Here is a 144,179-nt window from a genome sequence, read left to right as displayed (position 1 = left end):
CACAATCTGACTTTGCTGCAGTCTGGAATTGAACTACTGGTTTCGTCTGGTCAGAGGAGAACTGACCCCCAACTGAGCCTGGTTTCTCCCAAGGTTTTTTTCTCCATTCTGTCACCGATGGAGTTTCGGTTCCTTGCCGCTGTCGCCTCTGGCTTGCTTAGTTGGGGTCACTTCATCTACAGCGATATCATTGACTTGATTGCAAATAAAAACAGACACTATTTCAACTGAACAGAGATGACATCACTGAATTCAATGATGAACTGCCTTTAACTATCATTTTGCATTATTGAGACACTGTTTTCCAAATGAATGTTGTTCAGTGCTTTGACGCAATGTATTTTGTTTAAAGCACTATATAAATAAAGGTGACTTTTGACTTGACTATGAAAATCTGTCATATTGTAGGTTCTTCAAAGTAGCCACCTTTTGTTTTGATTACTGCTTTGCACACTCTTGGCGTTCTCTTGATGAGCTTCAAGAGGTAGTCACCTGAAATGGTCTTCAACAGTCTTGAAGGAGTTCCCCGAGAGATGCTTAGCACTTGTTGGCCCTTTTGCCTTCTGTCTGCGGTCCAGCTCACCCCTAAACCATCTGGATTGGGTTCAGGTCCGGTGACTGTGGAGGTCAGGTCATCTGGAGCAGCACCCCATCACTCTCCTTCTGGCTCAAATATCCCTTGATGCCTTCAGTGTGACTCTACAATTATCATAGTCATGAAAATAAAGAAAACTCTTTGAATGAGAAGGTGTGTCCAAACTTTTGGTCTGTACTGTATATACAGTGGGGCTCGAAAGTTTGGGCACCCCTTGCAGAATCTGTGAAAATGTGAGTAATTTTCAAAAAATAAGAGAGATCATACTAAATGCATGTTATATTTTATTTAGTACTGTCCTGAGTAAGATATTGTACATAAAAGATATTAACATTTAGTCCACAAGACAAAAAAATGCTGAAATTATTAAAATAACCCTACTCAAAAGTTTGGGAACCCTTGGTTCTTAATACTGTGTGCTGTTACCTGATGATCCTCGACTGTCTTTCTGTTTTGTGATGGTTGTGCATGAGTCCCTTGTTTGTTCTGAACAGTTAAACTGAGCAGCGTTCTTCAGAAAAATCTTTAAGCTCCTGCAGATTCTTCATTTTTCCAGCATCTTTACATATTTGAACCCTTTCCAGCAGTGACTGTACGATTTTGAGATGCACCTTATCACACTGAGGACATTTGAGGGACTCAAACACAACTATTTAAAAAGGTTCAAACGTTCACTGATGCTCCAGAAGGAAACAAGATGCATTAAGAGCTGGGGGGTGAAAACATTTGAACACGATGAAGATGGCCAAATTTGTCTTATTTTGTTGAAATATAATTTTTTTCCATTTAGTTCTGCCCTTCGTAAGCAACAGAAGATACTTGTATGTTTCCCGGTACACAAATTAATTACAATTTACCTTGATCTTCAAATTCCAAATGTTTTCACCCCCCAGCTCTTAATGCATCTTGTTTCCTTCTGGAGCATCAGTGAATGTTTGAACCTTTTTAAATAGTTGTGTTTGAGTCCCTCAAATGTCCTCAGTGTGATAAGGTGTATCTCAAAATCGTACAGTCACTGCTGGAAAGGGTTCAAATATGTAAAGATGTTGGAAAACTGAAGAATCTGCAGGAGCTTAAAGGTTTTTCTGAAGAACGCTGCTCAGTTTAACTGTTCAGAACAAACAAGGGACTCCTGCACAACCATCACAAAACAGAAAGACAGTCGAGGATCATCAGGTAACAGCACACAGTATTAAGAACCAAGGGTTCCCAAACTTTTGTGAGGGGGTTATTTTAATAATTTCTGTCTTGTGGAATAAATGTTAAAATATTTTATGTACAATATCTTACTCAGGACAGTACTAAATAAAATATAACATGCATTTAGTATGATCTCTCTTATTTTTTGAAAATTACTCATTTTTTCACAGATTCTGCAAGGGGTGCCCAAACTTTCGATCCCCACTGTATATGCACACAAACACACACACACACACACACACACACACAAACACATACACACACACACACACACTAAGTAAAATACATTTCTTTCAAATGTATAGCACAATAATGAAGGCAGCAACATGTGGTAGATGGGACAGAACAAGAAAGACTTATTAATCTTTCATTGTGCTGATGTATTATAATATGAAAGGGTATGGCTTCTATACAGCGTGCAGCGCGTAAACACAACCAGTGTCACAGCGTGTAGCATTACTCATAGAAATGTTCAAAACACCAGGGGAAGAGATATTGATGTTGTGTATTATGTGTAACGGGATAAATATTATAGATGAGGGTTCTTTAAGTAAATCCTGCTGTAATGTGATCACGCTTCCTATTGGCTGCGCTGGTGGCGCTATATCGTTTGAGTGAAGTGCAGCAGAGCTAGAGAGAACTACTGTGGGTGAGTCGTTTCTGTTGCAGCTCCACATTAAAAGTAAAAAATATTGGTTTCATATCGAATGTTACACACAATGATTGCAAACAGGGGAAAGAGTCGCTCTTGGAGAGAGGAAAAGTGCAGATGCAGATTCCGGAAGCGACCCGGAAATGGAGGAAGATAGGATTGAGGAAGATAGTGGGGGAAATTCAAATTTAGGGTGGAACATAGTTAAAACAAAGAAAAGAAAGTAAAGTCGTGATTTAATTTCAGACACAGAAAGCGACAAGGGAAGTCAACTGGCACAAAGGAAGAAAAAGGAATATTTTTTTTTGTTTGCTGCCGACTCTGTGAGTAACAACCCTTTGAAACTCACAAAAGGAATTAAAGAAAGTGTTGGGGTTGTAGAGAATATAAAAACTATGAAAGGATGGAAAACTATTGTTGTTTTGTAAAGATAGTAGGCAAAAAAAACTGCTTTGGGAATTAAATCAATGATCTAACATAAAATAGAATGCTCAATTCCAGAAGAGAGAAACTGGATTAGAGGTGTAATATCTGGAATTTTTTTCGATGTTTCAGATGAGATGATTAAAAGAAGTGTAAAAGGAGCAGCAGTTAAGGAAGTCAGACGCTTGAAATGTTTCAGAAACAATGATAAAATGGACAGTCTTTCAGTTATGTTGGCCTTTGATGAGTCCAAATTACCAGAAAGAGTATTTTTGGGATTTGTCAGCTATGGAGTCAGATTATACATTCCTCCTCCATTAAGGTGTTTCAAATGGCAAAAATATGGACATGTGGCTGCTGTATGTAGAGGCAAACAAAGATGTGCAAGATGTGGAGGCGATCATGAGTATGGTAAATGCGGACAAGGTAAAACTGTGGGGGGGAGCACAGTGCAGCTTATAGAGGTTGTGAAGTGAGGAAAGATGCAATTAAGGTTCAAAACGTGAGAATGGAAGAAGAAATATCATATGCTGAAGCACTTAAAAAAGTAAAACAAACCCCCAAAGCAAGCATAGTAGAGGAGGCCCCTGTTAGGATACAACCACAACCAAGTAAGATGCCAACACCAAGTAAAGTAATTGAACTGATTGAAGACAAAGTTTCAGTCATAGCTTTTGTGGCAGAAGTGGTGAATTGTTCAGCGCAGGCTGAAAGTAGATCTGAAAGGATTAAGATAATCATTAGAGCTGCAGAAAAATATTTGGAACTGAAGAACATAACAGTTGACATGATTAAAGAAAGACTCTTGACACAAGCAACAAACAGTCAGACATCTTGTGGGGGATCATAATGGTTTTTGTAATCTTGCAGTGGAATGCAAGAAGTTTAATTGCAAATGGGCAAGAATTTAAGCATTTTATAGCAAATTGTGATGTGTCCCCAGATATTATTTGTGTTCAGGAAACGCGGCTTAAACCATGGCGATTTGAGGCAATTTGGAAAGACAGGAATAAAGGAAATGGTGGTGGAGTAGCAACTTTTATTAAAAAAGGTATAAGGGTTTAGGAAAGTTGAAGATAATGGGTATGAGGCTGTGGTAGTGGAGGTATGGGAAGGAAATCAGAGTATTAGGATAATTAATTTCTATAATCCATGTGACAAGCTAACTAAGGATATGATGGAAAATATTGGAGGAACTGGGGATTTTAAAATGGTATGGTGTGGGGATTTTAATGATCATAGTACTCTATGGGGTAGTTCTAATACTGATTATAATGGATTGATTATAGAAGATATGCTGGACTGGGGAGAGCTAGTTTGTATTAATGATGGAAGCTACACAAGAGTCAATCTTTCTCAATGTAAATATTCTGTGTTAGATTTGACAATAGTGTCAGAAAATTTAGCTCGAAGATGTGATTGGAAAGTATTGAATGAAAATACTATTGGTAGTGATCATTTTCCTGTTTGCAGTACAATTGGAGTAGACTTAATAAAAACAAGTATGGAAAGAATTCCTAAGTGGAATTTTAAATCTGGGGATTGGGAGTTGTACCGAGAAATATGCCATAGTAAAATGGCTGAAATTAATGATGATGATGTAGAAGATATGGATGTTTTAAATTCAAAAATCTATGAGGTTCTTAGGAGCACAGCAGAAGAAGTATTTGGTAGAAAGAAGGCATGTAGTAGGAGGAAAATTGTTCCACTGTGGAATGAAGAATGCAATGATGCAATTAAAGAAAGAAACAAAACACTTTAAAAAAGTAAGAAGATCTTTTAGGTATGATGACTTTATTTATAAAAAAGCTCAGGCAATTGTGAGGAGGGTTATCAGGACAGCAAAAAGAAATTATTGGAGAGAGTACTGCAATAATATTGGGGAAAACATTGAAATCAACGAGGTTTGGAATATGATTAGAAAGATGGGAGGAAAACAAAGAAATAATAGTATTCCAACGATAATTCATAATGAGGAAGTAGTTGTGTCTGATAGCAGGAAGGCTGAGATACTAGCACAAACATTTGTTAAAGTACATAGCAATGAAAATATATCAAATGACATGATGAAGATAAGGGAACAGAGTTTGAGGAAGAATCCATATATACTGGAAGTTAAGGAGTCAACTAGAGATCCATTGGATTATGAATTAACTTTGTATGAGTTAAAAAGAGCAATTGCTGGGACCAAACAAACTTCTCCAGGTAGGGATGAAATATGCTATAAATCGAGAGGAGGGATATCTTCTCCCCTTTTCAAAGTGGCTTCAGGAAAGGGAGAAACACTATGGATTCTGTGCTGTGTTTGGAAGCTGACATAAGAAAGGCTCAGATAAATAAAGAAGTTTTGGTAGGTGTCTTTCTTGATGTTGAAAAGGCTTATGATATGTTGTGGAAGGAGGGATTTTTAATTAAGCTGGATATGATGGGAATAAAAGGTCAAATGTATAACTGGGTGATGAACTTTCTGTTAAATAGAACCATTCAAGTCAGAGTGGGATGTGAGTATTCTCCAATTTACTCAATGGAGAATGGAACTCCTCAAGGAAGTGTCAGCAGTCCTATTTTGTTCAACTTAATGATCTTTGACATCTTTTCTGAGATAGAACCTGGGATAGGGAAATCCTTATATGCTGATGATGCTGCCATATGGAAAAGAGGTAGGAATGTTAAGTTTGTACAGGCAAAGGTTCAAAATGCTGTCAACTTGATAGAAAACTGGGCAAATAAATGGGGCTTTAGGCTCTCTATGGCAAAAACACAAGTAATTTGTTTTTCAAAACAAAAAGACGAACCCTACTATAGATATCAAAATGTATAGAGAAACATTGGAGCAGACATCAGTTGTTACACAGACAGCAACATAGTGTCGGCCCAGATCCGGCCCACATCTGGCCCGCATGAAATCCATGCGGGCCAGATGTGGGCCAAATCTGGACCGAAACTGCTTGCTGTCAGGGTAGGGTTTTAGGAGTATGGATGGACTCAAAATTAAATTTCAGAGTACATATACAGAGAATAATAGATAAATGGAAAAAAAGTGATAAATATAATGAGATGTCTAGCTGGAGCTGAATGGGGAGCATATCGGCAATCACTCAAAAGTATTTATGTGGCACTAATTGGAGCAAATATAGATTATGGTCGCATGGTGTCTAGTTCTGCCTCAAAAACTCAACTTGCTAAGATTGAGGCAATTCAGAATCAAGCGTTAAGGATATGTTGTGGAGCAATAAGGTCATCACCAGTGCCATCACTGAACATTGAGACGGGAGTAATGCCACTAGGAATGAGAAGGATTCAGTTAAGAATGAGATACTGAGCAAACATAAAAGGTCAATCGGAAAGTCATCCAGTTAAGAATGTTTTAAGTGACTGTTGGGAATATAGCCATAAAAAACTAACAAGTTTTGGATGGTTTTCTTAATGAGGAAGCAAGAGACATGGGGATTAGTGATTTTAATATTGCCACCAGTGTGGTTCTGCCAGAAATTTCTCCTTGTTTTTTTCCCATGACTTCTATTGATATCCAGTTACACAAAGACAAACATAATGCGGAGAATATCCTGGATAGCATAACGGTACAAGATTACATAGATCATGTATATTATAGTGCCATCCTGATGGCTCAAAAGATCGAGACTCTGGTACAACATGTGCAGCAGTATTTATACCTCAATTTAAAGCCAACATTTTGAAAAGAACATCAAATCACATTTCAGTATTTACATCAGAATTAATAGCAATAATATTAGCATTACAGTGGGTTGAAGAAGTTCATCCAATCCTATTAGTTATATGCACAGATTCTCTTTCTGCAATTGAAAGTCTTGCAAGTGGTATTTCTTTAGCTAGACAGGACTTAATTTATGAAATATTACAAAGCCTTTTTAGAACCAGACAATTGGGAATCATTATTCATTTTCTTTGGATACTGGCGAATATCGGGGTGGTAGGAAACTAAGTGGTGGATAGTTTAGCCAAACAGGCCATAAAATTTACAGAAGTTGATATTAATATTGCATTGAGTAAGACTGAGATAAAAAGTATAATAGCAAAGGAAATTAGGAAGAAATGGCAGAAGGAGTGGGATAGTGGAAATAAAGGTCGACATTTATACAACATTCAAGGAACAGTTGTTTTAAAAAGAAGAAATTGGAAATAGGAAGAAGGATGTTTTAATTTCAAGAATGCGCATCGGCCATTGTCTATTAAATCAAAGTATGGTCAAGATTGGGAAACACCAGACTGGGTATTGTGACAAATGTAGTTCAGAAAATATGGAAACAGTAGAACATGTATTATTAAAATTTTTAATAATACATGTTCTACTGTTTCCATATTTTCTGAACTACATTTGTCACAATACCCAGTATTGAAATCTTTCTCTTGCATAAGCCTCACATTTTAATTTAAAATGTGAGGCTTATGCAAGAGAAAGATTTCAATTATTTCAAGCATTAAGAGAAATGGAAATTGAAGTTTTTTCCATCCAAGCATTATTAGGTAATAGCCCAAAGCAATTTAAAATATACAAATAATTATTTAATTTCTTAAAAAACACTCATTTAAGTAACAGAATTTAGGTCACTACTACCATAACGTTATCCACACTCCAATCCAGTAGGTGGCGGGAATGCACCATTTAAGTTTGGTTTGCCAACCGCCATTAAACTTGAAAAGAAGAAGAAGAATATTGCACACAGTGGACATTAATTGATTTTAGAGTGTGTTTTCTGTTCGTATTTCTGGGTAGTTTGATTTGTTTTGTTTTATTTTTGTTTGCACGAACTCCATAATCTTTTAAAGGTCGCATTTTTCCATGTGCTCTCTAAACAACTGAAATCATTTCTCGAACAGATGGAGCTGTATTATTAGCGTGACTCACTATTCTCTTCTTTCCACTGCTCTGTGTGCAGGGAAATAAATTCAAATATCATCCACAATCTGAGTGTGTGTGAGTGCTGTTGAAGAATGGGGCAAAACGGGCCAGATTAACCAAAGGTCACATATATGTGCAATATTTTGAGCCTTTCCTTTTAACAGTTTTAAATCTCAGTTATTGTGTGCTCTTGAAGAGAGTTTCATTGTTTTGACTGTAGTAACTAGGTTTGGGGTAATTCGCTAATCTGCCAATTCAATACTATCCCGGTACTTGTGTGCCAATTCAATATATATTGCCATAATTAATTATTGTGATTATATAACTATTGCAATTCGTGACTATCCAAATTGTCTATAAAATTATTTTTATTTATGTTTTTGTAGATTTGAGGGAAAGATGAAAAACAAGGAGGTCTGGGAATGACTGAAGGGAACTGACAGCAGTGAGGGAAGGAAGTAATCACCAGAATGTAAGTTCTTGGAGAATGTGTGCATTGTTTATTACAAGTTGAGTTTTCAGCAATGTACACAGTTGGTCAAAAGTTTTAAATATATTTTAAAGTGTCATTTATTTCTGTGATGCTCGGCTGTATTTTCAGCATCATTCCTCCAGTCTTTAGAGTCACATGATCTTCAGAAATCAGAATAATATGATGATTTACTGCTCAAGAAATGTTTCTGATTATCAATGTTGAACACAGTTGTGCTGCACAATATTTTTGTCCACACCATGTTTTGGGGGGAAGACTAATAGCAAGGATGCATAAAATTGAATACCAGTGGTAGAAAATACTTTTGTAATTTTACAAAAGACTAGTTTATTTTTTTTATTTTTTTTTTTAATCATGTGACACTTAAGACTGGAGTAAAGTTACTGAAAAATTCAGCTTTGCATCATTTTTTTTCAATAAATACATTTTAAAGTATATTCGAAAAAGAGTATGAAAACTCTTATTTTAAACTGTTTTTACAATATTACTTTTATTGTGTAATTTGTATCAAAATCATTTTGCCTTGGTGAGCAGAAGAGACTTCTGTTGAAAGCAATAAAGAAAAGATTCCAGATTTTGACTGGTTGTGAACATACATGAGCAACATTAACAAGATGGTCCTCCCTTTCAGCTCAGAGAAGGATGTTGACAGCAGGCCCAGGATGAAGAAGAGGAGGAGGAACACGTTTAACAATTTTCTCATAAACTTATTAAAAGATTCCAGTTTGCAAGAAATGTAAAGTGTCTGACTCTACACTAGAGGAACTCTTTTCTGAAGAAGATCAGGTGCTGAGAAGAAGCCTTGTTCTACAGCACAACACTGCATCAAGTCTCCTGTCCTTCCCTCAGAAGAGCCTGTCTTCTGCTGCTGGGGTAAGAAACACACTCTTCCTCTTCTTTATCAGCTGTCCTGCACCTAACTGTGCCTCCTCAGCACTGTCAGTACGCTCATTTTCTTTAAAACAAAGTTTTTTTCGGGTGGGACAAATAATACAGAACAGATGCTAGAAATCTCTATATTGTTCAATTTTCATTTCTTTACTCTTTATGAATGCTTTTTTTTGTTTTGTTTCTTCTTTTGAGAAGCTCAAGAATTATGGTTCTTTAGTAATTGCTATATTGTTTAGGTTTATCTTCTCATAGTGAGCACAGAGTCCCGCTCATGACATGCAAGATAAAAACTAATAGAATCATGCGCACAATTTACTAATTAATTCCCTCGATGTACTAAACCATGCACATGATTGCTATTTCATTTGCTAAATCGTCTGCGGAATTTAACTAATTCGTTCTCTCAATTTATAAATAGTGTACATGATTTAGCAAATTTAAGGAGTTAAATCGTAAATCGTGCGCACGATTTAGCCTACATTTTTTCCTGCATGGCGTGTAATTAAAACACATCACCACCAGACATTTATACCAGGTGCCTTATACGACGCTCAGGAAACAATGTAACTTTTTTTCTGGAAGAAAGTGCAGTATCTGCTGAATTGTTTCATATCTTACATTTACATTGAATCATTTACCAGATGCTTTTATCCAAAGCGACTTACAAATGAGAACAATAGAAGCAGTCAGGTCAACAAGAGAACAACAACAGTATACAAGCGCCATGACGAATCTCAGTTAGTCTAGTACAGAACGCATAGCCAGGGGTTGTTGTTTTTGTTTTGTTTTTTATATATGAAAGAGAAGAAAAGAAGGAAAAGTGCTAGTATTAGTTGGTTAAGTGCTGGCGAAGCAGATGAGTCTTTAGAGTTTCTTGAAAATGAGTAAAGACTCATACATAGATTGGGAGGTCATTCCAGCAGCTGGGCACAGTCCAGGAGAAGGACCGTGAGAGTGATTGTGAACTTCTTTGGGATGGCACCACAAGGCGTCGTTCACTTGCGGAGCGCAAACTTCTGGAGGGCACATAAGATTTAACCAGTGAGTTTAGGTACCGCACCAACATACCTAAACTCACTGGTTAAATCTTATGTGCCCTCCAGAAGTTAACGCTTTTTTTGGCTCATTGAAGACAACCCTCGCTGCTGCATTCTGGATCAATTGCAGAGGACTGACAGTACATGGTTGATGAACCCAGCTGTATAGAGAAGTTGTGATGAAGCAATGGGTTAGCTGGAATCACCAGTAGTTCAGTCTTTGTAAGGTTAAGCTGAAGGTGATGGTCATTCATCCAGCTAGAAATGTCACTCAGACAGGCTGAAATGCGAGCAGCTACCGTCGGGTCATCTGGCTGGAATGAGAAGTAGAGTTGGGTGTCATCAGCGTAGCAGTGATAAGAAAAGCCATGCTTCTGAATGACAGATCCTAATGACGTCATGTAGATGGAGAAGAGAAGTGGTCCAAGTACTGAGCCTTGAGGAACCCCAGTAGTAAGGTGTTGTGACTTAGAAACATCACCCCTCCAAGACACACTGAAGGATCTGTCAGAGAGGTAGGACTTAACCCACAAGAGTGTGGTTCCAGAGATGCCCATTTTTCTGAGGTTGGACAGGAGAATCTGGTGATTAACAGTGTCAGAAGCAGCAGACAGGTCCAGTAAGATGAGTACCGAGGATTTTGAAGCTGCTCTTGCTAGTCGCAGGGCTTCAGTAACCGAGAGCAGAGCAGTCTCAGTTGAGTGGCCACTTTTGAAGCCAGATTGGTTGATGTCCAGGAGGTTGTTCTGTACAAGGAACATAGAGATCTGGTTGAACACAGCTCACTCAAGTGTCTCTGTAATGGATGGAAGAAGGGAGACCGGCCTGTAGTTTTCTAGAAGCGCTGGATTTAGAGATGGTTTCTTCAGCAGTGGGCTTACCCAAGCCTGCTTAACCCTCTGGAGTTGATTAACGGGGATACGCATTATGAGTCATTTTCTCCTGATAACCCCGAAAAGAACTTAAATTACACTTTCAGTTTTAATCGTACAGATAAGAGCAATACATCAATCAAATCTGTAAAGGGTCTATTTTTTTTTGATACAAACATAATAACAACAAAACTTTGTGCACTTATAAAATAAAGATAACAAACAAGGTGTGCTGTCTGCAGCCTTTGTCTGCGCTGATCTTCATTTACAAACACGTCATTAAAATGAACTGTAACTCCTTGAATACTCAATGAAGAGACATGAAATATCTATAGAAAGCTTGACATGTCTACTTTTAAACTAAACAAGTGTCGCCGAAAACAGATATTCTGTGATAAAGTAATCCATATGAAAACAAGGCGATGTCTGTTTTTCACGTCATCTGCTCCGCCCTGGAGGACTCCGACGTCGACCACAAGGATGTGGTGGTCTTCTGCTCCGCCCTGGGGGGGCTTCATGTTATTGTTTGTTTTTTGTTTTGTGTGTTCACTCCTGTCCCTGTTCCCCTCTGTTAGTCTGGCCCTCCGTCCTTCCCCCTGAACCTCCTCCGGTCCTCCTCCCTCCTGGTCTCCCTGTGTTTTGTTTTCATTCAGGTACCTGTTCCCCATGTTTTTCTTTTCTGGCCCTCCGTCCCTCCCCCTAAGCCTCCACCTGTCCGCCTCCCTCCTGGTCTCTGTTTTGTGTTTATCGTGGAGCGTCTGGGAGCCACTCCGTAGAGGGGGGGTACTGTCACAGTGTCTGGGTTGTGTTCCCTGAGTTTCCACTAGGTGTCCTCCGTTCCCTCGGTGTCTGTCACCTTATCACTTCCTGTTCCCTTATTTGGTCACCTTCCTCCTTGTTTTAGTTAATTGATTGTTCCCCACCTGTCTCCAGTTCCCCCATTATCCTTCTGTGTATTCATACCCGGTCTGTCTGAGTCTGTGTCACGGAGTCCTTGTCTTATGTGTGATACTTTCCTGAGTCTGCTCTTGCCGTGTGTTCTTGTTTTTGTTTGTTATGTTTATTGGATATTCTGGTTTTGACCCTGCCTGGACTGTTTACCCTTTTGGATTTGCCCTTTAATAAACTCTCACACCTGCATTTGAATCTCTCTGTGTTTCCTGTAACACCGATCGTGACAAGTCTACTCCACCACACTACTGTTATAAGCATGAGCCCCGTCAGACTGGTTAACAATATATAGTGATATTCTCAATGTTACCCAGAAAACGGGATACAGGTTTAACTCATTCAAAATACTTCTGCTTAATGTTACACTCTCAGACATGCTAAAGAAATCTAATGTATCTCTTGCTCTGTCTACTGTGTATTAGGGCTGTGCGATATGGACAAAAAAAACCTATCACGATTTTTTGATCAATTTTGCGATTTTGATTTTAATCACGATTTTGACATACAGAGACATGCTTTACAGTCATAAATGCATTCAGTATAAATTTTAAACATATTTCCAAAAGAAAACCAATGAGAGCTTTATCAAATGTCTCTAGAACAGACATAAGTCAAAATAATCACTAAGTAAAGATGTCAAACAAAATGTCTAGACATATGGAAAAAAATAAAAAATAAATAAATAAAACCGTGTTCAGGGATTTTTTTTTTTGCCATGTATTGGTCATAAAGCTCACTGTAGCGGTGCCTCAGGTGTTATATGTTTTGCCCAATATATTTATGCAATTTTATGTGTACGCGGTTCAGAAGCAGCAACGAGATTGCATTATTGTAACACGAAAGCACATTAAAATAATGCGCGAGCGCGAATCTATCCACTCGCACCAGTGATGCGTGGGTAAATGTATTAATAACCCGCACCCGACCAACCTTTTCCACTAACCCGCCCGCAACTCAGACCGAATTTTTAAAAAGCAGTAAATGCTCTTCGTAGCGTCATTGGGCCATAGGAACGTAGGCAAAACTAACTAGACAAAAAAAAAAAAAAAAAACTTAATATATTACATTTTTGTCAAGAATTATAAAAAAAATCGTCAGTAAGCTCATATTTTGTACTAAAATAGTCTATTCTGGCTATGTCTATTTTGATGTTTCTCCAAGGCCAGTGGACATTGAGGCTCGGGTTTGTTCCCATCAGAGCTCATGAGCTGAGAGCGCTTTTCTGAATATCCCGATCCGCTCGCTCATTCCGTGGGGTCTCGCTCAACCCAGAGTGGCCTGCTGGTTCGAAAGTATGCAAGGAGTTATTTTATTGTTTAGTAATAAACTAATGTGTTTCCTGTGTCGCTGCAAAGATGAAGTTGACAATGCAGACTCACCATGAATGCCAGAGAGAAATGCACATTTCATATGGATTACATCATCAGAGAGTAGCCCATTTATTTTGGTTTGAGTATCCGCAGGCACCCGCTCATTTTGGATCAACCCGCACATCACTGACTCGCACGCAGATTTCCTTTGCTCTGTTAACAAAATCAGATGTGCATGCTCAGATCACAGAGTGTATAAGGATCAGATATATGCTGCCTTACTACGTGTCTCCTCTCGCTCAACCTGTGACCTGTGCACTCACAACTCTCTCTTTGCTCACGCGCAAGATATTAAATCTTTTCGCACCTTTCTATTTATAACCTTTTCTGTTCTCATCTTTTACTGCGTCCAGTGTGAACGTTCTGATCCGTTAACATGGTCTCAATAAAAAAAGGCTACGCATCCCAGACAGAGTGTGTAAACCTGGAGTAAGGCATATGCCCAGTCTGCTCTGTTCTCGCGCTCCACTTAGGGATAACAGTAATACTCACTGTCTCAAGAAAGAAACGAGTAGTCTTGAGCTTTACAGCGGCGACCAGGACAACTAGAGCCCAGATACAGATCCCCTGTAAAGACCTTGTCTCAGAGGAGCACCAGGACAAGACCACAGGAAACAGATGATTCTTCTGCACAATCTGACTTTGCTGCAGTCTGGAATTGAACTACTGGTTTCGTCTGGTCAGAGGAGAACTGACCCCAACTGAGCCTGGTTTCTCCCAAGGTTTTTTTCTCCATTCTGTCACCGATGGAGTTTCGGTTCCTTGCCGCTGTCGCCTCTGGCTTGCTTAGTTGGGGTCACTTCATCTACAGCGATATCATTGACTTGATTGCAAATAAATGCACAGACACTATTTAACTGAACAGAGATGACATCACTGAATTCAATGATGAACTGTCTTTAACTATCATTTTGCATTATTGACACACTGTTTTCCTAATGAATGTTGTTCAGTTGCTTTGACGCAATGTATTTTGTTTAAAGCGCTATATAAATAAAGGTGACTTGACTTGAGCGCAAATGGAGAAAAACTAACTTGGACGTTTTTAGAATTGCATGGAAAAACAGTTTGTCCAGCTATAGACAGGTTCTAAAAACTGCTAGGGCAGAGCATATCCACAAACTCATAGAAAATAACCAAAATAATCCAAGGTTTTATTTAGCACAGTGGCTAAATTAGCAAATTACCAGGCGCCACCTGATTCTAATATTCCACCAACGTTTAATAGTAATGACTTTTGGAATTTCTTCACTGATAAAATAGATAACATTAGAAATAAAATAGCGAATGTAGATTCTACAGCGTCTAACACTTCAGTTTCATCCATCGCACCCAAAGATAAACTGCAGTGCTTTACAACTATAGGACAGGAAGAGCTAAATAAACTTATCACTGTATCTATACCAACAACATGTTTATTAGATCCTGTACCCACTAAATTACTGAAAGAGTTGTTACCTGTAGCAGAAGAACTGCTTCTCAATATCATTAACTCGTCGGTATCTGTAGGTCAAATCCCAAAACCAATTAAGCTAGCGGTTATTAAGCCTCTCATTAAGAAACTAGATCCTAGCGAACTGGCAAATTATAGGCCTATTTCAAATCTTCCATTTATGTCTAAAATTTTAGAAAAAGTTGTGTCTGCTCAATTGAGCACCTTCCTGCACAAAAATGATCTGTATGAAGAATTTCAGTCAGGTTTCAGGCCCCACCATAGCACAGAAACTGCACTTGTTAAAATTACAAATGACCTGCTTCTTGAGTCAGATCAAGGCTGCATCTCATTTCTAGTCTTACTTGATCTTAGTGCTGCGTTCGACACCATAGATCATGACATACTCATAGATCGATTACAAAACTATACAGGTATTCAAGGGCAGGCTCTAAGATGGTTTAGATCCTACCTGTCCGATCGCTACCATTTTGATTACTTAAATGGGGAGTCATCTCATTTATCACCAGTAAAATATGGAGTGCCGCAAGGATCCGTCCTAGGTCCCCTTCTATTTTCAATATACATGTTGCCCCTTGGTAATATTATTAGAAAATATGGAATTAGCTTCCACTGTTATGCTGATGATACTCAGCTATATATCTCAACGAGACCAGATGAAACTTCTAAATTATCTAAGCTAACAGAGTGTGTTAAAAATGTAAAAGATTGGATGAGACACAATTTTCTCCAATTAAATTCGGATAAGACAGAGATACTAATTATTGGACCAAGAAAACACTACACAGAATCTTGTAGATTACAATCTGCAACTAGATGGATGTACTGTTACTTCCTCTACAGTCAGAAATCTGGGTGTTATATTAGACAGCAATTTGTCTTTTGAAAATCATATTTCCAATGTTACAAAAACTGCATTCTTCCATCTTAGAAACATTGCCAAGCTACGAAACATGTTATCTGTTTCTGATGCAGAAAAGCTAGTTCATGCATTTATGACCTCTAGACTGGACTATGGTAATGCACTTCTAGGTGGTTGTCCTGCTTCTTCAATAAACAAGCTACAGGTAGTCCAAAATGACAGGTAGTCCAAAATGACTAGAGTCCTTACCAGGTCAAGAAAATATAAAAATAAAAATAATCATATTACCCCAATTTTACAGTCTCTGCACTGGCTAACTATTAAGTTCCGTATCAGTTACAAATGATCATTACTTACCTATAAGCACAGGCGGCACCAGGGGGGGTCTTGGGGGATCTCAAGACCCTGCAAAAAAACGCTCTGACCCCCCATTTGACCCCCCATCCTCTTCCTGATTAAAAAATATATATATCCGGGATAAAGATTTTAAAAAAATGATCTTCAAACTACGCAGAACAATAATAAATAATAATTATTTTGACATTTATTCGTACACTGAGCCGAGAACCGTTTCTGTCAGATGTGTCTGATTCGAGAATCGAGAAGCTGATGATACTGCGCATGTGTGATTCAGTGTGAAGCAGACTGACAGCTCGTCTGAACCGAACTGATTCTTTTGGTGATGATTCTGAACTGATTCTGTGCTTATGTTATAAGTGCGGGTAAACTGAAGGCTTGAATGAAGGGCAGTCATCGCTAATTGCATTACATTGAGCGCAAAAGAACCAGTGAACAGTTTTTTTTTTCAACTTTTTTTTTTTATCGAATTGTCCTAAAGAACCGGTTCACTTGAGCACCTGCTCCTTTGCCCCTTATGTGCCCTTTTGTCAAAGCAAAATTTCCTCGAATTTTTTTTGTAATAACATACCCTTTTGTGAATGCCTGCCCACGCCCAATCATAATATTATTACAATTTATGAATAATAATTTAGCCGTAAATAAAATGACCAACATGATGACCTTTCACCTGACCGGGACGATTCCTCACGCCGCACGCGCATTTTTTAATTGCTAAAGGATATTTTCAACACCGTGGCAGCTGGTAAGTGGTGTTTCATTCTCAGCGAAATGATTTTGATGTTTATTTACTTATTATTATTTTACAAGAACGATGTGATGTGAGAACATGCAGATATGTTGCTGTGTATAGCCTGTGGTGTAGAAGTAGCACTACCTATTTATTTTTTTACACGTTGAGTGCTTTAAAAATAATTATCACAACACTGGTAAGGCTTATTCAGATTTTCTCATTCTCTAAATTATCATTATTAAAATAAAAACAATTCAGAAATTAATTATATAATTATATTTTTAATGTGATGCAAATTTTTTTTTTTCTACAATAGCAACAGTGTTTACAACAGCAAGACCACTTTAGCCTGTAAACTCAATAATATCTCTCTGGAAATAAATGTAAAAATATCAAAGTCAATAAAAAATGCATAATATACCTGACATCAAAGTGCAGTGTGAAGGATATGAATAACAAATGTAGCCTGTCATTTGTTTACATTGCAAAGGTGTTCAAATTTAGACTATAACAACTACAACAGTAATAATAATATGAATCACTATATTCCAGTGTATCAGTTTTTTAATGTTTTGTATCAATATTTAAGGTGGGCTTATTGATTGGGTGCAAGAGTAGTAGTGATGGTTAAAATAATAGATTAATGCTGAAATAGTAGATTGTGGCTTGTTTCTAGATGGACAGAGAGTGGAAAGTAATAGATCAGATGAGGAGATGGAGAAAGAGGAAGAAAAAGAGGGAAATGTAGAGGCACAAGTGACAGAAAGAGAGCAGGTAACAGCAAGCCAGGAGACAGAGGCTGGTGAGAAAGAGGAACATGTAGAGGCACAAGTGTTTTCTATAGTTTTTACTATAACCACTGTTCTTAATTATTCTGTAGAACAGAGAAGAAAAAGCCATCAGGTTGGGACAATTTAAGACATTTCAGTTTCTAATCCCAGAGCTATTATTATTTTAAACTTAAAATTGTCTTCTCTATTGTTTCTTTTTCAAAACTGCATCAAAGCATTTGCTGCTGTATCAATACATAACCATCCATATCGATACGTGAATCAGCAAGGAATGCATCACAATATATTGCTGTATTGATATTTTGAACAGCGCCATTTAAAGCCTTGTTCCATGTGCCCTTTTTATACTTTGAGCACCTGCCCCTCCAAAGGTCTCTCCACGGCCCTGTTCAGAGGGAGTGTCAGCCACGTTTAAAAAGTTAACAGCCTAAGTCATTAGAGAAGACAATGCTGAATAAAGTAATAGTTTTTGCTATTTTTGGACCAAAATTTATTTTCGATGCAGTAATATGCAGTTATTAGCCGTGCCCACTTTATTTTTTGTTCGTTTTCATGAGACCCCCCTTGAAATGACCAGGACCCCCCATTGCCCCCCCAATCAAAATTGTCTGGAGCCGCCACTACCTATAAGGCCCTAAATGGTTTAGCTCCTGCGTACCTAACTAGCCTTCTACCACGCTACAACCCATCACGCACCCTAAGGTCACAAAACACTGGACTTTTGGTTGTTCCTAGGATAGCAAAGTCCACTAAAGGAGGTAGAGCTTTCTCACATTTGGCTCCCAAACTCTGGAATAGCCTTCCTGATAATGTTCGGGGTTCAGACACACTCTCTCTGTTTAAATCTAGATTAAAAACACATCTCTTGCTGGATCAGCAGCTATGCTAATGATTTCTCCATGTGTTTCTCTGTTTCTGCTGGATCTTCATCCCGTGGTAACTAGGATTTACACAAGCTCCAGTCTGGATCCAGAACACCTGAGAAGAGATGATGCTGACCCTCAGAGGACCTCAGATGATGCTGACCCTGAATCAACAACAGAACTAACAAATACTTTCTGAACTTTCTGAAAAATCCTGTCATATGCACACAAACTGACAGTCACCACTTATAAGCTACTACTAAATATTGTAGAAACTTAATTTTTCTGTTAAGTTGCTTTGTAATGATTTGTATCGTAAAAAGCGATATAAAAATGAAACCTGACCAATTTAACAATATTAGTAAAAAAAAAAAACCTTAATAGGAATATGTTATGAATTCAGCTGAAGATTATATAGAGTAAATGCTGAAGCAGGTGTTTATCAGACCATTCTTTATGGCCAAATGTATAAGTCCTGCTATTCAAAGTGTCATGAATGGAAAACATCATCATGGGTAAGATCATATATTATTTCTTTATGTTTGCCCCTTAGGAATGACCAGTGATGTAAATAAATCCTGAATATTTAGACAACAGGAAGTATGTTCAGAGGAAGTGGAGCCCTGTCAGATGAGGAATACAAACCACAGTCTGAGTCAGACACTTCAGATGAGCAGCAGATCTGATCCAGCTAAACTCTTCTCACATGTACAGCAGTCTGCATCCTCTGAGATTACTGAAGCTCTTAGATCAGACCTGACTGCTCTGGATGTGTCTGAGAGGAACGGAGAGGGAATCTTACAGGCCAAAGAATGAAGAGTCAGATTGACTCGTGAGGAGCCGGTGTTGAGACAGTTCTGCTGAACGTCACCGCCCCAGAAAGCAAAGCTCAGAGGTCCACAGATGAGCTTACATCATCAGCCCATCACAGGATGAAGTGAGAGCAGCAGCGCTGAAGAAGATCAGTGTGTGCAGTCATACAAACCTCCTGATCAGCAGAACTATCATTACATCTGCAGGAAACCTCAGTCCACATTACAGCTCTCACTGCTGAAGCTGGACAGGCTCTGACTCGAAAGAATGTAAATCAGTGCTGAAGAAGCTCAGGAACAAGAGCATCTTTCAGCACAAAACAGACGTTTGACAGCGTGTAGACAATGCTCTGAAAATAAAACAGCAGCAAGAAGAGAATGAGTTTGTGCATTGCATGTAAGTGGTGTTTGGAGACATTTGATGTCCCTCAAAACCAACAAGGGAAGATGAGTTCAGTCATCAGATTTCTCAAGGAGTCTGGAAACTCTTCAGTGTTATGAAGGAGGATATTTCTGCTGTCGAGTCTTCTTCAGCTCGCACTGTCTGTCTTTAACAAACATGGACATGACCCAACCAAATCTGAGTACATTCATCAACTCTGAAAAACTGTTGATGACGTTGTGAAGAGAGTTTTGAGTTTTGAAGAAGCTGTAAAAGCTGCCAGTTTTCATGGACTCACTGGAGCGGTCCAGAGGAACGAGATGCTGCTACCAATGATGAAGACTGAGGCTTTAGATGAATAAGATCTGTGAAATCATTCACTGTTGAGCACTGGTGTCTGAAGATGAGGAGTTCATCATATCAACAGAGGTTTCAAGAAGCTCAAGTCATCATCAGCTCTTTGAGAAGACTGACAGACATGATTTCAGAAACTCAACATCTCCTCAGAGAAACACTTGACTGATTGTGTTCAATCGCAGATGTTCAGGAGAGTTTTCAAAGAGACAGACAGCACTTCTCTCATGATGATGCAGTCGTGAGTAAGAGCGAGTGTGAACAAATACTCTGCAGTCGTTGTAGTGGAGTGGAGATCAGGGGAGGAAAGCTTACTGATGTGGCTGAAGCTCTGACGCTGCTGGTCAGCAGGAGAAGTGAATGTGGAGTGATAAACACTGATGATGTCTTGTCTGTCAGGCACTACAGAGGCCAGGACTCTCTCAAATCCAGAGTTCCTCAGCTCAGCTGATCTCCTTAAACCCTAAACCTGAGAAAACTGCATCAGATCACTGATTTCTCAGGTCATGATGTCAGTGTCCACCATGACTATCACAGGCTGTCAGAAGACACTACTCAACTGCTGAAACATCAGAGTTAGTGCTAGCCTCCTGATCTCACACTGAGACTGAAGGGCTGTTCATCCCAGTGTAGATTACAGCAGATCTTTCACACTCACAGGAGCTTTAGGAAACCTCACCTCTGGATTATGTGTTGTGTACACTGTAGGGTGAAGTATAATGATGATGAATGCTGTGTAATTCTGTTATATGACTTCTGAATACAGACGAAGAAGTTTCTCGTGTTCATGACATTGTGATGCCAGTGATCCTAATGAAGGTGATTTTGAGGATGATGAGAATGATAACACAGTGACATGAAGTGACATTCAGCCAAGTATGGTGACCCATACTCAGAATTTGTGCTCTGCATTTAACCCATCCAAAGTGCACACACACAGAGCAGTGAACACACACACACACACACTGTGAGCACACACCCGGAGCAGTGTTCATCATTTATGCTGTGGCGCCCGGAGCAATCTGGGAGAGAGAACTGTACATGCACTCCCCCCACCCACAATTCCGTCCGGCCCGAGACTAGAACCCACAACCCTTCGATTGGGAGTCCAACCCTCTAACCATTAGGCCACGACTTCCCAAAGGCCGTGATGATTCAAGGAAGATGAAGATGACCAAAGGAAAACTGGACACAATGACTGAATGCCAGCAGTGTGAGACTGCTGAAGATCACAACAAGGCTATTAATGTTTTGGATTTATAAATTAGTTTTATTTTAATTTGCAATCAAATTTAGTTATATTTTTGTTAGTTAATATGTTTGATATTAATGAAACTAACAAAGCTAAAGCATGCTGAGATTGATTCGATGGTAAAAGTATAAGAATATACACTATAATGAAGCAGTCAAGCCTTTTCTACACAAGCTGCCCTGACATTATCATAATTAAAAGCAATAAATATGTGTTTTATTTAATTAGAAAATAAATGTAATGTGTTTATTATTAGATGGAATCACCCAACCTGAATCAGATCAAGATTGTGTTCATCTTTTTGTGCAGTGATTAAAACCAATCTGAAGCAGACTGTATTTTGAGAAGGTTAATAATAGCTGGAGACTACCCCAAAAATCATAAAATAACTCCAGAAAATTGCAGCATTTATCTGTTATTAGCTGAATTCACGCTACAGTCTGTTGCAGAACAGCATAGTCTGAGGACAAGTGAAAATAGCAGTAATAAGTGCATGCTATATCGGAGAGTTTAATACATGAATATGTATCATAGTCTACCACTGAAATTACCTGAGCAGGTTTAATGTTCTGAAACCCGCTCATTCAGTAACGTTCATTCATTGCATCGACAGAGCAAGAGCATAATATGAGCGTATAAATGTATGTAGGCTACACAGTTCAGATGAAAGCTTTCCCCTTCTGACTTGCTGTTAATGCTGAATGTGAGAATGAAGACTAAAAGTAATCAACACTGAAATAAGAGTTTATGTGATGTTAAAGTTGTGTTCGTTACTATAGGAACAGTCGACTCGACAATCGTAGCGTTCCTCTTCGATGACGTAAATGACCATCAATATCCAGGGATGCAAACTATTCAGCTTTTTATGTCAAATTCTGCAGTTTTGAATAGAAAGTAGGTCTGTCATTTACGTGATTCATGTCATTCATAATTTTAACAGTATCTGTCTGTTTTGTGTTTCCAACAGTACAACTAATACTGAATGGGTGCACATTTTAAAATAATATAATTATTTGCAGTTCAGATTGATCACTTAACAAAAATTCTTATTCTTGTTCTTTAACTGTTCTTTTTTTGTCTTTTAATTTATTCTCCTATATCCATTTAAATCCTTTATTTATTTAACTTCTCTAAATAAATACCATTATTATAGTGGTCTGGTCTTTATATATTGCTCAAAGCAGTGTTCTAGACATGATTATGGCATATTATGTTTGATATAAATAAAAGTGAGTTGAAATGAATCACCAGTGAAGAAACTGATCCAGAGAAAGAGAACAAAGAGGGCTTTTTCAATAAAGCTGTTCAATAAAGATATTTATATTTATAATATAAAGATATTTTGTTGTGGAAGTGCATGATATTGCTCTTTTTTCAGTATATATATATAATATAGCCTAGTTAATATAGCAATATCTAGACTGTATCCCCCCCGTCGCTGCAGAAACAACAGTCCACCCATCTACAGCGGTCAAGAACCGGCCTGATAGAAGACATCTCTATCTTATTTAACCACAATCATGATCATGATCCTGTATCTGTCGTGTCCTTACTGTCCCACGAACAGACACGCATACATCATGACTGGACTAATGAGTGTCCATAATAATGACAGATCCTCAACAGTTAATTGGCAGAGTTGAGTATTATTGGATTCTCGCTGAAGTTGAAGAGAATAGCATCTTAGGGAGCGCTTGTTGCTCTTATTTGATTAGTTTTATTTTGAATGCTTTATAGGGGACCAGCGGCCCTGTATACACTGCAGATTTATAATCACATTTTACAGCAAGGCATATTTCTTTTAATTTATGAAGAATTATAAATGTATTTGTTTAAATTTGTATTTATTATTCACTTGGCGTAGGCAAAAGTTTCTAGGCTATTGTTTACAGAAAGGATGCAGGTTTGTTTTGCCTTTATTTCTTTAAAGCACAGTTTAGAATGGCTAACTTTGGTTTGAATGCTTGTGTTATATGAGAAAATAATTAATGTTGGTGTACTGATGCAGTAGATTTAATGCAGGAGCGGTTCAGATCAGGGTCTTTATGTCAAACGGGTTGGGTACAGTGCTTCTGTCGTGTAACGGGTCGGTGTTCTGTGTTCTGTGAGTGTGATCTGCTTTAAACGAATTTGTCTCTCGTCAGATAACCCCATGTTTATAATGCACTGTTCGCAGGTATTTCCTTAAACCCAGGGGTGAGAACGCAATGATTATGAAAACTATTATTTATTTTTTATTACTATTATTTTATTTCAGTTTACACATCGCTTTAGCCAGTTTTTGTTTAAGAAAATAACCTTGAAACCACAGATTTAACTGGAAATCAGGGACTTGGCTGGAAAAGGAAAAGTAATTTCACTAAGTCAGTCTCATTTGCTGTCATTCTGTTAATATTATCACTTTGCTTGTGTATTTTCTCATTTTCCATCGAGTGATGTATGGCAGGGGAACATACTACGATCTGACAGGAGTGGTTCGACTTCGTGGGAAGTCGTGGCCTAATGGTTAGAGCGTCGGACTGACAATCGAAGGGTTGTGGGTTCTAGTCTCGGGCAGGACGGAATTGTGGGTGGGGGTAGTGCATGTACAGTTCTCTCTCCACCTTCAATACCACGACTTAGGTGCCCTTGAGCAAGGCATCGAACCCCCAACTGCTCCCCGGGCGCCGCAGCATAAATGATGAACACTGCTCCGGGTGTGTGTGTGTGTGTGCGCGCGCGCGTACGTACTTCGGATGGGTTAAATGCAGAGCACAAATTCTGAGTATGGGTCACCATACTTGGCTGAATGTCACTTCACTTTCACTCACTTTCACTCACTTTGTCGTCGTGTCATCAGCTTAATGTTAATGTCTCCTCCTGTGTTCCAGGCTCAGTTCTGTTGTGTTTAAGATCCAGGACTCTTTAGTCACCTCAGTCTTGCTAATGCAGTGTATAGTCAAGTTTGTGTGATGTTTATGCTCATGTAACAGCTGCTAAATGAGCTGGAACCTAAAAATCCCAATCACTTCATTGGCAAGAACATTTCAGGAGTGTGTCTGTCTTTGTGTAGCATCTAAATATCATATTGTTAAACAACTGTGAGACAGTGAATGAACCTGCACCTCAAATGCCAAGAATACTTCAGCCTATACTACTGTTAGTGTTATCTGTACACACCAAGGGTCTGAGAGTAACACGAGTTCAATTCTCTGTAAAGTTCTGCATGACTACATCCTTCATCGATGGACACTGCTGATTAAACATATAAAGACTCAGTAAATATCAAAAGATCAATAGCATTGCAGACACTGTTACTCTCAGGCAGGGCTTGAAAACGAAAAAAAATTTCAATCGGTTCACTCCGAGCAGAATCGATATTTTAACGGTTCTGTTCTGCGTTCCTCTGATATTATTACCGTTCCTAAACCGGTTCGGGAGGGAAAAATACCGGTTAATAACTTTAAAAAACATTATTATTTGCCTATAATTTGCCTAATAATAATAATTTAATAATACTAATAAAGTATCCCCTTTCCTTACTCAAAAAAGGAAAAAATACAGATCTAATGCTTACAGTTTACAGCTTGGACCAGATTTTGTCCAATTGTAAGCTAGGCCTACTTAAAAAAAAAAAAAAAAACACAACACTTTAAAAGTATTTTTAAGATATTTAAAAGTGTTTGCTGCATTGTTAAAAAAACAAACAAAAAAAAACACTTGTATAAGATTGCGTTTTGAGAGTAAAAAAAACGTAAGTCGCGGCTCACATTGCATTTTATTAGCCATGACAAATGCCTGTAGTCTGAGGCAAAATGTTTCAAAACATTATAAAAACAGTTATTAGTTTCTCTTCAAATCAAACCCTCTAAAGTTTAGGCTATAAAAACCTCAATCCAAGAACAAATTAATGTAAGCTGAAGCTGTAGCTACCTCTCTCATTCGGCACGAACCCAAATGTTTCCATGTTCCCGACGTATCTGGATGCTAAAATGTTATTTAATATAAAGAATATAGAATAATAGTAAATGTATAATAAGTAACGCTGTATATGCGTCCCGACAGTCGGACTCCAAATTTCATTCAATACTTATTTTGAGGTTAATATCAAATGAAAACTGTTCAGCTTCTGGGGAATTAGTGAAGCTCCGCTAGGCTATTTTAGTTCCCCTTACACCACAACAAAATAATTTCAATTAACAGTATTTAGAAAAGAACAAGAATTACAAATATAAGAAGCTATAGCAATATTAACGACAAACCAAAACTAATTAATTTAGACTAAACGAAACTGAAAGCAACGTTGGGTTTCTCATTCGGCACAAAATCAAAGTTGCCTAGAAAAAAATATCCTAATGTTTGTAAACATTTTGTGTCTGCATTGTGTCTATTTCTCGAATTAAATCATTTTTTTTTCTCTAAAAAACTTATGTACAAGTTTCTCTCTCTCTCTCTCGCTCTCGCTCTCTCTCTCTCTCTCTCTCTCTCTCTCTCTCTCTCTCTCTCTCTCTCTATATATATATATATATATATATATATATATATATATATATATATTAATCATGCAGGAAAACCTTTTTAAATATTTTGATAATTTACTGAAAATAAATAAATGACTTTTTAAACCGTTGAACTGATTATTAATCGGCAGAAATCATCTGATCTGAGTTTGCTGCACTCAGAAACCGGTGACTCAGCAGAGCTTGTACGAGCTTTTGTCATCGTTAAATCTTCCTCAGACGTTTCCATATGTCGAAATTGGTTAGCGCTTCTATCTGTGCATGATGGTGTCCAATGACTCTGGCGAGCGGAGCTTCTCAAAGTTGGGAATAATCAAAGGAGAGCTGCGGTCCTCGGTTGGGCAGGAAAGTCTAAGTATGCTGGCGCTTGAGTGTAGAGTGCGGGATGGATTTTTCTGTCCTGCTCCCGCAAATATATGTTATTTTCTCCCGCTCCCGCGCGCGAACGATCAAGTTTCGTCCCGCTACCGCCTGCAAAATCCTGGGGGTAAAGTATACGGTTTTTTTTTTTAGTTTTTTTTTAAAATGCATTGCATATTCTGCCTGCTACTCTGTTATTTTTTCAATTGCTCCTCTTTGGAATATAAATTTAAAAGAGAAACAAATGTTTCGTTTAATTTGCGTTTAATTAAATGGATGAAAGGAACGAACATGGAACTTAGAACATAGAACATAGAAATACAGTAAAAAAGTAAGAAATGTAAATAAAAAATATACCTATTAGGCTATAGTCTATAGCCTAATGAATTATATAATAATAATAAACCTGGATTTATTTCATGTTCAAAGGAAAATTAGCCTATACTGCTTAAGAATGCATTCTTTTCTTCAAACATTAAACAAACAAAACAAAAAAATTTCCTCAATGACCAATTTTAAATATTTAGCAAAATAAATAAATAATTAAAAATAAACGGAATAAAAAAAAAATGTAGACTACGACTACTAATGTAGTCCGTGCAGGAATAGCATGTTCTTCACTAATGAGGGCTTCAGATTAATCCGTCTCTGCGCACTTATGCGACCGGGATCACTGAAAGCCCTCTCCAATGATGCGCTGGGAGCTGGAGATGCAGAGTAGCCTACATGGCGTGTTACTTTGCTTAATCTCGGAAACTCTTGATATCGCCTTTTCCACCACTGGATCTCTCGCTATTTCGGAATGGAATTACAGGTGGCTGTCCATGGTTTAATCAGCATCCTTCCGAAAAGTCTAGTTTATTTTAATTTAGTCTATTATAAATAAAGGTTTATCTGTTTTTAGTAATTTTATTTTGCTAAATATTTCCACTTTGTGGGAGTCCCGCAAATAACTTTATTTTCCCGCAACCCGCACACAATAATATCCCGCGTCCGCATTCACCAATCAAATATTGTCCCGCGACGCACTCGGTTGGGCTGGGTCCCGCGGTACTCCCAGGTCTCTACTTGAGTGTAGAATGCACATGCACCAACGCCTAGAAAAAAAGGCCCTTTTTGCGCTGCGTCATCAGGCCTAATTTGGTCTTAATCCGGTCCTGAAGGCGGTGCATTGCCATTGAGACTTGACTGAGTTCACAGCTGAGCGGACATTTCACTCGCTGGATTCAGAGTCACATGTGCGTATGCTGTACTACTGGAATTCTGATTGGTTGACAGCAAATTTCAAATATTAAACGGAACGATAAAATAACGTTATTAACCGGTTAATGTCCATTTCAAATTTTCGATTCTGTTCGGAACTAAAAAAATTCATTTCGTTTCTGTTTCTGGTTCTGTTCCTGTCAAAATATCGTTCGTTTCCGGTTTTCGTTTTCGTTCCTTGAACCGGTTCAGAGCCCTGCTCTCAGGTGTGTGTTGTGACATTACTGTCTGATCCAATATAGTCACACAGCATCATCTTTTAGTTTCATTCTCTCTGAAAATCCTGCAGCAAACTGTGTCTTGTTTAAAACAAATCCACGGTCAAATGAAGCAAACCAATGACCAGATACTTACTGACTTGTCTGAAACTTTATTAACATAAAGCAGCTTTCCTTAATAATAAGCTCTTTTTAGACTCATGAGAAAGTTTTGAGTTCATTTTTTAAAGTACACTGACCTCTTATGTCAAAAGATCCAGGAACATTTGACTTCTCAATTCATGACCCCTTTAAACCACCTGTTTTACTACTGGTTTGGACATCTGGTGTGTGTGTGTGTGTGTTTGTGAGTGTGTGTGTGTGTGTGTGTGTGTGTTTGTGAGTGTGTGTGTGTGTGTGTATGTTTGTGAGTGTGTGTGTGTGTGAGTGTGTGTGTGTGTGTGTTTGTGAGTGTGTGTGTGTTTGTGAGTGTGTGTGTGTGTGTGTGTGTGTGTGTGTGTTTGTGTGTGTGTGTGTGTTTGTGAGTGTGTGTGTGTGTGTGTGTGTGTGTGAACTTGTTTTTACTACTTTGTGAGGACCAAACGACCGCACAAATATAGTAAAACAATGAAAGTTTTACTTTGTTATATACCGTAAGACTTTAAGATGACTAAAAATACAATTGTCCAAACCTAAACCTACCATTTAACATTTTATAATACAGTCATTATCATTTTAAGATGTTGTCTACTATATTTATGCTTTTACTATCTTTGTAGGGATAAACAAGGAGGTGTGTGTGTGTGTGTGTGTGTGTGTGTACATACATTTGTGTATTCCTGCTGTAATTCTGTGTTCTCCTCCATGATCCACACTATAAAACACACACAGAGTCATAGCATTTTATTTTCAATTATGATCTTGGCGTCCAATGATTTTGAAAACAATATAATCAAGATAAAACAATATTTTAAACCATGCCTTAAACATTCTAGATGTTAGCAACATGCTAAACATGTTAGAATAGCACTAGCACATCAGGGTTGCATCTCTCACACACTTTCTGACTCTGTCTCTCACAGATCGATTAAATCTCACAGCAAACAAGAAGACCAACGAAGCTCAGGGTTTTCCTGCTGGTCTTGTTTGGTTTCACAGAGACTTGTTTGCTTTTCTGTTCACTGTCTTTTCTAGCCTTGGTGATTGTTTATTGTCTTAGTGGCAGTTACAGTGTGTTTAACGTTATCCCCTTTGCTATGTCATAACACATTTTGTAATTCATTCTGTGATTTCTGAACATGAGTTTCCCATATCCCAGGGAAAAGAGGACAGAAAAAGAAGTCACATTACCTTCATAGTGCCTCACGCAGAAACACTACTGTAGAGAAAGGAGGTTAGAAAAGAGCGCTACACTTGTGAGTTTGGTTTTTTAGTTAGAGCAGTTTAGTTATGGCGTGTTTTAGTTAGTTAAGATTTTTCATTGTAAGGTAGTTGGGTTTTGTTATTTTCTTTCCTTGGGTTTATTTATTTGTTTAATTTGTTATTTGGCTTTGCTATGCAAATACTTTATATATATATATATCTTATTATGATTTCTACATGGTTGTAAAATAAATACTACTTTATTTTGGCAATACTTTGTTTGAAGTTGAGTCTCGTGCCACCATCCCTACACAAAATTTATTACAACCTACATTTGATCTCTTACACCCTTAGATCTACATCTGAAAGTCATAACAGTTCCCAGCATGCAATGCAGCATAAATATAGATAATGCTGTAGAGTTTTTCATTCTTGTTGGTCTTGTGCCATTGAACTTGTTCCCTTTTAGTAGTTTGTGTTATTTAATTTGTGATGTGGGTTCATGCTGTGAAACATCCACCCACAAACAGTTATGAATATGAATATGAAATAAGTTACTGAATAATCTTCATGCTTAAAAATAATAAAATAAAATGTTCATGTACATTCCAAGAATAGTTTGACCAATTTGAAGTCAGATAATTAGCTTATTTCATATTCTAGTTTGTCACCATTTTGACAAATGTTTTTATTCATCACTTTTCTGACATGAATAGATCAGAAATTTGAATAGGAATATTCAGGGCCTAAAACCCAAATAAATACTAATCATTAATCACCATTTTGGTGACATCAAAACAATTACAGTAGTAAACAACTACATTTCTGACAGTGACATGCAGGGCTGTCCTTTACTGTTTGTTTAAACTGCGATTTGTATTTGTTCGATCAGGTGCAGGAGGAAGTTCGAGGAGAACTGCGCAAAGGAGAGCTGGGTTTAGTGTCGCTGTCGTCGTGCGCACCGAACACAGCGCGCGAGTTGAGATTTTCCGTGTCTTGTGTTTGAATGATTTAAACTCTTTTGAATGTTTAAATTGGAAAGTGGCCCAGCTTAAAAACACATGAAAAAGATAAGCTTTCGTGACGACACGCAGCAGTGGCCTGTCAACTGTCCTGATTGTCTTTTTAGGCTAGCCTCAGCCAGACGGTTGAGATCGCCGGGTGCCCCCCCTCGGCCGTGGGCCCCTATAATCGTCACCACCTTTCACCCCACTTGCGACGGCCCTGGTGACACTGTTAAAGACAACTTTATAATGTGACTTGTAATAAAATCACCCAACATTCATTGATTTCACTGTACATTTCTGAATACAGTAATTTATTGTAAAACAATACCCTTTAATCCTGTAAATCCCAGGCAATGTTTAACAGTGTGGCCACAGCTTCACTTCTGACCTGGACAAACGTTTATTCCAGTCCTGTCCACACCACACCACACCAACCTCTCTGCTTGTGCTTTTATGGCTGACTACTACAAAATGTATTATTATGTACCCTTTAGTCCTATCAAACAGAATAAAAATATTTTAGCCAATCACACGGTCATCTCAAATGCTCTCCGTGTCTGAGATGGAGTGTTGAAAATTAATTTCAACATCTTTCTTCATTCATGAATTAATCAGCTAGTAAAGGTACAGCATGTGTAAAACATATTGTGTAATGAGGAGGTAAGCAGGTGTTTTTGTCTTGTCTGGAATAACTATGGTACACCTATATAAATGTTGATATTCAGACTATTTTAGACCTGTCTCAACGACAGCCGCTATGGAGCAGCCCAGTACCAGTGTGACTCATACACATCAACCGAGAGAAGCAGCTCTGAATGCAGTCTTCCACATCACACATGTGGTTTTGTTTAGTAACTGCTAGAGCACCAAAAGTTACATAGAATACATTTAATGTGAACAGTTGAATGATAACTCACTCCTGAAGACAGTCCCTTGCCTCCATCTAATGTCTAACAATGATACTGCACTGACTGATAGTTTGGGTTTTTTAAGGCAGATCTGTTTATTTTTTGGATAAGCAAAAATAAAAAAAAAAACATTTAAAGCACAATGACAATGCCGTGAAGCAGTGGCGTAGCCAGGGGAGGGGCCATGGGGGCACTGGCCCCTCCTGAAAACTGATTGGCCCCCCAGTGTGCCCCCACCCTTCTACTTGTCTGTCACTCACAAATTCAAATCATAATCTTTCAGTTTAGTAAATAACTCATGATTGCGTCGCGATGCTTCTCAACGAGGACCAAGAATAGCGAGCTGCTGTTTTCCAACGAAAAAAAGCACACGATAAGTTGATCTATTTTATATAGCATATGTTTTTCGATTAGCGAGATGACCAAGATGCTAATCATTATATTTACTATGCTCCTCTGATGCTGAATGTAAAAGGGGTTTACTGCGTTACGATTTACTTATTTTTCGGCCCAACGCGCCGATATAGGCAACAACGCAATTTAAAGCAATGGTTTAAAAAAAGTATAATTGCAATTCTAATAAAGTCATTATTGAATCATGCAGTCGATTAGCGACTTTTTTCACTTAAGTGAGGTTACGAAACAAATCGTATGATGTTTATCTAACGCTCCACACTTGAGAAAAAAAAAAAAAAACGCTGCACACTTGAGATTTTTTCCAGTTTATGGGTGAGACACATGCAAAAACATCGTTTTTTTACTGGTCAATTTTGAGATTTGGGGCTGTTTGTCTTCAATAACATGTCTTCTTTCAGACTTGTGGTGAAAAAAAGTCCAAAATACACAAATAGGTCTTTATTTTTCTACACCTTTAGTCTAGTTGCGTCTGTAGATTTCTCATAAATTCAGTTGGCGTTCTAAATCACCATGGTGCTCCGCGATTGCTGTCTGCACCCTGGAAAGCTCTCTCTCCCTCCCTTCACAGAAGTTATTGACAAAACGTCATTTGATGACACCCAGAAACATTCTCAAATGAAAAAAAAATCATACATACATTTTTATTGCTTGATTAAATAGCAAAATAAATAACTAATACTAAAATAACACTGGACTAATTAAGCTATTCTAAACTATTTCTATAGGATCCACATATTTTACTTAAACTAAAGCTACCTTTTTGAACAAGTAGCTATCTAACAAAGTATGGATATATGATATTTTTAAATCAATATGCTCAAGATTAATTAGCCTTAACATAAGTAGATGTTGTTTATTCATCAATGCAAATTTACTGCAACTGCTGCTATGCAAATTGAATGGGATGTGGATAATAAACAAAAACAATTTGTTATATTAAATTTATATTAGTTATATTAATTAATTAATTGTGTATTTATTTCTATGAATTATTAATGCTATTCTGCATTTATATAAATAAGGCTATTATATATATATTATATTATTATTATTATTTGTGAGTTGTACACTATTCATACATTGGATTCATTTATTTATTACAGTTTTTCTTTCACTTTTGTAAAGTGAAAAGTTAATACAAATTGTATTTGATTGTTTTGATTTAGAGCAGTGAATAACTAATAATATGGTAACACTGTTTATTACTGATTTTAAAGGTTACTGAACTCTTGAAATGATTTGGATATACAGTTCAAACAACACAAGATTGGCCCCTCTGTATTAATCGTGGCCCCTCTTGTGCCCCCCAGTTGAAAAAATCCTAGAATCGCCCCTGCCGTGAAGCATTTTTGACATAAGCTAATTTTATGTGTACATATACGCAACTCTGTATTTTTTCTAAGCTGTCTGAAATACGTTTCTACAGGTCCTTCTCAGAAAAATAGCATATTGTGATAAAAGTTCATTATTTTCCATAATGTAATGATAAAAATTAAACTTTCATATATTTTAGATTCATTGCCCACCAACTGAAATATTTCAGGTCTTTTATTGTTTTAATACTGATGATTTTGGCATACAGCTCATGAAAATCCAAAATTCCTATCTCAGAAAATTAGCATATCTTGAAAAGGTTCTCTAAACGAGCTATTAACATAATCATCTGAATCAACTCATTAACTCTAAACAACTGCAAAAGATTCCTGAGGCTTTTAACCTGTTAGCTGGCACCCCCCATTATGGGACTCACACCTGAAAGTGCTCTACCAAACTTATAATTGTAATAGTTACAAACATAATTGTGGTGTCTTTAGAAAGAAGACCCTTTGGGCTTCACTTTTTATCAACCAGATTTGATAATGCTCAAAAATATTAAAAGTTAGAGACACTGAAGTGCCTTGAATTTTTTTTTACCTCTCTTAAATATTTTTTTTATTTGATATAAAAATAGATGAAATGAGTCCTGGAGAAATCTAGAAAAGTAATGGGCTGAAAGCCACATGTGCAATGAGTTTCTATTTCAAATCTGAATAAAATATAATGAAAAATGAGACTCCTGCAAATATTTTTATGAGACTATGTCTACACCCCCCACCCCCAAATATAAGAAAATATATTTCCAAATAATATTGAAGGCTTCTACAAACTATTTAGTCATTAAACATACCACTGCATAGTTTTTTTTCAATTATAAAACACTAGACAGAAACTTAGACATCATATAAATGATTTATTTCAGCACTAGAAAAATACAATAAGAATAATTAGTTAGAAAAATAAGAATAATAAGAAAAATAAAAAAAAGATTTAACTTTGTTTGCCAATTACAGAACTTCCTGAGATTGCTTGAAATGCAGCATTTACAATGAATTACGATGCAAATAAGTGCTGATGTGCTGATGGCCACTTACACAGATGGTAATAACACAAATGCATGGTATAAGTAAATAATCCAGTCTCTCTATTCATTGAGACGCGTTCACTTTGATAGCCGTGATCATACAGTGATAGCGAGCTGATTTGGGCTGGTTTGCACTCAAACAGATGGTAATCATGCAGATACATTCACATTCAACATAAAACACACTCTCACATATATAAAAACTGTTTTAAAATAAAAAAAAAACAAAGGAAAAGACGATCGCTGTAAGCTCCGCCTCCATCAGCTGACAGGTGCGTCAGAGCGCGTCACATGCTCCAGGAGAGAGCGCCAAATTCAAATAAACGATCTTCCGCCTATTTTTCATTCATTCTTTTTTCCGGTGGATCGCTTCATTCTGTTTGTGACACTGTACGCTGCAAAACCATGCCGTGTTTTTACTACCAAGACGCAGTTTCCGACCGTAAGTTATTCCATAAGGGACGCAAACAATTCTGTCGCTGAAGAAATGAAACGTAAACAAAGGAATTATGATCCATATTACAACGTTATTGCTTCCTTGGACTAAACGTGCTTCATGAGATGTTGTTCAGTGGACCCTTACCTTCCTAACTAATCCGGGATTTACAGCTGTGGATGTGTTTATGACTCGTTATTACGACAGATCTGGTATGTACAGAGTTTTCACTGCTTATTTTTTTTATGTGTACTGCTTACACAAATGTAGCAAATACAGTCTTTATAAGCTTTCCATTGAAAAACAGTGATCTGTCGTCGATGTTTGAGGCTTAGATCTTTATAATGATACATAGTTTGTCAAGATTAAATTTGTCCTGCTTCATTTAATCCATTCATAATCATTGACACGTGCGAGTGGAGAGGCTTTGAGGACGAGGGCGTTCTGGTGCAGGTTAACAGGCTCCCAGGATAAAAACTCCCAGCCTGGTTCATTACTCAAAATGTGGAAGATTGTGGAGAAGGACCGATTCCAGACCTTGGGGAACCTGCAGAAGCAGTGGACTGAGTCTGGAGTAGAAACATCCAGAGCCACCGTGCACAGGCGTGTGCAGGAAATGTGCTACAGAGAAGCAGCACTGGACTGTTGCTCAGTGGTCCAAAGTATGAAAAGCAAATTTTGCAGATGAAGATTTTGTTTTTCAGCACGACCTGGCACCTGCTCACAGTGCCAAAACCACTGGTAAATGGTTTACTGACCATGGTATTACTGTGCTCAATTGGCCTGCCAACTCTCCTGACCTGAACCCCATAGAGAATCTGTGGGATATTGTGAAGAGAAAGTTGAGAGACGCAAGACCCAACACTCTGGATGAGCTTAAGGCCGCTATTGAAGCATCCTGGGTCTCCATAACACCTCAGCAGTGCCACCGGCTGATTGCCTCCATGCCAAGCCACATTGAAGCAGTCATTTCTGCAAAAGGATTCCCCACCAAGTATTGAGTGCATAACTGAACATAATTATTTGAAGGTTGACTTTTTTGTATTAAAAACACTTTTCTTTTATTGGACGGATGAAATATGCTATTTTTTTGAGATAGGAATTTTGGGTTTTCATGAGCTGTATGCCAAAATCATCAGTATTAAAACAATAAAAGACCTGAAATATTTCAGTTGGTGTGCAATGAATCTAAAATATATGAAAGTTTAATTTTTATCATTACATTATGGAAAATAATGAACTTTTATCACAATATGCTAATTTTTTGAGAAGGACCTGTATATGCTTGTGCATGCTTTGATTGTGTGTGAGAACACTGTGTAAGTATCAAATTGAGCTCTTTTTCGTTTCTTATTCTTGTATTTTAAAATAAAGTAGGTGGCCAGACTATCTGGGGCTTACCGTGCCACGGCGGTAACTGTAATTCAGTCGCGAGTTAAAATCATTCGCGAAACTACCGCCAGGTGGCGCAAAGGGACGGATTGCGAAATGAATGTAATTGTAAAATGAGTTAAAAGAAGGAAGTAAAACAACAATAACATTATGATATAACATTGTAACATTTAAAAAAAAACATTTTTTTTTTACAATTTGTTAATTTTAAAAATGTAGGATAGTCTTAGACTACAGTCTACTAAACAAAAATTAAAAGAAGACCTTAACACAAAGGATCATATGCATGCTATTTTTATTAAACAGTAAATAAATATAAGGCCTATATATATATATATATATATATATATATATATATATATATATATATATATAAGCTAAATGTTTTAATTTCATTTTCATTTCGGTTCATTCTTGGTTTAAAAAAATCTTCAGGTTCCATATGCAGAGCGAAATGGGAACGGTCCAGCATTTAGCAATAATTAGTATTAACTCTGTTATTATTCTTGATTTTTCAAACTACCAGCATTTTTTAATTATGCCTTATGTGTGACCAAAAATTAAGTATTATTTGTTTCAGCTGATCGTGCTGGAGCCTCGCGCACATATTCACTGGAAACAGAAGTCGTTCACCAGACATTCGGTGTGAGCACTTTGACATATTGTTAATTATGATATTTTTTTTCATCGATACTGAAACGCACACAGCCTATTTACCTCATGAATAATAGTTAAGCTTCAAATGGGCAACGTCACGAATATGGAAACGTTTGATTTCTCCCGATTGAGAAAGCCCAAGCTTACCTTTAATTTATTAATATTATTTTTTTGATTATTACTAAGCATATATTATTATATACTGCAATTATATTTATCCACTAGAATTATATATTTTTAATTATTGTTTTGTTCTGATAAATTTGTTAAATTTAAAGGATTTGTTGTAAAATATTTTCTTATAGCCTATTTTTTTCCTCTCACAAACTCTTTATTATTTATTTTTTAGCGTTTAAAAAAAAAACATGCAGCAAACGAAAATAGGTTATTGATCCGTTAAAATGAAACACGACTCATATATTTTTTTCCTCTGACAAACTTAATTTATTTTTTAGCGTGTTTAAAAAATAAAAAATAACGAAATCATTCAGCAAATGAAAATAAGCGATTAATCGGTTAAAATGTGTTACTCTTGGTTAACAGTAATTATAATTATTTTACTTCAGAACCGAGCCTGGGACTAATCTAGGTTATCCATGGTTTTGTTTTTTTTTGTTTTTTCATTGCATCTGAAAATGACTTTGTTCATTACATTCACTTCACGTGATCTGGCGCAGATCAGCCTCCCGCAAAGCTCAGCTGTGGACGATTTAAAAATGTTTGATATAAAGCAGTGGTTCTCAACCCGCCGCCCGTCACGAATTCTAATGCGGTCTGCACCACATGCTGAATAAAAAAATAAAATTTTATTGTTTACATCAATTAAATAAAAATTATGCTACTAATGAAATATAAGCTATATCCTAATGTTTTTAAGTGTTTTTTTTCTTCATATATTATTTTCAGACATGAGCACTGGCATAAGCATTTAACGAACACATACAAGCGCACACTTTGGCAGAATTCAATTCAAATAGTCATCAACAGCCATTAGGTAAATTGCCTTTAAGGTAAAATTGCCCATCAGAATGGACACATTTGTTTTTTAAGGGAGAAAAAAAAGAAATTCATAAAATGCCAGCGAATGAACATGTACAAACTGTCAATAGTCGCAGTATCAGTATTGAAGGAGAAGTGCAGGATTTTCTTTTCTTTTTTTTTTTTTTTTTTTTGCCCCGCAACTCACTTGAAGAAGTTCAGATAAATGGAAACACCATACACTATTTAGCCTAACAATCCTTAATTGAAGAAATGTGGCAAAATATCTCAAGAGAGAACCTCATATTATTAAATTCGCATCCAAACTTTAATTGAGGACAGTAAGAATGTTAGGGCTCTAGATATGGCTTTGGATGCGTCTAGCTCAGGGATTCCTGTACATTGTCCGGTTCCAGCAGAGCCCCTGCAGCAGGGCAACTGGGCGACGGTGAGGCAGCGTAGTCGTGGGTCAAAACACCGCTCTTCTGTTCCGATCAAAACATTAAACAGGTTCTCCCCACTCAGTGTTGCACCCACTGAGAAACCTGATGAAAGTGCTCTAGTTATTGGTGATTCTATTGTACGGAACGTGAATATAGAGACACCAGCCACCATAGTCAAATGTTTACCGGGAGCCAGAGCGCCTGACATCTTGGCAAATTTAAAAGTGCTGGCTAATGCTAAACGTAAATACAGTAAGATTGTTATTCATGCCGGCGCTAATGATGTTCGACTTCGCCAGTCGGAGATCACTAAAAATAACTTTAAAGAGGTGTGTGACCTTGCAAGCACGATGTCAGACACTGTAATATGCTCTGGTCCCCTCCCTGCTTACCGTGGTGATGAGATGCATAGCAGATTGTCATCACTCAATGGCTGGATGTCTAAGTGGTGCCCACTGTGTACAGGCACGTGCACAGGTATGGCTCAACCTGTGCAGAGCACATGCCCTTTTTGCCCTTACACTCCGAAGTGCCCTATTTTCGGTGGCGTTTTTTTTTTTTTTTTTTTTTTTAATCAATGCTATTGGTCACCCTTTACGTCTGTCTGTCTGTTTTAGCAAATGAAAGTTCTTAAAACGAGCTTGTGTAAATCTTATTCGATCCTCAAGCTGTCAGTAAGCTGATAACTCCGCCCCCTCTATATTCATCGAATCAACTGAAGTTCCACAGCAGCCGCACAGTAGACAACAGCTGAGCTGAACAAAGTTTTGCGAAGGGTAAATAAATATCTTGTTGTTTGAATAAGTACTACTAAACACTGTCTATAAAGGCTCATATTTTATTTATTTGATGTCTGACTGACTCACTGACTGAGACATGTGGGACGTCGCCTGAGAGAGAGGGCTAGCATTTGCCATCTAGTCATAGCCAACACTTAAATAGCCTGTGCATACAGTTGCATTTCATCTTTTATAAAATGCTAATTTGGCCAAATGCATTTTACCACAGGAAAAACTGAGCGCTCCGTCTATATAGCTAAAAAAACTAGTTTGTAACCTAGATGAAAATGTAATGTGATGCCGGCAGCGGCAGGCACCGTCGCCGTTTTAATGACGGACAGAAAAAAAAAATCACATTTGCACACATTCGCTGGTCAAAAACTATATATTGATAAGTAATACAACAACATATAATTTGTTTTTACCATCGGAAAATCATAACAGGTGCGCCCCCGCGCTGTTTCGTACTGGAACTTACACAGCGACGAGTGATCCTCGTCACCTAGATAACATATTTCTAAGAAATTTCTTCTTTGATTTATGATTGCTGATACACTTAATTTATTAACATTTAGGCTAATCATGTTATGGTATACTCTCTGTATACTCTCTTTATAAAATGTTGTAAAACATGGTTTTACTACAGTAATGTAGTAGTAACTAAAAAAAAAAAAATTACAGAAGATCACTGAAATCTTTATATTTTATCATGCAGAATGTAATTCATGATTCATTCCAAGGCTTCATTTATTTGATCCAAAATACAGCAAAATCAGTAATATTGTGTAATATTTTTACAATTTTAAATAACTGTTTTCTATTTGAATATTTTAAAATGTAATTTATTTTTGTGATCAAAGCTGAATTTTCAGCATCATTACTCCAGTTCAGTACTCTTCAGTGTCACGTGATCCTTCAGAAATGCTTTTCACTGCAACTGTACTTTTCACACTATTTTTATTTATTTTTTCATTGCTGGCTTATTTTAGGGAAAGTGTAGTGAATAAGAGACCTTCAAGAGACCAACATCCCTGGTCCACCACAGTATCAAATTTTTGCCAGATACATGGCTCACAGAAGGTTGCTGTTGAATTAGGTTTAAAGAAGCCCTTAAAACCCTGTTTATCTATATTATCTAATATTATTATTATGGTTGTTATTAATCGTGAATAAATCTAAAGCTTTTGAGACTATTATTTTGTGTTATTGAATTTGTCATGAACATGTGACCATTTCTTCCTTTTATGCAGGCTTACTAAATAATCTTGATATAAAAAGGGGGGGGGTGCCCTTTTTCAGTTTCAGCACATGCCCCTCAAAAGGTCTGTGCACGGCCCTGTGCCCACAGAATAACATAGGTTATATAGACAATTGGATGAGCTTTTGGGGCAGACCTGACCTGTTTAAAAGAGATGATCTTCATCCCTCCTGGGGTGGCGCCACTCTTCTGTCTAGAAATATGGCACATAGTCTTAGTGTTTATACTTGACTAACTGGGGCCCAGGTCAGGAAGCAGACAGACTGGCTAAACCGACCGTCTGCTAGCTGCCTCCCGTCACAGAGGTCAGTTAATTCTCAGCAAATAGAGACTCTTTGACCTAGATATCACACTATAGAGACTGTGTCTGTTCCCCGAACTAGAAAATACAAAAAACGTCCAAACCAAGTTAAGATTAACAGTTTAATTGAGGTTCAACAAATAAAAAAACAGAAGCAATATGGATAAACAAATGATAAAGATTGGCTTATTGAATATCAGATCCATTTCTACAAAAACACTTTTTGTAAATAATATGATCACTGATCATAATATAGATGTACTCTGTTTGACAGAAACCTGGCTAAAACCTGATGATTACATTATTTTAAATGAGTCCACCCCACAAGATTACTGTTATAAACACGAGCCGCGTCTAAAAGGCAAAGGGGGAGGTGTTGCTTCAATTTATAATAACGTTTTCAGGATTTCTCAGAGGGCAGGCTTCAAGTATAACTCGTTTGAAGTAATGGTGCTTCATATAACATTATCCAGAGAAACCAATGTTAATGATAAATCTCCTGTTATGTTTGTACTGGCTACTGTATACAGGCCACCAGGGCACCATACAGACTTTATTAAAGAGTTTGGTGATTTTACATCCGAGTTAGTTCTGGCTGCAGATAAAGTCTTAATAGTTGGTGATTTTAATAGACCCCCTGAGGAACAGTTCCACTCATTCTCTACTATAGGAGTCACCCGGATCCAGTACGTATCCAGACCAGATGGTGGATCAGCACCTAGAAAGGACTTCTACTGCCCTGAAAGACAGCGGAGACCAGGACAACTAGAGCCCAGATACAGATCCCCTGTAAAGACCTTGTCTCAGAGGAGCACCAGGACAAGACCACAGGAAACAGATGATTCTTCTGCACAATCTGACTTTGCTGCAGCCTGGAATTGAACTACTGGTTTCGTCTGGTCAGAGGAGAACTGACCCCAACTGAGCCTGGTTTCTCCCAAGGTTTTTTTCTCCATTCTGTCACCAATGGAGTTTCGGCTCCTTGCCGCTGTCGCCTCTGGCTTGCTTAGTTGGGGTCACTTCATCTACAGTGATATCATTGACTTGATTGCAAATAAATGCACAGACACTATTTCAACTGAACAGAGATGACATCACTGAATTCAATGATGAACTGCCTTTAACTATCATTCTGCATTATTGACACACTGTTTTCCAAATGAATGTTGTTCAGTGCTTTGACGCAATGTATTTTGTTTAAGGCACTATATAAATAAAGGTGATTGAATTCAAAAGTGCTTTGCCTGCATCTTAAAGTCTCTGTCAAACTCTCGGCGTCCGCGAATCCGCTATAGATACAGACGGTTGGTCTGGGAACGCCCCCGGGAACGCCCCGTCACATGATGTGAATTTAGCCCGTGGGGGAAAATATTGCCTTGGTGCCAATTGAAATACACGGGACAATCACACTGAAGAGTTGCTGTGTCGTTTTCTGTACCTCCAATAAACTAACAAATTATAAATTGAAGTTCTACATCCTTCCTAATAAACATCCATAGCTGGTAGGATGACAAAATAGCTACAAGCAATAAGTTGTGAGGATGATCAAGTTGTGGAATCCCAAGACTAAGCATGTGTGTGTGTGTGCAGTAGGCATTTCATCACAGGCAGGCTATATTAACATCGTGCTCATTATTAACGTTATCAAAACTGTGTAAGGTTGTTTCAGAAAGTGGCATGAATATATAATTAGCCTTATCATTCTACCTGAAGCAAAACTATGTAACGTAAGCCTAGTGTCGAACATAAACCCACTTAAAAAAGCATGTGGACACGTAACAACTTAGTTTTGTGTCAGAACTTTTACACTTTCATTCATAAATTCACCCCGTCTGTGTTTGCGAAACGATTGAATCGCGGAATCCAGTCAAAAAAAGAGCTTGCTGTATAAAGAAGAACGTCACGGGATTTGGCTATTTTTGAATGAATACATCTACAGTACGGCTGTAAAATGAATCAAATATCGATATGGACTAGTGTATATGAATATTAAAGTTAAAAGAGACTACAATTGTTTTACGTGCCTCTGGGAGTGCTCAATATGTGCATTTTGCCGTTCAGATACACTAGATGCTCACAGTGTTTTCCCCCACGCCGACTCCGCCCTCGCCACGCCCCCAGCTATGACTAGATGCCGACTGTATGTATGGACCGTTAGGTAGGCGTGACGTAAAAATCGTCATTGGAGAGTGTGTGCAGAGGCTCTAGCAGACGACCGCGTGGACAGGAACATGGTCAGTTGGCTTCAAAAGCAAAATTGCACATGTGCAGGCAGAGTGAAGAAGCTCATTGCTACTCGAACCTGTGCAATCCATCAATAAAAGAATATAAAGACAGCGATGTGCAATAATTCTGGGCAATTGCAGAGCTGGCCATCAGCCTGTGCATTCAGAAGTATAAACTGAAGAAGTCTGCGTCCGCGCTGGCCGTGTCTGCGTCCGGATTGCTCACTCGGAAAGTATAACACAGGCGTTACTATCACAACTTCTTTGTGTTACTCCTTTCAAGCTGAATCTCACAAAATTGGTCAGCTCCCGACAGCATCAGGTGTTTTATTTATGGGGAGTAGAATTGTTTATTTCAATGAATGTATTAGATTATATATCATAATAGTTAGGCTATAATATTATAAATCAGGTTGGTTTGTATTGCTGACGTAATATGTAAATTATATGCGTAGACTTGCACTTAGACCATAGTGCGGCCCGCTGGAAAAAAAGGTTGAGAACCACTGATATAATCCATATATAACCAATATAAAGGTTGCTGTCCCATTTTATACAGGAATTGTTCATTTAAAAAAATCGAATTATATTGTTAGTTTCAATTATATTGTTAACACAAGTTCATTTAGAACTTTTTTTTTTACTTATAAACTCCTTGATAATTTAAAGTTAGTTTAATAGTATTTAAATTCAAGTTTTAAAAAAGGGTTTTAATTGCTTAAATTATTTTTATTAATTAATAATATGTTATCATGTTTATTCTTGTAAAAAAATACGTGTTTATTCTTTAGGAAAACAAGGGAAAAAATAAGGGACAATCTGAATATTTGTTTTGCTTTACCTATTTATGTAAGCTACAATTATTCAAATAATAATAATAATAATAAAATAATGTGATTAAAAAATACCATTGGCCTGAGTAATTTTGACTTATATAATTGTGACTTTAAAGATTAGTCATTTAGGTGGTGAAAATACTGTGAAATTAATAATGGCATGGATTTTAGAGCATAACAACTGAAGGTTTATGAAACATTAGCCAATAAAGCATTTTTTTAAACAACGGAACTTAAAGTTGTGAAATAAAATATTATTTCAACCATACTGCATGTGAATAAATAAAATACCTAATTTTCATAACATTTCATTATTCATAAAATGCAGAACGTTTCTGGTGTTTGGATTTGTACTTCAATATAATGAGCTCCAAGTTTAAGATTAGTCCTAGACTTCTCTCTCTCTTTAACAGCGTTAGCTCAATGAAATACGTCTTCCTTCCGTTAGACTTCTCCTGCCTTGCTAAATGTTGGGCTCATGATCAATAAGTTCGGCTCAATCTGATTCAGTAAAGTCAAACCGCAGACAGTGAAGCCTCGGAGACCCGCGCGCTGTGAGGCGGGAACAGAGGATTCCGCTTGGTCTTAAAGCCTCCCGCAAACATCCACGCAGTGTTGAGTACTCGAGACTCGGACTCGGTCTTGGACTCGGTCTCGAGACCGTATTTTAATGGTCTCGGTCTTGTCATGGACTCGTGTGCATTTTGACTCGGTATTGACTCGGACTCGAACATATTAGGAATCGGACTTATGCCCGAGTCCACTCGAGTCCCAATCAAAATATTTCATGATTATTACTGTATGTTAATGTTTATTTAAATTGATGTATGATTGACACATCCAATGACTGGTGATTTTCTTTTGACGTGAGACGTTAGGCCAGCGACACACTGGATGTGTGGCGCAAGCGCCTCAGCTGCGTGGTGTGTCTGTTTTTAATTCGGCTCCCATGTTAACCGGTTAGATCTTGCAGACTGCCTGCGTGAGACGCGCGTAAAACCAGTACATGCTAGAAATAGAACCGACGCCTATTTTTCACGCGACACGCGTGCATGTTGGAAGCGTTTCCAGGCAAAATATACTAGGAAAATATGTTTATATGTCATTTTGTACACAAATACATATTAATTCATGACATTTTGATATTTGAAAGTCTATAGGTTGACATAAATTCAGATATAAATGTAATTTTAAAAATAAATTAATAATGATCGATTTTCAAATATTGCACCTGTCAAACATACTCTATTTTGCCGTCAATACTGTTGATGGTGTCTTATCAGTAGGTGTGTAAAAAAAATAAAAAATACATTTGATATTGTTGTCATGAAGACAAGAGCCTGGTTTTTTGATGGCCTCACGCTTCTGGTGTGTAAAGACACAGAAAACGCGAAGCAGCCGCCACGCTTCTGGCACGCAGTAGAGACGCCACGCAGCCAGTGTGTCACCGGTCTTAAGTTACCCTCCTCCCATCCGCCTGTAGTGATCCCGCTTTCCAGAAAGCCACATTGCTACATTATTTCTCTCAACTGTGTTATTTTTACAAAGTAGGACAAAATGGTCACAGAAAAACAAACAAATATTGTTTAGTTAAATTATATAATGAATACAGACACAGACTGACTGTCTCAACACTAAACATCTCCCCCTCAAAAACAATGTCTGACAGAATGCATTGAACTTATATTGCATTTGATCCAGCTTTCTTCCCCTGGCACATACACACTTTTGGATGAAATTTTCCTGGACAGTCACTCGGCTCTTGTGTGTATGCCCTCCGTAACAAAAAAAAAAAATAGTGTGTATTTTACCCTGCATTAAAACGCACCATCCAGGGAAATTAGCATTAGATTATCCGTTGCTGTTACAGAAAGTGATAAAATAGTAACTGTTGTCAGTCCCCGCTTCCTCTGCACCAATAGAGAGAGTTTTTAGTTGGGGTGGATTGATCATGAGACCACATCGTGCTCGGTTGGGTAGCTGGATGGTCTCCTCACTTATTTTTTTGAAAAGTAATTATGCCCATCTCTAATCTTCACAACATCTAAAGTGCACATAATCCAATACATTGTAAGGATATTAGCAGTTATTAGCTAAGCTTCAAGGTTAAAAGTTATGTAAAAGCTGTTACAGTTGAACATTTACAGGTATAGTGGTACAGTAATGTTACTTGTACTAGAAGTGTTATGTAGAATTACAATATAGAGTCGTACAGTAATATTATGTGTACTAGAAAGGTTATATGGATGTGTATAGTGGTACAACGATGTTATGTGAAAAAAATGAGCACTTAATATTGACAAGTAACACTTCATAATATTAATAAAATTACCTTTACACCACATACTATGTGGCCCTTTTAACCTTTATTGTTTCCACCAAACATTGACATACTCTTGAAGATTTCTATAGGTCTTGTCTCAGACCCAATCTCTCTGGTCTCGGTCTTGACTCGGACTCGACCCTCTCTGGACTCGATCTGGACTCGGACTCGAATGAGCTGGTCTCGACTACAACACTGCATCCACGATCACAAATAACAATGATTTTCGTAAAATAATGATTAATTATTTATTGATGATTTGTTATTATCATTATGGTCTTGTGAAAATAACACTGTTAGCAATTGATGTAATTTTACAATATATTTTACAACAGTACACTGTATTCATGGTTTTTATTGTAAATGCAAATGCATGATGGGAAATTGATGGACAGTCCTGTAATATTATTGTAACTACACTGTAGAAGCATTATTTTACAGACACCACAAAGCATTGTGTGATAGCATTAAAACTGGTACTTTCATATTCTTTCTAACATAAAAAGTCCAGTTTTCTTAACGTTAAAAGAAACTTTTTAAAAGGTATGATGTTTCTCAAACATTCTTTTAACTTAATTTTGATCTAAAAATTCAACATTCTAGGAACGTTTATTTGTAACATTCCAAGAACATAAAAAGGTCCAGTTTCCATATTAGTATAATGTTATTTTAAGGTTAGTAAAATGTTCCTGCAACGTTCTCTCAGTCATTCAAACACCTGCTGTGATCAAGCAAGAAAGAAAGAGAAATAAGAACACAAACTACAACTTTCTTCAGCCACAGTCTTAGGTGAACTGAAGATACAAGACTTTAAATCTCTCAAGATCTGAATAAACAACTCCACAAACAGCATTACCAGCTTCACTTGTAGTAATACTAACCAGAATGATTTTATTTCTGTCATGCATCTACAGACGTTCTTACTGATAATTGACAGAGGTTAAGATGTTGATGTTTTAATTAAAATGTTATTTTTAGATCACCATCATAGAGATCAGGGTTTGCTTCAGTTGTGCTCTAGACCCTCAACTTTTGCTGCAATACTTTTTTCTGCAGTTGATTCAGAAAACATTTCTGCATATTTAAAGCAGATCAACAAGTCTGTTTTAATAACAACCAACTGACTGCACTAAAATGGTTTAAATGACCCAACTGATATAAAAATAAATAATTTGAAACACTGTTGTGGTTGGTACACTGATGTTTAACAGTGAAAAAATATTGTTTTTGTTAAAAACATGTTTTAGATTATTTATACACTCACAGACATCAACATTTTGCGTATTAAACACAACAATGGTAACATGTTTCATGCCAGCATACAAAACATGTTCATGGCTCCCAGCATGCATTGCTGCAATTTATTTTTCGGGATTGTCACCACTGTTGAGGATTGTACGACAACAATACAAAATACAACATTTTATTGTATTAAAGCTACTGTAATCACACCAACACTGCTGTATAAACACAGAATTTTATTGTATTAAATCAACAGTATATTTCTTGTATATTGTTTGTTGTAAATTCAGGGCAATTAGTTGCCAGGAGTTTCCTGTAAAAATACAATACATTTTTAACAGTGAATAATATGGGCTGCGAGAATATAATGAATACAAAGAGTAGTGCTGCTGAGTGCAGGCATGTTTCAGTAACACACCGTTTCTCAGAGCTAAAACACAGACCGAATTCTGTTCAGCTGGAGGGGGTTGGGTTTTGGATAGTTATTCATGGATTGTGGGATCGAGATAAAGGTGTGAATTGCTCTTTCATATGGATAGTGTCATGAGGCTTTCACTTGCTGAACCGGTTTATATAGGACTGTTGTTTTGGTTATATTCACAGTGCTGGCTCTCTCCGACGAGAGAAATGCAACATTCACACATTACACTATTCCTTTTCGTTTAAAAACATTTCAAGCTTTCTGTAGATATATTTTTAATGTACCTATGTGAGACACCACGATATTCTGTTAATTAAAAAATTATACATTCATTATCATGAAAAATTAAAGTGATGAGACGGTGCCTCCCTGTCATTAATGCACATTAATAATTTTTGCACAAACACTTGAATATGAGCTTCTTATCACGAGTAAAATTCATGCCAACAGCCAACATATTTAGCTTGATATGTGGTTTTATTAACAAAGTTCGGGAGAAGCACGATCAGATAATCATCCAATTTGGTACAGGTGCATCTCGTTTAGCTAATCATCTTATAGCACGCACGCGTATATATATCCAGTCTTCCTACCTCCTGTCCCACGACAGTTTTTCGGCTTAGACCGTCTGTCAGCATTCGGTTCGCTCTGTCAGCATTCGGTTCGCTCTGTCAGCATTCGGTTCGCGCTGTCCGTCATCTTATCACAGGCCCAATCTTCCTTCCGACGAAGATATCTATCCGCCGAACACCAACAAGCGTCATCGGTCAGCTGCTCTTCTCGCCAAGCCACACGTTGTGGCCAAAAGCTCGTGCAAATCCTTGAGCTCGCCTCACTCGGCAACACGATTTTCTCGCCAGGACCGGGCTCTATTATAATGCTGGATCGCAGCCGTGCTCCAGTTCTCCCCGCAGTAAACCTCTCTCGCTTTTTCAGCCGTGTCGCAGTTCGATGCTGCCTCCACTAGCGGCGAAGACCGTGCGTTGTTGTAGTGGCATGGCGTTCGTGAAAGAATCGTTTTTTCGAATGAATCTTCTAGGCGAACAAATCGTTCTCGGTTTACACTCATTCATGAAGAATTTTTCAGAGTTGTCATCCACAATGAGCGAGTTTCATATGAGTCTCAGAGATCGAGAGCTCTCATTCGTGAACGAAAGGACTAAACCGGTATACATGTCGAGTTGATTAAACAGATACATGTCGTCCGTAAACGCAAGGAACTCTTATCAATTTTGTTAAGATGAGAGTAAACCGGGTCAGTTAGCCATTTAGCATGTCAATCTTGCAAAATGTAAAGCGCAGTTATAGGTACTGTGCACATATTGTTTACATATTTAGCATACAAAAGATAAATTCCACGTTTAATCCCCGATTTATGAACGTGAATATATAGATCAATATATGAACCGTCTGACCAAACAATTAAAATGCTAATCATGCAAGAAAACCTCGTGATTTGCTCATCTGAACAATTTAAATAGACGTTATATATAGAATGCGCTTATGAAGACGCCAAAATTTGTTAAACGGCGTTATGACTTAACTCCGTCCGATGACGATGCCACTTTTTAACCACGAAGCAAAGGCTTTTTGCAGAGTTGTCATCCACACCGAAATGTCTAAAGACATTACATTTGCTTTACTGTGCATGTTTAAACCTCACTGAGATGATACAGACATAAGTTTCATGCAATTATTCCGGCAGGATCAATTATTTAGGGACATATTTCACCATTTACTGGCATGATTATTCAGAATTTTTCACGCTACTGCCTCGTGTTTGGCTGCAGAACAACAAGTGTGAGTAAATTTTCTATCGTCTTTTTAGGACTGTTATATGAAAAGCATGCAAAGTAAATGTCTTTAGAAACGGCTTGAATTTGAATTACTGCAATTAACGTTACTGCTATAGACATGTCTATTGGTACAATGGTTTATAAAACTAAACATGCTACATTGTTTCAAAGCCTCTATTTTCACAGTCCATACTACAACAGGAAAACAGCATCCCAAATTTATCTGCTCCGGAGGCTGTTTAAAAGGGCCCGAAGGCCAAAACAAGAGGAAAAGATGCTTTTCCAACAGGACTGTATTAATTCAGACAAGGTTTGAGCAATTGTCAAATCAGCCAACAACTACAGCAGCCAAAGCAAGCATGAAGCTACTTTTACTTGCAACACGGGCCTGCACATCTCAGTATTTCCATCCTGTTACTTCTGCTAGCAGTGCAGGCTACACAGGTTCTTCAAGACATCACACACCCCAGCCCCTTCCCACGACCCACAGCTACAGCAGCTGAAGCAAACGTGAGGCCGCCTCCATTCGTAAACGCGCCCTCAACTCTTCCGCTCCCTCATGCTACTAACCATTTTTCTGTTCAGTGGCCTCCAGCTCCAGATTTGCCAGAAGGCAGAGGGTACCAAGACCTATTATTGGTCAGGCCGATTATTTTATTTATTTATATATCTATCTCGAACCCTCTTCAGCCAACCCCTCTAACGCCAGCTCATCCCCTTTCACTAAAACTCCTAATCTACCATAGCTAACTCTCCTAACATGCCCTATCTATCTGTAATGGTCAATCCTCACTTCAGCCATCCTTCCGCAGGAGCTTTCTCTGTATCTCCCCACCGCCGCAGCATTGTCCGCTCCTGCAGGAGCTTTTTCTGTTTTTTCCTCACTGCCGCAGCAGTCTCCGCTTCCGCAGGAGCCTCTACCTATATTTCACCACTGCCGCAGCAGTGTCTGCTCCCGCAGGAGCCTCTACCTATATTTCACCACTGCCGCAGCAGTGTCTGCTCCCGCAGGAGCCTCTACCTATATTTCACCACTGCCATAGCAGTGTCTGCTCCCGCAGGAGCCCTTTCCATCCTTCCCTACTGCCGCAATTCTCGCTGCCGCAAGAGCCTCAAAAATAAATAAATAAATAAATAAATAAATAAATAAAAATATATATTTTATGTCCATTCTCCAATTCAACCTCATCAGGCTCGCTTTTGTCTAACTCCGGAACGCCCAATCTAAATTCACGATGGACCCTCATTTCATCAACGACTCTGGTTTAAAAAAAAAAAAAAAAAAAAAAAAAAAAAAATTAATCGAGTAACAAAATGTGTTGTTGCTTAATTATACTGATGTGCGCATGCACAGTAAATCTGATGGGTAGGATAAAATGTCAGGACCCCGGACCTTTATTTAGTCGGGTTGACGTACCTTTTCAGTTCTGTGTATGTGATGTGACGCTAGTTTTACTTAAAGTCAAATGCTCATGAACTGACTGTCAGAGCAGTTCTGGAGATGTTGTTCATGTGTTCAAGTCCTCATTTAGTGAGACAGCAGACGCAGAAATTACCGCGAGAGTAATGCGCGCTTCAGTGTGTGTGTGAAAAAGGAAGTCGCGCTCCTGCTCCATTCATTAACAGAGACACACAGAACATGCAGGATTTACATTTAAACACTGTTCCGTCTTAATATTTAGAGATATTAATTCGTGAATCGGATGTAAGTGCAATTACCTATTTTGATTAATTCATTCAAAAAAAAAAAAAAAAAAAAAAAAAAAATTAATTGTGAAAGAACCCGACGTGAGATTTAGAATAAATTAAAAGAGGCTTCGAAGCAGAGGAATTTGCCTACATCATTTTTCGTAATCGCGTTACTCGAGGAAACGTTTCAGCCCTAATCTTAAGCAGCTCAAAAGGGGCCTCTCACATAATCCGATAGATGCCCTCGGTTGTTGTTCATCAGACATTTAAAAAAAAAAAAAAAAAAAAAAAAAAAAAAAAAAAAAAACAAATTTTATATATTCCTCCTTAAATCATGTTGTGTACTTGAATAATAGAAGCCTCTCAGTTATCGTTTTTTCGGCCAAAGTAAGGGCCCTCCAGCCATCGTTACAATCTCCTTGCCTATTTCAGCATCGGACAGGGCTCTCCCTTCCGGTGCAGCTGGGCAGTGGCTCCCTTCGGTCGCAGTGTGAGCCTTTCATCTGTCATTGAGTTGCGCTGCGCGCTCAGCGGCAGATGGGGGTATCCCTCCCGGTGCAGCAGAGCCACAGGCCCCCTTCGGTCGTTGTGACAGCCCTCCATCCGATGCATCAAATTAAGCCGCTTATACAGTCGCAAGGGGGACTCTCCCTTCCGGTGCAGCAGAGCCGCAGCTCCCTTCGGACGCAGCGAGAGTCCCTCCATCAGTCGCGTTTTCTTGCCTACTCCGTATCGGACGGGGCTCCCCTACCGGTGCAGCAGACCCACGGCTCCCTTCGGTCGCAGGGTGAACCCCCCGTCTGAGTTATGTTGCATGCTCAAGGGCGGACCGGGATCTCCCTCCCGGGGGAACACAGCCGCTGGCTCCCTTCGGTTGCATTAGGAGCCCTTCATCCGACGCGCCAAACCGCGGCTCGAATCTCATTGCCTATTTAGCATCTGACGGGGCTCTCCCTTCTGGTGCAGCAGACCCACGGCTCCCTTCGGTCGCAGTGTGAACCCCCCGTCCGAGTTATGTTGCATACTCTATGGCGGCCAGGGATCTCCCTCCCGATGGGATACAGTCGCTGGCTCCCTTCAGTCGCAGTGAGAGCCCTCCATCAGCCCTCGTACTCAGCCGCAAGAGGGACTCTCCCTTCCGGTGCAGCAGAGCCGCAGCTCCCTTCGGAGGCAGCAAGAGTCCCTCATTTCTTGATATCTGGCATTGTGCTCCTCCCATAAGCGGCATGGAGGGCTCGCTGGTAAGACGTTGCGAGCCGCAGCTCTCGTCGAACACTGCACGGGCTCTCCAGGTCGCTCTGCATTTTCTTCCCAACACGCATATTTTGGGGGGCAACTAAATTTTATCTCTCTGGCTGCTGTCCTATGGCTTTAAGCTTCTTTTGGGGAGTTATTTGGGTTCGGGCTATGCTCCGGGCCCGGACCCCTCCCCCAGGACAGCACGCCAAAATATGCCTACTATTTGCCTTCAGATTAGATGTAAGGGTGAACTCGTGAAATGTGGTTTTATTAACAAAGTTCGGGAGAAGCACGATCAGATAATCATCCAATTTGGTACAGGTGCATCTCGTTTAGCTAATCATCTTATAGCACGCACGCGTATATATATCCAGTCTTCCTACCTCCTGTCCCACGACAGTTTTTCGGCAACCCTCCTCCACCCCAACTCCTCACTTCTAATCTATTTATCCCAAATTGGGATAGGGGGAGTTATTTGGGTTCGGGCTATGCTCCGGGCCCGGACCCCTCCCCCAGGACAGCACGCCAAAATATGCCTACTATTTGCCTTCAGATTAGATGTAAGGGTGAACTCGTGAACAGAAGGTTGACTGCAAGAGTCGAGCGGGATGTTAAGAGTTAGTCTGTTTCTTTTACTGATTATTTTCGGGTTAAAGCATGATTTAAACAGATTCACACTCAATCGCTTTCGCAATAATGCGTTCAAACAAATGTAATCTTACAGTGCTACATTATCAGCATGCTATCTGATTTTTAATTCTTGAAGAAGTTAATCGATCTGTTTAGATAAAATAACTGACAAAGATGTTATTTTCATCAGAAACAAAATTTTCACAGCAGAAAGCAGCAATTAAAGATGTAATGCTTACAATGTTATTAGTTTGGCTTGTGATATAGGGAAAAAGTTTACACATAGCTTAAGCCACTTTGAAACTCTCCTGTTATTTTTTTAAATTATTATTATTTTATATCCTATGTTATGAACATAACATTTCAAACATACTGAAATACTTTATTCACGGAGTAAAGGCGGAGCATGTTTCTGGTATCAGTTCGCACGGAGGGGAAGTTGTTGCTGCTCACAGACTCTGCTGCGAGTGAGAGAGATGTTTAAGGGGGGGGTGAAATGCTCATTTTCACTCAATACCCTGTTAATCTTGAGTACCTATAGAGTAGTACTGCATCCTTCATAACTCCAAAAAGTCTTTAGTTTTATTATATTTATAAGAGAAAGATAGTCTGTACCGATTTTTCCCGGAAAAACACAACCGGCTGGAGGCGTGACGTGTGGGCGGAGCTAAAGAATCACGAGCGACAGTAAGCTTTTGCGTTGAGAGCGTTTGGAAGCTGTGACATTACGAATGAGGGAAAACCCTTCATTCCAAAACAAACCATGGCTAACAGTCAGATTCAGCCGTTTATTTATGATCCAGAATCAGATCCCAAGGCTGAAACTGAACGAGAGCAGCAGCAGCAACGACTCGCTCCGAGCGGGGCTCGAACCCGGCATGGGAGGGGACGCACTAACAAGGAGGCAGAGATATTTGAAGCAGTTTTACTCACCGCCTGCGTTTCCAACACACGATCGTGACCCTTTTTCGTTGGGATTGCATCATCCTTAAGAAATAAACGATACGCAAAACCGGCGTCAAACTGGGCCTTGTTTGTAAAACAAGCATCTTCGAAATGCAGGGAACAAACACAAACACTTGCACAACTCGGTTGATGCTCTGTAAAAATAAACTCCATCCACTGGTCCCTTAATGCTGTTTCTCTTTTGGTAATCTGTGCAGGGTTGTCTTGCCCTGGCAACCAAAAACACACTTCTTTTGTGACATTTGGCGCCGCTCTCGCTCTGATCAGTGAAGTCTGTTGTGCTCTCAGTGCTCTGCTATACGGGAGCGCGCTCTTCCGGCAGAAGTGCCTCAGGACCCATATAAGGAAATTCTGCTCCATCTAACGTCACACAGAGCCATACTCGAAAAAAACTTTCCAAAACTTGTGACAAACCGGAAGGAGTATTTTTGGAACAGAAATACTCCTTCAAACGTACAACTTAATTTTTGAAACTTTGTCCATGTTTAGCATGGGAATCCAACTCTTTAACAGTGTAAAAAACTCAGTATGCATGAAATATAATTTCATCCCCCCTTTACCCTGACGAGACGAACATCCGCCAAAAATCAACCTGCAGCAATGCTTGTTCATCGACTCGCCAAGCTTTACTTTTGTAGGTCGCATGGCAGTAAATAAATCAATAATATGACCATGCAGTCAATACAGATATTTAATAAAAACATTAAAACAAGCAGGGCCGTGAAATAAAACAATAAAAAACGCACGCCAGGTCTACACCGGACCCGAGTGGAGGGATCCAACAAAAGACAACAGAACCCAGTGATGGATACACTGGACACGATCCCCATCAGTGAACTGATGCTCGTTCTGTTCATGATGAAATGTTCTGACACTGTGTTCAGATGATTTGACACTGTAGTGTGATGTCATCAAGTTTAGACACACTTTTAGCTGTGGGACACAGATGACAACTCTGGCGTCCGGTGTAGACACAGACAGTGACTGCTCTATTTACAAATAAGTTCTATAAGAAAAAAAAAAATCTAAACCAGTGGCATAACGAGATGGAAATATAAACTAGAAAAAATATTAACAGGTCCTCCATCCATGACACTGACTCACTGCTGAGCTGCCAGTTTTAATCTGAACAGCTCTTAAAGCTGAGTGGATGGTTAAATGCATGATGGGCTAGTATTAAAAAAAATAGCATCTTTCCAGCATTAAGGTAATAACAATACTGTTTTTTTTTAATCATCTTGTTGCAGTTAGGAATTTGACTGCTAAATGAATGATAAAGAACTATATTAAAACTTGTTTTGTAAAATGTCTTCGTCATTTGAATATTGATTTAAAAACCGGTTTAAATCATAAATCTGATTTTTTTTTTCTAAAAAAAAAAAAAAAAAAAAACTGGGATTTTTTTAGGCCATATAATATTACCCTACTTTAAAAGCAAGTAAAGAAGGTTCCCTTTAAAATTACTTTAGTTGTCAATTACTAAAGCTTTTTTTTACATCGTGTGAATGTTGTTGATTATAATGAGAGAACCTGAGTTTAATTGTGAGTACGTTTTATTAATTCTTTAGAGTTTCAAAGATTTAATTGTGCAGGTTTAATTTTATTCGTTTCTTGTTTTAGGCAAATTAGGCCTAAATAATGGGAACGAAATTATACAGTGCTTCACATTTAAACATGCAACAATTTCTTAATCTTAATTTCTCAACTTCTGAATAATATAATGCATAATTAATATAATATAAATAATACTGCACACCTTTTAAATGTGTCCAATCTAAAATATGGTTTAATACCATGTAGCTTAGAAAATATAAGCACAGACTCTTTCTCTTTCTCATTCTAAGAAATGCATATAACTTCATAAATACCAAACTTTCATCTGTGAACATTAAATATATTAAATATTTAAACTATAGTGTTTTTCTTTCATGTTCCGTGACTGAAGCAGTCAGATGTAACACATCAGTGAGGCAAAACTGACGTCTATTTGCGAAAATGTGCTTTGATGCGCTTGTTTGATAACTTGTGGTTAAAGCGCCACTCAGCAGTCAAAGGCTGCAAATGCACTTTATACTGCCGCCGCCGCGGTACCCGTGGCAGTAAAAGAGGCGTTTTCGATGTCTACTTAGTGTAGATTGAATGTGTAAATTTACAAATCAATCATGTGCTTGCCGAACAGTATAGGCTCTTTTCCAGGAGTTACGTATCACAGATCAACTGCGATCCGTTTAATCCCGAATTTGTAACAGATCAGAGCATATATATATATATACTTTTATTTGTTATAAAATAAACGTCATTACTTTTAGAGTTTTTATGATTGGGTTAGAATCATTAGAATCATGAGCTAAACATACTTGAGTTTGAGTTTGTCCAGATTCTTGAGAATCTTCACTCCTGGATCTCCTGGGTGATTGTAGCTCAGATCCAGCTCTCTCAGATGTGAGGGGTTTGAACTTGACAAATAACCACAGCCTTCCTCTGTCACCATACAGCCAGACAACCTGCAGACACACACAGAAACGGTCCACTTACATTAGTTTGTCTGTCAGACATCACTAACACAGCCATTTGTGCTGTAATTTTTTCAAGTTTCAGTCACAAAAGTAAGGTACAAATGTACTTAAAAACAGGCACAAAGTATTATTATATTGTCACTGGACTCCCAGGGTTAACCTCCTGGAGTCGACAACTGCACCATCACTTGCATTTTTTCCTGATGACAGCGAAAAGTACTTAAAATGCTCCATAATAATAATAATTGGGGGGCAGCTGTGGCCTAATGGGACTCGGACTTGTAACCCAAAGGTCACCGGTTTGAGTCTCGGTGCTGGCAGGAGTTGTAGGTGTGGGGGGGAGTGAATGAACAGCGCTCTCTTTCACCCTCAATACCCATGGCTAAGGTGCCCTTGAGCAAGGCACTGAACCCCCAATGGGCTTGTTGCACAAGATGGCACCTGTGAGCTTTGGCGATGCGAGTGTGTACTTACTTCTGGTCTTGCAACGTTCGCATTTACTGTAAGGGAGACTTACATACGCGGTTAATTGAACTACTGGTTTCGTCTGGTCAGAGGAGAACTGACCCCAACTGAGCCTGGTTTCTCCCAAGGTTTTTTTCTCCATTCTGTCACCGATGGAGTTTCGGTTCCTTGCTGCTGTCGCCTCTGGCTTTGCTTAGTTGGGGTCACTTCATCTACAGTGATATCGTTGACTTGATTGCTAATAAATGCACAGACACTATTTAAACTGAACAGAGATGACATCACTGAATTCAATGATGAACTGCCTTTAACTATCATTCTGCATTATTGAGACACTGTTTTCCTAATGAATGTTGTTCAGTTGCTTTGACGCAATGTATTTTGTTTAAAGCGCTATATAAATAAAGGTGACTTGACTTGACTTAATCAGTCCACAGGGATCTTTTCATTTAAACACAAACCACTCAAATGTGCAATACTTTACCTTTTCGGAGAGCTGATTTTGTTCTGATTGTTATCTATAATATCATAAGGTTTCTGACTGTCAAACGAGACACTCATAGAATTCTGATAAAGCATGTATGATATATTAACTTTATTTGATAACATAATTTGTAACTGTACAATTTAACGTAATGTAATTATGGTAGGTTTGCATTAATCAGAAGATCAGTGTTTCCATTCATGTGTGTTTTTATCAATATTTATCCGTTTTGTGAAGGATCTGCAGCATACGTAAATCATTATCTGTCTATAAGCAGTGCATGTATATTGTTACAATTTCTTTTGCATTAATTATCTGATAAAAGAAATATTAAAATAAGTAATGTATTAGTTTTATAATTTTACAGTCCATTTTTTCCATTTAAAAACATAAAAAAATGACATTTATGAAGATAAATCGCAGCCTACCTCTCACAAGGTAAACATTTCAAAAAATGTAAAAATGCAATAAACAATGTAATACAAACATTTTCAAGAAATAAGTAATTTGTTCATTTACATAATTGGTTAGGTAAAAATACATTATGTAGCTGTGTGTACACACCATGAGTTCAATTTTCATTTTGTGAACAGTGGGGAACATTAGTGTATGTCATTCATTCACCGGACCCAGACATACATTTGAAATGAACTGGCTCAGTTAACATTTGTAGTATAGTAATAATACCAGTGTAGATCTTACTTGCATTTGAAGTGATATTATAAGTGTGTCTCCACTGTGTGTGTGTGTGTTCACTGCTCCGGGTGTGCGTTTACTGCTCTGGGTGTGTGTTCACTGTTTGTGTGTGTTCACTGCTCCAGGTGTGTGTTCATGGTGTGTGTTCAAGGCGTGTGTGTGTGCCAGCTAGAGTTCTCGCGGAACTGCGGCAAAGGTAATTGCACCACAGCCGATTATTCAATTGAATTTCGTATTTTAGCCACGAAGTGTGGCTGGAATTCTGAGGCACAGTGGGACCTGTTTTTCAAGGATGAGATATATTCCTCGGATTTACCCGCGGGGGTGGATAGGCTCATAGAGCTGGCCATTAAGGAGGCGTGGCCAGCAGAAGACACTACGGGGAATCCCTGATGTCACTCATCATAGTAACCTGTCATCAGTCACTGGCGAGAGTGAGTTCTCTTTTCCAGATCCCGAGCCAATGCAGATAGGCAGGTCTCGCCTTTCACAGCAGGAAAAGCAGAGACGCAGGGAGAGGGGTTTGTGCTTGTACTGTGGAGCTGTACTGGACACTGTGCTTCTGCAGTGTCCAGTAAAAGCCGGTGCCCGCCAGTAGGTAAGAGGTTACTGACGGGAGGGGAAACTTTAAATTAATCCTCTTTTTCAGTCACCCATCTACCAGTAAGGCTGATATTACATTCACTAATTTTTGATTGTGAAGCTTTAATGGATTCGCGAGCGGAAGGTAACCTCTGGACAACACTCTGACAGCATTGACTTTCTCTTGACTGACACTCTTTGTTCTGTGTTTCAGGATGATCACACTGACCTGTCTAATGTGCCACGTGAGTACCTCAACCTGAAGGGTATGTTCAGTAAGTCTCTGGCTGCTTCTCTACCTCTGCATCGTCCCTATGACTGTGCTATAAACTTATTGTCAGATACGTCTCTGCCTAAAGGCAAATTATATTCGCTTTCCAATCCGGAAGAGGGAGGTCATGGAGAAATATATTTCTGATTCTCTTACAGCCAAGATCATCCGCCCCTCTTCCTCTCCAGTGGGTGCAGAGTTCTTTTTCGTGAAGAAGACGGCTCTCTTCATCCCTGTATTGACTATCGAGGGTTGAATGACATCACAGTGAAGAATACTTATCCTCTACCGTTGATGTTGTCAGCTTTCGAGCGTTTGCAGGGGGGGTAATTTTTAACGAAATTGGATCTCCGTAACGGTTATCATTTGGTTCGTATAAGAGAGGGGGATGAATGGAAGACCGCTTTTAATACCGCAGGGGGCACTTTGAATAACTTGTTCTTCCTTTTGGCCTTTGTAATGCCCCTGCTGTATTTCAAGCACTCGTCAACGATGTGTTGAGAGATATGGTAGATCAGTTCATTTATGTGTACCTGGATGACATACTGATATTTTCTCATTGTCTCCAGGAACATGTTCAACACGTCAGGCAAGTGTTTCAGAGGCTGTTAGAGAACAGGCTTTTGTCAAGGCGGCGAAATGCGTTTTCCATGCGCAGTCTGTTCCTTTTTTGGGATACATCGTCTCGACCGAGGGGGTGCACATGGTTTCCGACAAGATCCAGGCTGTGGTGAATTGGCCAACTCCAGATTCTCGTAAGGCCCTACAGAGGTTTCTGGGCTTTGCCAATTTCTACCGGCAGTTTGTTCGCAATTTCAGCCAGTTAGCTGCTCCTTTGACTTCCTTAACCTCCATCAAGACTGCTTTCAGATGGTCTAGTTCAGCATAAGCCGCATTTTCCAAACTCAAAAGCTGTTTCGTTTCAGCTCTCATCTTAATTGCCCCTGACCCTTCCCGGCAGTTTGTGGTGGAAGTAGTCAGTGGTCAGAGTTGGGGGTTGGCGCGGTTCTATCCCAGTGTTCCCTCACGGACGGTAGGATGCATCCTTGCACATATTTTTCTCACCGTTTGTCCCCCACCGAACGTAATTATGACATTGTTAACAGAGAGCTGTTGGCAGTCAAGCTCGCTTTGGAAGAATGGCGCCATTGGTTGGAAGGTTCGGGGGTTTCTTTTGTTGTTAGGGCCGACCACAAAAATCTTGAATACATCAAGTCCGTCAAAAGATTAAACTCTAGGTAGGCTCGGTGGGCTCTTTTTTCGGTAGTTTAGATTTTTTATTTCTTATTGTCCAGGCTCTAAGAATATCAAACCGAATGCGTTATCCCGTATTTTTGATATTTCGGAATGCTTGTCTTTTTCCAAACCCATTGTACCACAGAAAGTGTTTATTTCTGCAGTCACGTGGGAGAGCGAATCGAAGGTTTGCACAGCCATTCAAGGGGAAACCCTGCCCAGATGCCCACCGGGTGGGTTGTTTGTGCCAGAGGTTTTAAGGTCCGAAGTTATCACATGGGATCATTATTCCAAGGTAGCTTGCCATCCTGGGGTTAACTGTACCAAGTTTATTGTTAAACAACGGTTTTGGTGGCCAGCCATGGCTCGTGACATTCGTCTTTTTGTTTTGGCTTGCTCTGTCTGTGCTGTTTCGAAGTCTTCCAATCGACCCCCTCCTGGACTCCTTCAGCCGTTGTTAGTTCCTTCGAGACCCTGGTCCCACATTTCATTAGATTTTGTTTCGGGTCTCCCACCCTCACAGGGTAACACGTTGGTTTTGACCGTGGTGGATCGGTTTTTGAAAGCAACTCATTTCATTCCTCTGTCTAAATTACCTTCTGCCAGAGAAACAGCGGTTGCTGCAATAGATCACGTTTATCGCTTGTCACCAAGATTATTAGTCGGGTGGCAGTCTGCCTCAAACTCTCTCCGGGGTACAGGAGAATTCATCCAGTGTTTCACGTATCTAATTTAAAGCCCGTTTTTCATTCACCCATTAATCCGCCGGTCCCGACATCCCCCCTCCCCCATGTCTCGTAGACGGGGAACCAGCTTATTCGGTAGAACGCATTCTGGAATCGAGGTGGAGGGAACGGGATTTCAATACTTGGTGGACTGGGTTATGGTCCGGAGGAGAGGAGTTGGGTGCCTGCTAGAGACATATTGGACCACTCCTTTATCAATGATTTCAATCGCCAGGTAGGTTCATCCTGAGAATGCCAGGAGACGTTCCTAGGGGAGGTGGTACTGTCACGGTTCATGGGTCTGTGCTTTCATCTTGCGTCTCTGTCTGATGGTGTGCGTCTGTTAACTAGCACCGCAGCTGCGGTCTATAAGCGCCAGCTGCATCTCATTTGCGCTGCCTTTATGTTTGGCTGGCAATCCTGGTCATGTTGGTTCATTAATTCTAGTCCTGTCTCTCCTGTCTAGTTGTTGTTCCTGTTCTCGTCCAGTTGGTATTTTCAAGGTTATTCCTCGCCCACCTGGGATTCACGTTTTTCCTCTGGAGTTTATGCCATTGTCTTCCTACTTTTCTCATTGCTTGCTCTCTCTCCCTCTTTCTCTCTCTCTCTTTCTATATATATATATACACATTACTATTTGTAATGTTTTTGAAAGAAGTTTCTTCTGCTCATCAAGCCTGCATTTATTTGATCAAAAATACAGAAAAATGGAAGATGGAAATTCTAAGCTTCCTATCACTGTTTATAAGTCCTGTACATTAGGTTTAAATCCATCCAAGTTTAAAAAACATTGTCATTTTGTCAAAATATCATTTTAAAATGACCTCAATTCTCAGAGATCCCCAAACGGTTCGCGCGAAGCTGTTCAAAAGATTCAGTTTCCTTAAACCCCACCTTTCGGTAGCATACTGTGTTCTGATTGGTCAACTAACATAGTCAGTTTTGATTGGTTGTTCCGCACACACCTCCACGGTAAACTATGCGTTAGCATCTGTTTGGGGTGAATTATGTCTTATTCCTCTCACCGCGAAGCAAACAGTAACAAACTCACCGCTTTTTCTTCTGTGTGTGTGTATTCAAGCCACGCGCTTCAGTTTGAATCTGAATAGCGTTCAGCGCGGGGGCGTGGTCACATTAGATATAATGAAGGGAGACGTGAAAAACAGACATCGCGTTGTTTTCATATGGATTACTTTATCACAGAATATCTGTTTTAGGCAGCACTTGTTTAGTTTTAAAGTAGACATTTCAATCTTTCTATAGATATCTCTCTCATGTCTCTTCGTTGAGTATTCACGGAGTTACACTTCATTTTAATGACGTGTTTGTACATGACGATCAGCGCAGACAGCACACATACTGATAAGACGCTCGGGAGAAAACAAACACATAACTTCATAATCATACTTCGCGTTGTGATTCGGAGATGCTCGTTGGTCTAAATAAAGTTGGTAATGAACCCTCTTTTATGGCCAAACGCTTTGAAAATCCCGCTGTACTCACCGAGATTAGAAAAGCAGTCATCAGTGAAATGTTGTGAACACAACAAAAGGGATTTGTTGTACTGCTCTGTTATTGTGGTAAAAATGAATTTTAGCCATTGGTTCTTCTGATCTTCATTCTTTGGCAGTGAAAATAAAACAAACTTGCCTTTACAATTAAAAACACACTGTCTCCTCGACATGATGCTCTCACACCAACCAGAGCGTCTGTGTGGGGGGGGGGGCAGGTCAGAGTTCGTTTCTCCCAAGACTGTAGGCGGAGATTATTTTGCAAAGTGTTCCTAGTGACGTACATAGAGATGGGCAAAAGATTTGAAATCTATAACGACCCGTTTCAGCGATTCAGAGTTGACTCCTTACTTTAGATGCCAATAACTTTATAAATCGTGTACTTTTTGGTTTAATTACTTTGCACATGGTTTACACTGATGGAAAGCTACATCATACACTGTAATACAGGTCATTTTTGATTTCCCATCTGTGTGGCTCTTTAACATGGACATCACAGTTACATTGGACAAACCATATGCACTTGCTTAAGTCTTTTAGCACGCATGCTAATTTTCAACACCAGTCCACAGGAGATTTTTCAGAGAAGAGAAAAAAATAACAATGCTAATATTAATAAATAACAATAACAATGTTAACAATAAAAGTAATAATAATGATATTAATAAAAAAAAAAAAAAATAACATTATAAAAAGAAAAGAAAAAAAGACAATATTTTTATACAAAATCTATAAAGCAAAGACAACATAATCAGACAATATTGCTATAGTAATATGATATAAATAACTATTCGTGTGAACACTGTTGTTTGGTTTTTAATCATTGTTTAAGTCCTCTGTTAAAAAGCATTACCATTGGTCTCTAGTTTTAAATTAGTAGGTAAGGCATTCCAAAGTTTTGGCCCCTTTCCAGAGAAAGCAGATAGGCCAAAAGAGGTCGGTAACACTTTAAAATAATGGTCCGTTGTTAATAAGTAATTACGCAGGAAGTAATAGGTAGTACTACATTAACACTTAACTTAATACTATTAACTAATATAGAAGCAAGATTAACTAAGCAGTAAGTAATAGCTCATTTAGGACATAGGTAGTTCCTTATTAGTTATTTGATAATTACTAAAGAAAAATATCGTCATTGAGAACTACTTTGGAACTATGGCCAACTAATGAAGAATAACCAATTAATTACTAATCACAACAGCTACGTCTATAAAGTGAACAATTAGCTTCTTTATGGAAACGTATATATATATATATATATATATATATATATATATATATATATATATATATATATATATATATACACATACATACATACATATAGCCTATCCATATGATATATTTTATGAGCTCCATTAAGTTCAATGTCTCCAACTCTAATAACTTTAACGTTAGTGATATTATGCTGGGGAGGGCTTCTCATTAGGAAGTGACAATTAATAATGATGTTCTCTTGTCAAAACATATTTGCATCCTTCATGAAAACATTGACTGAATTCATAGTGTTGAGCACAAAACAACATCTTCCAGATTACAATGTGTCTGGTAGAATATCACTAGTTCCTCACAGAAATATATGGCTGTACAGTATGTGTCAGATAATTTTATTGTAAATTACTTGTGAAATCCATGACTCATTACTCGAGTGTTACCTTGTCAGTCCGCATTAACTACTAGTGATCTGGACCATTATTTTAAAGTGAAAGATTTCACTTTAACGTGAAAGATTTTTTATTTTAAAGACAACATTTCTTAAAACTACATAACGTTACTGTTATAAATAAACAAATAACAAACAAACAAACGTAACGTTAATCATTTATTTTTTGCGAAAATATCAAAAGTGGTACCAAAAGTAGTTCAAATGATAATGAGTTCCAGTACCTCATCTATATGGAGGTAATAGTTTTTATAGGGTACAGAGCAGAATTTAATTTATTAATCCATGAAATTATGTCTCTGTCTTCTCTCCGTGAAGGCGCACTGTCGCAGTACTCAAATTTCATAAACTGAAACACAACATGTCGCAATCTGTGACGAATTGGATGAGGACCAATGAGCGTTCGATATCAGTGCCGTAAACCATGTCGTAACGTGGCACACTGGCGCTATTTTCAAATTCGAATCATAACGAACGCGAGCTTTGACTGTGATGGACGCTGTTGCTGAGAATGAATATGAAGATCCATTGATAAAGGGCTTAATTTGGATATGTTCCTTGCAAACATCTGGATTCTAAAGATATGCAGTACAGCAAACAAATAAAATGGATGTGATTTGTAATTGTATGCTGTGCTTTTGTGTGTATCTATGGTTTGGAGCATGCACAGAAATGTTATTTCCTATTAAATAGACGAGTAAACTGCTTTCAATAAATTGAATAAAAACATGCATTGATATGACAATTAAATACAACAGATTTAAATAATTAAAGCCACGATTTTAATATTAAAACATGGGAATTCATATACATTCACACTTTACGTTAGAATATTTACGTTTTTTTAGCTGCTAACACGTATTTGTACGTTTTACTGCTATAAATACGTCTAAATTGTACGTTTCTATGTGCATGAAAACGTAAGTAAATATACGTGTGATAGAACCACATTTAACATAAAAATACACACGTATTCTCATGAGATCACGTTGAACACTCGAGTAATGAGTCATGGATTTCACAAGTAATTTACAATAAAACTATCTGACACATACTGTACAGCCATATATTTCTGTGAGGAACTAGTGATATTCTACCAGACACATTGTAATCTGGAAGATGTTGTTTTGTGCTTAACACTATAAATGCAGTCAATGTTTTCATGAAGGATGCAAATATGTTTTGACAAGAGAACATCATTATTTATTGACACTTCCTGAAGAGAAGCCCTCCCCAGCATGATATCACTAACGTTAAAGTTATTAGAGTTGGAGACATTGAACTTAATGGAGCTCATAAAATATATCATATGGATAGGCTATATGCATGTATGTATGTATATATATATATATATATATATATATATATATATATATATATATATATATATATATATATATATATATTAGGGGTGTAACGGTTCACAAAATTCACGGTTCGGTTCGATACGATACACTGATGTCACGGTTCGGTTCGGTTCGGTTCGATACGTTTTAGATACAGCAAAATGTAAAAACATCTCAACTTTTCAGAATGCCGCAAGCGCACCGCGGGTCATGTGACAAGAACCAACCAAATCAGCTTCATCCTTTCCCGTAACAACGTTGAGAGCTCAGCCAAGATGAAGGAACAGCTGATCATAGTTGTATATGGATTGCAATTTTGAAATAAATTCAGTAGCAGAGCTACTGCAAGCGATTTTTAGAGCTGCAAATCCATTTATCCTTCGCTGAAATTTCCGCGTCTCATGGAGAGAGCACGTCATTGTTGCTTAGCAAAGACAGACGCCTCATGAGCGCTTCTGCCCGAGCGCTTTGGAAAGGAGGAGAAAGACGCGCTTAGCGTTTTCCATGCGTTTTTAGGCACGATATGTGAACGGCCCCTAAGGCGCTCGCTCACTCAGCACGCGCTGAAGGCTCGTTGCAAAATGTCTAATGCATTTAACAGACCAGAAATATAAGATCCTAAAATAACCAACAGGTCTGGTGTTTGGGTTGGATTCCCTATAAGCTATAGTGTCTAAATGCTGCAGGGATAGTTTGCTGCGTGCATGTTTCTCCTTTTTTTCGTCTTTTCCCAGATAGTACTGACGCATATATCCCAGATATTCCCGCTGATTTTTTTTTTTTTTTTGTAATCCCGCTGGTGTACCCTGTCATGTTGCAGATGCGACATACCGTTGTTTTTTTATCCACCACTCTCTTGCCATCACCATTATAGCTTAAAGGGAATCCAAAGTGCACCCAAACACCAGACCTGTTGGTTATTGGAGGATCTTCTCATTTCTAGTCTGTTAAACGCATTGGCTATTTTGCAACGAGCCTTCAGCGTGTACTGAGTGAGCGAGCGCCTGCTGAGTAGCCTAACATAAACATATAAGATGGTGTTTTTTTCTTCTTCGGGAGTGTCAGGGGCGTTGCCTGTTACGTTGTTTGGGTTATTGGGCTACCTTGTTGAACGCATATCATTATATTTCTTTCTCTCTCTTTTTTTTTTTTTTCAAATATAATTAATTACTCCAACGAACCGTTCGGTATACATAATGCGTACCGCGTACCGAACCGAAAGCGTCGTACCGAACGGTTCAATACGAATACGCGTATCGTTACACCCCTAATATATATACATGTTTCCATAAAGAAGCTAATTGTTCACTTTATAGACGTAGCTGTTGTGATTAGTAATTAATTGGTTATTCTTCATTAGTTGGCCATAGTTCCAAAGTAGTTCTCAATGACGAAATTTTTCTTTAGTAATTATCAAATAACTAATAAGGAACTTCCTATGTCCTAAATGAGCTATTACTTACTGCTTAGTTAATCTTGCTTCTATATTAGTTAATAGTATTAAGTTAAGTGTTAATGTAGTACTACCTATTACTTCCTGCGTAGTTACTTATTAACAACGGACCATTATTTTAAAGTGTTACCAAGAGGTCTTATACTTTGGAACAAGACAGTCACCCCTAATAGTGGCTCGTGCGTTTGCCCTATGAGAGTTCTGATGCCTACTGACCAATTCAGAAAACAGTCCTGAAACATGATTCATTAGACATTTAAAAACCAATTTGAGATAATTAAAATCAATTAAACTATCAAAGCTGAGAAGGTACATTCACAAAAACCGATTCACATGCACAAAATAAAAATACATATTCATAAAATACATTTCACAAACGAAAAACTTAAAAAAAATGTACAACTGTGTACAAAGAGTTTTGAATGTTTAAAAAGTTTATTGTGACTGTGAATGTGTGAATCATCTTTTTCCTGAGTTTGTTTTAAGACTTTCCTGGAAGTGCGCTTCCCCAACGTGGGTCACTGTACTCTTTAGCCAATCAGATGCAAGCTCAACATTCAACCAATTATAACAAGCCAAGAGCGCAGCACTAAAGGAGCTCAGCTTTTCACACCTTTTGCGCAATCTGACTTAATTATAAGGAAATTACGCTTTTCTTCATCAATCCATCATGGTGAACGAAGAACGGGATGCACGAGTAAGTTATTACTTTATTTCATAATGTCTCATAAATTAATATTACTAAAATAACACATAACCATTTTATAGTCTTTATAAACAGTCCCTTGTCTCATAACACATTAGACAATCAAGTCGATTTCTAATTTTAAAATGAAAATGCAATGACTCAACATAGTAAAAATAGCATGGTCATTCATTATGACTTTCTAAACTGGTGTTTGGTATGACCGTTTGAACTTAAAGCTACAATAAATACATACAAAAATACATACAATAAATACAAAAGCATGTTGGTACTTTACAGCGTTCCTACCTCCTGTCCTAAGACAGTTTTTCGGCATTCGGTTTTGCTCCTTTGGCCTTAATATGACAGACCTAATTTTGTACTGGGGATCTTTTCATATCCTCTGTTGCAACCTGCCAGCCCTAAGCATACGCCTTTGCACTTTAGCTCCAAGCCCCATCATCAAAGCCACCGCTCTGCTCGACTAGTCAAATGCTCTCCACAACACCGAGGCTTAACCACGCCTTCACCGGTGAGACTTCTAACTTCTTTCCTGACATCCCTGTATCATGCAATGCAACTATATCATCCGATCAGAAAGTGGATAGTGTTTAAGCCTGAAGCAAACCCTGATTTATTAAGACGTATCATTCTCCTGGAGGGTAAACAAAGTGGAGCTGTACATCTATTCTTCATCCTGCAAATTATGCAAATCGGCCAATAGATTGAGCAAAGCCCCAAACTGGCCTCGATCGTCACCACCATAATCCCACAAAGGACCTGGATCTCCTCGCTTTGAGTCGCAGCGGCAGGACTCAAAAAAGCCGTGGCCATGCCCCAGTTCTCACCGCAGCAAAACCTCATTTGCTCCCGCTTCGGCTCAAATTTTTCACCGCAGCTCTTCCGGCCACAGCGCAGCATGTACCCAGGCCTTGAGCTCTTGTAGCCATACATATGGATGCTATATTTACTTATGTCTATGCTTGTAACAGTCACGATGCTGGCTCCGCTGATAGCATAGTCCATGTTAAAAATTAAGTTTTTAATGACATGATAACATCATGGATGTGGATGTCATTTTTTGAAGAATACAATGAAATTTCTCACATTTTCATCATCATTTTTACCTGTATTTTAAATCCCACATCATACTCCGAAAGATATGGATGGAAAATTGATTTGACAAATTAAATTCAACACTGTACCTAAATAATATAAAATCATCAGTGCAAACTAATAAAAAAAATAATAAATGTACAAAGGGCAACTTAATTTGCATGCATTGTGCATACTGTCAGGCACCTCTCTCCAAGCCTCTACTAGCTGATGTGCTGCTTGGCTGAGTAGCGGTTTCAATACTTACTGCTTTTCGTGTGGTTAAGAGGAAAAGTATGTCTTTTTGTAATTTGATCTTTTTCTTATTGTCCCCAATACTTAATTTCTCCTGCTACTTCTAACCTCTCTCTCTTTTCAGTGGTCTCCCGCTCCCATAACACATGCTTGTGAAGCTTTTTCTGCTAGCCGTGCAAAAAATTAAAAAAAAAAAAAAAAAAAACACTCCCTCCCCGTGGCCTACAGCAGCTGAAGTAAGCGTGAGGCTGTCTCCGCTTGCAACTCAGGACAACAAATCTCAGGCTTTTTCTCTCATTTCTAATGTCCAGTTTTTCTTTTCAGTGGCCTCCTGCTCCCATAGAAGATGATTTAAACGTCAGACTGTCTCTGCTGACAATTGCAGCCCATTCTCCTCTTCCTCATAGCTCCCTACTTAATTTAAAATGACATTGTCTTCCAGACCAAGTTCCGGCTCTCCTCGAACTTCAAGACGAATCAAGTTTAGGTTGTGCCCCAGATTCAGCTCTTCTCACACTGCACTGCTTCCCTCCTCCTCTCAGACAATCATTGCAGCACCTTCAGCTGCTGCACTGCATGCAACAGGCTTCTTAACCTCCATTTCTTTCCACTCTATCTCTGACTGTAGATGCTATCGTGAGGCTGCCTTAACAACTCCACTTTTGATTTTCCCCATCAGTGGCCAGCAACACCCACTGCATATGCCCAAGCAAGCATACTGGCCTTCTCGCTAATTTCCATCTTTCTCTTCCTCTTCCTGTGGTCTTCCCCAAGCACCAGGGGCTAATCTGTGCATGAGGCTGCCTCCACAAACAGTTATGGCCCCTTCATTTCTTAAGCTCCATTTCTTTCCACTCTACCTCCGGCTGTAGATGCTAGCATGAGGCTGCCTCCACTAGCCGCTCAAGCTCAGCCACCTTACTTTTAACATTATACTTTCCATTTTCCCCATCAATGGCCAGCAGCACCCGCTCAGATGCCCAAGTAAGCATACTGGTCTCTTCCCTAATTTTCATCTTTCTCTTCCTCTTCTTATGGTCTTCCCCAAGCACCGGGGGTTAATCCGTGCGTGAGGCTGCCTCTGCAAACGGTTACAGCCCCTCCCTATCTTCCTTATAACTTCTAGCCAAACCAAACCTCGGTACACTTTTATTCACAGTGGCCCCTCTACCTACTCCACTGAGTGCTACCACTCTTGAACTACTTCCTATGCCTAATACCATAAAGTCTCAGATTCTCAGAGAAATTTCTAGATGTCGTGTTTTTATTGGCTTTTTCGGTTTTCTGAGATGCTCAGAAATTTCAATAACCCCTAAATTCAACCTCAAACTCCACCTGACAATCTCTGATTTGTCTATACTTGATACCAAAACTATCGCTTACTTCATTAAATAAAGAAATATGGACCAAGAAAGGAAAGGCCACTCCATTTAAAAAATTGTATCTCCTATCTCCAATTCAACCTCATCAGGCTTTCTTTTTTTGTGTACAACGCCGGAACCCTCAATCTGAATCTGCTCTGGACCCTCTCTTCGTCGACGACTCTAACCATCCCCTTACACGTTTTTGGGTCCAAAACCAAAATCACACGTTTTCCCTCCCAACCTCCCTCCCTTCATATTGCAACACACCCCACTCACAAACATGCTTTCATCCCAACATCCTTTTCCCACCATTTCTTCAGCTGTTCACAGGAATACAGGTGCTGGTCATATAATTAGAATATCACTTCACTTCATATCATATCATTTCACTAATTCCATTCACAAAGTGAAACTTGTATATTATATTCATTCATTCCACACAGACTGATATATTTAAAATGTTTATATCTTTTAATTTTGATGATTATATCTGAAAACTAAGGAAAATCCCAAATTCAGTATATCAGAAAATTTGAATATTGTGAAAAGGTTCAATATTGAAGACACCTGGTGCCACACTCTTATCAGCTAATTAACTCGAGAAACACCTGCAAAGCCTTTAAATGGTCTCTCAGTCTAGTTCTGTAGACTTCACAATCATGGGGAAGACTGCTGACTTGCCAGTTTGCACAAGGAGGGTAAGTCAGAAAAGGTCATTGCAAAAGAGGCTGGCTGTTCAAAGAGCTCTGTGTCCAAGCACATTAATAGAAAGGTGAAGGGAAGGAAAAGATGTGGTAGAAAAAAGTGTACAAGCAATAGGGATAACTGCACCCTGGAGAGGATTGTGAAACAAAACCATTAAAAAATGTGGGGGAGATTCACAAACAATGGAATCTTTCAAGAACAACTACGCACAGACGTATGCAAGACATGGGTTTCAGCTGTCGCATTCTTTGTTTCAAGCCTCTCTTGAACAACAAACAGCGTCAGAAGCGACAACAGCACCACCACAGCAGCGCCTCAGGTGAACGATCATATAGCCACAACAGCACCACCACAGCAGCACCACAGGTGGACGATCCCACAGCTAACAACAGCACCACCACGGCAGCACCTCAGGTGGACGATCATACACCTAAAAACAACACCACCACGGCAGCGCCTGAAGTGGACGATACCACAGCTAACAAGAGCACCACCACGACAGCGCCTCAGGTGTACGATCAAACAGCTACAACAGCACCACCACGGCAGCGCCTCAGGTGGACGATCATACAGCTACGACAGCACCACCATGGCAGCGCCTCAGGTGGACAATCATACAGCTAATAACAGCACCACCACGCCAGCGCCTCAGGTGCATGATCATACAGCTAGCAAAAGCACCACCACGGCAGCGCCTCAGGTGGACGATCATACAGCTAACAACAGCACCACCACGGCAGCGCCTCAGGTGGACGATCATACAGCTAACAACAGCACCACCACGGCAGCGCCTCAAGTGGACGATCCCACAGCTAACAACAGCACCACCACGGCAGCGCCTCAGGTGGACGATCCCACAGCTAACAACAGCACCGCCACGGCAGCACCTCAGGTGGACGATCCCACAGCTAACAACAGCACCACCATGGCAGCACCTCAAGTGGATGATCCCACAGTTAACAACAGCACCATCACAGCAGCACTCAGGTGGACAATCCCACAGCTAACAACAGCACCACCACGGCAGCGCCTCAGGTGGACGATCATACAGCTACAACAGCACCACCATGGCAGCACCTCAGGTGGACGATCATACACCTAAAAACAACACCACCACGGCAGCGCCTGAAGTGGACGATACCACAGCTAACAAGAGCACCACCACGACAGCGCCTCAGGTGGACGATCAAACAGCTACAACAGCACCACCACGGCAGCGCCTCAGGTGGACGATCATACAGCTACGACAGCACCACCATGGCAGCGCCTCAGGTGGACAATCATACAGCTAATAACAGCACCACCACGCCAGCGCCTCAGGTGCATGATCATACAGCTAGCAAAAGCACCACCACGGCAGCGCCTCAGGTGGACGATCATACAGCTAACAACAGCACCACCACGGCAGCGCCTCAGGTGGACGATCATACAGCTAACAACAGCACCACCACGGCAGCGCCTCAAGTGGACGATCCCACAGCTAACAACAGCACCACCACGGCAGCGCCTCAGGTGGACGATCCCACAGCTAACAACAGCACCACCATGGCAGCACCTCAAGTGGATGATCCCACAGTTAACAACAGCACCATCACAGCAGCACTCAGGTGGACAATCCCAGAGATAACAACAGCACCACCATGGCAGCACTCAGGTGGACAATCCCAGAGATAACAACAGCACCACCATGGTAGCGCCTCAGGTGGATGATCCCACAACTAACAACAGCACCACCACGGCAGCGCTTCAGGTGGACGATTTTACAGCTACAACAGCACCACCACGGCAGCGCCTCAGGTGGACGATCATACAGCTACAACACCACTACCATGGCAACGCCTCAGGTGGACGATCATACAGCTACAACAGCACCACCAAGGCAACGCCTCAGGTGGACGATCATACAGCTACAACAGCACCACCACGGCAGCGCCTCAGGTGGACGGTAATACAGCTACAACAGCATCACCACAGCAGCGCTTCAGGTGGATGATCCCACAGCTAACAACAACACCACCACGGCAGCGCCTCAGGTGGACGATCATACAGCTACAACAGCACAACCACGGCAGCGCCTCAGGTGGACGATCATACAGCTAACAACAGCACCACCACGGAAGCGCCTCAGGTGGACGATCATACAGCTACAACAGCACCACCACGGCAGCGCCTCAGGTGGATCATCCCACAGCTAACAACAGCACCACCACGGCAGCGCCTCAGGTGGACGATCATACATCTAATAACAGCACCACCACGGCAGCGCCTAAGGTGGATGATCATACAGCTACAAAAGCACCACCACGGCAGTGCCTCAGGTGGACGATCATACAGCTAACAACAGCACCACCACGGCAGCGCCTCAGGTGGATGATCCCACAGCTAACAACAGCACCACCACGGCAGCGCCTAAGGTGGATGATCATACAGCTACAAAAGCTCCACCACGGCAGCGCCTCAGGTGGAAGATCATACAGCTAATAACAGCACCACCACGGCAGCGCCTCAGGTGTACGATCCCACAGCTAACAGCAGCACCACCATGGCAGCGCCTCAGGTGGACGATCATACAGCTAACAACAGCACCACCACCGCAGCGCCTTAGGTGGACGATCATACAGCTAACAACAGCACCACCAAGGCAGCGCCTCAGGTGGACGATCATACAGCCACAACAGCACCACTACGGCAGCGCCTCAGGTGGACGATCATACAGCTACAACAGCACCACCACGGCAGAGCCTCAGGTGGACGATCATACAGCTAACAACAGCACCACCACGGCAGCGTCTCAGGTGGACGATCATACAGCTAACAACAGCACCACCACGGCAACGCCTCAGGTGGACGATCATACAGCTAACAACAGCACCACCACGGCAGCGCCTCAAGTAGACGATCCCACAGCTAACAACAGCACCACCACGGCAGCAACTCAGGTCACCACAGCAGCGCCTCAGGTGGACGATCCCACAGCTAACAACAGCACCACCACGGCAGCACCTCAGGTTGGACGATCATACAGCTAATAACAGCACCACCACGGCAGTGCCTCAGGTGGACGATCATACAGCTACAACAGCACCACCACGGCAGCAACTCAGGTCACCACAGCAGCGCCTCAGGTGGACGATCCCACAGCTAACAAGAGCACCACCACAGCAGCGCCTCAGGTGGATGATCCCACAGCTAACAACAGCACCACCACACCAGTGCCTCAGGTTGATGATCAAACTGCTAACAACAGCACCACCACGGCAGCACCTCAGGTGGACAATCATACAGCTAATAACAGCACCACCACGGCAGCGCCTCAGGTGGACGATCCCACAGCAAACAACATCACCACCACGGCAGCACCTCAGGTGGACGATCATACAGCTAACAAGAGCACCACCACGGCAGCGCCTCAGGTGCATGATCATACAGCTACAACAGCACCACCACGGCAGCGCCTCAGGTGGACGATCCCACAGCTAACAATAGCACCACCACGGCAGCGCCTCAGGTGGACGATCCCACAGCTAACAACAGCACCACCACGGCAGCACCTCAGGTGGACGATCATACAGCTAACAACAGCCCCACCATGGCAGCACCTCAAGTGGATGATCCCACAGTTAACAACAGCACCACCATGGTAGCGCCTCAGGTAGATGATCCCACAACTAACAACAGCACCACCACGGCAGCGCTTCAGGTGGACGATTTTACAGCTAAAACAGCACCACCACGGCAGCGCCTCAGGTGGACGATCATACAGCTACAACAGCACCACCAATGCAACGCCTCAGGTGGACGATCATACAGCTACAACAGCACCACCACGGCAGCGCCTCAGGTGGACGATCATACAGCTATAAAAGCACCACCATGGCAGCACTCAGGTGGACAATCCCAGAGATAACAACAGCACCACCATGGTAGCGCCTCAGGTGGATGATCCCACAACTAACAACAGCATCACCACGGCAGCGCTTCAGGTGGACGATTTTACAGCTACAACAGCACCACCACGGCAGCGCCTTAGGTGGACGATCATACAGCTAACAACAGCACCACCAAGGCAGCGCCTCAGGTGGACGATCATACAGCTACAACAGCACCACTACGGCAGCGCCTCAGGTGGACGATCATACAGCTACAACAGCACCACCACGGCAGCGCCTCAGGTGGACGATCATACAGCTACAACAGCACCACTACGGCAGCGCCTCAGGTGGACGATCATACAGCTACAACAGCACCACCACGGCAGAGCTTCAGGTGGACGATCATACAGCTAACAACAGCACCACCACGGCAGCGCCTCAGGTGGACAATCCCACAGCTAACAACAGCACCACCACGGCAGCGCCTCAGGTGGACGATCCCACAGCTAACAACAGCACCACCATGACAGCACCTCAAGTGGATGATCCCACAGTTAACAACAGCACCATCACAGCAGCACTCAGGTGGACAATCCCAGAGATAACAACAGCACCACCATGGCAGCACTCAGGTGGACAATCCCAGAGATTATAACAGCACCACCATGGTAGCGCCTCAGGTGGATGATCCCACAACTAACAACAGCACCACCACGGCAGCGCTTCAGGTGGACGATTTTACAGCTACAACAGCACCACCACGGCAGCGCCTCAGGTGGACGATCATACAGCTACAACACCACTACCATGGCAACGCCTCAGGTGGACGATCATACAGCTACAACAGCACCACCAAGGCAACGCCTCAGGTGGACGATCATACAGCTACAACAGCACCACCACGGCAGCGCCTCAGGTGGACGGTAATACAGCTACAACAGCATCACCACAGCAGCGCTTCAGGTGGATGATCCCACAGCTAACAACAACACCACCACGGCAGCGCCTCAGGTGGACGATCATACAGCTACAACAGCACAACCACGGCAGCGCCTCAGGTGGACGATCATACAGCTAACAACAGCACCACCACGGAAGCGCCTCAGGTGGACGATCATACAGCTACAACAGCACCACCACGGCAGCGCCTCAGGTGGATCATCCCACAGCTAACAACAGCACCACCACGGCAGCGCCTCAGGTGGACGATCATACATCTAATAACAGCACCACCACGGCAGCGCCTAAGGTGGATGATCATACAGCTACAAAAGCACCACCACGGCAGTGCCTCAGGTGGACGATCATACAGCTAATAACAGCACCACCACGGCAGCGCCTCAGGTGTACGATCCCACAGCTAACAGCAGCACCACCATGGCAGCGCCTCAGGTGGACGATCATACAGCTAACAACAGCACCACCACCGCAGCGCCTTAGGTGGACGATCATACAGCTAACAACAGCACCACCAAGGCAGCGCCTCAGGTGGACGATCATACAGCCACAACAGCACCACTACGGCAGCGCCTCAGGTGGACGATCATACAGCTACAACAGCACCACCACGGCAGAGCCTCAGGTGGACGATCATACAGCTAACAACAGCACCACCACGGCAGCGTCTCAGGTGGACGATCATACAGCTAACAACAGCACCACCACGGCAACGCCTCAGGTGGACGATCATACAGCTAACAACAGCACCACCACGGCAGCGCCTCAAGTAGACGATCCCACAGCTAACAACAGCACCACCACGGCAGCAACTCAGGTCACCACAGCAGCGCCTCAGGTGGACGATCCCACAGCTAACAACAGCACCACCACGGCAGCACCTCAGGTTGGACGATCATACAGCTAATAACAGCACCACCACGGCAGTGCCTCAGGTGGACGATCATACAGCTACAACAGCACCACCACGGCAGCAACTCAGGTCACCACAGCAGCGCCTCAGGTGGACGATCCCACAGCTAACAAGAGCACCACCACAGCAGCGCCTCAGGTGGATGATCCCACAGCTAACAACAGCACCACCACACCAGTGCCTCAGGTTGATGATCAAACTGCTAACAACAGCACCACCACGGCAGCACCTCAGGTGGACGATCCCACATCTAACAACATCACCACCACGGCAGCGCCTCAGGTGGACAATCATACAGCTAATAACAGCACCACCACGGCAGCGCCTCAGGTGGACGATCCCACAGCAAACAACATCACCACCACGGCAGCACCTCAGGTGGACGATCATACAGCTAACAAGAGCACCACCACGGCAGCGCCTCAGGTGCATGATCATACAGCTACAACAGCACCACCACGGCAGCGCCTCAGGTGGACGATCCCACAGCTAACAATAGCACCACCACGGCAGCGCCTCAGGTGGACGATCCCACAGCTAACAACAGCACCACCACGGCAGCACCTCAGGTGGACGATCATACAGCTAACAACAGCCCCACCATGGCAGCACCTCAAGTGGATGATCCCACAGTTAACAACAGCACCACCATGGTAGCGCCTCAGGTAGATGATCCCACAACTAACAACAGCACCACCACGGCAGCGCTTCAGGTGGACGATTTTACAGCTAAAACAGCACCACCACGGCAGCGCCTCAAATGGACGATCATACAGCTACAACACCACTACCATGGCAGCGCCTCAGGTGGACGATCATACAGCTACAACAGCACCACCAATGCAACGCCTCAGGTGGACGATCATACAGCTACAACAGCACCACCACGGCAGCGCCTCAGGTGGACGATCATACAGCTATAAAAGCACCACCATGGCAGCACTCAGGTGGACAATCCCAGAGATAACAACAGCACCACCATGGTAGCGCCTCAGGTGGATGATCCCACAACTAACAACAGCATCACCACGGCAGCGCTTCAGGTGGACGATTTTACAGCTACAACAGCACCACCACGGCAGCGCCTTAGGTGGACGATCATACAGCTAACAACAGCACCACCAAGGCAGCGCCTCAGGTGGACGATCATACAGCTACAACAGCACCACTACGGCAGCGCCTCAGGTGGACGATCATACAGCTACAACAGCACCACCACGGCAGCGCCTCAGGTGGACGATCATACAGCTACAACAGCACCACTACGGCAGCGCCTCAGGTGGACGATCATACAGCTACAACAGCACCACCACGGCAGAGCCTCAGGTGGACGATCATACAGCTAACAACAGCACCACCACGGCAGCGCCTCAGGTGGACAATCCCACAGCTAACAACAGCACCACCACGGCAGCGCCTCAGGTGGACGATCATACAGCTAACAACAGCACCACCACGGCAGCGCCTCAGGTGGACGATCCCACAGCTAACAACAGCACCACCACGGCAACGCCTCAGGTGGACGATCATACAGCTAACAACAGCACCAACACGGCAGCGCCTCAAGTGGACGATCCCACAGCTATCAACAGCACCCCCACGGCAGCACCTCAGGTGGACGATCATACAGCTAACAACAGCACCACCAGTGTTTGTGAGCTCAGCACTGTTTTACAGCCGTTAACGGAGAAACCTGTCTCCTGCTCTAAAAGCGCCTCTTGCTGGCAGAAAATGAATTTGGTTATATAATGTTGGGGGAGCGCTGCCACATATATAATGTGCAAGGCTGTGGAAAATACATATTTTATCAATATAATGTGAAATTTCTGCATTTCCGTGTCAACCCATGTTCACTTGTACCGCAAACAATGCACGGTCACTTTAATTCAGCACGTGCAGCACTGCAAAAACAGACTCTGTGCATAAACGATCGCTGCACCACTCCTGGAATGCACTGACAGACCACAACCACATGCAGCTGGAAATGGGAGCGTAAAAAATAATAATACACAATGCATACGCACTGCAGATGGAGCATGTGTGAAACAGACGTTATTGATGCTAAACATTTGTTTGATAGGAACAGTACTATGATCCACAGAGTGGCCAGGGTTAATAACCCTAAGGGGTCATCAAAGGTGGTTTACCAAGATGGTCCAAAGGCTTTTGCGTGATACATCTTCAACAACATGCACAGAAGCTATATCCATGATGAAGCATTCAACAGACGCACCAGTTATTAAGTATAAAATGAGGACAACTCTCAAGTAGAGACAGAATTTGATACATGATTTAGATAAATTTTCACTCATCCTTGATTACTTACCCATTTTTTTGGATACACCAGGCTTGGTAAGAAATATTAAAATGTTGATGTTAATTGTCAATGTAATTTTAATGTTTGTTATTTACATGATTTATTTGTGTGATAGATTGACCAAGACTTTACTGTGCTTTCTACAAGCAAAGAAGGACTGGGTGAAAAACCTGCATCCTGGTGCATATGTGCATGACTGTCATGACCCATCATGACCCATGGAATGTACCAAGTGTCTACACTACAACCTGGGTAAAAAAATATGGAACTGAATAACAAGTTGTGTTTTGAGCAGGTGCATGCATTCTGTACTAAGGAGGTGGGTAATATTTTCACTCTCATTTGCATGGATGATTTGATATACTATAGACCCTATGCAGTTTTCATATGCCAGTGATGAGAGAACTTGCAGTGTTCCCTGTTGTGTTTTTGTTTCAGATTGGAATTAACTGCAAATTGTGTAGCTTTTTTAAACGCATTGAAATGTGGTGTTTGAATGTGAATGTTAAATTTGGTGTACCTCAAAGTTTTGCAATATTTTCTGCAAATATGTCCTGCCATTTAAGCCCAACGGCAACTGTAGTTTATGCAAGTAAACACCTAATAAAGGATTTCAAGAAAAAATAAATAAGGTATCCACTTCCTTCCTGTCACATGAGGCTGTCAACTTCTTATCCCTACTTCCAGCAAGCATGGCGAAGGCAAACCCTCCCAAAGAAATGTAATTTTCATAATACTAATACGTTTTTATTGTTGACATATATATCAATATAATCATGAAGGTCTCTAGAATCATCCAAACAAAACAAATCTTCCAAGAGATCTATAGTTTTTTGTAAACTTAATCAATTGTCCAAACGTCAACTATAGTTGCCGGTGGGCAAATAACTTGTAAGTACATATCATGGGGAAATAGGGTAGACTGTGTTAACAGGTTAATGAATCAAGGTTATTGGTCTTGTTTAGTTCTTTTTCCATTCAATATCCCACCTAAAACACAACTTAACCCTTGAACTGACATCTCTACTGTACAGTAGACCTTAATTTAATCGGGAATGAATCTGTCAAAAGGAGGAGATGAGAGAGCAATCTTTCCACAGCTGTACTGCCCCTCTTCTGTATCTGCTTTTGCCATGAGAGGAGATTTACAGCAGCAGTTTACTAAAGCCGCGTTCAGACTGCATGATTTTAGCCCAGTTTTTGGCTCGCCGACAGGTTTTGAGAAATCGCCAACAAATGCCCGAAATCACAGGCAAATCTGAGCTCGTTCACGCGAGTGACAATCACGCAGTATGAATGAGCAATGACGCGATCTGAGAGAATCGCCGATGAGTCACCGACGCCCGTGAGATATTTGGCATGCTAAATATCTGGACCTGTCGGCGATTCAAAATCATGCTGTCTGAAAAGTGTTCTGACTGAAAACTACATCGGCAATGACCGACAGCCAATGAGAGAGCAAGATACAGAGCAGCGGGGAGTTCGGGGAGGAGTTATAAACCACAATATCAGCAAGCATGGTTCATTACAGAAAAAGGCTTTCTTTTCGGTCTATTTGGACCCATGAAATGGAAGATAAATTAGTATAAATTTAGCAGGAGCACCCTTGTCTGTTTGACGTTTCATCTGAGCTATCCCAGTCTCACGTGAAAACTCCGGTCTTGCACGTGTGATATTGCGTTGTTTCCTTGTCACATCTCGCGTGTGTTTGGTTGTGAAACATTTGCGTGCCAGACAGAGATGTCGGCGATTCTTCCTATTGTAAAGTCATGCAGTGTGAAACCTTCTGTCGCCGATCCATCGTGCAGTGTGAACACAGCAGTGACTGAATGCTGGCCAAGATAGTCATGCAGTGTGAAAATAACAGTGAACCGACTACTTTGAAAATCGTGCAGTCTGAACTCAGCTTATCTCCAGTCAGTCACACAAAAGGGAGGATGGAAAGACAGTGCTAACACATGGGATTAATTGATGTAGATCATGTTTTTCACCCTTTTATGACATTATGTCTCGTAGGGGACAAAGTATTGAGGCCCCTTTATCCAGTTTGGATGCATTTCATTATAATTTGTCAAGGACCCTAATTAATTTTATGACTAGTAGCTTATGACTCCACTGTATGCTGAAATTCAAACAAGTAATGAATTTACATTATTATATGAAATCACCTATTACAGTAAGCCACTGGATACTATGGGCCTAAAAAATGTGTAATCTTCTTTCTAGTATACCTTTTTTATTATATAGATGTAATATTTTCTTAATTCTATTTATTTGTATGTATTTATTTACATTTAACACATCTGAGAATGTAAAGACCTGCATGTTCAATAATAAGTAAATAAATAAACAAACAATCATGGGTGTAGCCTACAAATGATACTTATTTAAATAATTATATATTTAAAAAATAATATCATTAATTTCATGAATATCAAGGATGTGCTATTCATAGTTTCATAGAGTTTCTTTCTTCTGTTGAGCACAAAAGAAGATATTTTGCAGAATTTTGGTAACCAAACAGTTAAATGCGTAATTTTCTTTCAGGTATACCCTTTTTATTATAAAGATGTAATATTTCCATCATTCAAATTATTTTTACATGATACACAGTACCCTGTTGGGTCAACTTAATGGCTGCACTTTGTTCTGCGCTATAATTGAATACTAACACTGGTGTAGTGCAGAAACAACAATGAATAGTGTTGAATAGGATTAATAATAATGAGTGTAGAATTTACACACAAAGGGTGACAAAACGTTAACACTATCAAAAGTGTAACATTTACACCATATAGTGTGGACACATAGAGACACTTTGCTGGTGTTAAATTTGAAACTGTGGGTGTTCTTTTTACACCAGTGATTTTGTTGTGTACATAAGGCCCCTGGTTCTGCTATAGCTAACTACCGTATTTTCCGGACTATAAGTCACACTTTTTTTTCATAGTTTGGCTGGTCCTGCGACTTATAGTCAGGTGCGACTTATTTATCAAAATTAATTTGACATGAACTAAGAGACCTGAACCAAGAGAAAACATTACCGTCTACAGCCACAAGAGGGCGCTCTATGCTGCTCAGTGCTCCTGTAGTCTACACTGAACACAAGGAGCGCCCTCTCGCGGCTGTAGATGGTAATGTTTTCTCTTGGTTCTAAATAAATGTGACTTATAGTCCAGTGCGAATTATATATGTTTTTTTCCTCATCATGATGTATTTTTGGACTGATGCGACTTATACTCAGGTGCGACTTATAGTCCGAAAAATACGGTAATTTGCAGGTTCATATGTGATACAGATTATATAATCCATACCCCAGAACATCGATGGAACATAAAATTGTGTCATGCCCCATCTGAAAAATTCTGAATAATCCAGCTTGGATTCCGAGCTGGTCCAGGCTGGTTTATGCTGGTTTAGTGCTGGTCTAGCTAGTGGACCAGCATATCCATATCCAGGTGTTAGTGAAGCCAGCAGAAGCCTGCAAAAAATCTTACCACATGGACAAGTGTGTCATCATATAACTCTGTAAATAAATACAACTTAAATTCAAGTCTCGCACACTTCAGTGCACTTAGAATGGAACTTATACATTCGCTTCGAACTGGAATCATGACGGAATGTCCTGTGATGTCCACTTCGCAGAGCACTTACATTCGAATAGAACAAACATCTCAAGCGATAAGAGAGACATACAAAATGTGCAGAGCAGGGGGCGAGAGGACTGGAATTGAGAACCAACTTTTTTTTTCTTTTCTTTTTTTTTTATGTTGTGAGCCAGAGTAAATTGCGACGCGAATCAAGTCTCATGAACTTGCAGCCTTTCATTAACTTTCATTAGCCTGTAGATCGAAATGAAAGCCCCTTAATAGAACACAAGGAAATTATTTAGTTTTAATGGTTTTCATAATGACTGTTTAATAACCATAATATGCAGTAAGAGCCTTTGTGTAAATTACTACTTTTTTTGATGCGTTAGGCTGCAGCCTACGACTATCTCACGTTTTGAAATTAACTTTCTAAAAATTATTTTAAATAGATTTTCTAATTATTTTTAAGGATGTTATAATGTCATATTATAATGTTATTGTTTTATTTCAGTATTTGAAATCCATTTACAAAATAACATACAATTCCAGTCAGTTTGGATTTACTGCAAACTGAGTTACTCTGAGATGTGAATTTCTTGTGTGTTAATGAATACAGTGTCATGCGTCACTCAGACTAAATGTGGCAGCATGTTGTTAATAATTTTATGTAAAAATTATTTACCTCAGTATCTGCAGCTGACAGTTTGTCTTCAGTCCATCAGAAAGCAGCTTCACTCCTGTATCCTGCAGGTCATTGTTACTCAGGTCCAGCTCTCTCAGACAGGAGGATGAGGATTGTAAAACTGATGACAAACTCTCACAGGACTCAGCAGTGAGATTACATAAGGAAAGTCTGAAAGTGATTGCATACAGAATAAATCTTAGCAATGTGATTTTTAATTATTAATTTAATGGGGGAAAATATCAGTGAAAGTGTTTGAAATCGAACCTCAGTATCTGCAGCTGACAGTGTGAACTCTTCAGTCCATCATACAGCAGCTTCACTCCTGAATCCTTCAGGACATTGATACTCAGGTCCAGCTCTCTCAGATGTGAGTCTGAAGATTGGAGAGCTAAAGATATACTTTCACAGCATGTTTTATCAAGACCACAGCTGTTAAATCTGCCAAAACAGAAGGTTATGCTGATTATTTTCTGATGTTCAGTCTTTCTGCTATAGCTCACTGTACCCTTCATAATCAGGACAACATGATATTTTACATACTATTATGACATTTGATTGTTTAGTGATATATAATAAAATATTTGATCAAACAGCAGTCAGTGAAATTACTCACAGGGCTTTTCTGCAGCATCTCATAGCTGGAATGAGTCTTCTGTAGTTTTCTTGTGATGTGAACCTCTTTGGGTTGAACTCCTCCAGCACCTTCTCTGACATCAGCAGTACTGTGGTCAGCATTGAACACATTGAAGATGAGAGGTTTCTTCCGGGATGTGCATCTGAACTGAGGTATCTCTGGATTTCATCATACAATGAATGATCTTTGAGCTCAAGTAAGCAGTAGAACAGGTTGACTGAAGCTTCATCTGAGATATTCTTGCTTTGCACTTGTTTAATGTATTGAGTTGTTTGTGTGATGCTCTCTGTGGTGTCTTCAGTTTGTGTGATCAGACCTTGGAGCAGGTTTTGACTGGATTCCAGTGTAACGCCCATCAGAAACCGCAGGAACAGGTCCAGATGTCCTCTCTGACTCTCCATGGCTTTATTAACAGCCTTCTGCATTAGCTTCTGCAGTGTGATATTTTCCTTGGGCTTATCAAAGAAAAACTGGAGCTCCTGCATGTTCTTCTCCAGGTAACAGATGAACACATGCACTGCAGCAAGGAACTCTTGAACACTCAGATGCACAAAGGAGAAGACTTTCTTCTCATGAAGTCCATCTTCTTTCTTAAAGATCTCAGCGATCATTCCTGTGAACTCTGTGTCTTTACTCAGAATAATACCACATGCTGACAGATCTTTCTCATAAAACACAATGTTTTCCTCCTTCAGCTGTTCAAACGCTAGTTTGGCTAATTTTCTAATCACTTCTCTATTTGAGCCTAAGTTCTTTGTAGATTCTCTTTCTTCTTGTTTATCATATTTCTGGTTTTTGATGTTCATCTGTATCAGCAGGAAGTGGATGTACATTTCAGTGAGTGTTGTGTTGATGTTTTCTTCACTGTTCTTGATGAGAATATTCTGAAGTACTGTGGCTGTGATCCAGCAGAACACAGGGATGTGGCACATGATGTAGAGACTACGAGACGTCTTAATGTGTGAGATGATTCTTTTAGCCAGACTCTTATTTGTGATTGTCTTTCTGAAGTACTCTTCCTTCTGTTTGTCAGTGAATCCTTGCACCTCAGTGAACAAACCCACATACTTAGGATGGATCTGATTGGCTGCTGCTGGTCGTGATGTCACCCAGACCAGAGCTGATGGAAGCAGCTGACCTTTGACCAGACCTGTGAACAGCATATCTACTGATGATCTTTCCTGAACAATGGCTCTTGGTGATGTTTTACTTTTAAAATTCAAAGCCAGGCGACTCTCATCAAGTCCATCAAATATAAACACTATATTGCTTTCCTTATATAAGTTGGTTTTCTCCAGGTCTTCTAGTTCAGGATAAAATTCCAGCAGAAGCTCATGGAGACTGAAATCTTTATTGGTCATTGAGTTAATCTCTCTGAATGGAAGCAGGAACACACAGTGTATATCCTGATTGGCTTCTCCTTCTGCCCAGTCCAGGATGAACTTGTGCACAGAGACAGTTTTTCCAATTCCAGCGACTCCCTTGGTCAGCACAATTTTTTCTGTTGTTTTGTTTTCCCTTAATAATGTAAATATATCATTGCATTTGATTGGTTTGTCCTGTGTTTGTTTGTTCTTGTTGAAAGCATCATCAATCTTCAGAATCTCATGTTCCTGATGAACCTCTTTCATATCTCCCTCTGTGATGAAGAGCTCTGTGTAAAAATCCCGGAGATGTGCTTTTTCTTTGCCCTCAAAAATATGTTCTGCTTTCTTCTTCATGTTGCATTTGTGAATTTCCAAGAAGCTTTTCAGAATCAAATCTGCTGTTTTAAATGATGATTACGTTAATAAAAGAGGGGGAAAGCAAAAACAGATTTCATTCTATTAAAGACACATGACAAAGCTTTTACGTCAGCATGATCACTTCAGAATTAATTAAACATATTGTAATTAAATACATTTTGAAAGTAACACCACATGTTTTAAATATATATATAATACTTGAATAAGAGAAAGTGTAACACACAATATTGTGGAATAGTCCTGCTTCTGAATAAAAGAGACAGTTGTTAATTGGTCAAGTCATTGCATCAGTGCAGCTGCACTAAGCTTCTGTTGCTATAGAAACAGCATCCTGACATGATCTTAGGACTGTGTATGTGCAATGACTGGTCTATCCTGAAAATAAACCTTTTAAACACTATCTGAGCATAAGTAACAAATCTTATGAGACACTTGTTTTCAGATTTCATTGTTGATTTCAAATGTAATTGTTCACTTGCTGAACAGCAATGTTTCCCCATTCAAAGAGAGGCTTGAACTTGCATGACTGGAATAGCTGCTTGAGAGGCATTTCAAAGGTGACTGCCAAGTTAAATGACTTGACTTAAACGGACTTTGGTAATGCGGTTTTGAGGTTTTTGATTTCATCTAAATTTGTCATGTCTCTCATGGATTCATGTATTCAAATTAGTGGTGGGCCATTATCGGCGTTAACGTGCTGTGTTGACGCGAGACTCTTATCGGGCGATAAAAAAAAAATATCGCCGTTAATCTATTCTTAAAGTTGGGTTGGGAGCTGGGTCTATACTAAGCAAGCTATGATGACTTTCACCTTGATATTTTATATAACTGACTCGCTGAGGACAGCCTAAAAAGATGCTCAGGACAGTTGATGGGCCACTGCTGCGCATCTTCACGAAAGCTTATCTTTTTCACATGTTTTTTAAGCTTTACCGCTTGTCGAGGTAAACATTAAAGCATCCAAACACAAGACACGGAAAAGCTGAACAGAGTAGCTTGTTACTCTTGCGCTGTGTTCAGTGCGGAGAGAGAGAGAGCCACGTATCACGGATACCAACACTGAACCGAGCTCTCTTCTGCGAAGTTCTCCTCGAAGTTCCTCCTGCATCTGAACGAACAAATACACATCGCAGTTTGAACGAACAAAAAGATGTGAAAGAGCCCAATTCAGTACTCGCTGTGTTCTGGTGTTCAGGGCTCACGCAGAGAAAGGCGTCTCAAAACACTTTGAACATCGAATTTGCTTATTTTTGCTCTTGTGCCGACAAATACATACAAAATATGTCAAAATATCCACCTTGGAAATTATGCTCGAAAAAACTGTCAGTTATTTCTTGAGTGAAAGTAAACATTTGAGGAAAAAAATGGGATGTGTATCAGAGAGCTGCATGGGTCCGATTTTGTAAATCTGCACCCGCCCGTACCCACAGTGGTTAAAACCGCATCCGACCCGTTTTCCGACAGCAGCACTAATTAAAATCCGCACCGGACCCGACCCGCCTAAAATAGAACCGACACCTGACCCGCACCCGAAATCAAATCAGTTAAGCAAATCACATTAGACACACTTTTTTCGAATTTTATTGCCAGGTCATACAGAAGTTATTTATGGAAAATTCTTTTTAAAAGATATTCGTTTTTTAATACATTTTATCTTAATTTTGATCAATGTTTTATCAATCAATTGCCCGTATTTAATAAATAAGAAGCAAATATATAGCAGACAATGAAATAACCTTAGTGTAATTGACAGAATTACTAAAAAATATTTTGCTACCTAAAAGTTAAATAGTTTTTGTGTCACGCATGCATGTCTATTTCCCTCATATTAAATATAAAACACATGTGGATTGATATTTTTCCAATGTCTGGACTCCTTTATTAATGGAGTATATAAACAGACGTTTCAATATATTAGTATTAAATGCATTTTCTGAGAATTTATATTTCACGTTTTTGAGTCACTGATCACATTAGAATAAAATATCTCATAATAAAATACAAAATTGACTGATTTATGAATGTATATGCATAGTTCTCATCAGTCAGAAATACAGATAAACGCTGATCCTGAAAGAAAACTTACCAACAAAAGAGTGAATCACCACCGTCTGAGGTTGTGCTTCAAGTCGAACGCAACCATTTTTAAATCGTCCACAGCTGAGCATCGCGAGAGGCGGATCTGCGCCAGAGCGCAGCAGCGCACATGTGAATGAGCTGCACAAAGTCGTTTTCAGATGCAATTTAAAAAAATAAAATAAAAAAACCCAACCCTGGATAGCCTAGATTAGGCCCATATTCACAAATGTGTCTTATCTATGGAATGAAATATCTGATATTCCGATTGTCAAATACATGCAAGTGAAAGTGTATTGTTGTTTAAACACCTTTATAACGACCGCATTAGTTGAGCTGTATGCGCAATATAATTTTATGACACAAATTTTGAAATAGGCTTAAATCAAACACATTTTAATTCAGATTCTGTGTGTATATATATATATATATATATATATATATATATATATATATATATATATATATATATGTGAACGGAAAACAGAAACAACGAAAAAAAAACAGCTGGCTGATCTTAACTGATCTTAACGTCTGTTAACTAATGACTTATGCAGCCGTTCGCGCCGTGGTGATTTTTTTTAAAGTGGAACGTAGGCCTATTTTTACGTTTGCACGTGACTGCGGGTACCCGAACCCGTGCAGGACTCTAATGTGTATTATATTGGATGCGTTCATGGTCTCTTAAAGTGACCGCGCCTAATTTAGCTGCTGGCTGCTGTAATGTTAATCCAAGAAAATGAAAATGAAAATGAAAATCACTCACTGCTCTTGAATGAATTACTTTGTAGTTTTAACAGTCAAACCAAAAATTATCCAGACACCAGATATCATTTTTGATACATATAGCAAAACTGTAATAATGTGAGAAATGTTGAAGGTGTCTGAATAAATGTAGGTTTGATTGTATATTTCATTTTTACATTGAAGACTATCCAGTGCTTTTTTACATTTAATTATTTGGTTTCTGTACCTTGACACCTACAAAATGAGAAAAACTTAAACATTGGTGTGAAACAGGCGTAAGGTTGTTTGTGTCACAACCACACCTGCTACACTCCCAGGATCGGACACTTACGCCACACCCACTCGTCCCCAATCACCTGAATTCTAAACACCTGTGCATCATCACCAGCACCACTTATAAAGCCACCAGTCACCATCACTCAGTGTCTGGTCTTGCACCGATCTCCTCACTTACCTGAACGACAATAATCTACCTACCCCTCTTCATCCTCATCGGAACTTCTACTACCATCGTCTTCGTCTGAGTCACCGTCTGCACCACCACTCACCTGAAGGAAAGTTGTGTTGTTTCTGTGTCCTCCACGTGTCAAGATTCACCTGTGTCTGAAACCTCTGATTCACATTAAATACATTTTTACCTAACTCTCTGTGTCCTCGTCTGTGTCAGACAGAAGACCAGACCAGAATCAGAGCTCTCCAGATACAGGCGAGGATCTGTCCATGATCAACTGTTTACAATTCGCCAACAGAGAGATGAATCCGTGAGTGATTATGCCGTACGCTTCCGTACACTCGCTTACATAAGCGGCTGGAATGAAACCGCCTTAATTACGGCATATCGCCACGGTTTGTGTGACAGAGTACAAGAGTTGATTGTGGTATATGAAGACTCACTGGGACTTGAGTGTCTAATCCAAAAATCCATTAGAGTTGCCCAGAGACTCACTGCCTGTCATCCGCTCACTCCCGCTGTACTTCCTCGGCCCGCTATACCATCTGTCGCTCCTCCAGCACCAGAACCCATGCAAGTGGATTCTAACCATCTGTCCACATCGGAACGTCAGCGGAGGATTAACACCGGGCTGTGCCTCTACTGTGGGGGAGATGAACACCTCTTACCATCCTGTCCAGTACGACCTCCACGCCCAGCAGTGAGTACCATCCATATTCCACCTCTAACTGCTCCTTTGACTAAAACCTGGGTTACTCTAAGACATCTCCATTCTTCCGTTTCAGTACAAGCCCTCATCGACTCCGGTTCGGCGGGGAACTTCATCAACCGGCAAACATTAACTCGTCTAAGTGCCAAGCGTCATCGAAGCCCCGTCGAACTCAAAATAACAACAATACAGGGAAAACCGCTGGGCAAGGGTCGTGTCCACTATTTCTCCCCCACAATCATCCTCCGCGTGGGACTCCTGCACGAGGAAAACATTACTTTTATGGTGCTGGAGGAATCCACCGCAGACATCATCCTGGGACGCCCTTGGCTAAATCAACACCAACCTCACATCCATTGGCCCACTGGTGAGATCCTGAAATGGGGACAATCCTGTCATCCTACCTGTATCACTCCCCCAACTAAAGTTCCCAAGGTCATTCCTCCCGGCAAGAAGTCATCCCTACCGGTCCAGTCCACATCAGTGGAAAGCCCCGACTCTGAGGCTGATCATGTCATCCCTCCGGAATATCGGGCGTTCCAGGATGTGTTCAGTAAGTGGTTGGCAACGAAACTTCCACCTCATAGGCCATGGGACTGCGCCATCGACCTCCTGCCTGGAGCAACCCTTCCTAAAGGACGAGTCTATCCACTGTCCATCCCGGAGCAGAAGGCCATGGAGGAGTACATACAGGAAGCACTCGCTCAGGAGTTCATCCGACCATCTACTTCCCCTGCCGCTTCCAGCTTTTTCTTCGTGGCCAAGAAGGACGGAGGCTTGAGGCCGTGTATCGACTATCGCCACCTCAACTCTCAAACCATCAAATTCAGCTATCCTCTTCCCCTGGTCCCAGCAGCATTAGAACAACTACGCGGAGCCAAGATCTTCACAAAACTGGACTTGAGGAGCGCCTACAACTTAATCCGCATCCGGAAGGGGGACGAGTGGAAGACTGCTTTCATTACCCCTTCCGGACACTACGAATACCGGGTCATGCCATATGGGTTATCCAACAGTCCATCCGTCTTCCAGAATTACATGAATGAAGTCTTCAGAGAATACCTTAACCAGTTCGTAATTGTCTACATCGACGACATCCTCATCTACTCCACTTCCAAGGAGGAACACATCCAACATGTCACGCTCGTACTCCGAAAACTCCGGGAACACCACCTCTACCTCAAATTGGAAAAATGTGAGTTCCACACGCCCTCAGTCCAGTTCCTGGTATACATCATCGACCCAAAAGGCGTGAAGATGGACCAGGGGAAGGTGGACGCCATTACACACTGGCCTCAACCTGGTTCCATTAAAGACCTCCAACGTTTCCTGGGCTTTGCCAACTTCTATAGAAGATTCATCCAAGATTACAGTTTACTCAGCTCCCCTCTAACTTCTCTCCTCCGGAACCGGCCCAAGTCTCTGTCCTGGAACCCCGAAGCCACAGAAGCCTTCCACCGACTCAAGCGGGCCTTCAAGACTGCTCCGATCCTGGTCCACCCTGACCCTAAGCAACAATTCATTGTGGAAGTGGACGCCTCATCAACCGGAGTCGGAGCAGTCCTATCCCAGCGGCAGGGGGATCCTCCAAGACTCCATCCATGCGCCTTCTTCTCGAAGAAGCTATCCCCGGCGGAGCAAAATTATGACATCGGTAACCGTGAACTACTGGCCATCAAGCTGGCTCTGGAAGAATGGCGTCATTGGCTGGAGGGAGCCCAGTTCCCTTTCGAGGTAGTAACAGACCACCGGAACCTGGAATACCTCTGTGAAGCTAAGAGACTAAATCATCGCCAAGCCAGATGGGCCCTGTTCTTCACGAGATTCAACTTCAAGGTCACTTACCGTCCTGGCTCTCAGAACAATAGAGCCGATGCCCTCTCCCGTCTTCATCAAGCAGATCCTGAACCCGAATCTCCGGAACCAATCCTCCCTCCAGCCATGATTGTAAGTCCCATCCAATGGAACATTGATCATCTGATTGAACAAGAAAACCTTCAACACCCAGCTCCGCCGGGAGGTCCAGGAGGGAAACTCTTCGTCCCCCCTCAACATCGGATTACCCTCCTGGACTTAGCTCACACCTCTCCGGGATCTGGACATCCAGGCAGGAGGCGGACCCTCTCGCTCCTTCAACAACGTTACTGGTGGCCATCGATGGCTCTGGATACCGTCCGCTACCTCAAGGGATGCTCCGTCTGCGCCATAGCAGACACCCCTAGAAGACTCCCGGAGGGTAAACTGGTGCCTCTGCCCATTCCTGAACGTCCCTGGACCCATATAGGTATAGATTTCATGACTGACCTCCCTCTTTCTCAAGGCTACACCTGTGTGCTGGTAGTGGTTGACAGGTTCTCAAAGTCATGTAAACTCATCCCTCTCAAAGGGCTTCCCACTGCATTTGAAGCGGCAGAGGCACTGTTCCACAATGTATTCCGCCACTTTGGCATTCCTGAGGACATCGTCTCCGACCGGGGTCCCCAGTTCATCTCCAGAGTCTGGTCCGCTTTCTTCCGTCTTCTAGGGGTGTCCGTCAGCCTCTCTTCCGGATACCACCCACAGACCAACGGCCAGACGGAGCGTAAGATACAGGAGCTAGGGAGGTTCCTGAGGATATACTGCCACCGTAACCAGGACTGTTGGAGCCAGTACCTACCCTGGGCCGAATACGCTCAGAACTCCCTCCAGCAATCTACCACCGGGCTCACCCCCTTCCAATGTGTCCTCGGATACCAGCCTCCGCTCTTCCCATGGTCAGGTGAGCCCTCGGAGGTCCCAGCGGTAGATCACTGGTTCCGACAGAGCGAGAGGGTCTGGGACTCGGCTCACGTGCATCTCCAGCGGGCAGTGCGGAGGCATAAGGAGCAAGCGGACGCTCGAAGACCTACACCGCAATACCAACCTGGACAGCGAGTCTGGCTCTCGACGAGGGATATCCGCCTCCGGCTGCCCTGCCGTAAGCTGAGTCCCCGATACATCGGACCATTCACCATTGATCGGCAACTGAATGAAGTGACCTATCGACTCCAGCTACCTGCACAGTACCGCATCTCACCCTCATTCCATGTCTCACTCCTCAAACCCTTCACTGAACCCTTGTCTTCTCCATCCACAGAGCCTGGTGATGATGCCGTACCTCCTCCTCCAGCCATCGAAGAAGACAACGACATCTTCCGGGTTAGAGCTATCCTCGACTCTCGACGACGGGGTTTACAATTGGAGTACCTGGTAGACTGGGAGAATTACGGCCCGGAGGAGCGTTGCTGGGTTAATCGCAACGACATCCTGGACCCCAGCCTTCTCACTGACTTTCACCGAGACCATCCAGACCGCCCCGCTCCCCGTGGCCGAGGTAGACCCCGTCGTCGTACAAGATCCCAGCCGCCAGGAGCCGCCCGTGGAGGAGGGGGTACTGTCACAACCACACCTGCTACACTCCCAGGATCGGACACTTACGCCACACCCACTCGTCCCCAATCACCTGAATTCTAAACACCTGTGCATCATCACCAGCACCACATACAAAGCCACCAGTCACCATCACTCAGTGTCTGGTCTTGCACCGATCTCCTCACTTACCTGAACGACATTAATCTACCTACCTGATCTGCCTTCCCCTCTTCATCCTCATCGGAACTTCTACTACCATCGTCTTCGTCTGAGTCACCGTCTGCACCACCACTCACCTGAAGGAAAGTTGTGTTGTTTCTGTGTCCTCCACGTGTCAAGATTCACCTGTGTCTGAAACCTCTGATTCACATTAAATACTGTTTCACCTAACCCTCTGTGTCCTCGTCTGTGTCTGACAGTTTGCACCTTGTGCAATGTGGAATTAGTTTACAGCTTTTTCAAGCACTTTGTGATGCATTTTGGAAACAGGAGATGAGACCCTTTTCTAATGCACCACCTAGCTTGATAAACCCCTTCGGCAGAATTCGAATGTGCCATTTTAATCTAGATTAATTTCAAGATCACAGTGAGATTAATCTAGATTAATTTCAAGATCACAGTGAGATTAATCTAGATTAAAAAATGTTATCTATGCCCACCTCTAATTCAAATCCAGTCATCCAGGCATATGCATTTTTTTCAATGCCTAATTTGTAAATGGTGACAGAGTACATCAACTCTGTAATTTTTATCTCTGTTCTAATATTAATAATACTCCCAACCCTGATCTGTCCAACATTATGAACAATGCCATTGCATGGAGGTGTGTTTATTCATTGTCATTGATAATCTTACACTAACTGTGATTTATACAGTCAAAAATTATATATAAAAATCATAGTTTTGAATACGACTTATAAACCTGTACCTTGTTTTTTGGTGTGTTTCTCTGCTGTCTCTGTGATTTTTTGTGACTCTGTGAAGAGAAAGAAATGGACAGTAATAATTGTGTGACAAAATATATGGCTACATGAAAGAAAATACTGTAAAGTATGTATGCGTAAGAACAATTTGGCCATAAATGAATTGTGAGAGGTCTCTCAAAGGCCTCCCTGTTATTCTCCTCCTGAGTGTATTATGAGTCACCATTCACTTCCCTTCTGTTCAGTCACCATAGAGAACATGTGTGAGTGAAGCGGCTCAGTGAATAATGAAGATTTAGCACATGAAACCCATCCGAAGTGCACACACACAGAGCAGTGAACACACACACACAGCAGTGTTCATCATTTATGCTAAGGGCACCTAAGTCGTGGTATTGAAGGTGGAGAGAGAGCTGTACATGCACTCCCCCCACCCACAATTCCTGCCGACCCGAGACTAGAACTCACAACCTTTCAATTGCGAGTCCGATTCTCTAACCATTAGGCCACGACTTCCCTGGCACTGACTGCTAGTAAGCATGGTGTCTCAGTAATCACAGTGACAGTACCGTGTCCTGCAGTGCTGTAGTTGGTGATGATCACTGAGCCTTTAATGATGTTTCCAGCGAGTACAGGAGCATTTACAGTTCCTCCCGTCTCAGCATTCACACTGACTTCAGGGTGAGCACTGCTGCTCTTCTGGACTGGAGTACAAACAAATTCATTACCTTTCCTAAATCACAACTTTAACATTACTGATATTCAGTATCTTCATTACCTTCTTTGAGTTTCACATTTTCTTTTTCAGGCGCATCTTCTGTGTCACAATTCTGATATTGTGCATTGAAAAGTGCCATCGTCCTTCACCGACTCACTGCTGTTGGACTGGAAGAAAAAGTTTTTTAATCACTCAAATGTCACCAGACACTTTCCAGAAATAAATAAGCAACTCTTTAAATAAACAAGTAAATAAAATATAGCAGCAGTTATAAAATACACTTCCACCAAAACACAATTGTATTGTGCTTAATCCAGTTAAACTGTTTCCTTTTCAATTTTACTTAATTATCAATCGTTAAACTAACGTAAAGGGTTTAATTTTGTAATAAAAAAAAAAACTCTCTGTAACGTATTGACTTGAGTATATATATAACGTTACACTAGGGCTGAAACAATTAGTCGACATTATCGACAACGTCGACGTTAAAAAAAAAAATTGTCAAATGTTTTTGAGTAACGTTAGTGGTTTGATCTCGTATGCCTAATGTGAAGGTCTGTAATAATGCAGTTTGACCAGTGTGGCGCTATAGCGCAAGATTGTAATACACTCTCCTGATTCAATTCAAAAGAATAAGATAGCACTTCAGTTTGAGGAAACATCTCGGTTACATATGTAACCATGGTTCCCTGAATAGGGAACGAGATGCTGCGGTGAAGTCACCACTTACGGGAACACCTTCGGTGTGATGAATGTCTGAAGCCCTATACCATCCCACCAATCCTATTGGCCAAATAGCGCTTAGCACCGCCCACGCATGCGTACGCATATATACCTGGTGCCGCGTGCCATTTCACTCAGATTTCATGACTGAAGAAGAAGAATGCTATTAAGGTATGGCACGGCCAGGACCGCAGCATCTCGTTCCCTATTCAGGGAACCATGGTTACCTACGTAACCAAGATGTTCCCTTTCATAGGTCACTTCGATGCTGCGGTGACGTCACCACGTATGGGAACGCTATACCATAACGCCTGACTTACCTAATAGCTGGGATCCAAGGAAGCATCTGCTCAAGCGGAGAGAACCCGGGAGCCAGGAGCCATCCTCACATCCAGACTATAGGACTTGATAAAAGTGCTTGGTGAGGACCAACCTGCCGCAGCACAGATATCATCCATAGAGGATCCACTGAGAAAAGCTTGAGAAGAAGCCACCGCTCTTGTGGAATGAGCTTTAACTCCTAAGGGCGAAGCGAGTCAGCACGCCGCATAGGCTAAAGATATTGCCTCCAATAGCCAATGGGACATGCGCTGTTTTGTAACCGCATGGCCTTTATTCTTGTGTCCGAAACAGACAAACAGCTGGTCAGACTCACGCCATGGGGCAGTGCGATCCACATAAGTCTTTAAAGCTCTCACGGGGCAAAGACTTAGATCTCCAGACTCCGCCACAGCAGGAGATAAGGCCTCCAGGACCACCTGCTGAAAGCGAAAGGGATTAGATGCAACCTTAGGAACATAATTAGGCCTTGGTCACAACAGCAGCTTCACAGAGCCCAGTGCAAACTCCATGCACGAGGGTGAGACAGAGAGAGCCTGTAAATCCCCAACGCTCTTGAGGGAGGATAAAGCCATGAGAAGAAGTGTCTTCAAAGTCAGGATCTTATCCGGTACAGTTTCCAAGGGCTCAAACGGGTGCCCTGATAAACCATGCAACACAATGGATAAATCCCATGAAGGAACTCACACAGGGCGTAAAGGCCTCAGCTGTCACGCACCCTGTATGAAACGAGAAACCAGTGGATGACGGCCCACTGAGGCACTGTCTATATATTCGTGGTAAGCTGAAATGGCTGCCACGTAAACCTTTAAGGTGGCAGGTGTCACTCCATCCGAAAAACGGTCCTGAAGGAAGTCCAGTACTGAAGCCACTGGGCAGTAAACTGGGTCCACATTACGATTTTCACACCAGGCTGTAAACAGTCTCCACTTGAAAGCATATAAGCGTCTCGTAGAAGCTGCTCTAGAATTCAGTATAGTCTCGGTAGTTTCAGCAGAAATTCCGGGACATATTAATTCACTCCGCTCAGAGGCCACGGCCACAGATTCCATAAATCCGGCCTGGGATGCCAAATCAGCCCCCGCGCTTGCGATAATAAATCCTGTCTCAGGGGAATCTCCCATGGAGAGCCGGCTAACAGACCGATCAGGTCCACAAACCACGGCTGCGTGTGCCACCGCGGAGCCACCAGCAGCAGCTGTTCCACTCTGTCCCGCCGTATTCTGCATAATACCGCTGGGATCAGATGAATTGGAGGAAACGCATACAAACTGGTCCTGGGCCAGTTGTCCGCTAACGCATCCAAGCCCGGGGTGACGGAGGGCATAGGGAGAACCATAGTGGGCAATGCGTAGTCATGTTTGCTTCTCTGAAAATCTGCCATAGGAGACTCACCATTTGTGGGCGCAATCTCCATTCCCCTTGCTCCAGAGTCTGTCTGGATAGCAAATCCGCTCTGAAGTTTAATCGTCCGGGGATATGAACCGCCCGGACCCACAGAAATTTGTTGTGAGACCGAAGAAGAATAAGTCTCGCCAGCCTGCACAGGGGGCGAGAGCATAATCCTCCCTGATGATTCAGGTATGACACAACCGCTATGTTGTCCGATCTGATCAGTAAATGACGGCCGATCAGCAGACTAGAAAAACCGCCAGTAATTCCAATCTGTTTATGTGCCAGCTGCGCTGTGCCGCTGTCCACACTCCGTGGGCTGGGCGCCCTTGACAAACAGCTCCCCACCCGGTCATAGACGAATCCGTCGTGACAGTCTCTCGGGAAGCACAAATCCCCAGCCGAACTCCAGTTAGGAGAAATTCGGTACACATCCATAGTTTTAACTACATCACACACCGCCGTGTCACCGAGATTGTTCGATGCGGATGACAACGGGGCGAAATGTTTCCTCTTTTTGTCCACCACTGAAAAGGGCGCATGTGAAGTAATCCCAGGCGAATTACGGGAAAAGCTGCTGCCATTAGACCTAAAAGTCTGAGGCACAGTCTCACTGTCACTGTTCGACCCGCTTTGAAGCGCCGCACGCATGACGCAATAAACTGAGCGCGCGGGAGAGAAAGCTTCGCTATCATTGCGCGAGAGTCCAAGTTTATTCCCAGAAAGGTTATCCGCTGAGAGGGGTTTAAAACGCTTTTCTGGGAATTCGTGCGTAAACCCAGGCTGTTTAAATGATTCAGCACAAGATCCCGATGAGAGTGTGCTTGAGTCTGCGATTGCGCTAACACCAGCCAATCGTCCAAATAGTTCAAAACACGGATGCCCTGGAGCCGCAGCAGGGCCAGGGCTGCGTCCATGCATTTTGAGAATGTACAGGGAGCTAGAGTTAAGCCAAAGGGAAGAACGCGGTACTGATATGCTTTGCCCTCTGAGGAACTTCCTGTGTCTCTTTATGACCTGAATATGAAAGTATGCATCCTTCAGATCGATCGTGACAAACCAGTCGTTTGGTTGAACCTTTAGATTTTACCGTTAACATCTTGAATTTGCTCGGCCTGAGTGCAAGATTCAGACGGCGTAAATCCAGAATGGGTCGTAATCCACCGTCTTTTTTTGGTACCAAAAAATAACGGCTGTAAAACCCTGACTCCATCTGAGAGGGGTGTACTTCTTCTATAGCCCCTTTGTTCAGCAGAGCCAACATCTCCTGTCGCAGCACCGCTATATCCATCGGTTTCACCACCGTGGAAAGAATTCCACGGAAAGGGGGCGGGCCATTCCGAAACTGAATGGTGTATCCGTGACAAACGGTGCGTAACACCCATCGAGAAATACCGGGCAAGCGTTCCCACGCGGCCCGAAACAATATTAGCGGACTCAAAATGTCAGTTTCCTGCAACGCTGTTGCACGCGTTAAAACATCCGGGCACGAAAGGCTCATGGCGTCCGTGCACAGAGGAAGTGTGTGCGTAAGAGTCGTTGCATCTCGTTGTGTATAATCCTGAAACGTGTCCATGGCAGGAATTAGGCCAACAGATTGAGCATCGGGCTCTGCCGCTAGCGAAAAAGCGGCGGCTGTGCAAGCCGTCATAAACGGGCCGTTTGTGCAGGACCCTTGCATCGCTCCTCGAATTCTGAAGGCTGGATAGCGCAGAATGTGTGAGGGAGCGTTTGGCGTTGCTGTTCGAGGCGCTGTAAGCGGCGAAACAGTCCGAGTTTGAGCATGGGGACTGCCGTGAGAGTGTTGGATGCGCGAAAGTCCATGGCAAGCGGCGAAAAGATCAGGAGCTATTATTCAGTGCCCGAAAACGAGAGGCATTAGCCGTCGAACTCAGGTTCAACCTCTTATTTTGATGATACGGGCCCCAATCTTTGCGAGGGGACGCCATAGGTGAAGGCTCCTCCCGAGAGGCTGCTCGCTGGCAGTGAGAGGAGGCTGAGCGAGAACGCGCGGGCGCTTGCCGGCGTTCAACCTCCCTGGGTCTGCGGGGAATCAGCTGGCGGAAAGCGGCTGATTGCTGTTTCGCTGCCCTGAATTTTTCCACCACTGAAGTGACAGCCTCTCCGAATAAACTGTCCTTACAGACAGGGGCGTCCATGAGAAAAGATTTATCCTTTTCCTTGATGTCGGTGAGAATAAGCCACAAGTGGCGCTCAACCGTGATCAAGCCAGCCATGGAATGGCCCACTGCACGAGCTGTATGTTTGGTAGCACGTAGCGCCAAATCCGTTGCCCGCCGCAATTCCTTCACCGCCTCGGGTGTGATGCCCTCGCCTTCATCTAAATCCTTTAGTAGCTCCGCTTGGTAGGCCTGAAGGACCGCCATCGAGTGGAGCGAAGCTGCCGCCTGGCCAGCAGCCATGTAGGATTTCCCGAATAAACTGGACGTGACTCGACACGCTTTAGAGGGAAGAAGGGGGCGAGACTTCCACGCCGCGGCCGAATTTGGCTCGAGGTGTTCGGTGAGAGTCTCTTCCACCGGGGGTATCGCTGCATAACCATGGTTCGCCATGTCAGAAATGGTAGCGAAATCCGCAGCCACAGCGTTAGTAATCCAGGCCTAGAACGGCTGTTTCCAGGACCTCGAAACCTCCTAGTGGAGGTCCGGGAAAGAAGGTAAAGGCCTCCGGGGCTGTGCAGGTGTCCGACTAGTTAGAAAACAGTCGTCCAGCTTAGAGGAAGGTTGGGCCTCGGCCTTCTAAACCTCCCACTCCAGCCCCAATTTACCCACCGCAAAACAGCTCGCTGTAGGAGGGGGAAACACACCTCTCCTGTCCACTAGGAGGGAGAGGGCTGGAGTCGGCCGCGAAGTCCTCAGACCCAGAGGCCGCGGTGGATAAAACGTTGTCATCATGGCGTCCGCAACCGAAGGAGATGGCACTACATGCCTCCGGTGTGGGCAGTAAATCCTCGACAGGCTCGATAAAAGATTTATTTTGCGCCATGGTAGGGGAGAGCGAGCGACGTGGAGAATAATCCAGCGCTGAGCTTTCCTCGAAGTCCATGTCGCACATGTCACCCCAAGCTATCACCTTGTGCGGTGCCTCGGCAGTCGCAGAAGTAACATGGCGGGGGTTAGACACGGGGGCAACATCAGCAAATACATCTACCCTCGAGCACAGTGTTCTGAGCCGCAGGCCATCGCAATGGGGACAGGAAGAAAGGCCGCTAAGCGCCGCCTGTGTGTGGTGCAAACCAAGGCAAACTACGCACCTGTCATGGGTGTCCCCTTTGACGATGTACCTGGTACATGGCTCCTTGCACTTCTTGAAACTCATCGCGTCCGCGAAGAGTAGTAAACTGCTCGAAGAATCGCTGGAGAATGCGAGATGAATAGTAAGGGCACAGAAGATTCGCTTCATAAACTGAAGGAATGAAATCTGAGTGAAATGGCGCGCGGCACCAGGTATATATGCGTACGCATGCGTGGGTGGTGCCAAGCGCTATTTGGCCAATAGGATTGGTGGGATGGTATAGGGCTTCAGACATTCGGCACACCGAAGGTGTTCCCATAGGTGGTGACGTCACCGCAGCATCGAAGTGACCTATGAAAGGGAACCGAGGCAAACCGAACCTTGGATGAATATGTAAATATATACTGCACACCTTCCTCTCAATAACTGCATAAACTAAACAAAAACTGACCGCGATGTAAAAGCAGCTCTTAAGAACACATTTGATTACAGCGATGTGGATGTTTGCACGAACTCTGAGGTTCTCCAGGCACTCCAGTAAAGAAAAGTCCAGTCACGTTTATTTATATAACAGTCCTTATGCAATAGATAGCTTTTCAATGTTAAACATGAAAATACAGAGTCAGTGTCGCTAGAATTATAACTTGATTTCCTGTTATAAAGCATCTCTCCAGTGTGGATCTGGCTAATGATAAAATCATTTTATAATTGGGGGAAATATTTCATTAAAGTTTTAGTTCTGCGCTAGATCAAACCAAACTGTTTTAAATATCATAACCCAATAAGGTATTTTAAGAGAGATTGTATTTATTACTAAAATGTTTATCCAAAAATAAAACGTCCTATCACTTACCTTTACTTTATATTATACATATGGCTTACAATAAGAGATGTTAAGAGGCAGAATGATTCGTCATTCAGCTACTTCCTCCTATAGCTAATCAAATGGCGAATAGGAGTTTCTCTCTTATCTCATTTTGTGTGCAAAATATATTTATTTGTATAAATTAATTGTATACTAGTAATACATAATGACTTTCAAAAGTGGAATTCCCTTTATTTGTTAGAATATGTATATTTTAACTAATTGCAAAAGCTAAATAATCAATAAATGTCTAACCATGAGATGATGACCGAGTTTGGAGAGCCCTGGCTCAGCACAGTGGAAGTATTTGAAGCTTTGTTTATGAACATGGCGGTGTGGTCATACAATGACTTTAAACCGGACACTACGCTGAGCTGTTCACATTACACATATGCTCCAGATATGTAATCAGGTCCTCCTTTAGGAATGGTAAACATGACACTATTCATCACTCACACAAATAAATCACTTAATATTTTGATCATTGAATTGGTTTTTGCTGTTAAACCTTTTTTTTTGTAACACATTGCACTTCATGTGTTTACAGATTTGTGCAGAATTTGAGACATCCAGAATTACCATAGGCCCATCAGAATCAACAATCTTTGCCAAACTGGATCCGCACTACAGAACTTATGGAGATGTTTGCATAATGAAGAAGAGTCCTTGGACAAATACTGAAACCCTCTTGGTGCCCACTACACAGGTAAGAACAACTGCACTCAACACAACCTCGTATTAAAACATTATTCTCTCACTGGCCACTGAAACTGAAATTGACAAAAAAAAGACAGATATAATAAGATAAGGTTTATTAATACAAAAAATACAAAATATGTGGTATTACTATAAACTGATAGATTATGAATGCATTTGCCTCCCACAAACCATTCATTTTGATGCAAGGCAGGGATGTCCAGACCTGAAAACCAGTGTTCTGTGGAGTTTAGTTCTAACACACCTGCCTGGAACTTCTAGTAATACTTTATTGTTTTAAAATTCCCAAGAACCTTGATTAGCTGGTTCAGGTGTGTTTAAATGGCTAGGTCACCCAAAAATAAACATGTCATTAATTACTAGGGCTGTCACTTTTAGTTCGACAATTGATTGCACAAATCGATCGGACCAACCAAAAAAAGTTTCTAAAATGAAAATAGGGAATCGATTTTAACCAAATATGTACACTATTCATTTTAAAATAATTAAACAATTAAAAATATATATGTAACAAAACTCACAAACAAGCAGAAAAAGAAAATAAAGAATTCCGAAAGTGCAGTATGCGTTGCGAAAGCTAGACAGAAAATACCAGCAATTTTACGCGCCTAAAAGACCCAGTGACGTCGAAAGCGACCTCTTATGCTGCGTTCACACCAAACGCGAATAGAGCGTCTAGAGATCTCGCGAATTCGCCTCATTCGCGCTTCTAGTTACAGGAGATTCTGAGTTATGCTATAGCAAGCTGACAGTGACTGGCTTCTGTGGTGGAGAATTGCGCAGCTGTACCTGAGTGTCCCTGGGACATCAGTGCGGTCAGAGCGCATTTTCTTTTTGAACAGTTGTTTGAAATGGATTGAATCATTATTTAAAATAATCTTGGAGATTTTTGAATTGCCTAAATCATAAATGCAGCCGGGTTGAAGCCTGCACTGATGTTTTTCTTTTGTCATGGCAGCCGTCCCCTCTGCACATATATTTTTTGCTGTTTGCTGTTTGTTATTCTGCACGAAACTTCATGCCAATAAATACGAAATATTGCTGCCTTGTGCGTTTCCAGCGCTCTCTTTACGTTCGTCCGTTATGTGACGTTGAAAAAGGAAAACCGATTTTACAATCGATTCAATGAACACTTATGTCATAAAAATCGAAAATGATTTTTTTCACAAAAGTGACAGTCCTATTAATTACTCATGTAGTCTGAGCACGCGGATGCACTTCTGGAAAAATCGGCCGAAAAAGACCAAAAAAGACCAAAGACCAAAAGACCAAAGACCGGCCGATTACCAATCGCGTATTTTAAGCAAAACCCGTCCGGTTTCCAATTGATGGCGGGTCAACCGGTGCATCCCTAATATTTTTATGAAAATGCAAGAGATTTCTGAACCCCCATAAAGGCTGCAATGCAGCTGAAATGTTCCCAGAGTCACAGTAAGGACATCATTAAACCAGTCCATGTGACATCAATGCTTCAACCACACTTTTACAAAGCTACAAGAATACATTTTGTGCAAAGAAAACAAAAATAGCAATTTTATTCAATAATTCTTCTCCAAATCACATATTCTGCCATTATGGAGAGTAACAAGATGCGTGAACATTGCTTTCCTCTGCGTGTAATCAAGGCTCAGCGCATGCGTGTTGTAGGTCAGCAGCACCATGCGCATGATTTATTTACATGTTGTTGATAATGGTGGGAGATGCGATTTGGAGAAGAATTGTTGAATAAAGTCGCTGTTTTGGTTTTGTTTGCACAAAAAAGTATTTTTGTTTACTTTGTAAAATTATGGTTGAACCACTGGTGTCACATGACTGTTTTACTGATGTCCTTACTATGTTTCTGGGTCTGGGAACATTCCAGTTCTGTTGCTTACCGTACAGGGTCCAGATGTGTGTACCATTTTCCACTGTAATGTTTGTTAGAATCCCATCTTGACTGCTTGCCTGGATTTCCCATAAGAAGATGAATGACTGACTTTTTTTCATGTAATTTAAAAAAAAAAAAAAAAAAAAAAAGTCTACATTTTGTTGTTTTCATCTTCAGACTAATGAAATTGAAGTGTCCAAATGAAGACCCCAGCAGTATGGAGTAAATGGTGAGGTTTTTTTCAAGGTTAATAAATGATTTGTTAAAGTTAATACACATGAATTTGAGTTCTCCATGCTTTTAAATACTTCAAGGATACAGATGTTGCCAGCAGTCAGGAGGTGATCCAGAAGACTTGTGGGAATCTATCTGAAGCTGCATCATTGAAGACAGTCCAGCAGATGTTGGCGTTTTAAAGGATACAGTTCTTCAGGACCTATAGCAGTTAACAGTCTGCAAAACCATGTTTCTGGGACTGATTTATGGACTGAACTTGAGCAACCCTCCTGAACTCAGGTACACATTTGGAATACTGAAGAAGTTATTTCTGGAGCCAGTTCCTGTTCCTGGAATAAGGTTTGATTGGTTGCCCATGACTGCCAATTAGAAAATGAGTAGTTTGATATTTCTGCTATTTTGTGTAATTTTTTGTAATTCTGTAATGTGGTTTAAACTGTATTTACTGTAACTGTGTGTGTAATTATTTGTTGCTTGTTTAACAAATACACTTTGATCATTTGTGACATCTTGTCTTTTGTCTCATTACAAGACAAATCACACAAAAAATGCTTTGTTGAAGGGAGTAACTTTAAATAGAAAATATTTAGTTAAAGTAACTAATTGTGTGGAACCACTGTCCATAATCGAAATGAGTAATTTGAAACAAACCTCCTTATGTTGATAGAGTGAAACAAATTTGTCTAGATTGTAATAAACCAAAACATGTTGAGTTAACTTAACTGGTTTAAGTTGAAGCAAAGTGAATAAATTGAGTTGGTTGGACATTACTATTTCACATAGATTCTACCTCATTCAGTTGTGTTGTCACAACACAAGGAGTTTGCATAGATTAAAAAAATTCCATTAATGTTATCAAAACACAATTTGGTTGTGTGGAACCACTGTCCATAATTGACTTAAGTAAGTTTAAAGAGACATTTTTTTGAGTGTATGAGTTATTAAATGTCTCTGTGTGGATGAATTATTCACTATATTTAAAGAAACAGATAATGTTGGGTTTTGTTCACTAAGAATCAGGAGAACTTCTCACTAAATGCCTGCTAATTCAACATGATTACAGCTGTAGTTGTGTTTGTCTTGTTTCTGTTATTACTCTTGTCTTCAGTGAATCTGTTTGTTAACAGCAGTACGGTGTACGTTTTAGGACATCCTCAGACCTCAGTCATTAAATGAAAAGGCATCATGAATCTGAAGACTAAAAGGCTTCAGTTATCGGACAAAACGGCATTGCTCCTCGGACTGAAAAGCTTCAGGTCTCAGGAAAAACGACGTCAGGTGTCAGGTCTCATACAGTGAGGCATCAGACGAAACAGACTCAGGTGGAGTAACGTGCTGCCCTGGACACACACGCGGTTCAGAGGAAGTGGTGTATAACGGTTGATTGATGGCAAAAAGGAGGGAAGCAGCATCTGATATATTATATTTTAATAGCACAAATGCTATTTTGGGGATTTCCGTTTTTCATTTTCCTACCTAATTTTGAATGCCTGCCTATACTAATACTACAGTGTAAGCTCAGAAAGTTTGGTATAATTTCAAAGGAAACCCTTTGAAATTACATAAAACACTGTTGAAATTGATAAAAATGACAATATATGCTGTCTGTGTTATAATAAATAGGGAAAAAAACAAGGCGCTTTTTTATTTTATTTGTGTACACTGAAGTTTGAAATGTTATAACTCAGGCATTGAAGGGGCTGGCAACTTCAGACAAATGTCTTGTGATTCTTCCAACTGTCAGCTATTAGAGGAAAACAGAAATTTCTTTCTATCCTAATCTATGCAAAAGTTATTCTATTCCAACTGAAGGAAGGAATAATAGCATTTTTGTATAAAATTTTTGTCTAAATAAGTATGAAGTCATCTTTTGCACACTTGCAGTATGGAATAATGTGATCTCTGTATATTATTTGACAGAAAACACTCAGAAGTTACATAAAAAGCTGCTGTTTGTGACAAATAGTATTATTTATGTTGTTTCACATATGATGAACCATCTCAATACATTGTGCTTTTTTTGTGTGTGGGTTTTCTGAACAGTCTTTGAAAGAAAATAATTCATATTACACAATAGCTACATGCATAAAATTATAAAAAATATCTGGTCTATCACAATCTAAAATAGAATCCACAATCTCCAGATTCATATCGTTTCATTTATGTCTATTCTGCATCGTGTAGAGATTGAGAGACCTCGCCTGACTCTTTCATATTTCATATTTAGATTTTTTATCAGCGTGTATTTTGGTTTCGGTTTCTATACAGCGTAAACAAGCTCCCCGAAGCTTTTGCGCGAACTTCGGAGCGTCAACAAACTAATTTATGTTTATTCCCCCAGTACTGTACGGATTACTGTACATTCACTGAGATGCGGTCGAACACTGCACAGTTATGAAAATAAACATATTAGCTTATTGCTAGCGAAGCTTCCAAGCCTCAGAATAAAGAATCAAATGTATGAAAGCGAGTAGCACGCGTATAGGCTTACCAGATGCGCGTCCTGACCTCTCCACGGCGAAGTTGGCCACCCGTAACTTGTTTTATGAATATTATGCATTATAAATCCGGAGCGTCGGCCATTAGTAGTTTTGCCCTGCGTGGCCTTTGTTTAGAAGCAGCAAAAAACTCCGTTTCCCAGACATCATTGCGTCTCCACAAGCGGAAAAGGAGTGGGCAGTCGCTGTCCAGTTCCAGCACCCCCGCGGTGCTGAATCACAGCTTCGATTGGAGGGAACGACTTGTGAATTGCACCTATCAGGACAAATAGCGCTTCACAAAAGAAAACAGACGTCTATAGCAGAAGAAAGGCATTTAGACCCGTCTATATGACTTGAAGATCTTTTCAATAATACAGCCATTGGAGCGCTTTTGCGCACTTGTACAAAACGCTTTATATCTCAGCAATGGAAGCACGCAGAAACGTAAAAATGGTCTTGTTTGAAAGAAGAGATTCTAATCTAAAAGATTATATCGAGTATATAGGTATGCGTGGCTGTTTGCGGCTGACTGAAGCGGTGCAAAATGTATAAATAATAAGGTGAGAAATTTTACATCGCGATTCTGTTGAAGATCATTCGATCTGTGATTGTCACACAATAAAATGATCTACATCATCAGATTCCTGAGAATGAGAGCTTTCTTGTGATATATGACTTGACTGTTTTGTGAAAAATATTTTAAATACACATTCTTACGAAAACGTATTCGCAATCGTTAGATGGAAATTTATGGGGGGGGGAAATATATTTCTTAGCTTAATTTGACTACTTTATGTATCATAAAACCCCAATTAATGGTATTCTTTGTAAAGAAAACACTCTAAGCTTTCAAATGAACCCATTTCTGGGCAAATGCCATATAAGGAAGGATATGCAAATGAGACACAAACATCTGGCATGCTATTTTCGGACCCGGTACCGGGTCTGCAGAGTTTAAGAGGTTAACAGTTTTATTCAAATGTTACACTAATTAAGTTATATACGGAAGAGAACATGCATTTCGAGAGTCTTGTGTGCATGTTTAAAATGTTAGTTATCAGGGCCGTGCAGAGAGCTTTGGAGGGGCAGGTGCTCAAAGTATAAAAGGGGCACATATATCCAAATATCAGTACAGCAATATACTGTGATGCATTCCTTGCTGATATGAAATGGATGATTGTGTACCATCCTCTTTCTCCATGCTTGCTTCTTTCTGCACTGTTTCTGTAACTTGTGCCTCTACATTTCCCTCTTTTTCTTCCTCTTTCTCCATCTCCTCATCTGATCTATTACTTTCCACTCTCTTTCCATCTAGAAACAAGCCACAATCTACTATTTCAGCATTAATCTATTATTTTAACCATCACTACTACTCTTGCACCTAATCAATAAGTCCACCTTAAATGTTGATACAAAACATTAAACAACTGATGCACTGGAACATAGTGATTAATATTATTATTACTGTTGTAGTAGTCTAAAATGTAACACCTGTGCAGTGTAAACACATGACAGGCTACTTGTGTTATTCTGACCTGTTGTGCTCTTCATGAACCAGCTGGACAGGGATACACTGTCTTCTGCTGAACACACACACACACAGAAGAACATTTCATACCTTTTCTGATCTACTAGGGTCACATCTCCTTCACACTGCACTTTCATGTCAGCTCAGGTATATTATTCATTTTATGCTGACATTGATATTTTTACATTTATTTCCAGAGAGATATTATTGAGTTTACATGCTAAAGTGGTCTTGCTGTTGTAAACACTGTTGCTATTGTAGAAACAAAATATATATAATTATATTTTAATTCATTTCTGTTTTTATTTTTATAATGGTAATTGAGATAATGAGAAAATCTGAATAAGCCTCACCAATGTTGTGATAATTATTTGTAAGGTACTCTACGTTTTAAAAAATAAATAAATACTGTAATATAATAATAGTTTAGTCAATAACCAGTATCGCCGCTCCCTATACGCAGAGTACTCAGTCTGAAGCGCTCGTGACCGCTCACACCTCATGTTTGCGGCTGAATGTTCATAATTGATGGATGGACATCTATGCAGAGAAAAGAAAACTAAAGAGAGTATAAAAATAAACAAAGTTGGTTTGATGTTGGACATTCGAGAGTCTCAAATTTAGGGACCGTCTCTAAAGTTACATGTGATATTGGTATACACTTTTCTAACGTCAGTAGCATTTGAGGAGAATGACTTACAGTCATAAAAACAACTGTAATTGTTCATGTAGGTGTCAGCTATAATGCACAATTGAATTGAATGTTTGATATTTATTCAAATAAACTGTAAATCATATGTATAATCAATAGCATTTGAGGAGAAAGACTTGCAGTCATAAAACAATTGTAATGTGTTCATTAAGGTGTCAGCTACAATGCACACCTTATACATATATATTATATATATTAAAATAAATTATAAATCATTTAGGTAAAAACAAGGTCCGTTTATCACTTTCAGGCACTTTCCTGTGAAACTTTTTTATTTCAGGTTCCCTCACGAAAATTACCCATGGTTTTAACAATAACACCACAAATCATTGTTCTTGTAGCCATGGCAACTGCAAATTAACCATGGTTTTGTTACTTCAAATAATAATTTAAAAATAAGTATTAATATACTGTAATATTTATAGCCATCAATAGCCTTTAAAAATACTTAAAATGCATTATATAATAAAAACAATGAGGCAATAATTATTGGTTAATAATAACACTGTTAAAATACATAATACAAAATAACCAATTTATGTACATGTTATTACAAATGCCATGTGATTGCTGCTGTTACACTTACAGGACGATCAAATCCTTGTTTCGGCTACTGACCAAACATTTCATTCAAATATTCACTTCATCTTTCATTTTTGGCCACATTTTTGCTATAGACGACACAGCCTGTATAATTTCTTCAACAAAAGTAAAACTGCTTAATTTCCTTTTGCAGGATTTCTGAATGCTTGAGACTATAAAATATAGTCATAATAAAGTTATAGCCATAGGTAAATGATACAATTTATTCATTTACTTTTTTATTTGATTAAAGTTCTATTTTCACCCCATAGTAGTTTTATATATATATATTTTCCATCATCATATTTGAGGAAGGGGAGCACAACAATACAATTCTGCTTAGGACACACATTTGGCAGCAGCAGCCCTGCAAATAACATAAAAAAGGCCATACCCGTCGAAGCCTGTGAAACCTTTCTCCCTCAAACAGCACGCTAACATTACTTCTACACAGGGGTGGTAAAAGTACTCAAAAGTTATACTCAAGTAAAAGTAGATGTATCTAAATAAAAAAATACTCCAGTAAAAGTAGAAACTCCTCCATTCAAACATCACTTGAGTAAAAGTACAAAAGTATCCGATTTAAAACATACTTAAGTAACAGAAGTAAAAAGTAAATATTCAAATTAACTGTAATTATCAATAATTAAGCAGATCAGTTGTTTTGGGAGTGATATGCAGTGTTTTAATTGAACAAATGATGAGATTAGATACTGCAATTAATTTGTTAGATTTACAATCAAAAGAGACAATGAAGCACCTTATCGCAGTATATAGATTGAACTTTCAATAGACATGGTCCACAACATCATAGCTGCATCAAACAGAAGATGTGCAAGATACAAGGTAAGACTGTTTCAGAATATCAATGAGGAAGAACCACCTCTTTAAAGAGTTAGTTCTCCCAAAAATGAAAATTCTGTCAGTAATTACTCACACTCATGTTGTTCCAACCCCGTAAGACCTTCGTTCATCTTCAGAACACAAATTAAGATCTCCCTTGACTTCAGTGAATTCGAACATATCCTCGTGAGGAAACATATAACATAGGAGATATGGCCAAAGACAGTAAAGATCACCCATGGCCATATCTCATATGTTTCCTCACGAGGATATGTTCGAATTCACTGAAGTCAAAGGAGATTCTTATCGGCTGAAATGTCTTTTGTGCCTGCTACAGGTGAATGAAATTTCAGTAGGGCTGTGCAAAAAATCGAATGCTATTTTCATGAGCATCTCATCAGTAAAGACGCTCCTATAATTAGAAGTATCATTAGCACTATCACCTGTTTTAACAGTCATCTTCCACCTCGAACTAACTGCTGCGTGAGCGTATGTTGGCAAAGAACTCGCGAAGTCGCGCATTCTTTTTTTCAAAAGAAAACCAAGTTTTTCATTGGTTTGTAAAATCAGTGTAATAAATACTTGGAGCGGGCATGGGGAAATGTATCGGAGTAAAAAGTAAACTTTGTCTTTAATAAGTGGAGTAAAAGTGAAAGTAGATGCAAATAAAACATACTCAAGTAAAGTACAGATCCCCGAAAAAAATACTTAAGTAAAGTAACAAAGTATTTTTACTTCGTTACTTACCACCACTGCTTCTACACTACACATCACATCGTTCTTGTAAAATAATAATAAGTAAATAAACATCAAAATCACTTAGCTGAGAATGAAACACCACTGAACAGCTGCTGCGGTGTTGAAAAAATCGACTAGCAATAAAGAAATGTGCGTGCAGCATGAGGAATCATCCTGGTTGGATGAGGTTATCGTCGTCAGGTGAAAGGTCATCATGTGAGTCATTTTATTTACGGACTAAATTATTATTCAGAAATGTTACTAATATTTAGATTGGGCATGGGCAAGCATTCACAAAAGGGCATGTTATTACAAAAAAATTTGAGGAAATTTTGCTTTGACAAAAGGGCAAGGGGCAAAGGGTCAGAGCTTTTATTTTGGCAAAGTGAAGTAAAATCACCCTTACGAAAAATTACCAGGGTATTACTTCCAACAAAAAAAACACATGGTTTTGCTACACTAACCATAGTTTAACCATTGAATCAAAAGTGTCATATTACACATTCATCTGATCAGATCTCTGATCTTATGGCTGTTTAAGAAAAATATATATATATATTTTTATTATTAGTGTTGTGTTGTTATTTATAAGTGGTATTCGTCTGCTTTAAGTAAAGTAACAAGTCAACAATGCCAAGATATGAGACTTATATCTATGGGAAACAATCTATTGTAAGTTAATTAGATGCATTATATTCATTGTGTATTATAAATCATAATCTTAAATGCTATAACCAAAAATAAGTAAATATTATAACAGATTAAAACTGTTGTTATGATTACTCATGAGATGATATGACATATTATAAAGTCTTATAATGCATTACGCATTCATTATAATACCATAATAATAAGTGACGTGACATACTGCCAAGTATGGTGACCCTTACAGAAGATTAATAAAATCAAGTGAGCCACAGTGATGGCATTGTCCAAGAGCACAGGCATGTATTGTTCCTTTCTGTACTTTTTAAGAACACTAATAACTCAAAGAAAGTATATGTAAACATGAAAACATCATAGACTAATAATGAACAAGAGTGCAGATTAAGTAACAAATAATTGAAAGTCACCCAAGATCAGTAAACCATCTATTATTGTATATGTTTTATATTAAGGGAGTTCATCCAGAGGCAGTGAGTGAGCTGTGTGTCCTGAAACCAGAATCAGTTGGGAAGACTGGAATCAAGTCTGCCCCATAAAAGGCTTACACAGGTAATCCACAACTCTGTGTGTGTGTGTGTGTGTGTAATGACATGGGTATGACACAGGTATTACAAGGAGAGGGTGACTTATGAGGACATAACCCATGTCCCCATTTTTCAAAACACTTATAAATCATACAGAATGAGTTTTTTTGAGAAAGTAAAAATGCACAAAGTTTCCTGTGAGGGTTAGGGTTAGGTGTAGAGTTGGTGAAGGGCCATAGAATATACAGTTTCTACAGAATAAAAACCATTACACCTATGGGATGAACACACTTTACACAAAAACAAACATGTCACAAATGTCTTCACAACTCATAATTTGTGTTAATTTCTTTAGGTCCTCTTCCAGATGCTGATGTCTTGGCTTCTGGTGCAAAACTAAGTCAGATTAATGCCAAGCCTTTGCTGGCACACATACTTGAGGGCATGTCAAAAGTAGAGTTGACCCCTCATAATTTGGTCCTGTACCTCGTGATAGTCCACTTTCATACCAATGTCCCCCTATAGCTGTAGGTGTTCCTGATGTTAATTTCCCCCACTACCTGTGCTTGGTTATGAGTTTGGCTGTAATTTTACATTTGTGCCCACACACCATCAATCTCTTCATCTTGAGTCTACAAAGGTTACCCACAGTTCAGCTTGCCAGATTGAAGAGGCCACAAGACTACAGTCAAAATGCACTGCTTACCATAGTACTTCATAGGATTCAACTAAATGTCTGCGTTGTCTGCCTGCTGCCGAGTGGATTTGAGATTGTAGCTCCATGCAGCGTCGCTTTTCTGTTTAATCTGTCTTACTATCACTCTCTGTTGTCTAAAGTGATAAAATATAAATTTAATTCCCACCATATATCCGATATTATCTATCAATCTAATCTGACTGATTGTTTAAAATGTTAAATCGCCAGTGAAACATGTGTGCAGACACTATTCGTGTCTATTACAGTTTTTCTTTTTTCTCTTGCCCCATTTCTTTTCTCTCTCACTCCAGTTTTCCACAAGTTCAAACAACTGTGGTAAAAATATTTCATCAAGCACGGTGAGTAATGGCTTCTCCTGCTATTGTTATTTCCCCTACCCCTCCGTTTCGCATGTTCACGTGAAGGGGTAGTGGTTTCTTGATTCTCTTTTGGTTGGAGGAGTAGGGGTAAGGGTAAGGGCCAGACGGCCCTTCAAATGAAGATTTTTTCGAGACCACACTTCAAACGAAGGGGTAAGAATTATGGCGGCAACATGGTTGCCTGAGCGAACAAAAAGACACATAAATTTAAGCATTTTGGGCACCAATAAAGATTTTAACTTTAAAATTGTGAGGTAGATAAACGTTCATGTTACTCAAAGAAATGTTAGAAAAAAAGAAAAAAAACATTGAACCACCGTAGACATTGAGGAGGGCTAATCCCCCCAATAATAAGAAATCGCTAAACACTTTTCGCAAACATTAGAGAGAGAGAGACAGAGAGAGAGAGACTACATCCAGAATAGTGTTGTCAAAAATACTGATATTTTGATAAGTATCGATACTAAAATATCTGAACGGTACTGTTATGTTCTCATGCTTTATGTTATATTATGTTGCAAACTATTATTTTTTAAATTTATGTTAGATTATGATACTGACTGTTGTATACACAAAAATGTGCAAGAGTTCATTGTGTGCATGTGTGAAAAGACAGGACTTTTATTTTGACTTGAGTCCACCTCTTCATTGAACCTGTTAGTGCTCCCTCGAGCACTGATGCTATGCCAGTGTATTGAGATGTAAACGGTAAATAAAACAATACTAAGAAGTTATATTTGTAGTAATCTTTAATGGATGGATGACAACAACATATTGCACATAGGCATGATGGATAGAAACTAAAACTTAACAGGTACCAATACTAATTTCTCTAAGTACCGATACACCGATACTAGCTGAGCTGTCACGTTCACTTCTCTCCAAAGTCAGGTTGACAAACACCACACGTGACCGCAGTACCTGACTCGTCTCATTCACGCTGGTTAAACAGCAAAAGTGAATAGAATGTGGCAAGTGCGGCACCTCCGCGACCGTTCCCCTTTACGCAAACATACTACAATTCTTGCGTAGTTGCCGAGTTACTATACGTACGATCAGAACTAGCGTGCGCAAGAAGCGTGACTGGATGTATGGCAAGTCAAATAGTTCAAAATACCGTCCTAAATCCTAAACTTGAAAATAGTTTTAAGACGAGAGGTTTTTCAACTTGAAATGTATTTCCTTTTTTTTAAAATCAGATTTATTACCGATTACAATGTGATGCTTGAGGCTTTGGCTATTCTGTTTTATACTGTCATATATTTATTCATTTATGCTCATTTATTTTTACTTTTTTATCATATGCCTTGCTGTTGTTGTATTTATGTATGCACTTAAAGCTTAAAAAAATATTTGTGTGTGGTGTGTGCAAAACATACATTAGAATGAGTATACAATGAAGTGTATAAATCAGAACCCTATGCACACATGAAAATTTTAATTCATAGTGATTTGTTCCCCTTAATTCAATAAACTATATAAACCTGGTTAACAGACTCTGTGCCTTGGTCTGAAAGAACGATCTTTGTTGCCCCAAACCTGTGGAATAAAGTAATGCAGAACACAACTGCTTCATATTTAGTCAGAATAGCATAGTAATGGTCAATAAATGTACTCATTTACATTGTTGGTCCTTGTGTCTTTTCCCACTAAATTCATCCTCGCTGTTAACATAATCAGTTTATGTCTCACCGCAATGTTGAAAAGGAAGATACTTAGTAGCCTTTTTAACCATTTATCAACGTTCTCCCATTCCAGGCCAGTAGAATCCAGCTGAAATGGCAGGTTTGCTCTTTTCTAATTCTAAAATTAAAATTGTCTGGCCTCTTTTTGTCCAGCAACCACTTTTCTTCTAAACTTTACATTGTTTTTTTGAGGAGATGTGGTCAAGCTGGCCATCTATTGAAATAGCTGTATTGTTAAAATCTAAACAAATGACCTGCAATGAGGTTCTAAAGGCCCAATTGAAGGAATACACCCATTTAAACTGAAATTAGAAAACAGGTCATTGTCAATGTGCTAGTTGCTTTAAATCAGTTAAGTATAGTGTCTTGACAAGATCTGACTTTTTGTTTTGGTGTATCACACTTTACTGTGAGAAAACGTGTCAGTGTAGAGAAGTTATCCCTTAAAATACTTTGCTTACCATCAACTTGGAAACTGGAGGAACATCTGCAGGTGAAATATTTCTGCTCTTTTTTTAAGACAAATGGATAAATACCTTGAGTTTTGTAACTTAGATTTTCCTCCTATAGGTTTGACATATGAGGAACTATATTCCACTGTTATCAGTAAGAAGATAAACAGATGAATCAAATAGAATATTAGTTCAAATGTACTGTTGCTCTATATGGAAACAGTAATATAATACCCTGAGTTTGGACGTCAGCACGGACAGATTACACTAATTTGCAATGGAAAAATTAAACTGCAAAAACTCGGACATAAGACAAAAATAAAGGAACAATTGCAAGATGAATAAAAAACAATAGAACATAAACGGGAGTGTGAGGATCATTTTACTATGCTGCAGTGTAGCAAGAGATTTGTCCCTTTTTGCTTTCCTTACATCCAGGTGTGTTTGGTGTATTTGCATGCGACAGTGTTGCCAAATCCACGTAATTTAGGCTACTTTGGGGAAATGTTTAATTAACTATTTGGTTGGTTTATTACACGGATCTGGCAACCCGAGGGGAAACAGCAATTCCAGAGGGGAACCGAATCGACTGCCACACCGGCTATGCTTGGTAAAGAACAAAGCAGTTGCACAGTGCACCTGTGTTTGACATACCTTGAGCTCTAGTGTGAAGGCGCACGACTCACGGTCGCTTTCTCTCACACACGCAAAATGTGTGTGTGTGTGTGTGGGTGAGAGAGAGAGAGAGAGAGCCTTATGCAGAATTGATGCGCAACATGTACGCGCTAAACGATATTCTTTTTGTATTTTCCTGTTTGTTGTATTTTCCTTGTTTTCCTGTAAAAATAACGGAGTTTCTTAGTAGTGGGCGGAACTAATGTGCAAACGGAATCTCACTGGCTGGTGCTCATCTGGTGTTCATCAAAGCACCTAAATTCACCATCAGTCCTAAATTCAGATGTCTATGCATTCATACATGGTTACCAAGTTTTAATTATAGTTACTAAAGTTCTATCATTAAACAATATGTGATAATCCAGATATCATATATTATAATGCTTGACTAACCGATGTTAAGAGTTTACAGGAATTTAAAAAGCTGTGCCTTTTTAAAAACAAATAAAGTATATATATATATATATATATATATATATATATATATATATATATATATATATATATACACAATATATATGAGACATGTTATATTTATCTTTAAAAAAAAAAACTTAATATTGTGGCAGTTTTTTATTGTGGTATTGAAATCTATATTTTTAAAGGAAATTCCAGTATCGTGACAACACTAGTCCAGTAGATCTGCCAGTTCATTTATATAGATGTTAAATAAGGTCTCACTCCTCGCTGTTGAGGAAAATACTCTGTCCTTTGCTGCCCAATTTTTACTGCACATTTATTTTGGTTATACATGTTTTTAATTAAGTCATATGTTTTACCCCCTATGTCACTTTGAATGATTTTATAAAATAGTCCATTATGCCAGATAGAGTCAAAAGCCTTCTTAAAATCTATAAAGCATGCAATTATTTCCCCCTCTTTCTTCTGGTGTACATATTCATTTATGAGCGTGTGTAGTGTGTGAATATGGTCAGTGGTTCGGTGTTTAGGGAGGAAGCCGATCTGAGATTTGCTGATGACATTGTGTTGCTTTAAGAAAGATGAAATCCGAGAGTTGATTATAGAGCAAACTACTTTTCCTAAATTACTGGTTACACAGATCCCTCTGTAGTTATTAGGATCGGTTTTGTCTCTACTTTTAAAGATAAAAGTGTAAAATTAACAGTGTTGACATTGTTTTAACACTACATGGTGATAAAATAACACAGCTGTTGTTATTTGTAAGACAGTGTCAGTGTGAAATTTAAGTGTATTTTCAAACTTCACCCAAAGTGTAGTAAAAGGCCACGCCTCCACTTAACGCTAGGCCACCAGTCTGTGTCCGCCATTTTCTTTCAGTTGAAACCGAAGGCGAAGAAAAGGCAGGTAGATCAGATTCTCACACGATATTAATAAATACATTTATTAGTAAATAGCTAAATAAATTTTTTATATTCACGGGGCCATGCACAATACAAAATATTGCGATACTATGCTGTATCGATCCCACCCCTAGCGCTCAAGAAAATAAAAAGTACCAAAATGCTATCATTCTACAATTCTCCACCATATTTACTGTGCTGTGCCCAAGTTCAGGCAACTCAAACGCTTGTGTATACAAGCTGAGATCAGACGTGAGATTTAATAGTAGCCACAGCTCACGTACATATTGATAAATTACAAGTTTTGCACTGAAACGACCATATGACCTGTTTTCTCTGGTACATTCATTTTGTAAATGAGGCCCAATGTGTATTATAAATGTGCTTAATCCCAAATAATATTCTGATCACAATGTTAAAAAATCTTTCAATACATGTGACTTTATATCCTACTATCTGAATACTTATTTTATTGCATTATATATATATATATATATATATATATATATATATATATATATATATATATATATTTTTTTTTTTTTTTATGTATTACTTGCATTTGAAAACAATGCCAAGTGATTTGAAATGTTATCATTTCAGTATGTTGAAACATGAAATTGAATTGTATTTGTTTCTACCTCTAAGCTTCAACAAAGTTCAACTTGCCGCATGGAGCCAATGTGGTTCATAAAGACTCTGCAGGAGTTGATGTTGATGCTGATATTTTTGATGAGCTTGTGAGAACATCTAAGCTGTCCTTCAAAATTTTGGATGGTGATGACGATAAATCGGGTTAGAAACTCATGACCTGCTGCCATGTTCATAAAATAATCATCTAGTTTGTATTCCCAAACATATTTTCTCACAATACATGATGATCGCATCTGTCTTTTTGGTGTTCATATTGTCTTGTGTCCTGTATGTGATTCTAAGATAATGTTCCACGAGCTGAGACCGATCTCTCTGAGCCCTCATGCCCGAGTCATCGTTTTCATCAGTAGAATCAGAAAGTTCAGAGTCCACAGTGATTCCACAATCTTCAAAGGCATCCAAAAAGCGATTCTTAGAAGAACCTTCTGACTGCAATGCGTCAAAAGATGTCAGTTATTTTCCCTCTTATGTTTTGTCCATAAATGATATAAGTTTTGATACCTTATCATTTGTACATTTACATTTAGCTGACGCTTTTATCCAAAGCGACTTACAATAGCTATATATATGTCAGAGGTCACACGCCTCTGGAGCAACGAGGGGTTAAGTGTCTTGCTCAGGGACACATTAGTGTCTCACAGTGGATTCGAACCCGGGTCTCTAATAATCTAATAATCAATCAATAATCTTACCAACATTAGCATATCAAATCATAACCTTGTTCCCCAATTTGAAGGATAAGTGCTCACCGACTGGTTATGTAAGTATACAGTACATTAAAACTGTACTCTCTTTATTTCAGCACATATCAAATGCATGAGTCAATCAAATTATCTGCAATTATCGGTAGCTGTAAGTATCATGAAGTATAAATTTATAGTTTGGGTAGTCCATTGTGTATAGTGGGTCATGCATAGAACTTATGTAAACAATATATTCTCCAAAATTGTGTGCATGCTATTCTACCTGATACTGACACATTGACTTATTGATGCTTAACATTTGTTTTACAGGAACATTACTATGATCCACGCTGTGGCCAGGGTTACATTGCCTACAGATTGAAAACTGTTCAGCGCAACTCTGTAAAGATCTTGAAGGGGGCATCCAAGGTGGTTTACCAAGATTGTCCAAAGACTTTACGCAAGACATCTTCAGCAACTGAGCAGCTGTCAGGTGACGAATGCACAGAAGCTATATCCATGATGAAGCATTCAACAGACGCACCAGTTATTAAGGATAAAATGAGGACAACATTCAAGTACAGACAGAATTTGATACATGATCCAGACAAATCTTCACTCATCCTTGATTACTTTCCCCGATTTTTGGATACACCAGGCTTGGTAAGAAATATTAAAATGTTGATGTTAATTGTAAATGTAATTTTAATGTTCGTTATTTACATGATTTATTTGTGTGATAGATTGACCAAGACTTTCCTGTGCTTTTTGGAGATGACTTCAAGCAAATTTATTGCAAAATGGCCAATATTCTACAAGCAAAGAATAATTGCTGACTGCAATAACCTGCACCCTGGTGCCATGGGCGTAGGCACAATAATCCCCCCACCCCCGGAATTATTTTGTTGTAAGATACCAGTGATTTAATGGTGATTTCCTTTTTTTATTTCAGACTGATGGCAATACAGAATAACACAATACAGAAGTGAATCTACTTCATCTCATATTGTATCCTGTATACTGTAAAACAAAAATTTCATTAGCACATTACAATACGATTTTATTTGTTACTGATGTAATGTAAATACAAAATCTCACCCAAATTAAAGGCCATTTAGTTTGAATAAAATGCTAGTAGCAGGATTATAAAATGAATAGATGCGATTATGATCATTTTGATTAAATGACGAGCGTGCCATACATTTGAGATCATTTTACTGGCTGCTGAATGCGCCTCTTTAAATGGTTTTCTGGTGCTCGTCGCAGTATTTTAAATCACAATTGCAATGTTTTCAACCTACATAAGAGCATTTAAAATAAAATGATCTAAAACATAACTGTGGCTTGTGTGAACGTAGTATACCAGTCCACTCTGTGCTGTTATGCCAAGGATGTTTTTGCTCATGTGAAGAGGGTGATCTTTTCAGTCTAGTTTAAATAAAAAATATTATAGTTTAACATTGATACATTGCGAATATAGAAACATTTGGATATGTGCAGAACGAGATGTGAGCAATAACCTCCAGATACATCCAAACCCGCGCTCGCTAGTCCTCGTATGCAAGCACGCATGCACTGTCATGATCTAATGCACTGTAAATGCAGGATTTTTTTTAAACAAATAGGCCTAGCGAAACGCAAAAATTTAAAATCGAACATTTTGCAGAACAGGATAAAAAAAAAAAAGTACTGGTCATAATACTTGCATAAAATGTTTGATGTGAAAAAAATAGAAAGGTTCACTGACTGCACAGCCACAAGCGCCACAGTTAGATTTGGGATAATTTTATTTTTAATGCTATAGTGTCATTTGAAAATATTGCAATTGCGTTTTAAAATATAACAACGAGCACCACGAAACCATTTAAAGGGACTCATTCAGCGGTCTCCTCAACAAGAAACAGTCAACAAAGTAAAATGATCTCCAACGTATGGCGCGCTCTCTTCATTTTATCAAATGATCATAATCACATCTATTCATTTTACAGTCCTGCTACTAGCATTTTATTCAGACTAAAACCCCTTTAATTCGGGTGAGAAAGCTGTTTTTCCAAGTGGCTTTTACACACAATAATAATACCGCTGCAGACGCATTTTGCAGCATTAAGGTTATTAATTGATCATTAATTTAAACGATGATCGATCATGGAAATGGGCTGCAGTGTTTGTAAGAGCTGCCAACTTCTCCACCCTATTTACTGAGTGAAATTCTCCTACCTTTATCTCCCAGGTCTGTTGTTGAATCTTCCAAAGGTTTTGTCTTGGGTTCCTTCACATGCAGCAGCAGCACTTTCCACTGCACCAATAACATGGGGCTGCCCGCCGACGTGCCTGACTTTAAATCGGCGCTACTAAACACGGATATCGACCGAGGCAATATATATAAAAAAGACAATTATCGGCCCAGTATATCGGTCGACCTCTAGCTACTACATTTATATTGCTTTCCATGTTGAACTTTTCGTTGTTTCTATTTTAATTTACTTTTAAATCCCATTAAAGCCTAATTTGTACATTGTGAATGAATGATGATGCCTTTATATACAGTCACCGTCACTCACAGCCACTCGCACGAGTTCTGATCATGAGCTGCACGCAGCACAACATTAAATCAGTTAACTGACCATCGACAGCCTTAATCAATTGCATCTCTTATCGACAATTAATCAATCATAGATTAATCGTTGACATCCCTAGTCCGGTGTTGTACAAAGTAATGTTTAAAATCTCTCATCATATTCTCTTAGGTGGGGACGAGTATCATTCAGAAGTTTTACATCATCCTGGACCAGAAGGCCATTCCCTGCATGACTCAGACAGCTGTTGCAGCCTTTGATGAACTCTTCAAGGCGCACTTTGTCTTTGAACTTCTACACGTTCATTCAAACAACATTGATGTGGGCACTGCCAAGGAAAGTCCAAGGGTCAAGGAAATCCGAGTGAGAATTGAAAACACTGTGGTTTGACTCCCCCCAGCGTCCTGCTCAAATGTTCTCATGCTTCCTTTGCATGTTACACCACAGAAGTTGTTCAAGTTTGTTTCAGCATCTAAAGTTTCATCATAGTTTGTACCCAGGGCGTTCACTACGGTTGAAATGTGGTGAACCTGGATGTTCATCTGTGTTTTATACATATTATGGGTTCAAGAAACATATCGTTGGAGTCCACAGAGACTGTGTAGCCTCAGGTACTGCTGATAATTTTGGCAGTAGTATCAATGTTCCTGTTTCTGATGCCCTAAGTGAGGATCCTCCAGTCACTTCAGACTCCTGTTGAAAATCGGCAAGTAACTGATATGTGTAGTGCTATTGTTGCTCAAGTACAAGCAGCTGGAGTCTCTGAAAGCACTGTTCAATGTTTAGTTGGTTCAATGGAAGAACTTGTTAGTGATGTTCATGCTCAAGCAAGAGACACTGTTCTAAAATGTCTTTCATCAGAGGTACCTGGGCAAACTCTAGACAAAGTTAAAGACTTTAAAGAATGAATGTCCCTTCTCAGATACTATGTTACAGGGTTCTGTCATCCAGGTTACTGGTGACAATTTAGCTTTACATGGATTGCTTGGTATGGTTGAGTCGTTCAGTGCAACCTACTGTTGTCGGTTTTGCTTAATTGACAAAACGAAGCTGCAGTCTGTCTTTAGTGAGGATGACCCAGATTTGATCATTCGAACAAAGGAGCTATATTCAGAACATTGCAATGCTCTGGCACAAGATCCCACACTTGCACCACTGTTTGGCCTTAAAGTTGTCTGGATTACGTAATCAGATTCCAAAACTCAAGTACTTGTAATTAGAGTAAACTACTTTTTAAAGTACTCGTAATCAGACTACAGTTAATTTTTTTATGGATTACATGATTACATATTATTTAAACAATGGTAATAAGTCATTCACAATTCATTGATTCTCCTAAATTTCTTTTTTTTTAACGTTTAAATTTTTCCTAATAAACCTGCCGCTTATATAAGTTTTTCCGGCGGAGAGGGGAAGGGGTGTCAGAATCACGCTCAGAATAAATCAGCAACAAGATAATGGACAATGGAGGGGAACCTGTTTTAATACGGTCTATGAGGGGAACGCAGCCTTTAATCACTGGATGTTCAGACATCATTCAATTTTTAAAGAAAGACTCGGGGAAAAGGTCACTATTCAGTGTGAACTCTGCCTACCAAGGATTAATTTGCTGTCCATGGAATTCTTTGACCTATCAAAGTTATTGCTGGGAATTTCATGTCCTTTCATATATTTTTGTAATGTTGATTTTTCTTCATTGTAACTACCTTATGCACTTCAAGTGTTTTGAGATGGAATATTTGACCTGGAAATGGTCTCTATATTAACCAGGGCTCGACATTAATGCTTGTCCGGGACAAGTGGATTTTGTGAAAGGGCAAGTGAAAGAGATTTGTACTTGCCCGAACGGACAAGTAACCTGATCAAACTTTTAATAACAAACAATAACTAGGGCATCACCGAAACTTTGAAGAGAATGATTCTGATTTTATTACTTTCAGTGTAAATGGTGACTAATAACAGATAATGTATTGACACAGTATCAAGGTCGAGTCAGTTGAGGCTCGTGCACTCTGTCTGACTCACGGAGAAATCCAAACTATAAGAACAGCACACACAAAGAAACAATGAATCAGCCGTTTGAATGAATCGGTTGAATCAATGATTCACTTATTAAGACAGTGACTTGTCACCCCCTACTGGTGGTTTAACATCATATTTAAAAGTATCATTGCATTTTTCCAACACTTCATATTTTGTATGTCAAAAAAGTAAAACAATATTCTAATAACATAATTTATTCATTTGGACAGATGGAGTTTGTTGATAATGATTTCATTTGAATAATAATAACAACCATAATGTCTTATTATTCTAATTTAATGTAAGGATAACATGTAAGAATTCAAAATAAATGTAAACGTCTCCATTTAACTTTTAAAAGTTAGAAAGTTTAATATTTTTAAGTTAAAAAGCGTAACCGCAATCAATTTAAGGCAAATATCAAAAATATACTGATTAAAGTAATATCTGATAGAGCACTGATTAGACTGCTTCATATAGCCTATATATATATATACACACACACACACACACACACACACACACACACACGGATAAAAAGCTAAATGTTTTCATTTCATTTCGGTTCATTCTTGGTTTAAAAAAATCTTCAGGTTCCATATGCAGAGCGAAATGCGAACGGTCCAGCATTTAGCAATAATTATTATTAACTCTGTTTTTATTCTTGATTTTTTCAAACTACTAACACTTTGCATTTTTGAATTATGCCTTATGTGTGACAAATTACATTTGTGGGGAAAAAAAAAGCTTTTTTTTTTGCAGTTGAAAAATAAGCTACTGTGGCTCTTCTTGCGGAATTAAATGTATAATATATATATATATATATATATATATATATATATATATATATATATATATATATACACACACACACACATACATTTTGCAAAAAAGTACAAGATCAGGCTAACTGAATATATGTGATATCAAATAAGGGTTAGCACAAATGTAATCTAAATGTAATCCAAAAGTAATCAGATTAGATTACGTTACCAAAAATGTGTAATCTAAGAGATTATATAACTGATTAAATTTTTTTTCATGTAATCTGTAATCAGTAACTGATTACAATTCATAAGTAATCGACCCAGCTCTGTTGGCCACAATATCAAAAAGATACTATGTCTACTTTTGAAGCAGCAAAATCATCAACCTGTTGTCTTGACACACTTCCCACATCTTTTTTCAAAAGTGTGCTTAACTGCTTAGAAGCAGATCTTTTAGAAGTGGTGCATGCCTCACTTCTTTCTGGGACATTTCCAAACTCCCTAAAAACTGCAGTTGTAAAGCCCCTCCTGAAAAAGAGCAATCTTGATAACAACATTTTGAGCAATTTCAGACCAATATCTAATCTTCCTTTTATAGGCAAAATTATAGAAAAGGTAGTTTTTAATCAGATGAACAAATACTTAAACTCAAATGGATACCTGGATAATTTTCAATCTGATTTCCGACTGCATCACAGCACAGAGACAGCACTCATTAAGATCTAGCAATACCAGCACCAATATTTTACCACTGTCGATCATAACACACTACTAGAGAGACTGAAAAACTGGGTCGGGCTTTCTGGGATGATACTGAAATGGTTCAGGTCATACTTAGAAGGGAGAGGCTATTATGTGAGTATAGGAGAGCATAAGTCTAAGTGGACATCCATGATATCTCGTCTGGTAAGACCAAACCTAATTGCCTATCACAGCTATGCTGATGATACCCAGATTTACCTAGCCTTATCTCCAAATGACTACAGCCCCATTGACTCCCTCTGCCAATGCATTGATGAAATTAATAGTTGGATGTGCCAGAACTTTCTTCAGTTAAACAAGGAAAAAACTGAAGTCATTGCATTTGGAAACATAGATGAAGTTTTCAAGGTGAATGCATACCTTGACTCTAGGGGTCAAACAACTAAAAATCAAGTCAGGAATCTTGGTGTGATTCTGGAGACAGACCTTAGTTTCAGTAGTCATGTCAAAGCAGTAACTAAATCAGCATACTATCATTTAAATAACATTGCAAGAATTAGATGTTTTGTTTCCAGCAAAGACTTGGAGAAACTTGTTCATGCCTTTATCACCAGCAGGGTGGACTATTGTAATGGGCTCCTCACTGGCCTTCCCAAAAAGACCATTAGACAGCTGCAGCTCATCCAGAACGCTGCTGCCAGGATTCTGACTAGAACCAGAAAATCTGAGCATATCACACCAGTCCTCAGGTCCTTACACTGGCTTCCAGTTACATTTAGGATTGATTTTAAAGTACTTTTACTCGTATATAAGTCACTAAATGACCTAGGGCCGAAATATATTGCAGATATGTTCACTGAATATAAACCTAACAGAGCACTCAGATCACTAGGATTGAGTCAGTTAGAAATACCAAGGGTTCACACAAAACAAGGGGAGTCCTCCTTTAGTTACTATGCTGCCCGCAGCTGGAATCAGCTTCCAGAAGAGATCAGATGTGCTAAAACACTAGTCACATTTAAATCTAGACTCAAAACCCATCTGTTTAGCTGTGCATTTATTGAATGAGCACTGTGCTATGTCCAAACTGATTGCAATGTATTTTACTGTATTCACTGTATTTTATTTAGAATCATTTTATATTTGTAACTGTTTTAAATTCATTTTAAATAAGTCCATTTTTAAATCACTTCCAAAGTTTTAAAATTGCTTGTTTTTATTTTTGTATTATTTTTCTTCATGATTATTTTACTTTCTTTTATATTAAGCACTTTGAATTACCATTGTGTACGAAATGTGCTATATAAATAAACTTGCCTTGCTTTTTAATCATTATATAACATCATTAAAAATCATTTGTAGATTTTCAGGATGTGCATGATCATATGAAGTTTGAAAAGTATATGAATTAGAAGTTTAATGACATTTGTAAGCAATTTAAATTTATTTATTATCAGGTAATGTTTAATACATTTATTATTAAACATTAAAGGGAAAATCCACCCCAAAAATAAAATTGTCCTTAATCATTTACCCCTATGTCGTTCCAAACCCATAAAAACTTAATTTGTCTTCAGAACAAAATGTAAGATATTTTGGATGAAAACCAGGAGGCTTGTGACTGTCCCATTGACTGCCAAGTAAATTACTTGGCAGCGTACGCTCTTCTGTGTCAGTCGCATCACAAGGATTCGCAGTTTTCTTTCAACTCAAAGCCTACATACATATAGAAAATGGTTCCTTGTGGCGCAGCTAACACAAAAGAGCATAAGCGGTCTCATATTTTCCTAAATGGTGCTACGGTGATGTGGAGAGACGGAGGAGAGGAAATGTTGAATAAAGTTATGTTGAATATAGTTTTTTCTTCACATACAAAAATTATTCTCTTTGCTTCATAATGTTACGGCTAAATCACTGATGACAGATGGAGTATTCTGACGATGCTTTTCATACTTTCCTGGACTTTGAAACTTATTTACTTGGCAGTCTATGGGACAGTCTCAAGCAGAGGAGTCATGCCCATTCAGAGTGAGGGGGCACGTCCCCCCTCCGATTTTTGAGACAAGTGGATTTTGAATGCAGCCTCCAAAAAAAATAAACTTACGAGATTAAAGTCGTAAAATTTCAACTTTAATCTCGTAATATTACGGGAGAATAAAGTCAAAATGTTTAGAGAATAAAGTCGTCCTACGCCTACTACAAGAATAAATTCAAAATATTTTTGATAGATCTACTTTCAATGTTTTAAACAAAACATAAATTGCGTCTTACAATAATGTTTTTCATGCTCTTTAATGACCAGATCATTGTATTTATGTGAAACAGTTGATTAAATGTAACTTTTCTTTGTGAAAACTCCAAATAGGCTATGTGAAAATGTATTCTCGTAAAAATTCGATTTTAGTAGGCATATTACGACTTCATTCTCAAAACATTATAACATTTCAAATTTGATGAGGAGTCTGACATGAAATTTAAGGTCCCACTTGAAATTAAAGGCCTCCTTATTAGAAATTCCAGATTTCAAGAAATTTTTAGACCTTAAAAATCTAAATTTAATTTAAGATGGTATTCAAGACTTTTAACATACACAGTTTCACCTAATCTCATGATAATCTTGAGTACCTATAGAGTAGTACTGCATCCTTCATAAGTCCAAAAAGTCCATTAGTTTTATCATATTTGTAAAAGAAAAATACAGCTTTCCGATTCTTTCCGGAAAAAACTGAGCTCCTTGGAGGCGTGCCGTGAGCGGTGCTATAATACTGATGTTCCGTGTTGTTTCTATATAACATATATTCACTTATGTGCAGTTTTCCAACAAAATACAGAAATCTGATGCAGTTGTACTTACATGAATGGGGTCATCACATGGACGGCTCCATGTTTTAATAGCAAACATGGCCATGTGCGAGCGAGGGCTATAATCAGCCCAAATTAGTGATTTGAGCTCTTACCAATAGTGTGCGACTGCACGCACACACGTCTTTTTCCGCATCCTGGAGTAGATTGAAAGACTATAGTTTAAAAGATGGAGGGGAGCATGGTATAAAATACCCATCCGGGCCTTAATATCCTCAGACTGAGAGTTTCTATAATCAAACAGCGCAACCTGATATTTATCTTTATTTCTTAACATATAACACGCAAGCTGATCCACATCAACTCCACTGCGATTGGCTATTTTAAACCGCTTCAATTAGGCTTAGTCCAAAAGAGCACACATTTAGAAAATCTTAATAAATTCACATATGGTTCACGTCTCATTGCTTTACAGAGAATGATCATTTCTAGAAATTTGTTCACTAAAGTATTTGCTCTCGAGAGTTTCAGTACTCTCTCCAATGCCATCACAATAGGGATAACATCAAAATGAAAAAAAAGAAAAAAAAAAAACATTTAGGCCTATTTATTTAGCAATAACACTAGCCTATGATAATGTGACATTTATACAACAGTTCAATAAAGTTACTGTAACTTTTATAGATGGGCTACATTGTTTTTGCTCCGTCCAAACAGAACAAACAGCAGAACCAATGTTTCTCTGCGCAACACATGTTTGAGCCTCAAAATATCTCTCATTAAGATAGAGACTAAGTGCCACCCACTGGAGGTGTTAGTTTCATAGTTAAAAAGTAGACGGTTCATTTTTTAAAAATCATTTCATATTTCTAAATAAAAAAAATTTACATTAAAAACATTAATCTGTTAACATAATGTTAATGTTATAAATTAAATTATAATTTGCTGTGTAAATCCACATGGCATGTCTAAACAGCCTGTGTCAATCAAAAAATGATTTTATTGAAACTGACTTCCTTTTATTTGGTCATAATAGCCATACACCGTGTCTTTGCATTCTGACTGAATTTGTTGACTAAATATAAGAATCTGACATAAGAGGACAGATAGCTATGACAATGAATTTAAAAATACAGTTTTCTCTTTCTTTTGGTTTTGATCTTCTCTCAACCGAGTGAGCACATCCTGCATTATATTGTATTATAATGATGATGTAATATTAGCCCACCGCTATACTTTGACTAAAGGCATGTTGCATATTACTTGTTCGAGGAACCTTAAAGCATATTTAATTATTTGTGTAATTTGTGCTACTCCATCATTGATGTTTATAGGGTAAGTAGGGCCCAACATAAACTCAAGCCCCCAGCCCCCTAAGTCCTGCCCCTTAAATCCTGTATGTACATACAGGCCTAAATAACCAATAGACATTATAAAAATATATTATTTCTAAGAATTTAAGTTGATAAAAACATCTAAAACAAAGTATAAATGTATTATTTCAATTTGTATGATGAACATGTTTACATTTAGATTATTTCAATAGATTTATTCAGTCAGTGAAGCCAAATAATGGGTGACAAATAGCATGCATATATAGACTATTCATTTTACAGGTTAAAAAATACAGTGTTGGGAAAACTCAGAATTAGCACCACCCACAGGACCCAAACGGAATATCAAGTGGTTTTTCTGATTTCCGTGCAAGAACGAAAAATCAAGTCATAATTTCGTTTTTTTTTTTTTAGAAAAAAACGAAAAAGGAGTTGTTTTCTCATTTTTTCTTTCCATATGTGAAAGCAAAAACAAAATGAACGAATGATACCTGGACCCACACGGCACCAAAACTGCTGTGTACTAAACACACATCAAACCGACGGCATCCCACAAAATTCCCCTGTCCAATCTTTAACAACAAAAACAATGTAATCCCTGTGAGACAAGCCCATGAGCAAATTATGTTACAGTCACTGCCAACAGCTCTTACCGTACAAACATTCACGCGTCCCGCCGGAAAATCTATTGAAATAACCTAAATTTAAACATGTTCAATTGTATGATAAAATGTGTCTTAAAGGGGTCATATGATGAGATTTCAATTTGTCCTTTCTCTCTGGAGTTGGAGTTAATAGTTGGTGATTTTAATATCCATGTCGATAATGAAAAAGATGTATTGGGATCAGCATTTATAGACATTCTGAACTCTATTGGTGTTAGACAACATGTTTCAGGACCTACTCATTGTCGAAATCATACTCTAGATTTAATACTGTCACATGGAATTGATGTTGATAGTGTTGAAATTATTCAGCCAAGTGATGATATCTCAGATCATTATTTAGTTCTGTGTAAACTTCATATAGCCAAAATTGTAAATTCTACTTGTTACAAGTATCGAAGAACCATCACTTCTACCACAAAAGACTGCTTTTTAAGTTATCTTCCTGATGTATCCGAATTCCTTAGCATATCCAAAACCTCAGAACAACTTGATGATGTAACAGAAACTATGGACTCTCTCTTTTATAGCATTTTAAATACAGTTACTCCTTTACGCTTAAGGAAGGTTAAGGAAAACAGTCTGACACCATGGTATAATGAGCATACTCGCACCCTAAAGAGAGCAGCCCGAAAAATGGAGCGCAGCTGGAGGAAAACAAAACTAGAGGTATTTCGTATTGCTTGGCGGGAAAGTAGCATATCCTATAGAAAAGCATTAAAAACTGCTAGATCTGATTACTTTTCTTCTCTTTTAGAAGAAAACAAACATAACCCCAGGTATTTATTCAATACAGTGGCTAAATTAACGAAAAATAAAGCCTCAACAAGTGTTGACATTTCCCAACACCACAGCAGTAATGACTTTATGAACTACTTTACTTCTAAAATCGATACTATTAGAGATACAATTCCAACCATTCAGTCTTCAGCTACAGTATCACATCAGACAGTGCACTATAGACCCCCTGAGGAACAGTTCCACTCATTCTCTACTATAGGAGAGGAAGAATTGTATAAACTTGTTAAATCATCTAAACCAACAACATGTATGTTACACCCTATACCATCTAAGCTCCTAAAAGAGGTGCTTCCAGAAGTCATAGATCCTCGTCTGACTATTATTAATTCCTCATTGTCATTAGGATATGTCCCCAAAACCGTCAAACTAGCTGTTATTAAGCCTCTCATAAAAAAACCACAACTTGACCCCAGAGAACTTGTTAATTATAGACCAATCTCGAATCTCCCTTTTCTGTCCAAGATACTAGAAAAGGTGGTATCCTCACAATTTTATTCCTTCTTAGAGAAAAATGGTATATGTGAGGATTTCCAGTCAGGATTTAGACCGTATCATAGTACTGAGACTGCTGATGGTTGCTCTGTCAATTCTTCATCATCAGTTAGGAACCTAGATGTGCTATTTGATCACAATCTTTCCTTAGAAAGCCACGTTTCTAGCATTTGTAAAACTGCATTTTTCCATCTCAAAAATATATCTAAATTACGGCCTATGCTCTCAATGTCAAATGCAGAAATGTTAATCCATGCATTTATGACTTCAAGGTTAGATTATTGTAATGCTTTATTGGGTGGTTGTTCTGCACGCTTGGTAAACAAACTACAGCTAGTCCAAAATGCAGCAGCAAGAGTTCTTACTAGAACCAGGAAGTATGACCATATTAGCCCAGTCCTGTCCACACTGCACTGGCTCCCTATCAAACATCGTATAGATTTTAAAATATTGCTTATTACTTATAAAGCCCTGAATGGTTTAGCACCTCAGTCTTTGAATGAGCTCCTTTTACATCATTAGAAGAATGGCATCTACGCTAATATTTGTCTGTTTCTCTCTTGTTCCGAGGTCACCGTAGCCACCAGATCCAGTCTGTATCCAGATCAGAGGGTCACTGCAGTCACCCGGATCCAGTACGTATCCAGACCAGATGGTGGATCAGTACCTAGAAAGGACCTCTACTGCCCTGAAAGACAGCGGAGACCAGGACAACTAGAGCCCAGATACAGATCCCCTGTAAAGACCTTGTCTCAGAGGACCACCAGGACAAGACCACAGGAAACAGATGATTCTTCTGCACAATCTGACTTTGCTGCAGTCTGGAATTGAACTACTGGTTTCGTCTGGTCAGAGGAGAACTGACCCCCAACTGAGCCTGGTTTCTCCCAAGGTTTTTTTCTCCATTCTGTCACCGATGGAGTTTCGGTTCCTTGCCGCTGTCGCCTCTGGCTTGCTTAGTTGGGGTCACTTCATCTACAGTGATATCATTGACTTGATTGCAAATAAATGCACAGACACTATTTCAACTGAACAGAGATGACATCACTGAATTCAATGATGAACTGCCTTTAACTATCATTTTGCATTATTGAGACACTGTTTTCCAAATGAATGTTGTTCAGTGCTTTGGCGCAATGTATTTTGTTTAAAGCACTATATAAATAAAGGTGATTGATTGATTGATTGGGGTGTTACAAGCCCTTGGTGCATAAAGAAGATCTGTAACATAGCAAAAAAACTAAAGTCTCAAATCCAAAGAGATATTCTTTATCAAAGGTAAGGGCCAACCACATACCCCTAAAAGCGCTCGTTCTAATGCCCCCACATCTCTACAGCATAGAGGAGAAACAATAATGTACAGTATGTGGAAAATAATCTGTTTTTGAACCTTAAACCGCATAAAGACATTGCATTATACCAAATACACAAAATAATGTTCTTTTTAGCAACATCTTACGACCCCTTTAAACATCAGTCGAATTGTACACCAATGAAACTTGTGTCATATATAGTGCTCATAAAAACAGGTAGAGATGGTACAAGAATAGACCTGCCATATACGTACAAGTATACATGCAGTACAGTAATAAGTGTCAATTTAGAATTAAAAAAAGAAAAAGTTTAATTTGTCATAAACATTATGCAGCCCCTCACTAAATGTGGAAAGGTTGCCACTTTTCTTATTAGGATATAAATTAGGACATTTTACCTTAATTTAGCAGTTTTTGTTTGGCAGCAACTTCTGCCACTTATTGATCATTTATAAAAAAAAAAAATAAAAAAAAAAAGATTCTTTAAAATTTATTTACATTACTGGTAATCGTCTGGCACCCTGTTCTGCCATGCATTTCACCAAGAGTGAATCCTGAAGAAAATCTAACTCATAGCTTTAAACAAATAACACTGGGAAAGCCCCTCCAACATCGTTAACTTTAAAGGGGGGGTGAAATGCTCGTTTTCACTCAATCTCCTGTTAATCTTGAGTACCTATAGAGTAGTACTGCATCCTTCATAAATCCAAAAAGTCTTTAGTTTTATTATATTAATAAGAGAAAGATAGTCTGTACCGATTTTTCCCGGAAAAACACGACCAGCTGGAGGCGTGACGTGTGGGCGGAGCTAAAGAATCACGAGCGCCAGTAGGCTTTTGCGTTGAGAGCGTTTGGAAGGTGTGACATTACGAATGAGGGAAAACCCTTCATTCCAAAACAAACCATGGCTAACAGTCAGATTCAGCTGTTTATTTATGATCCAGAATCAGATCCCGAGGCTGAAACTGAACGAAAGCAGCAGCAGCAACGACTCGCTCCGAGCGGGGCTCGAACCCGGGTCTCCGGCATGGGAAGGGGACGCACTAACAAGGAGGCAGAGATATTTGAAGCAGTTTTACTCACCGCCTGCGGTTCCAACACACGATCGCGACCCTTTTTCGTTGGGATTGCATCATCCTTAAGAAATAAACGATACGCAAATCCGTCGTCAAACTGGGCCTTGTTTGTAAAACAAGCATCTTCGAAATGCAGGGAACAAACACAAACACTTGCACAACTCCGTTGATGCTCTGTAAAAATAAACTCCATCCACTGGTCCCTTAATGCTGTTTCTCTTTTGGTAATCTGTGCAGGGTTGTCTTGCCCTGGCAACCAAAAACACACTTCTTTTGTGACATTTGGCGACGCTCTCGCTCTGATCAGTGAAGTCTGTTGTGCTCTCAGTGCTCTGCTATACGGGAGCGCGCTCTTCCGCCAGAAGTGCCTCAGGACCCATATAAGGAAATTCTGCTCCATCTAACGTCACACAGAGCCATACTCGAAAAAAACTTTCCAAAACTTGTGACAAACCGGAAGGAGTATTTTGGGAACAAAAATACTCCTTCAAACGTACAACTTAATTTTTGAAACTTTGTCCATGTTTAGCATGGGAATCCAACTCTTTAACAGTGTAAAAAACTCAGTATGCATGAAATAGCACTTCACCCCCCCTTTAAGACAGATTATTTGTGGATTTGTGAATGTACAGTGGTCTCTCCACCTTCAATACCACGACTGAGGAGCCTTTGAGCAAGACATTGAAGCCCCAACTGCTCCCCGGCACCACAGAATAAATGATGCACACTGCTCCGGGTGTGTGTGTGTGTGTGTGTGTGTGTGTGTGTGTCCACTTTGGATGGGTTAAAAGCAGAGCATGAATTCTGAGTATGGGTCACCATACTTGGCTGTATGTCACGACTTCAGAGACTGCTTTTACTTGTATAGAACACATCAAATCATCCCAAAATCATGCTAAGATGACTTATTACCAAACACCATTCCAAGTCATCTTATGTTTGTAACCCATGCATTGAAAGCTTGGGAGCATGTGACTAAGAAGACAATGTGTTGATTTATGTATGGGAGGAGAAACCCCAAGCTACACCCCAAGCTAAAACAATGTCTAATAGTTCAAGACACCATTAAACTTGTACAATGTAAATGTACAAAACTTCTTATTTAGATACAGTCCAGATGTTATGCTCTTGTGGTGTTTTCTCCTGTGGTACTGAAGTTAGAAAGTCCAGTGTGGTGAGAACTCTAAACTTGGCATGACCATGAGGAGGAAGAGTGAAGATCTGCTGTGTGTTTCTGTGTTTGATTCAAGAACTCGTTTTCTCTCATGTGTGTAATAAAAACATTAAAAACAGACAGGGCTGTAACATAAAACAAACAAACAAAAAACGCACGACAGATCTACACCGGACACGAGTGGAACGATCCAACAAAAGACAACAGAACCCAGTGATGGACACACTGGACACGATCCCCATCAGTGAACTGATGCTCCTTCTGTTCATGATGAAATGTTCTGACACTGTGTTCAGATGATTTGACACTGTAGTGTGATGTCATCAAGTTTAGACACACTTTTAGCTGTGGGACACAGATGACAACTCTGGCGTCCGGTGTAGACACAGACAGGGACTGCTCTATTTACAAATAAGTTCTATAAGAAAAAAACTAAACTAAACCAGCAGCATAACGAGATGGAAATATAAACTAGAAAAAATATTTACATTTGCTCTGTCCTTCGTCCATGACACGGACTCACTGTGGATCTGCCAGTTTTAATCTGAACTGCTCTTAATGCCGAGTGGATGGTTAGATCATCTTGTCTTAATTATAAATTTTACTGGTAAAAGATAAAGAATGACAGCCTTTTGTATTGCATTGCATATCAGGGATGACAGATTGATTAAAAAAAAAAAACATTTTGATACTTTGCGGGGGAAAAAATGCTCCCATGAAATAGTGAAAAACCTCTGACAGTCTTACAAACATTTACAAACTGTATCCAGAATGATAAGAATGTCATGTTAGATTTTATGTTATGTAATGTTTTCAGTGTTTACAATGACAGCGCCTGCCATCTTGTCTTTTTGGCTTCTTGTTTGTGATTGAACTTTATCCTCAAGCGGGAAATCCAGATCAAATCCCAGAAGATAAAATCAAAACTAAATAAAGTTAAAACTCGATTTGAACAATTTCTTTGTTTACTGAATATTGATTTTATGAACTGTAATGAACAAATGAAATGAACTGTAGTTTACTACTGATGTACTGCAGTTTAATAGCATTTGACGATCACCATTTTTTATTGTGAAGCACAGCAACTCATCATAGTAAAACATGGAGAAATGATCCATCCTTCTAATATTTATTTTTTTACTGTATATATGGGAAAAGAAAAATTATTTTCTGTATTCTTTCTTAACTGGTGAGATTGTCAACACTGCAAAAATATGTTCATCATCAGAACCAGTCTAACAAGTCTAACCAGGACCTTTTCAGGAAAACAAATGAAACCGGTTTGACTCTGTTTAGAGCTGGAGGGGTTTACAGAAAGCACCTTTATGTGTCTGATCAGGTTTCAATATAACTTTAGATGAACGTCTCTAAACACATGCATGACCGTGTCACTCACAGATGTGTGAATTCATTATAAAGCATTGCTATGATTTAAAGCTACTTTTCCAATCCCATCACAGATCTGCATTTAAAAGTGAACAAGCCATATTCATGGACACTATTGTTGCACTGGGAGTTTTCTGTATGTATATTTCTGTAACTCTGATCTGTTACACTCACAAGAAACTGAAGTGGATAAGTTAATGATGTAGAAATTTGAGTAGAAGTAGAAATTATGAGTTCATTATAGACACAGTATTATATCAACACTGTTGAGTCAAAGAATGAACTCTACAGTATGATTTCTCCATCCAGCTAGGTTCTTCTACAATTACCCCATCAATTTCGGTCAGAAATCTTGGTGTAATCTTTGATGACCAACTGACCTTCACAGACCACATTGCAAAGACTGCTCGATCTTGCAGGTTTGCATTGCACAACATCAGAAAGATCAGGCTCTTTCTATCGCAGCATGTTGCACAACCTCTGGTCCAGGCCCTGGTCATTCCTAGACTGGACTACTGCAATGCTCTTCTGGCTGGACTTCATCCAGCATAATCAAACCTCTACAAATGATTCAGAATTCAGCGCCATGACTGGTCTTCAACAAGCCCAAAAGAGCCCATGTTACACCTCTCTTTAACTCTTTGCACTGGCTACCGGTTGCGACTCGCATCAAGTTCAGGACATTGATGCTTGCATATAAACCAGCCACAGACTCAGCTCCCCTCTACTTCCACTCACTATTACACATCTACATCCCTCCAGAAGTCTGAGATCTGCTAGTGTGACGCCTCGTGGCATCATCACAGAGAGGCTCAAAACCACTTTCCAGAACATTCTCTTCCCACCCTAATCTGGAATGCTGAAGCAACAGATGAAAACTCATCTCTTTCAACACTATTTGACTTCATCATAAATAAATAAAAAATACTTTGTCTTTCTCTTTATTTATTCCTTCCCTTTCTAGCTTGTGCTTGTTTGAAACAAAGCCTGAAACTTGGCATTACAAGCAATTCCTGTGTCTGTTTGTCTCTTTAAGAAGAATCGCTTTATGTATGCCCCAATTGTAAGTCGCTTGGGATAAAAGCATCTGCAAAATGACTAAATGTAAATACATTTTGAGAATCTCAGACTCACTGATGAACAGTAAAATGAGAAACAGTGATTTCACGGCATGTGAAGAACAATATCAGAATCTGCAGCTTTCTGTGATTCAATGACAAATACGCACTTGATCATCTGTTTGATTTGCCACATGAAGAGCTTTAAATAAAACCATCCAAACAGCTTCAGTGCAGCGTTAAAGAAGAAGGAACTGAACAATGACACATCTTTAGAAAACACTTAAACAACGAAAGAAAGATGAAACCCTCACCTCAGATTATACGTGTATATCTTTCAGCTTCCTCTGAAGTGTTGTGTTGAACAGCAGATCTGAAATCTCTTTCACTTCTAGAAGAATGAGAGGAATGACAGTCAGTTATCTAAACCCTCATCTGACTTGTTATTCAGTCAGTTAAAATGAAAGCGTTGTTCTCAGGAAATACTTCTGAAGTAGTTTTAAGTCTGTGCTTGACTATATGCTTTGAATGTCAGAGAATATGTAGTGTTGTGTAATGTTTGATGGGACTGATGGGCTTCCACATTAAATGTGGTTTTATTAACAAAGTTCGGGAGGAGCACGATCAGATAATCATCCAATTTGGCACAGGTTCATCTCGTTTAGCTAATCATCTTAACTAGCACACAAGCGTATATATATATTCAGTCTTCCTACCTCCTGTCCCACGACAGTTTTTCAGCATGGATGGTTTGTCAGCATTTAGGTCGCGCTGTCTGTCATCTTATCACAGACTTAATGTTCCTTCCGACGAAGAGATCTATACCGGGGATTTTTCAGATCTGCCGCTTTTTTGCTGGACCCATGATCACTCCTACCCAGCCAAACACGGCCACTGAACACCAACAAGCGTCATCGCATCAGCTGCTCTTCTCGCCAAGCCACAGGTTGTGGCCAAAAGATCGTGCAAATCCCCGAGCTCGCCTCACTCGACAACACTATTGTCCCACCAAGACCGGGCTCTCTTATGATGCTGGATCGCCCCAGCAGCAGGCATTCAACCAGCACGTCTCACTGCAGCAAGCCTCTCTCTCGCTTTTCCAGCCGTGGCGCAGTTCGATGCTGCCTCCACTACCGGCGAAGACTGTTCTTGGAAGAATCGTTCTTTTTGAACTAATCTTTTAGGCGAACGAATCGTTCTCCGTTTACTCTCATTAATGAAGAGTTTTCCAGAGTTGTCATCCACACTGAGCGAGTTTCATATGAGTCTGAAAGTGATCTAGAGCTCTCATTCGTGAACGAAATGACTGAACCTAGGGCTGTACGATCATGGCCTAAAATCAAAACCTCGATTAATTGAACATTTTACCTCGATTACGATTAATGAACGATTTTTTTTTTCTCATAGTTCACTGACAATGTTTGTGTAACTATGATTGACTATTAAAAGGTTAGATATTTTGTGCCCGCGATCTTGACAGCTACTGTTTATATGTTCGTGCCACAATGCAGCTGTGGGAACTAGGGCTGTCAAAATGGCTGAAAAACTAAACTTGAATTTGCAATTATATATTATCCAAATTCGTAAATAAATATTTAAAATGCATAATTTTAGTTAGGGTGAAGAAAAGCTTTTGGCCTTTCTTCTGAGGCCACAAGAGGGCGCATTGAGCAAAATATTACTAATGCACGTTTATTCAAAGCATAAGAAAATATGACTGTGAAAAAAATGCATAATATTTAAAATGTTTATAAACCAATTATAATTAAGTAGCTTAAAGGACTATAAACAAAACCGCACCATGTGTGCATGCATAGTTTAATGCAAAAGGGTGAAAGTCAATAACACAGAGTAAATTTTTCATTTAAACATGAGCTGCAGTAGGATGGAGAAAACCCACCATAAAGTCTCAAGAAATGTTTTTTTAAAAAAGGAACCCACCTTAATTTTACATGGCTTTCTAAACATGCGGCTCTATTGTGTGAGACATGAGTCCAAGGGTAATAGAAGACATCCCTCTCTAGAAAATGCGTGAAATATGCGTTCTGTGTGAATGGCTTGGTTTCAGTTTTGACTAAAACAAGATCTCCTCCACATTCTCTTTTTCTGCGATATTTTGATTGAACATCGCAGTAGCGCTGCATCTAGTTGCTTCAATTGTATATGTTAACAAAAACATTCTAATGCAATGACACTTTTACATTTTCATCACATCTCGTGCGCCACTGATAAAGGCCAAAGTATAATTTGACCATCCGCATCCGTGCACCGTCCACACTATGTCATTTTCGTCATCAAGAGGGATCGCGGAGAGCCGCGCATCCGTCCACGCGGTCTCAAGAAGTGCCTGCACGCGGACGGGGTGCGTGGCTGTCAACAGTGCATGCACGAGGTGAATGATGTGACCGAAGTGGTACTGCTCGTCGAGCTCATCCGCCTTCTGAAAGCTGTGCGGATGAGGCTGTGTGAGACAGAACAGAACACTAATGTGAAGTATACCCGAGGCGGGCCTTAAGCTGCCTCCTTAACGGACACCTACAATTCGAATGCAACATTTTTGCATTCGAATGTGGATTATTTTTATTTTTTTTATTCTACAAATATTCTAAATTCGATTTTTTTTTTTTTGACAGCCCTATCGCAAACATTGTAGCTCAATACAATAATACACATACGATCATCTAATCGCTTGAATGTCTAAACCATAAAACAAATATAACTGATAAAGTTTAATGAAAAAGCAAGGCCATCACTATGTGTTGAACCGGCGTTCACCACTGACTGGATGGGGCAGAGTCATGTGGCTACACACGCGCTAGTATGTTTTTAAAGGGGAAGTATTAACATGGGGAAATGATCCATCCTTCTAATATTTATTTTTTACTGTATATATGGGAAAAGAAAAATTATTTTCTGTATTCTTTCTTAACTGGTGAGATTGTCAACACTGCAAAAATATGTTCATCATCAGAACCAGTCTAACAAGTCTAACCAGGACCTTTTCAGGAAAACAAATGAAACCGGTTTGACTCTGTTTAGAGCTGGAGGGGTTTACAGAAAGCACCTTTATGTGTCTGATCATGTTTCAATATAACTTTAGATGAACGTCTCTAAACACATGCATGACCGTGTCACTCACAGATGTGTGAATTCATTATAAAGCATTGCTATGATTTAAAGCTACTTTTCCAATCCCATCACAGATCTGCATTTAAAAGTGAACAAGCCATATTCATGGACACTATTGTTGCACTGGGAGTTTTCTGTATGTATATTTCTGTAACTCTGATCTGTTACACTCACAAGAAACTGAAGTGGATAAGTTAATGATGTAGAAATTTGAGTAGAAGTAGAAATTATGAGTTCATTATAGACACAGTATTATATCAACACTGTTGAGTCAAAGAATGAACTCTACAGTATGATTTCTCCATCCAGCTAGGTTCTTCTACAATTACCCCATCAATTTCGGTCAGAAATCTTGGTGTAATCTTTGATGACCAACTGACCTTCACAGACCACATTGCAAAGACTGCTCGATCTTGCAGGTTTGCATTGCACAACATCAGAAAGATCAGGCTCTTTCTATCGCAGCATGTTGCACAACCTCTGGTCCAGGCCCTGGTCATTCCTAGACTGGACTACTGCAATGCTCTTCTGGCTGGACTTCATCCAGCATAATCAAACCTCTACAAATGATTCAGAATTCAGCGCCATGACTGGTCTTCAACAAGCCCAAAAGAGCCCATGTTACACCTCTCTTTAACTCTTTGCACTGGCTACCGGTTGCGACTCGCATCAAGTTCAGGACATTGATGCTTGCATATAAACCAGCCACAGACTCAGCTCCCCTCTACTTCCACTCACTATTACACATCTACATCCCTCCAGAAGTCTGAGATCTGCTAGTGTGACGCCTCGTGGCATCATCACAGAGAGGCTCAAAACCACTTTCCAGAACATTCTCTTCCCACCCTAATCTGGAATGCTGAAGCAACAGATGAAAACTCATCTCTTTCAACACTATTTGACTTCATCATAAATAAATAAAAAATACTTTGTCTTTCTCTTTATTTATTCCTTCCCTTTCTAGCTTGTGCTTGTTTGAAACAAAGCCTGAAACTTGGCATTACAAGCAATTCCTGTGTCTGTTTGTCTCTTTAAGAAGAATCGCTTTATGTATGCCCCAATTGTAAGTCGCTTGGGATAAAAGCATCTGCAAAATGACTAAATGTAAATACATTTTGAGAATCTCAGACTCACTGATGAACAGTAAAATGAGAAACAGTGATTTCACGGCATGTGAAGAACAATATCAGAATCTGCAGCTTTCTGTGATTCAATGACAAATACGCACTTGATCATCTGTTTGATTTGCCACATGAAGAGCTTTAAATAAAACCATCCAAACAGCTTCAGTGCAGCGTTAAAGAAGAAGGAACTGAACAATGACACATCTTTAGAAAACACTTAAACAACGAAAGAAAGATGAAACCCTCACCTCAGATTATACGTGTATATCTTTCAGCTTCCTCTGAAGTGTTGTGTTGAACAGCAGATCTGAAATCTCTTTCACTTCTAGAAGAATGAGAGGAATGACAGTCAGTTATCTAAACCCTCATCTGACTTGTTATTCAGTCAGTTAAAATGAAAGCGTTGTTCTCAGGAAATACTTCTGAAGTAGTTTTAAGTCTGTGCTTGACTATATGCTTTGAATGTCAGAGAATATGTAGTGTTGTGTAATGTTTGATGGGACTGATGGGCTTCCACATTAAATGTGGTTTTATTAACAAAGTTCGGGAGGAGCACGATCAGATAATCATCCAATTTGGCACAGGTTCATCTCGTTTAGCTAATCATCTTAACTAGCACACAAGCGTATATATATATTCAGTCTTCCTACCTCCTGTCCCACGACAGTTTTTCAGCATGGATGGTTTGTCAGCATTTAGGTCGCGCTGTCTGTCATCTTATCACAGACTTAATGTTCCTTCCGACGAAGAGATCTATACCGGGGATTTTTCAGATCTGCCGCTTTTTTGCTGGACCCATGATCACTCCTACCCAGCCAAACACGGCCACTGAACACCAACAAGCGTCATCGCATCAGCTGCTCTTCTCGCCAAGCCACAGGTTGTGGCCAAAAGATCGTGCAAATCCCCGAGCTCGCCTCACTCGACAACACTATTGTCCCACCAAGACCGGGCTCTCTTATGATGCTGGATCGCCCCAGCAGCAGGCATTCAACCAGCACGTCTCACTGCAGCAAGCCTCTCTCTCGCTTTTCCAGCCGTGGCGCAGTTCGATGCTGCCTCCACTACCGGCGAAGACTGTTCTTGGAAGAATCGTTCTTTTTGAACTAATCTTTTAGGCGAACGAATCGTTCTCCGTTTACTCTCATTAATGAAGAGTTTTCCAGAGTTGTCATCCACACTGAGCGAGTTTCATATGAGTCTGAAAGTGATCTAGAGCTCTCATTCGTGAACGAAATGACTGAACCTAGGGCTGTACGATCATGGCCTAAAATCAAAACCTCGATTAATTGAACATTTTACCTCGATTACGATTAATGAACGATTTTTTTTTTCTCATAGTTCACTGACAATGTTTGTGTAACTATGATTGACTATTAAAAGGTTAGATATTTTGTGCCCGCGATCTTGACAGCTACTGTTTATATGTTCGTGCCACAATGCAGCTGTGGGAACTAGGGCTGTCAAAATGGCTGAAAAACTAAACTTGAATTTGCAATTATATATTATCCAAATTCGTAAATAAATATTTAAAATGCATAATTTTAGTTGGGGTGAAGAAAAGCTTTTGGCCTTTCTTCTGAGGCCACAAGAGGGCGCATTGAGCAAAATATTACTAATGCACGTTTATTCAAAGCATAAGAAAATATGACTGTGAAAAAAATGCATAATATTTAAAATGTTTATAAACCAATTATAATTAAGTAGCTTAAAGGACTATAAATGAAACAGCACCATGTGTGCATGCATAGTTTAATGCAAAAGGGTGAAAGTCAATAACACAGAGTAAATTTTTCATTTAAACATGAGCTGCAGTAGGATGGAGAAAACCCACCATAAAGTCTCAAGAAATGTTTTTTAAAAAAGGAACCCACCTTAATTTTACATGGCTTTCTAAACATGCGGCTCTTTTTTTTTTTTTTTTTTTTTTTTGACAGCCCTATCGCAAACATTGTAGCTCAATACAATAATACACATACGATCATCTAATCGCTTGAATGTCCAAACCATAAAACAAATACAACTGATAAAGTTTAATGAAAAAGCAAGGCCATCACTATGTGTTGAACCGGCGTTCACCTCCGAGTTTTGCTTTTATGCCACTGACTGGACGGGGTAGAGTCATGTGGCTACACACGCGCTAGTATGTTTTTAAGGGGGAAGTATTAACAGGATTAAAAAAACGAAATATCCGACATAGGAAAATTACGTCGATTAGAGGTTCTGAATTTCGGTTTCGATTACTTTTCGATTAATCGTCCAGCCCTAACTGAACCGGTACACATGTCGAGTTGAATGAACGGATACACGTTGTAACACTAATGAGCTGATGGTATTTCAGCCATCTGTTCCATATTAATGAATCCTGACTCTAACACATTCTGCACTCAAAGACCAGAACGTGAGTAAACAAAGATCTTCGTTTTACAACATAATTCACCATTTGGGGCGCCGTGATGTCAGTAACATCCTGCCGTGGGTGACAGTTATTACACCTATTGTGACTGTCCAGGGATACCCGTGAGCAGCCTCAAAGGAGAAACGAAACCCCCCCCACATTCCTAAACACACACACAAACTTTTCTTAATAATAAGTCCTTAATAATATGTATTTTGAATATGTTTGTGCGTTGCATAAAATGGTTAATCCTTGTTATGCGAGGACTATAATTTGCTGACTTGTAAATTGGAAATGTTTCTCCTAATTTTAATGTTCTCAAATAGAGTCATGATTCTGTAACCCTACTCCTGACCAGGTCGTAAAACTTTATGATCTAACAAACAGGACAGGAAAGCTAACTCTTAGAAAAGAGAATAGTACCTTTTACTCAAATGTATTCTCAATGTATTAAGTATTGCTTTTTGGTGCATTAGATGTTTCCCCATATAAATTGGAGTATCTGCCGTTTTATCGTGTGTTAATCAAACTTTAAATGTGTGTAATTCTGCATTTGAATATAACTTCATGTTTTGATCCTTTATATATGTTATTTTTCATATCTATTTAATCGTCATGCTTTGACGGACTCACTTATATAAAGCAAATTAATGAAAAATGTATTAATCTTGAATTACGAACTTGCTAGAATATCACTGCTGAAATCTGACAAGCCCTAAGTTATTAGGGTGGTTGTTTCCACAGAGACAAAGGAACGGTTTCCCTCTTCAGATCGCGGACGTTCATTGGTTGTTCACGCGAACAGAGGCGTGAACCATTTCAAGCCATAAGAGCTGACACAGGAAGTTCCTCTCTTCTCTTCCTCTCTTCTCTTGCCGTTTTGCTCGGACCCTGCTCGTCCTTCTTTGTGGCCTCGGTCCACGCTCCTATCGCTGTCCTCTCAGCACGGCGGCTGAGAGGACAGCCGTTCTCATGGCTCCTTCGGGAGCTTTCTTTTCCATTGTTTTTGTTTCTTTTCATTACTAAGTTTATTCGCCTATTCGCCTCTCCACACGAGGAAGACGAATTCTGAAACACTGCTTTGTTGGACCTTTCAAATACCGCGCGATTCCGCTTTGTCTTGTACAAAGTTTACTGTCTGTACTGTCGTATGCGTATTTACTCTGTGTGATTTGTGGTTTGATGTATTATTAATTCAATTAATAAAACCCAATATATATTCATGATTGCCTCTGCGCTCACATTACGAGTCAATGAAGTGTCTGATCTAGCTACACGCTCTTTACTTTTTAGTAAACAATTTCAGAATGATAGG

The 144,179-nt window shown here is 39.8% G+C and overlaps 1 protein-coding gene and 1 long non-coding RNA gene across 5 annotated transcripts; one reads left to right on the top strand and one right to left on the bottom strand.

Annotated features, from left to right (window-relative positions):
- Positions 1–82,445: 82,445 nt before the first annotated feature.
- LOC113096433 (NACHT, LRR and PYD domains-containing protein 3-like) lies at positions 82,446–140,878 on the bottom strand. Of its 4 annotated transcripts, XM_026261817.1 has the most exons (8): positions 140,715–140,878; positions 136,528–136,604; positions 94,090–94,196; positions 93,881–94,015; positions 93,317–93,364; positions 83,250–85,035; positions 82,901–83,074; positions 82,446–82,804 (listed from the first exon to the last, which is right to left on the bottom strand). In XM_026261817.1, the coding sequence occupies exons 3-8, from the start codon at positions 94,166–94,168 to the stop codon at positions 82,630–82,632; spliced, it is 2,397 nt and encodes a 798-aa protein (XP_026117602.1). In that variant the 5' UTR covers positions 94,169–94,196; positions 136,528–136,604; positions 140,715–140,878; the 3' UTR covers positions 82,446–82,629. The 4 variants fall into 4 exon arrangements, with proteins under 4 accessions (XP_026117602.1, XP_026117601.1, XP_026117604.1 ...); XM_026261816.1 differs by lacking the exon at positions 140,715–140,878 and having other exon boundaries at positions 136,528–136,691; XM_026261819.1 differs by lacking the exon at positions 140,715–140,878 and having other exon boundaries at positions 83,250–85,032; positions 136,528–136,691.
- On the top strand, positions 118,382–121,062 carry LOC113096434 (uncharacterized). The gene is made up of 2 exons (XR_003288506.1): positions 118,382–118,952; positions 120,793–121,062. It is a non-coding gene; the product is annotated as an uncharacterized LOC113096434 (long non-coding RNA).
- Positions 140,879–144,179: the final 3,301 nt, after the last annotated feature.

The sequence above is a fragment of the Carassius auratus genome, unplaced genomic scaffold (genome assembly GCF_003368295.1).
Source record: "Carassius auratus strain Wakin unplaced genomic scaffold, ASM336829v1 scaf_tig00215926, whole genome shotgun sequence".
Classification (NCBI taxonomy): Eukaryota; Metazoa; Chordata; class Actinopteri; order Cypriniformes; family Cyprinidae; genus Carassius; species Carassius auratus.
The sequence above is the reverse complement of the archived record's forward strand: the minus strand, read 5'-3'. Positions and strand labels throughout refer to the sequence as shown.

Excerpts from the sequence above, each read along its gene's own strand:
- LOC113096433 (XM_026261817.1), bottom strand. The coding sequence starts at position 94,168 with ATGGCACTTTTCAATGCACAATATCAGAATTGTGACACAGAAGATGCG. Across the intron at positions 94,016-94,089 it reads AAATGTGAAACTCAAAGAAG|TCCAGAAGAGCAGCAGTGCT; the intron begins GTAATGAAGATA and ends TTTGTACTCCAG. Across the intron at positions 93,365-93,880 it reads CTACAGCACTGCAGGACACG|AGTCACAAAAAATCACAGAG; the intron begins GTACTGTCACTG and ends TTCTCTTCACAG.